Below are 102,323 nucleotides of genomic sequence, written 5' to 3'. Positions count from 1 at the left end.
TTTTGTTTCTTTTTATCTCGGGTGAAGAAGTGAAGATCGCCTTTGCACTTCAGGTCTCGTATGTTGTGGGTGTTTACAAGTGGCACTACAAGCAAGATACTACTTTATTAAATTAAAAGAAAAAAACACAGGGGTGGGGTTGGGGAATTTGATATGAGTCATATGATCAACACACAAAAATAAGGATGAGGTTATTAAAGCGTACAGTGCCTGACAAATGTATCCGACCACCACAGGCCCTAAATGTGGAACTGTCATAGGCGATGAAAACCAGTATGAAGCTCTTAAACCAAAATATTTCAATGGTAAAATGACATTATTAATGTTATTCATTAATTTTCAAATGTACTGTTTGACAAACCAACTGAAGAAAATGGTAATATGTTTACTTTGTAATGACGATTTCAAATTGTTAACAGAAAATTTCTCCTAGTTGAATTTATATTGGATTCATTTATGACTGCTCCAAAAAGTTCACACTGAGAATTGTAAAATGTGATTCAGGTCAAATTCCTCATTCCACTTTAAAGATTGAGAAATGCCATAATGACGCTGAATGGGATCTTTTTAGATGGTCAAATAAATTTGTTAAGCACTGTATATTTTTTAATTTTTTTTGTAATTCTGAAAATATGAAGGCATCAGTAAAACTGAAATGCAATGGTGTGCAGTTTAAGTGCAATACTGTAAATAGCGAAAAAATGTTAAACAGCTAGCAGTTAGTCGATAAAGAGACGCGATGATTTTACGTTGTTTTTTTTCATGCACTGTTGAGAGTTTCAACTTTGTTTGCCGTCTGTTTTGTCAAGACGGCATGTACATTTTGTCTCGCTGGAGAACGACAGGGTGCCATATTTCACGTAAACTCAAGTGTTCAGCTAAAATTTATGACGACACGCGATTTTAAAACCAAGCAGTGATATCTGAACCAAGTGGTTGTTTACGAAACGAGTAGCTTTACTTTGCATGTTGTGTGTGTGACATTCACCGTTAATTTGCCAAGATATTTTGGATTATGACTCTTGTTTTACAAACTGCTGTCAGAGCTGTGTCGGTCCCTCGAAAGGTCTCCATGCCCCGCCCACTTTGTGTTCAACCGTCATTACCAGTTGTTCACGTCGCCATCTTAAATTAAACATATGCGTCTTATTATTTATTTTTGTCCGAAAATCTATGAAAAATGAAAAGAGTTGAATGCGCATTTTTACATTGCTTTTGCATTTTGGTATATATGTTTTTTTCACTATTCAGGGGCGTGGCTGTGGTGCATTAAATTGAGGGGAAGAAAAAACAAACAAACAAAAAAACTTAATGTAGCGTGTCCAAGTTTACAAACATTTCAGGGATGGTTGAATTTTAAAAGCGGAATTTGTTGTACGTGTGACAATGCTTATTATTTCATTTGCTAGCATGCTTATACATGAATCATGTTTGTTTGTTTTGCCCCATTCCCTTTTTGAGTCACAAAATATGAATGTACATCTTGTACAAGTAAACTATCAATAAAGTTATAAATATTTGTATCCAGTGTTACAATACTTGACAAAGAAGTTGTTGTGACTACATTTCTTTGATTGATTCATTTGAAAATATTTTACTTCATTTATCTATTTGATCGTTATCCGTATATTTGTTGTATTGATTTATGTGATAATCATTGATCATATTATGGATGTAGTGCAACCTCTGTTGGTTACAGTCAATCAATTAATTGATTATCACTCCCTTCCCTACTGGTTATTATGGGAAAATATTTCTGGGATCTAATTGACACCATGAATATTTGGGGTGTTTTCCCAAGTCAAAGTAGCTTTGGCTTGTTATTGGTTCGATTTAAAAGTTTGTGTTCTTCTGATCTGGTGGAGAAAATAGAGTTGCTATGAAATCCAGATGCTGCTTGTTCCAAAACATGCCAAAATTGGTCGCCCCTCCTGTACATACTACATCGTACGCTCGCTGATTATGCAAAGTTGGGCCTCAGTGTGCTCAAATAGAACCTACGATCCGAGTAGGAGGAATTGGGTACACGACATGTAATCTTCTCTGAGACTACTAGAAATATTGAACCCGCTTGGCACCAAGGTGAAGTTTCGATTGAACGCCACCACGTACAAACAGCCACACTTTCTCTTGTTTTCCCGAAAACAGTTGGCCTCCATTTTTTCGTATTAGCTTCCTTTGGGAGCTTAATTCCAGATGTGTGTACACAAAGTAATTACACCATGTGGTATAGTGGCCTATTGTCCGAACCCTTTGCACAGGAATTAGCTCAAATGGCGTCCTGTTGAGTGCAGTAACCCCCTTTAGAAGGTCGCCGCACATTTAATTTGTACCATAGCACTCATACATCAAGATTGAGTGATATAGTCGCAGACTGATGGCCCCGCATTTAGCCGGCGGCCGGGGTCCACGTCTGGAAATACCAGCATCCTTTTATGTGTGCTAATAATTAGCACGCGGCCATCCATCACGCTGCAATGAGCCCTGGCTGCTTTGTCAACATGTTGCAGTGCATACAGCTGTTTGTGTTGGCCACAAGTGACAAACGCATGATAATGCATCAAGAGCAAACAACTGGTTGCAGTCAGTTTCGTTGGATAGTATCCCAAGGGGTGACCTCTAATCCTCTTACGATACCATATCAGTATGGAAAAAATAAATAAAATTTATTTTTAGATTTACTGCTTTATAAGGATTACATACACGTTACAGAAATAATTTGTACTGCTATTTTGTGGGGCTCAGTCGATGGGCATCTACAGTATAAATCCATAATATCCATTCCATCATTGCTGGACAGGCTAAGAGACACAGGTGGTCCTCAGGGATCTATACGAGGTTGAAAACTGTTTGATATATGTCAAAAACTTTTTTTCACAGTTTGTTATTCGCTGTGTGTTACCCGCTCAAAGCATTTAGATATTTGGTATCTAATATTTGAACAGGATTAAAATAGGTAAACCATGTTTTAGGCACAAACGAATCTTTCTGGTTGATGAATGACTATAAAGCTTTAGTATCCAACTGGTGAGATATAAAAATATGGTAACCATCAAAAGTTAAGAAAAAGATAGTTATTGGCCCCGCTGTTTCAAACAGACAGACATTTAAATTAGATGCAAAAGTATGCGACCTGTTTTTAGGTACAAAAGAAAGCTTGATTTTGGACTGACAACAATAAATCGACTGCATCCATTGTGTTTTCACTGGCATGAGACTTATATGCCCTTTTTTCATGAAAAGTAAAGAGTGATACAATGCTGGGCCTCTGAGTTGCCAAATACTGCTACAAATAGACAGAAACTTGAACAGGATTCAAATAAGTGTGACCTCTGAAATCTTGCTGTTGGACGGCCAACTATGAAACCTTGTCTAACTGTGGGCTCCAAAAATTGAAGAAATACTTTTGAGATGATTTTTGATGAAAGTTGACATCAAATTCAAATTAAATTGTAGCCTTTGTTCTTTGAATCAAAAATAATTTGAGTGACACACTACGAATCAGGGTTTCCCGTGGTTTGATGAAGATTTCTTACAACGCAATAAACCTATTTAAGCATAAAAATGAAAAACTCCCCTCAGCAATGTTCTACAAATCCACAGCATCCCACCGAGAGATACAATAATTTACCTTTGGATTTATTGTCACTGCATGTTTGTGGTTCACCCACCTCTCTCCTCCCATTGACCTGACTTATCCGTGTTTATCCCCCGTTGAATTACAACCGACCCTTTTTCCGTACGTTGACCATTTAAGGTCAACAAGGGCTAAACTCATTCCGTTCGGATTGTGCAGAATCACGGCAGTCTGAGCCTCGTTGCAACGCCTCCGAGCCTACCGAAGGAGGGTAAGTCAAGTGCTGCGAGGTCACGTGAAAATAGTTTTTAATCACATTTCATTCAGCTAATCCTCTTTGAAACGTCACACACAACTATGATCAGACGGAATGCAGCCTGGACAGAAAAGCTTTGCCAGGAAAGAAGAGGACGGTGGGGAGGATGCGTTGAAACTTTTTTATCAACCACTTTGGCGGCTATTTGACACGTCAAACGTGACCGAGTGGTTTAGTGGAAAGTTTTTCCCGCAGACTCTCCTTAAATCAGATGTAAATCCACTTCCGGCAGCTTGAAGTGAAGCCACCCAGAGAAAGCTCAGCTGAAAACAATCGAGCTCAAGTGCTGAAGTCACCCGGTTCAAAGGCCGCCTTTCATCCCCCCCACCCGCGACCCCTCTGCTCGTTTGTTTGGCTGAGCTTCGCTGGCTAATGCTCGCCAACCTATCCGCAGTCGTCAATAGTGCGGAACGATATTAAAACCAACATTTTAAGTCTGGGTCAACACCTCGTCTCTCGCGTGCAGCTGAGGTGCAAAGTGTCAAGAATTTTAACATAGAAAATTGAGTAAAGCACGTGGGGGGAGGGAAAAAAGACGGGGGAATTAAGTTCACATTCCATTCGGCCATTTATGCCACTCGCATTATAAGCACGTTGTTTTCATTTCCAGAGATCGCTTGGTGTTGCACTAATCTGGAAAGATGTGGGAAGAAAATACAACGCCGCCATCAATGTTGTTCTGAAGGGACTTACTCAGAATACAGACATGTCTTTTTCATTTCAGTTTTGGAATAGACATAGGTTAAGGTTGTCATGTGAGATATTAGGACATGTGTGTTCAAAAGTTGGCTCCTTGATCTACCTCAATGGCGCTATGAATCACATGTAGTACTTCTGTGAAATGAAATAAAACGGCTGGCAATCAGCAAGGAAAGGTATATCGATAATAATGACCAAGGTGTCATTTAAAATATTATTACGAAACACTGGTGTCAAACTCAAGGCCCGAGGCCAGCCAGATCATTATTTGAGGCACAGTAAAGCACATGAAAAGTACTTTTCTTTTCTTTTTTAACTTTTTATGACAAGCACTTTTTCACCAAATGCCCTCTTAACAAACATTTGTGTTTGTGTCACTATTTTCCATTTTTGATTTCAGTTGCAATCTAGGGCAATTGTGTATATGTAGTGATAGGTGTTTAAAAAAAAAAAAAAAAAGACTTTTTAACACCACTATCAAATGTAACACCTATTTATATTTTTAGGAAATTTTGCATTTTTTTCTATGCTTTTTTTGACAAGTAAATGATTATTGGTTGTTAGGGTCGATGGCATTTAAAAGACGTATTACTGATTGAATGACTATGTGTCATTCTATCGGACAATTAGGGTCTGATGATGTAAAGATAAGAAATGATTAAATCATAAAATATATTACTAGAGGTGTTGATTTTTTTTTTACTGTATGTGCAATGACTGCAATGTACATGCAACGTAAAGCGATCAGCAAAAAGTAGAAAAAGCACCATCGAGTGAAATAACAGCTATTGCCTACTCTTGCCTTGGATCACTTCTAATTCTCTAGACATTATTAAAACACATACAAAAATAAAGCACTGGGTAGATCTATTATTCATAATTATCAAGAGATATTCTCATCGCATATGCAAACATTTAAACGTCTGAATTTCACTGACTTTCGGAACAGTGCACTACTCAGAGAATATTAGTTATTGCAACTATCAACATACAACTAATGAAACTCGTTTATGATGGCTGGAGCTGGGTGGATTCGCAGCTTCTTACATTTTAATCATAAATGATGCATTCTATTGAATCACGACTGTTTTTTTTAATCTCAAATATCTCAATTAATTTGAAAGCTTTCAGTGGTTTTAGTCTATTTCTTATCTTTTTGTTCAGAATCATCCAACTTTAACCTGTTATCTTAAAAACAAATTCAACCAAAGAAAACAAACATGACGTATTCATGTGATCAATATTCCTAAGTGAACGGTAAATTAGATACCCCAACCGGGGTGGGTGGGCTGCGGCGAGCGTGCGGGGGGTCCTGTTTATGCATGGCCTTGCTGACTTCATGCTTCTGTCAAACACGCAAACACTTTGAGCTCGTATTTGTGCAGTATCATTTGCAAAGCGCGTGTTGTGAAATTGCAGAGGATGTCGGCATTTCCAAAGTAGCGAGGTGGGTTTGCTGTGAGGTTCGGGATTGGCGTGATGGCTCGCAGCAGCTGGAAAGTGCAGGGATGCTTTAAAAAAATGCCTTTTATCACAGTTTGTGCTGCTCCATTTGACCATTAAAAGGGAAACATGCTACACTGAGATGCTCTGCTGGGACATTTCAAGACATTGTTTTTTTCTCTTATTTATTTGTATGTTCTCATATTTTCCCCACTCGGTTTAGCCTATGAGTAAGCAACAACTGGAACTACTTTGTGGTTACCAATCATGTTAAAATGTAATAATGAAAATAAGTGGAATGAATCATTCTTTGACATTAGCAAAGGTGACCTTGACATACTGTTAAAAACTGTTCTTCATTTTTTTCTTAAGTGTTTATCACATTACAATTAACATCTAAAGTAAGCATATTATTAAGGATTTATAAAGTGTTGACATAATGCTTAATGTTCATGAATGGCTTATAAAATGATTGCTTACCTGGTTACAAAAAATAGCTGTGAACCTTTCAGATAGGTTAATTAAGTATTGTAAAGTTTAATAAAGTATTGGCATCCTTCAACCTTTATCAACAATTTATCAATCCTAAAAAGGTGCACTCATTACAGCTTTGTATATGTTTATCAATTGTTATAATAGCTTACTATCAAGCGATAGTGTTTAACATATTTGTTAAGTTAATGATTAACCGTACGCTTAAGGCTTTGTGCATTTAAAAAATGTGATTATTGTTAAATAAGGCTTTACAGCATTCATAACATTTTGAAACTTTTTATATATATTTGATACACAATTCATAGCAACTTTAACCCTGAGAAATTACTGTTAACTTATTGATGAGTAAATTTATAAAACCTTATTAATGATTACGTTTACACTTGTCTTATTCACGAGTTAACACTTTAAGACACTGTGTAACAAGTGAGTGACCTAACCAAATAGCGGGCTCCTAACTGGACTCTTTATTTCATTTCATAAAAATGACAGTGGCTTGAATTTGCGTGATTAGTGCCCATTTAATGAGCCCCTAATTAATGTAATTATATTGTTACGCGTTATGGCTAAATTCAGCTTTAAAATATGGCTGCTTTTTGAGCACGTTTGCATTGTGCGATGGACAACAAATTGTGTTTCACGATAGAGATGGTATTCTTTGCCACATTTCAAATCTATGTTAGATGATACTTTCATAACACAATTTCAGAGCGCAGAATCAGGAACCTGGTAATCGTTTTCCTTTTGTAGGTGCGCGTTTCATATTTCCAAGAGTATACAAGCCATGGCCCCCCAACCTCACCCATGGAGTTATTACCATCACTATGACAAGGACCATTTAAGTCAAATGTTGATCCTTTATTTGTGACACAATGTGTCAGAAATGAACTTCAACAAAAAGTGTGAACTCAAGGTTATAAACATCCAGTTGGAAATACTCAAAATTATAATATGCACTGCATTTGTGTCCAACTTCTTAGTCAAGTATAATAAGGCAATGTTGTGTATTATGTTATTGGCATTAAAAAGAAAAGACCTTTGAGCAACAGAAATCTCAAATCTCATTTTTCAAGCTAATTTGGGCCTTTCTTTCTGGTTTCACCATAATTGTGTTGAATGTTACTACGTAAAATGAGACAGTGGCTCTCATGCAGAGTGGCCATAAAAAAGGTCTTTGCAACATTGCATCCATTCAAAAAGCAATTCACTGGACTGTTAATGAAAAAGCAAACAAGCCACCGCTGCAATTTGCCAAAGGAAAGCTGAGCAATTGGCCTGCTTGTGTACTCCACAGAGTTCCCACCTGACACGCAAGCAACACTCGAGGAAAAAATAATTATCTGCCGTTTCCATTCCAAATGCATTTGAATGCTAATGAAATCAACTTTCCCTCTTAATAACACAGAAGTATGCAAATATGGAGCAGAAAGTTTTTGTTGTGATCTTAACTGTTAGATGGTTTGTATCTTCTGTTTAGATGACAATTCATAAGTTTATTTTAATGGGTGTATTACTTATTGTGAGTCACTCACTGAATAGCGAACAAGCATTTTCGAGTGGATGACAAAATCCGTTTCTTCTGGGTCAAGACTGATTGCAGGAAAGAAAACACAAAAATGAGGTCAGCGCTTTACAATGTGTGGTAATGACAAGAATCTGAAACTTTTTCAGTGTCAAATGGCTTGTTTGGTATTGATTACTAATATCTTTGAATATTTGTATTTCCATATATTTACCAAATTCTGCACACCATATCAGGGTCTATGTCAATATTATTTGGAGATATTTTCAAAATCGGTAAAAGCAGGCAATATGGTATTGTCGCATTTAACAAAACACCAAAGCTGTTGGAATAAAACTGAGGGCCTATCAATCATTTTTAAGAGCTCTGGTCATTTTGCATTTGTGTTAATGCAACTTAGTCCAGACTGGAACATACTTTATACAATATATATTTTATTGAGGAACTGTGACTATTTGGACAAAATATATGCTTAACAGTCCAAGATAAAAGATTTGTAGTCTTTATCCGGAAAAAATAGACTTTTGCATGAGTGTCACGTCTGAAAGCATATCAAACCACATATTTTTTTCCGAGCATGTCGGCTTAATTCTGAATTATACGACTTAAAAGCTTGCAACAATAGAGGTTCCGCTGAGTTATTATTAGTCCAGACTGTGTAATTGCAAGCGTTCTAACTTTTAACCCGCTGCTTCTGACCTACAAATATTTACAGTCTGATTACTAGACATACTGAGAATTGTTAATCATGCTGCCGTATGTCACTTCAAAACGGACATTCATCACGATCCAAAACGACAAAACAAGGGTAAAGCGTGTAAAGTGCTACAATAATCAAATAAATGAGGCTTAGCTGAGGGCACACTCCCGAGAAATGATCTCAGCAGATGACTAGACAGGTGGTGGCTTCTCTCATCACAGCACACTACAACCACCACCAACTCCCACGCCTTTAATGAGCTCATTAAGACAATAAAAAAAAAAAAAAATTGCGAAATGGAAGCGGCGGCGGCCGAATACGGAATGGAGTGAGCGACGGGGACATCTGCAGCTTCAACTCGTCTTTATTTCTCGCCGACTATGAATTATGCATGCTGCGCCTCCTAATGGAAAACAGATGGACGGCAAAATTCACTTTGACAGTTTGTGCTCGGACAAAAATTGCATGCATGGCACATGACAATTTGAGATGCGCATTTACAGAATGGTGCCAACAAAACTAAAAATACACGCGGTGTAATCTAAATAATAATAAATTGACGCTGGCTATGAGGTGACCTTTACTTGAGCATAGCTTGCAGTTAAATGTTACAATGTAATAAGCATTCAATGAATTTATCACCTTCGCAAAGGAGGTTATATTTTCTGCGTACAACTGAGCATACAGTTCTTGAGCTAGAAGATTGGAATTTTTTTGGTGCACATAATCTTCAAAGGGCATCTTGAAAAGTCACTTACTAATGACATTGTTCGAATTTGACCGAAAATGGTAATAATAGAAGTTGATTTAAAACCTATATCACTGTCAAATATCGCCAGATTTGAGTTACATGTCAGTGTCATGCAGACCTTGTCCAGATTACGCATTTGGCAACAATTTAGCATCCCTTTTAACATCTTCAGACACTTATATTTCCATCAAATGTCATTATATCCAACTGTATAGGATCTTATTACATTTACTTCCCTTAGATCCAGTCAAAAGTTTACCCAATTTTAGCTATTAACATCCTAGATTGTTCACAGGTGAAAAATGTTTAAGTAAGCCTTGATGGAGGTTTTTACTTCTTCGCCTTCATTTACACGACAGCGGTCTACCATAAATACATGGACTTGCAAAAATAAAACTGTCGAAACGTTGTACTATGCATGCCAGGCCAGTAGTTGGCGGTATGTGAGATCAAATTAGAATTTTGGCAGTAATGAATCTACTCGTTGCTGGAGAAGCAAAATCAAATGCTTTTTCACCAGTAATGCAACTAAATTTTTGCCCAGACTAAACACTTGTTGCATTTATGCCTTGTCTGCTTTTACTATTGACATCAAAATGCGACATTTGGCCTGGATATACATTGCAGGTCCAAGTGCCCAATAAATAAAAGGCAGTCTGGTGGACTCGTTCTGTTGGTACAATGACAAACCTATTCTGATTTAGATTTTAAATGTCTTTAGTTCTTCTCTTTGTAACTGCTTGTTGTTGTACTTCTAATTTTATAGAACATATTGTGTATGAGGTGCACATCATGAATAAAGTTGCTTTAACTTGCCTTAAACTGCTGCTGCTTTCTGATCGGTTGAGCAGATTCATCATTATATCAATTTTTTTTAAATTTTCCATTTCATAATGCAATGGCCGGACTGAATGTATCTGCTAAAGTAACATTTTTATATGATACAAGGCTGTGGCCAGAAATTCAAACAGCAGATAGGTGAGTTTCCCAATGGCATTATGAAGGATAGTTTCCCCAAAACAATCAGCGAATAGGCAAAGTTATGAACTGCAATTATGTACAAGTTCTACTATACACTGAAGAAAAAACTACATTTTAATTGAATGACAAAAGGCTTTTCTTATTTAAAAAAAAATCCAAAACACTTTACAGCCATCATTAAAATAAAATCCACAGCCTTTTCCCAAAGCATTGCTTTTCTTATTGGTCTTCCTTCAAGGGTGACGAGTGGGAGAATACTTGATAAGAAGGCAAACGCTTCTAAAAACAGCCTGAGGGACTGCAAGTTTGCTTGATTACTGCCTATCTTGCCGTTTCCCCAAATGTTTTGCGAGCCTCTGACCATTAATCAATAGCCAACACATGCATCGCGCAGCTAGCAGCGTTCTGTTATCACACCCGCCCGAGGAGTGCCTGCCATTGCATGGCAGCCTTGACAGAACGCATCCACATCTATGTCCACAAGCATCTATGTCAACCATGCAATGCCACAGGGGAGGAGCGGCTTCGTTTTTTGACAAGGACACACTATTACGATATTCACCAACAATCTGCATTATTATATAGTTCAAAATGGTCTTTATTTGGCATTAGTATTAGATTATGGAACTAATCCAGGAAGTTTACAGTGAAACCTACATACCTCCAAACCTATCAACTTTTGCTTTAAAAATTTAGTTACTAAACTAAATAAAATACAATTAAAGACCTCGAGCTCACCCAAGCTCCTAAAGAGTATAAGTGGTATAGAAAAAGGATGGATAGATGCCATTTTTGGCAACAGTTAAAGTATTCAGCTTATTTAAAAAAACCATCGCCCCCACACACTTTTTCTACGCCCACAATTTGGATGTTAGGCTGGGCGAAGATACACTATTTGCAAGAGACACACAACATTGTCATTTCAAAGCAGGTTTTGTTGAAAGTATAGACTAGCATCAGTAATACAATACGAATACAATGTATACTTTAAAGAAAATTATATGTGTTTATTATTTATGTTTTCTGCTTGGGTTTTTGACTTTTTTTATGTCTGCGTAGAGTGAATAAAAGCTTTTAAGTGTTTGAGCGCCGACTATTGTGAACTTCTCAAAAATGAACACTTTAATGGCGCCATTGGTTTCGTCTCCCATTTATTTCATTGCAGTTATTAAGTAGTATTTATCAAAATACCCTTTAAGTCCAAGGGCCATAAAGTAATTTATGGGACCTATACAAAAAACTCTAGAAATGTGGGGAAAAAGTTGGGCAGCATGGTGGGGGAAAAAAAAAGTGGCTTAACACTTATTAACTGTAAAAATGTTCCTTTTCAAATAAATGCGAGGTCGTTGAAAAGAATACGAGTAATCTGTTTTCAAATTCATGTTTATGGCTTGCTGTTTAAAAGTGGTTGACATAAATACCACCACAATCCCATCTTTTAAAACATACAGTACATCGTCTGGAAGTGTTCACAGTCATTTGTACGATGACGTTCCACTCGTAAAAAAACAACAGCGGCAAAAGAAGCAATGCGGCTGTTGACTTTAAAGAGAACACAGTAGCTAATTAGCCTTATTTACCAGACGCCTCACAGTGAAGCGTGCCACCATCCTTGCCATGACACATCCCAATAAGCGCCATCATTACGGCTTCCGCTTCCTCCGCCTCTCAGATGGAGAGCGCTTTGCTGGCAATCAGGTGCGCGTTAAAACACACCTTTGAAGAAAAGGCCACAGAACCCTATGGCGAAGCGTTCGAGGAACTCATTATAGACGCCGGAGAACCCGCTGGGATGACACATAATGAACAAAATGAACACGGCGTATGATCAGTGCCTTATTTTTTAAACTTTGTTAGGGTGACACATGATGAGGATGAAAAAGGAGCTGACCCAAGTTATAATTGATGTAATATGCATCCCAAAAGACAAACTTAGAATATGCTATTTATGAGCACATCGGCTTTGGCAAATGACAGGATGTCTACTTGATAGTATCTACTGGACAGTCAATTATCACGCACGTTTTTCAAGTTCAAGCCCAAAATTTGAGGACCAGGTGGCAAAAAGGCCATCTAAAATCTTTAAATTTTTCTTCTCATGAATGAATCATCCTTTTAGCGGACCCAACAACAACAACATAAATTCTACTATCACATGTATCCTGCTGGTCCTGAACAGCCTCCCAGTCCTAAAACTGTAGGCGCCTACTGAAAAGTTATTTGAAAAAAAAATTATTACACCAGTCACACAAAATCATGCACATCATATTAATCATCACAGGATGCATGAAACATTCTCGGACCATTGTTTGACAACAGAAAGTCTGTCATTCTGTTTTGATGCATCAATTTCTGCGAATTTTTAACTTCTCGGGAATTATTTATTATTACTATGGGTAGATGGACACAGAAATCATATGGAAAAGTGATTTAACTAGAGTAAGTAACAGCAGCCAAATTCAGTAGAACCAATTCATCAGTATGACCTGGCCAATTTAGGTTTGTGTGTCACTTTTATCATTAAGGCCTTCAATTTGTAAACAAAAGGCTTTAGGTTGTGAAGACACTCCGAAAAGAAGAAGCCTCTATTAGCTGCAATTGCACAAGATGAATTCACTTGTGCTTTGAGGAGCGATGCCCATTCGAGACTAGCTGTCGATGGGAAGCTGGAAATTGTCTTGGGCTAAATTGAGTTACTCTTGTTATGATGAATGTTGGCCAACAAATCACTGGACTCGCAAAGCCGCTCAATCGCACCTGCTTGTGATACTGTGTAGGTTGGCTGCAGAACCGGATGAACCCGTGCTCGTCTCTGCGGTGACTCTGATGGCCAATTAGATGCGCGCATCCAGCGCGAGGCGCATCTTTGAGGCCAGAGTGCGCTTATTTGTCCAAGGGGGAAGAAGGCGTGGGTGCAAACACAATGTGAGCTTTTTCTGCCAACATTACATATCAATAAAAGGCGGCGCGAATAATGCTGTCTTCAGGTAAGTCTTCCAACATCAGAGAGAAGAGTGCCAAAGGTTGTTTTTTATTGTGATGTCTACCACAATTGCCTCAAAGAAGAGCTAACGTGCTAATATGTGTGTAAACTCGACATATGTACGCGTTCGGGCTATTTAAGTCCATCTTTGCTTGTTTATCCCGATGGTCGGCTGTAGCGTTCCCTCCGGAGGTCAACACATACACACACATCTCCCCACCCACCACTGACATCATTCCAATCATTTGCCCGAACACAGCAGCAGCCGGCAGGGCTGGGAACGCGGCCGTAACACTGCGGATGGATGGTGTCATGAAAGAAGACAATTATGAGGCAGAGAGCGAAGTCTCCCTGGGTTATGCTTTTAGTCAGATTATTTGTTTTGTGTAATATCTGAAGTTGAACAGCCTCAAGCTTGTTCTGTTTTTTTCTCTCTCTCCTTTCGCCCTGCTTGTATGCATTCTTGTGATGGTGTTATTTTTATTTTTTTGCTGGGAATACAGTTTTTTGATGATCTAATTGGCCATTATTGGATGTTTGCAGGCGCTAACATAGGTACATCCATTACATTGAATAAACCCGATACAAAGCCCGTATGTTGCCTTCAGCTAACTGGATAAATATACTCAGCAAACAGCAATGAGATACATAACAGTGGTACTTCCTGTACACATCCTCACGTAATCCAAGTAGAATAAATACATTTAAAAGACAAACCGAAATAAAAAGTATCCATAATGGAAACTTTACTGGAGGCTATTGGAGAAAACCACCAAGTAAGAAAGCAAACTTCTATTGTTTGTTTTTTGACACTAAATCTTAAAAGTAGAAACAGGAGAACATGAAGAATCTTCAAAAGCTGAAATTGACTCGGGACTAGTTTTTCATCGCACAGGGTTTAAATTGCACTTAAAAATTAGAATTCTATTGCCAACAAATTGATTATTTGTATAGAATTTGTCAGATTACCCAGAAGCCTCAATCTCCCTGTATGACATGTCCCGTCTCCGAAGCATATTCATAATGAACAAAGCCTTTGGTAAGAAACTAAACATTGTCTCTGCAGGGTGTTTGCCTTGTGCGTTTCTCATACAAAGCGAGTGTTGAGTACGTATGTGTGTTTGTGCATATGCCTTGTGGCATGCTTGAGGCCGTGAGCTGCTTGATGCAACCAAGTGCGGGCGCGAGCTCCATTAGAGCGGGTTTGTTGTGATAAACATAATAGTGTAGCAATCACAGTTACATATGAGCAAATTAGTAAGTGTGAAATGGTGCCGTTCTTTATTTTCCTACTTGTTTTACATTGTGGAATATTACCATGTATGTTCGGTTAAAGTGTGTTAGAATAAAATAAGACTGCAGAGAAGCATCATGGGGGAAACCACAAAACAAACTAGAAAGCTCAAACTTTGTGGAGCGATCATGTCAGCGAGTTTTCAAATTGTCGTTAAAGAGATAATTGCATGCACGACAATTTAAAATCGCTGATATAGAATGCAATCATAAATTAACCATGAAAACTAAAATGGCCAGTATCAGGAGAAACGTTCCTCACCGGGGGGTTAAGGCGTGTCAGTCCGTGAATCATGTGGGGGCACGATTTTGCTGCAATGTGGTGTAGTCGAACGAAACGTGAGGTTCCTTCCTGCCTAATCAGGTCAACCCTGCAATTACACCCCACCCTCTGTAATCTGTTCTCCAGCTCATCCCAAAGTCATTTGCGTAAAGCCTTCACCAAATGAAGAAATATAACGGGTGAGCGTCCAACCTGTTTTCATGAAGATCTCCCTGGGCATCATTCTTGGCTAACTTTACAGAACAAGCAGAAATGGACGTCAGCGGTCATGGCAATCCGTAATAATACTAATCAGATTGAGTTAACGGCATCCCTGGGCTTGAGCTACCTGTGGCCATCTTTGAATGTAATTGCACTAATAGCATATTCACAATCAGGACCTCGCTACCACCTTCAACCCCCCTTGACTAATAATGGAACATCCTGTACTTCACATGAGCGCTCACGAATTTGTAAATAATTACTATCACATGGAGGAAAATAATAGGCGGACCCAATTGAAATTCAGTGGCTGGAGGCGATGTGGTAATCATGGACGGGGAGCAGGGCAGGGAGGGAGGAGTGGGGGTGTATATGGAAAGAGAAGAAGGTAATCCCATTGCAGACAAAGAGTTAGGAGTGAATAATGAGCAACTTTGCACACAGTACTTATGCGCGACACCATTTGTCAGTAACGACTGCGCCTTCTTGCTTTTTTTTTTTGTTCAAAAAGAACTCAATCATACAGCATTCTACCTACACGCTGGGCTAGGCTTCGCGTTCAAAGCGTGAAAAACGGATGGCCGGGTGATGGATTGAATGCGTTATCCGCTTATTAGCACAACAGCCCATTATCAATGTGCCCGGCGTGTAACGCAATAAAGACAGGCTAGCTTGCCGCTAAGTAGGAGTTCAGTGACTGCTACCAGGTTCCATCACTCTCAAATGAGCACCACAAATCACTTCAGCGGGATGCCGATACTGGTAACGCGACCATCAGCATATGAAAATACACAATATATGGCGGGAGGAAAAGTCCAATTTGCAGGCAGCCTCCCGAGCAGGCCGAGTGATTGTTAAGCCTTGCACACACAGGGATTTGTACCTTTAACATGATAGACGTCAAACATGACAAGGAGAAAATTCATGTGTATTCATACTGGGTGGTGTACATAAAGGTATCGCCAACAACAATCACAGTCTCCTCCCCAAGACCGGTGGTAGTACCAATACTGACCTGAGAGATGCAGGTCGTTCGGATTTCCAGACAATGCAGAAGAAAAAGAAAAGAAGAAGAAAAACTTCGGGGTAAGGACGAAATGGCACGAGTCAGCGGCCCAAAAAATTAGGCTTGTTTGAAACACTTGTTTCTCAACTGGTGTGTCAAGATCCAAAAGTGAGTCGTGTATTTAATTGGGTTGGTAGGAAAAACAATTATAAGGGAGCTTGTTTGATGTCCATCTATTTTTTCTATACAATTACTGTATTTATTGTAATTTTAACATCACTGTTATTGTGAATGCTTACAATTGTATCAATAGAATTTATATATATTCTTTATTCCTTTGAAATATATAAAAGTGGGTCATGAATGTTGGTCCCAAGGTGACAACAGTTGAGAACTACTGCTTAACTCGTTAATGACCATAATTGCGTCACCATATTACATAATCTCTGCTGTGTTTGGATAACGTTATCAAATTACTTTTGAAGAAAAGTCAATGAAAATTTGTAGCAAGATTTTCTAGGCCAGACAAAATGATGAGACTTTTTGACTTTGAAATTTTGGAATAAGGCCTGATCCTGGGTATATGTGTAACTGGCATTAGATGGCCAGCCGCTGTGTCCTCATGGCAACATTTGACATCTTGTTTCTAGCGATGTAAACATGACAGCGAGGGGAGAAAATTATTATTTTTCCAAGCCTGGAAACACGCCCGTGCACCTGTGCTTGCAAAGGATGTTTTGTTGCGCACTTTGTTCTCTGTCCCGCCAGAAAAATAATTACAGCAATGGGGGGAGGACGACATTTTTTTTTTTTTTAAAGCTTCAGAGGACGTCAGAGAGGGTAGCAGCAGCAGTAGAAAGACAGCAAGATGCTAATTACATCGCCTCATATTGGACGTTCCGTCAAAACACGTCTTATGTTAATAAATGTTGGATTTTTACATCTTGTTCGGGAATAGAGGTGGGGAAAAAAGTCTCGTTATCGCGCGACGAGCCAGTGAAGAAGCAGAATGAGTCGGGCAAAGACAACGCTGCCTCTTTTGTAAAGATTTATGACACGCATGCCCATGCAGAGACAACACCCCCTCCTTGCTTCACTCAATGCTACCATTTACATATCGTACGCTCAGACATGCATGCACACTCATTAGGAGTGGAGGTGCACGGTCTGCGTGAGATGACACCAGATGATACGCACCTCCCTGACAGCAGATCTAAAAGAGATCCCCGTGTAAGAACAGCAATGAAGGCTCCTAATATCTTTGATAGTGTCGTTATGCTAATGATAGGGCCCCGATGCAAAATTCATGAAGTATATCGAGCGTTTGAGCATTGCCGATACTTAGAGTATGGTTGTTCCAAGCAGGCATTATGCTTTTGCCATAATTGTTTTTCGACAGTTAAGTGCGGCTAAATGACTTTTATGCTTTAGCGTCTGAATGCTGCCATGGGTTACCATTGTTTTTATTTACTTTGTGGTTAGGGGAGACAGGTTTTGTTCCTCGTGCAGTAGCTGTCAGTCTGAGTACTTTAATGGGAGACTCGAATATGCCTACGGCAGCCATAATGGCAGGGTCAACCGTACCATTAAATGTAATCGGCAGCATGGACATTATCTTAGTATCTTATCTACTGACTCATATCACTGGGTGTGTACTGGAGCAAGTCCTCATCATGTATTATTGTCCATGTATCTTCTAAAATGCTATTTTTGGCACAGTATAGTCATTTTTTAAGCCGCACTCATGCATCCATTCATAATGCAGGTGATAAAAGGAAAAGCACGAACAGCGCGGCTCGAGCAACCAGCTGCGCGCCATTATTTATTTTTTTGCTATTTTCTTTCACAGTCTTTTTCTTTGGCCTTCAAATACAAACTGAGCCTCAATCATCCACTCATGACAAAAAATGCCCTCTAATTGATGCCTCCCTTTTCCCTACCAGTAAATAAATGTGTAGTGGCTCTAAGTGTCCCTCGTTCATTGTCACTATTGTTCCCAGTCAAAAAGAAAAGAGTTCATTTCTGAACCAGTTAATTGCTGAACAAAACAGCAGCACCACCCCTTTTGTGAGAAATATAGTATTTTCTTTTGGAGGTAAGCTGGCCAACACTTTTAAATATTCAACTCTTAATTTGTCACCACTTGAAGACCCTCTAAAAAAGGACAATGTTGTGATTCTCCTGCTGAACATCTAAGCAGAGGAAAATGCAAAACAAATTAGGCAGGGGGTCCTGCGGCGGAAACCTAGTCCATCCTGTCACTTCAAAAGGTTTTCATATCAAGCTGTCCATCACCGACTGTTATGAGTTTGGACTCAGTAACGCTATAGTGTGTGCATTCAGACTTGCTGTGTGTGTAAAATCTCCAAGGAGTCTCTCTCAAGCACGTTTTCATTTGTCATGAGGAGGTCCGGGTCCATTGGAGATGGCACAGCTAAGCGGGACTGTCAACCAATCAGGATTTTTTTTTTGTTTTTTCTTGAAATCGGTGCTTGGTTCAGATTAACCTGTGCTCCGACGCAGGAGTGGGAATGCAGTGTGATTAGATGGTTGGTGGATGCTCACACATCTGGGGAACAATTAGCCCAGAAGTGAACTCAAGTGACAATGTTGTCAGATTTGACGTGTTTAAATTTAGAGCCATTGATATCGCACGGGTCAAAGACGAGCATCGCAGAGGAGGGCAGCTTCTATGATTAAATCCTTGTCATTGCAAATGAGCCTTTAAATGAACTGTAACAAATGTAAATGTATAATTAGCCCAGTCGCTATGTGCGTTAAAGGAAAGACTAATGTCTGTCAAATCTGATCAGGATTTATTTGTACAACAGTACTGGTCGCGTTATTGGCTCTTACTTTTCAGTTAGAAAATGTCAGTATTTCGCAATCTCTGAGTTATGGCGAAACCTTGGTACCTCCAAAATCAATTTTCAAGAGACCCCAAGAACCGTTTGTTCAACCATTAACATTGCACCGTCTAGGAGACCAAAATTTTATGTTGGTCATTAATTTGTAAATAACAACAACAACAATAATAATAATAATAATAATAATAATAATAATAATAATAATGTGAACTGAATATTTGTGAAAAAAGTATGCAATTCGTCAAATTGTGACATAGGTCTAATAGATGGCGGCCAACTTGATTTTAAATTGAGACTCCATAGCCCGACTGAAGCCCACCCCATGACCACAGAACCTCATCCCCGCAACAGTGTCAAAGTATGCTGAGCGTACAATGGGAGTTAAAACTAGCAAGCAGGACTTAACACCTGATTTTAAAAAAATCATTACAGCAATGCACCAAATGTATTATACTGCTCTGAAAATAATAATAGATAAGTTTACGTGTTTGTGTTCCAAGTCGCAATTCAAAAGCTACTATATGAATATTGGCTTGTCTGCTATCAAAGCTGTTGTCTGAATATTTTAGCCGCTGAGAGTGGACACAGAGAATTAGCAATGATGAAGTGACAAGTATGTCTGTCAATTGGATGTTTGATGCCAGCTCACAGCGAATTAGAGGCGGCCAGCTGCGGAAAATAAACAGTCTTTGAAGCGCATTATTATGTGACATGCTGCATTCACTGGTAGAAGTGGTGAATTAATGAGACAGTAACAAAAAAAGATCCCTATTTCCCTTTAAGCAGATCCAAAACTTCGACACAAAGAATTACTATATGTGACTGAGATGCTACACATCTGGGCCAACAGTTTTTTTTTTTTGTAAGCATAACTTTCACACTTTAAAGCGAAAGCTGCTAAATAAACATTTGTATTAATGCAAATGACAACTTTGTATGAAGATGTCGCTCGCAGTGTTTAATCTGTGTGGTCCTTTTTTTTGTTGGTCTAATGATTTATATTCAAACTAAGGATGATTATAATTGTCCATTTCTGTAATAGATTTCTTGAGAATTGATTGTAATTTACTTTATTGTCATTAAAGAAGACTTCAGGCAGAGGAAGTTGAGAGTATTTCATTTTTTTGCTGTTGCCGCTATTGACCCCTTCCAGAATTGACCCCAAAGTGGACTTGCAAGGTTGGTTGCCATACGAATGGTTGGTTAGCATACGAAGCTAAAATATTAAACTGCATTTTCACTCGATTTTTTTCTTTTTTTTTTGCAAATGGCTCCCGTCTGGATTACTATGCTACAGTTTGACCTAGAGGGGATGCGGCCACACCTGTCCGCCATTTCATTCCCACGGTTCCCACTGTGGAAATCGTCTGAGTGACAGCTGCACTTCAAAGTTTCTCTTCTGTAATGTCCATCCAAAGTGGCAGTGAAGAGAAAGAGAGATAGTGTGTGAGAGAGAGAGAGAGAGAGAGAGAGAGAGAGAGAGAGAGAGAGAGAGAGAGAGAGAGAAGGGGCCAATTTGGGATGATTGGCCTTGAAACGCAAGCTTCCCTGTGTTCCTTTCAAGTGACCCATAGCCCGCCAGTGTAGTGTAAAATTATCCCGGCCATGTTTGTGTTGTGTCAGATGTGGTGACTGCCAGAAACTCCTCGTAATTGTCTAAGTGCTCCGGCGTGTCAGAGCTGTCCGTCACTCCTCCCAAACTTCAGCTTCTCAAAATATTTTCACTGAATGGCGGCGGACAAACTACTTTCACTGATGGAGTTGTCACTTTGGTGCTTTTGCTAGGAAAAATATTTTAGCTCGGTGAGAACACACACTCACACACAGACACACACGGAGACACAAAGCGACTGACATGTGTTCCCGCTTTTTGGGGAAGGGAAAATGAGAGCGGCGTGCTTGTTCGCTCTTTTTGTTCTTTGATACTTTTACAAATTCAAGACTATGAGCTTTTCTTGTCACATCTCATTGAAGTCGATGTTAACCTGAATGTGACATTGCGAAAATACATTCCTCGCTAAGTCTGCTCTTTAAGATCGGACACGCATACGCGTTTTCTCTCATGTGTGCACTTAAAATGGAAACTATTGAGTGAGGATCATGAAAAGAGCGAGTGTGAAGTTTCTTTCGATTTGGGACGACGGTTAGCATCAAGTTATCGTGCACGCACACACACGAGAGGCTCACAAACTGGTTGTACACAAGAATCACAGCTTAAAAGGACGGTAGGGAAAAATAATAAAAGTCAGGTACATTTGACAGGTCTTAAGAACAGTTTTGAAGATTCTTGAAGGTTTCACTAAATGGAATGCGGATTATTTAATGTCAGAGCTTCGTAAAGTGTTGTACTAGTCCCAGTAGTGCAAGGGCTCCCTCTAGTGCTACGCAAAAGAATCACCAAATTAATGCATTTGTAGCTTGAGCATTTTTTGAAAGGCATTACAGGAGCGAAAATGAGAAGGTCTTATAAATTCGACACAACACAAGCATGCCCCAAACCTGCCAAACTTAATTAAACTTAATTAATCTACTGTAGGGCCGTGCAAAATGGTGGGGCCGACATGGTGGGCATCCACCTTCAGGGTCCACAGACAAATTCATGCAGTTTTTGACAAAATTACCAGAGCTTCATTTACATTTTTCACTAATCCCGGTAGGTTTGCTTTGTATTCCTCTAAGACTTCTAATTCCATAAACTTCAGTCCGCAAAACCCTCTTTTCAACCTTTACTGCAAGAAACTTAACAAATTATCCAAAACTTAAGCGATTTGCTCAATTCTGAATTGTGATTGATGGACTCAATTTGCACATGGGATGTAATTTACTCAAGGGAAATGCCCATCCATAGTGTAACGTATGCCATAAAATACCTCAAAACAAGATAGGGACGATGTTTCCTATCTAAAATCGTCAACTGCCTCGTATATGACTGCTAGACTTTGACTTTCCGTTAATACCAATTTGAGTTTACATTTCAGTTGTTTTTACAAATACGTGTGTGGAAAAACAGTATCCAATATCATATTAGGATGTCATAATGACTTGCAGCGGTTTATTGGTATAAATTCAAGATCGTCAAGTGTTATTATTGCTTCCCAGTGCTGCAGGGCATTGACATGTGTGAAATGTGCGATATAGTGGACTGTTTGATCGCTATTATGAGCCCCCCCACACCTCGGTTATTACTTCATCTTGTCCAAACACACCCTTGCTGCAGTCTTCCCAGGGAGGCAGAAAAATCATTCTTTAATTGAATAGGTGTCAAATATGTTTTCCAAATGTACTAAAAGGTTATCATTGTTACACGCAGACAAGCGCTTATATCGGAATCAATGTTAACTTTGTTACCAGGGAAATTTACGGCCTCTCCGAGGTGACCGCTGTGCGTCGAGTCAATCGGTGTGTTTTTACAAAGTTCAGTTCGGGGCTGATTTATAACGCTGCGGTAGAAAAAAAATAACATATCGGAGAGGTGCGAAGAAGGCATAAATAACTCGTCTGTGTTTTTCTTTGAGGGTGTGACACGTGGAGATTATGTATTGTTAGTGTTAGAGCGGCAGGGGGCCGTCGATTTAGAGCCAACCGCAGTAATATGAATAAATGACATAAGACTCCATTGACGACCTCTGGTGGTTTCAAACTGCCGGGAGCTTGGATCGCTTGCCCTCGCTTGACACCTCGCCTCTTTTTACAGCAATCAATGCCGGTTCAAAGGGATAATTTAAGAATAAGCAGAAAGACAAATAAAGACAGCAAAGGAGTGTCGCAGTTACTCGCCTGCAAAGGCGTCACGATTTGTCTTGAGCAAGTTTGCTTTATCTAATAAAGTGTCTCCGGATGAAGATGGATACTTCAAACGCTCTGCCGTCTCTGTAATCACAGAGGAGGGAGGCTCAACTCACACACCTTGCTCAATTTATTATTAATAAGTACATCAGTGGGAGAACGATATCCTGGGGACCCCAAACACCCGCCGAGCGAAGCATTCATCAAAGCATATCACAATACTCGGGATACACAGGCTCCAATAACAGATAATTGATGGGAGCCGTCTGTGGTCGTGATGGTTATATAATGATATTAATATCATTTTACACTTCACACCAGATGAATGTTGAGGGGGGGAATTGTGTATGAGGCTTTTTACAATGCCGTTAGCAGATCGACATGACTTTTCTCAAGACAAAGCAATACAAGTATTACTTTGGCACCATCTTGTTGCATCTTGGTGCCAATGGACTATGTTGGAGTTGGTTGAGCTCGGAAAAAAGTTTGCCATCATCTCCCAGTGTGTTAAGTACTCACAGATTTTAACTTTTCACCATCCCCATAAATAGCTGATTTGATTTTGAACAGATGCATGTCAGTCATTTTCAACAAAACCCACAAACATGTGCATGAGGCAAAAGTCAAAATGCAGCTCAGTGAATTTACTTTCATTCTGTTTCTTAATTTAATTTAAAAAAATAATTTGAAATAAATGCTTCTCATTTGACAATGGTTTGTCTAAATACCAATGAAAGTGTGGCTATGTCTAAATTAGCCTGTTTTCGTTATACACAAAAAATGTTGTTTTATGGATTAAAAATGGTAAAAAAACAAACCGTAAATTAAAAACATACAAAACTAGAAGGTCACACAGAACGTTGTTGATGTTTCTCATGAAGCCATGCCAAAGTAAAGCTGCTGACCTCCAACTTGTCCCAAAATACAATAATTATGCCTTATTAAATCTGTTTATTTCTTTAGTCTGTTTTATCATATTTTCAATCTAACAGCTATATTAATCTTTCTCTTAAAATATAAAAAAAAGTTGTTGGCATTTCAGAACTGTGGTGAATATGAATTCTTCTTAATCGAGAATATGATGAAATTGCGTTCCAGGCTTGGTTGTGGAATAAATTAACCTCAACTGAACAATCAGTGAATTATCTATCAATGTAGCCATGACAATGACAAGCTAATCCTTTTTTTTTTTTAATCAAGATATGAAAAAAACATTACTTATTTTCACATAAAAGTATGCAATTTTCTTGGGAGATGCATGCTCTTCATCAGATTTAAAAAAAAAAATCTCAATAACTGAACCAAATGATAATGAGCATGATTGAGACTGCATCATGAAAGTCGCGTTTTGGTGTGCCAGATGGGCGACTATCATGCGATGCCCCTCCCGCCCTCCTGTGCCCCGTGTTGGGTTTCCAGCAGACGGGATTGTGAGTGACACATGTAGCTATCGGAGGCATGTCTGCGAGGCGTTCGATCAATACGAGTGGGCCCTGGACAAGCTACTATATACCATGTTAGAATGCACTTAGGAGAAGGGCGCCCCATCTGTTCCCTGGTCCCCTCGAGCCCTTCCCCCCCTTGTCACATGTCAATCTACAGCGCTAACGTCCCATATATTGCGTTATCATTCACACGCTTTGATGCACCTTTGCTGGTGTTATATAATGAAGCTGTAACTCAATAGCTGGCAGCTCTCCATTCGCATCGCATCTGTCCGCCTCTCCTCGGGGACGGCCATTGTGGCTCCTCAGGTGAGAGCACGCTACGATAGCACTTCATTAACCGAATACAACAGAAAATCAAGTGTGTGATTGATTTACTTGATGTTTTATCTTTTTTTTTTTTGTTTGACCTACCTTTTAATTATTCCCTAATCTACTTTTAATTTTATACAAATCCACGTGCAAATTAATGGCAGGTGGGAGAGTGATTTTCCTCTTGAAAAAGGAACGAAAAGGAAGGATAATTAACGATTTGACCTGTAGGGCCTCTAAAGAAGATTGGTGGAGGAGCTTGTGCATAATCAGCTGCGCTTTTGAGGTGAACAACTCTTGAGTGCCTCGAAGCACCCACATAATGGCTGCATCATTAGTCGCACAATTGCAGGAGACCCGCGAGGTGTACTATCGTGGATGTTGTTTTTGACTCGATCTATTACATATTTTCTTCTTTAAAGGATGCAAGCGTGTTTTTTTTTATGTGTGTAAAGTTTTGACAGTGACGAGAGAATGCACAAGATGAGTCTTGTTACACCAACTCAGACGCATATTTTTCTAATAATATGGCATTTGAGGGATGTTTTTGAAACCCAGCACTATGGTGATGTTTTTTTTTTTGGTCCAAATTAGTTCTTTTTGGGTGAGACATCTTGCTAGTTGACATTCTATTTATGTTATCTGCTGTGTATCTATCTGTCTGTGTACATACTATGTAACTGAAATTTAAATAATTGTATTGCATTTTGGTAGGAGCAGCCAGACACTTTCCTAAGTGGTACACTTCATTTCCTGCATTACCATTCAATGTTTTCGCTCATCCATTTGTTGCTTTTGTGCTCAGCCCAGCGCAATAGCACAATTGGGTGAAATCTTGCTGCCAAGAAAGTGAAGTGAGTTGAGGAGCTTCATCCAGACAAAAGTAGTCCTTTGTTAATATCTTGTGGCATTTATAGGCAATTACAAACTATGGGAGTTCAATTATGCACAGATTTTCACTATACGCAGGTCTCGGTCCCTCTTCGCTGTACTGCATATTGATATTTACCTGAGTCTATAACTACTGTTACTTTTACTATTTGGATTTTATGAAAGCCATAATTTTGACCCTTTACAAATTTCCATAATTTTCCAACCCTCCATTTTGCATACCGCTTGTCCTAGGGTTGCTGGAGCCTATTCCAGCTAAATCTGGGCAAGAAGCGGGATATAGTATGGACAAGTCGTCAACCAATCCACAGGCAGGAACCATATTGATAATCAACCATTTATATCTATGGACTTTCGAGTCTTAAATGAACCAGGTACAAATCCTGAACCCTTCAACTGTGAGTCATGTCTGCTTAGCATGGCAAAAGGGGTTTTAAAATACACAACAATCGGAGCAGCATCTCTGAAGGAAATCAAGAGAGAAGCGGAGCCAGTGTCCCAATACTTATCTCTCAAAATGACTTGTTTAATCATTTTTTTTAAAGCCTGAATAAAATGATGTGCTTACAAAAAGCCTTGCCAACAATAACATTAACGTTTGACACGCAGCATGTCAAAAAAAAACGAGAGAAGAAACTCTGTATCACAGCGAGAGGCGACCTTTGAAGAGAGCTGATGTGAATGCTTCAAACGGCGTCGCACCAAAGAATAACCTCTGACGCCCTAACAAACAAACATAAGGCACATTTAAATAGCACACGCTGGAAAAGAGAGCGGCGATGTGTCTATTACACGTGATTAAAGCGTGATGGCTGATGTCCGATCCGCTTTGCCGCCTACCTGCTCGGCATGTTAGCTGATTTATGGCCGGCCTTTTTTCATTCCCGCCCCGCTGAGCGGCGGGTTGAGAACTCCTGAAGAAATATAACGCTTTGCTGACAAAATACAGTGACAGCCGCGGCACCGTCGGGGTGTTTAGCGGGAGACAAGGCAGGGTTGAAGGCGGCGTCATTTGATCTAAAGCAGCTCGGATTGGGTGAAACGACGTTTATAGCCGACTTTCAATTAAAACTAAAATGACGCTCGGCTGTAAAATTTATTGAACAACTTTTACGGGGGTCTCGTCTGCGAAACATGTGGCGCACAAATGAAATGTTTGCTTCGACAGACGAGCAGGTAACTTGACGCCAGGGGACTTTTTCATTAACCTCGAGTTCAAACCTCCGCCTTTTTCTTTTTGTCTTTTTTATTTTCCTCTGCGTGCGCAACAATTTGATGTAAACGGATGAATATAAATAATGTTTCCGATTCTCTGCAACCTATTTTCCCTCTTTTGTGGAAGCGACGCCTTTCGAGCTGTTCCGTAGCATCCCCAGGCGTTATCATTTGCCGCATGATTATTTCAAAAGCTTCCACAACACAGCCGCTTCTGATGTAATCCTCATGCATATGGAAGGTGTTTTTTTTTTCCCGAGGAGGCGGCGACCCTTTTCGCAGAATGAAACGAGCGATCACAGGCCTAATGAGGGGCCGGGCGCCGGATGGACGACACGTCTGTAATTAGCCCCTAGCCAACAAGCTTGTTTTTATTTAGATGGGAGAACCGCCGACCAAAGACACATCCCCTCCCCGCATAGACTATAAATAAAGATTGTCACGGTAAGCTAATCAAATTACGAGACGTCGCTTGGGCGAGGCTGTCACTTTCACGACAAAGAGAATCCCCTGAGGTCCTCACGTCTCTCGACTCACTTCTCCAGGCTTAGGCGCAAACGGTTTCAAGCAAGAAGCAGCTTTTCAGCACATTGGCTTTTTACTGCAGAGGACACAAAGCAGACAACTAGTAGGTAAGTGGGGGGAGGATATAAAGAGGCCGCTCGTAATAATAATAGAGGCGTCTGGCATGTCTGGAAAGGAATTCCAGCGCTCCCAGAAATGAGTCCCGAAAGTGCAACGATGTCATCCAGTATCACCTCACGAGTCCGAGGTCATTTTCCTGTGGCTCGGAACAAAGTTAGGAAAGTACCTGCATGAAGTCAGCATTCACGGCGGACCACCCTGAAGTGTCACGATGTCATACAATGCGATAAATTACTCCTCGTGACCCTGCGACATAACTAATAAGAATTCAAAGAACATTCACTGGGTGAAAGAAATGAAATGGAATGCAAATTTGATTTGATTCTTTTTTTTCCCTCCAACCTATTTTTTTGAGTAACATTATAAATTAATTCTTGAAAAAAAATCTCCCGGCATCACCTTTTTTTCCTCACAACATTCTGAATTTTCCTTAAAAAAGACATTTGCCATAAAGTTACATTCTCCCTCTCAAAATACGTACTACATCTTTGTGATGTGAATTTTTTTTTCTCGTAGATTCGCTTTTTCTTACAATATAATGACTTTTCTGAAACTGAATGATCTCAATTTTGCCTTATGAGTTATGAGTATGAAAATATTTTTCATAATACTATTATTCTAAAACACACCACTGTTCTCTAAGAAATAAAACTTTTTCTCTAATAGTACTTTTTTCAATACAACCGTATCACGTCTCTTTTTTTCCACAGGAAATTGGGAATCGGTTCTTAACACAAGAACAAATTACATAGAGCAAATTGCATTGTGACTTCCTAAAAAAAAAATCAGGTTTACAACTTCATCATAACTTTTTTCTCACATCTTGTTTCCCCCTTCCATTATATTGACTTAGTGTTAAAAAATGTATTACTGGATAGCCATGAGAAAAAACGCAAACATGGTCATAAAACAGAAGTTTTAAGTCAAGGCATTTTGGTATGTTGATCTTCAGATGAGCGGAACACAAATGGAAAAAGTTTTTTCAGATTGTTTATGTGTTTCTGCTTCGGGGCACAATATATTTTATCCACAGTCTCGAAGACAGCACCGGCAGAGTCAAGCTTGTCAGCGTTCACTTGCTGTCTGCTGTAAATACCAAAAGTTACCATGACGTACAAAGAATTATCCACAACCGTAGCGCAAGCTTTTCAGAGTAAGCTTCAAAAGGGTTTCAAGTTTTATGTCTCATTGTACCGCTGCCATTTTGAAGGGACGTTTGCCATATTAATTGCCATCTTACTTTAATGAACTCTTGCTTTAACTATCGTTCTATCAATGGACCTTTTAAAAAATTAAATGGGGATCTATGACCGAACTGGTACTTAAAGTTCCTAAAAAGAATGTAAAAGAGTTTCCAAACAGCTGTTGATTTTTTTTAAACGTGGCCGATGAAACGCAGCATCCTTATCAGAAAGACTGCTGTCGCGCTACCAGCTATTTGCTGGAAAAGTTAGCAATCAGCGGTGGATCTGTTTTTTTTAGGAGTGACTGAGCAACTTGTACAGCAATCTCTGGTTTTCTCTTTTTCATCATCATGTTCCCCCTGCTGTAGCGTTCTCCTTGCATCTCCCCTGTGAATGTGACTAATCATCCGACTTGGCGTCGGGCCGCTTCCCTCCCTCCCGTCTTTCCCTGCGCTGCTCTCCACTCCTGCACTGTCAGTGATTTTTCATCGCCCTTGTTGGGGCCATTTTATGCATTGTTTCCCTGATGCAGTGATTGATGTCCAGGAGGGGCTGGTAATCTTGGGGAATGAGAGGCTGGATGGCAGCCCTCCTGACGCTGACACGTGTCGGTGCGTTGGCGCACCCCCCCCGCCGCCGCCTTCCTCTCCTCCTCCAGTTGGCTGCGGTCACTGCTGAGCCCGCTCACTTGGCTCACCCCTCATTTCCATTTCAATCTCAACCTCATGAATGCAAAAACTCTTGGCCGAAAATTAATAACGGGAGGAGCGTGCACGAGGGAGCCTGGGATGGCAAAAGGAGAGTGCAGGCTAAGGAGGAGAATGGCGATGCTTGGGGTCTTTTGTTCCACAAAGTGTGCCCCCTTTTTTATTTCCCTCTTTCACCAGCATCCTCCCAATGAATGGCATTACAGACAATGCCACATCCACCCTGACACAAATTTATTTCGCTCGCCGCGCCGCAGTGTATTTCCAACAGGACCAGGGGCGATTTGTCTGGGGACAATTTGGTTTCCATAAAGGATTTAAATGGTTTCTGCGGAGATAGTGGGCTGAAATTTAATTTGTTTCTCATTTACTACAGCAGGTATGAAAAGGAGAAAAATTGGATGGCTGATGGGCTAAAAATTGGTGCTGTCCCTCTGCTGTATCCCCCAGAGGACACAGGTCCTGCATCATATAGATTGAGTTCGACCCCCCCCACCGCCCCCAACCACGGCCCTCCGCATTAACCACCCACCTCCCCATCCGAGTCCTCGCGACCGCAAGCCCGGCCACACTTAGCATCGCTCCTCCAACCCGCCTCCCCGTAACCTTAAACCAACTTAAACAGTAACCTTTGGGGAGGCTGCCAATCACTCGCAAAACAACGTTTCCATCGATCGGCCTGTCTGTGTGATTTATGGCCTCATTTTACACTAATTGAGAATTAGAGGGCGGATTAGTGGGCCTCAACACTTCGGCCTGATATGCACTCTGAGCAGTGTAATCTGTCACGCCGGGATGTCCGACACTCTCTTACTCACAAAGGAGGCGAGGGAGAAAGAGGGAGGCAGTTAGGAGAAGGGGGGCTGTTTCTAATTGAATTCCCGGATAACGCGGAAATTAATTTGACACCAGCGAAATCTGACTACAGCTCCAGTGACGTACGTGCTCCCGAAATTTGCTCGTTTCCACCCCCTTCTCCGGGTTCCTGCCTCGCCTGGAAAACACTATTGATCCAAATCACATCGACTTGAGGCTCCGTGTGACGCATGGAATCCCTAAATCCTATTGTCTCATATTAGGCCAGCTATCTTTGGCCCGTGTAAAGAATATTGCCTTTCATTTTGTTTGACCGTCCGGATGATCTTCTCGAGTAGAACCTCCCTCGCGCGCCGCGCGCGGAATGCCCCGAGTCAACAGTTGCAATTGAATTAGCGTCCCGGCTCGCCAGGTCCATTGTCTGGGTAATTTGTCGTGTAAGTGGCAAAATGAAAGCACTCGCCACGCTTCTCTGAGCACCTGCTGTTGTGTCACTCATCGCCAAGGATACGGCAAGAAAGGAGGCCCGAATGTTATCAAAGATCACACGTTAACCCGCTTTGCCGTAATCGCATCAGCCACAACATTAGGATCGTACCACGGCGAACGCTGCTAACAAACATGTTGTATTGCGTGTGGGTGAGCTGGCATTAAGGGCTTCTTAGCAAGCTAAAAGACGCATTCATCTGTGTAATGAACTTTGGATGCTTGCTAACTTAATCCCACTAATGCCTGCGAGAGTCAATTAGCGCAATGAGATTCAGTGCGGTTTTTATCCGAAAGAGCGGCGGTCTATAGTTGTTGTTTTTTTTGCCCCACCAATAATTTTGAGTTTTGTTTGTATAAAATAAAGTCACATGGAGTTTTGAAGGCACCGTGGCCTCAGATTCCCAAGAGTCACATATTTGAGCAAGCATCAGAAATTTTAAATCTGACAAAAATTTCTTTTTCTTTCAGTTTTCTGACTACGACAATGTTTTGTTAAAATTGTGCAGCTAAAAAAAATACATCAGGTTTTAGCAAGAATCTGGTATGGTAAAGCTTAATAACCTCCACTTTGTTTTTGTGTTGTTAATTGATAATCACTAATTAGGCCAAACTCAACAAGTTGGATTTTACGGAAATCCCATTATGTTACAGGAAATTAATTTACAGGTCTTTTTTATTCTGGGAGGTCCACCAAATGTAAATACTCACCAAGATGAAGGCATACTAAAAAATTTGTGAGGTTTAGAACATATGAATCCCTCGAAATGGCAATTCATTAGGTTTCAGGAATAATGACAAAGAAGCAATTTCAAGAGGGCCTTTGCACCGCATGCCCGGGTCCTGAATAAATGACAGGATGTGATAAGTAAGACAAGGCTGTTAGCGGGCACGGTCATGGTCTACATTGCCCTCTGTGCATCTCCGAGGATGGGAGCACGTGTTCTGAACCCTCTTAACTTTTTCAGCATGGCCTACATTGACCGTTGCATTGTAGCAGGCAGCGCACGGTGGCGTACAAAAGGTCCCTATATAGCTGCCTGCCTGCGTGCTCATTTCTTATTCAGGCCCGCTGGGACGAGAGGGCGAGCTGGGGGGGGGAGGTGGTGGGGGATAACTGAGAGGCTGATGGAGACTAGGTGACAGCTCGGAATAGGCCATCAATAGATCCATCAGGCGGGTAATTTGGAGCGCGCTTAACATACATCAGTGGAGTCGCGGGAGCTGGTATCTGTCTTGTCGTGGAATCACAGTAAATAAGAGTTAAAGATGGTGTCAGGTCTGACCTGCCTGACCTGCCCCCCCCCCTCCCAACTCACACACACACACCTGCTTCTAGGCAGCATCAATGGAGCGTGGCACAGATGGGGCAGGGATTAACACGTAGAATAATATTATTAATGTCTGTGTTTGAGAGACATTTATAAAAATAACACAAGCTTGAGATACTATATCAAGGAAAAGCAGAGAAGTCTGAATAAGGAATAATACAAAGAAAATAAAATTAGACCATCACTGAGGGTAGAATTAGCTCTGAGTATCAAGTCTTTTGTTGTTTTAGTGTATTCAAATCAGGCACAAACCACACAAGCAAGACACATGGTAGTAGTCTAAAATAAAGAGAAATAACTGATATAGGCCTGGTGGTTAATTTTAAACTTAATAAATATCGTCTTTGTTGTTTTGGAATTTGCAATTGAAAATGAGGATATTTGAGGATTTCCATCATACTGTAAAAATAAAGTTTTCATGGAAAACATGCTGTGGGCTTGTGAGTATTGTTTAAAGATTTTTTTTTTCAAAGATGATTTTCCTTGTCTTTTTAACAACTATGAAATAATATTTATGTTCTACTTCACGATCGATTTGCAATTAAGAGTTCTGACCAAATACAAGCATTGGAGGGAATGGTCAGGTATTTTCGATTGATGAATTAATTAATTATACAATTTCAATCAAATGTTGCTAAGTAAAACCATTAAACTCCAAGGCTGTCCCACTCTGGCGCTGCTTCTCAACCACTACACATATAACAATATAGAAACTTTATTATGTGCTGTTTGGGATACCATGATCTTTCGTGTAATCATACATGAATGTACGTAGCTACATTTTAAATACAAAGCCTGCTTTGACAAATAGGATGGAGTATTTCCCAGTGACACTTTACAAACAACAACGCTGCAGGTGCTTTGAAAACACCGTACAACACCAGAGGGCAAGCAGATGAGCCTCATCCCAGTAGAAGACATGCATGTGTGTGTGTGTGTGTGTGTGTACGTACACAGTGCACAGCATGCGACTATAAACGTGAAGCACCTAAGGCTTACTGCTGTTCTTGCCACTCAGACTCCCTGCTAGCCTTTCAAACAAACGCCAACCGCCATTGAGGTGTCACCTTGCATTCATGGGTTATTTGGTAAGATGAAATTTACGACACTAATCTACACCACATGACGCTAACCTCAATCACTGTCCCTGATATTCATACTAGCATCATCATAGGACAAGAAAAAGCGCTCCTGCCGCATCTTGCTCCATACCAGCAAGAGGCAGTGCACAACATTTGTGACTGACTAAAACAAAAACAAATGAGGAAGGATTTAAAGGATATAAACCAAGTCAGTGTTTGCATAAATACATTCAAGTTAATTAAAAGATGACTCAACATTTTTGCAGTTGAAATAAATGCTAAACAGTAATTACAACAAAACAGACCATGACCTATGCTACTCACTAACAGATCTGACCCCATGACCCCTGCTGTACTATCGGACTGCTGCTGGTCCTTCGGGTCATGCTTTAATTAAACCCAGAGAGTGAGTCCACTTGCGCTAATGCTATTCTGGTACAACTTGGTTCTTGCTCTTCTTTGCTTTGAGCATGCATCACCTACCTTAATCAAAATTGTCAGTTAAAATGAATCCAGTAGCTTGAGTAATTAAATTTAATTGGATCTTGTCACTTTGCATGCTGCCAGTGGTTTGATCCTCACAGAGTGTTTGCTGCCTCGACGCCATACCGACTTTTATTGCGCCTTTATTATTAGAGCCTCCGCTAGGTACACTGAAGCCCAATCTGACAACGCTTTGAACCTCAAAAAGTTCTCCTTTGGAGTTGGATCATCTTGATGATATCACCCTCATTTGGTGAGAGGTTAAAGTCCAAGGAGACAAGTGCCCAAGACTGGGATGTGTGGTGCCAATCAAGAGTTTGTTTTACTCCAACCAAGGTCTCCTCCCCTCTGGAAGATGCTACAGGGCCCTCTATTCCTGAACAAGCAGATTCCAAAACCCAGCTCAACTCTACACGTAAAGTGAAAACAATCATGTACACAAACAATCATAAATTTCAGGTTTCTTTGCACTTTTGGACAGATACTAAACTGCATTTCACATTTCTCAGTCCATGTATTATTTGCAGTGACAATGAAGCACAATTTATTGTAATCTAATTTTGGAGCAGAGGTGTGAAATTTGACACCCATCTCTTCCTTGTTTTAGCATGCTGTGTTGAAAGCAATTTGTGCTCTCCTCAGACAAGTACAAAATATGGGATCTTGTCACTGTTTGAAAGCATTCCACTATTTTGTTAAAGAGTTTAATTTAATAAACCTATAGCGCTAACAACCTTGGATATTGAACGGGACGATTTAACATGTTCTTGATCAATAAAGGTCTAATTTCATTGAAGTGAGACTAATAAATGCATGGATGTCAAATTCAGACAATTAAATTAGCTAGCCTTTGAATAATCTAGATTCCAAAGTAAAATATCAATGAAACTGTTCACCTTTCTACCAAGCACATGTTAAGCACAATAATGAACAGATGCGCGATCTCCACTTTATAGCCCAGACACACAAACACACTCAAAATCACCAAAATGAGAAGCAGTATTTACTTTTGCCATTCATGACAAAATAATTGTCTTCCATGCATGTCCAGTCATCATCGGAAGACTATATTTACACGAATATCAACATTTGAACACAGATTTTCGTAACCCTGCTTGAATCTTTCAAAAGCCTGAAACAATAACATACAGTAGTAACTAAAATAAATCTAAATTTATGAACCCAATCAATGTAAATTGATTGTCCGTGTTGAAAAGTGAATCGACTTGAAGATAGAACAGAAAGCAAATACGTGAGCACAAGTAGCGGCAACAACACTTCCTAAGGTGAAGTTTTAGATCGTTTTCATGTTAATTTGGTTCTTGGGGATGAACTTTCTCGACTGATTATAAAGCAGCGTTTTTGAGAAATTCCACCCCAATTGACTCCAAAAGGCTCAATGAAAGAGACAGTGACTGGTGACGTCTGCAAACATTGCACCTGACGCAGTGACGCGGAAGGCCAAAAGGTGGAATAGCTTTTCCCGGGTGCGAGTATTTGTGTTGCCAGAGGAATGAAACATCTAAACGGATTGGTCGGGATAGGAGTGACCCCCACCCCACCCCCAGCTCCAGACTTGGGAAGAACATGGAGGAATTGAGCATAAAGCCGCACGAGCTATGGCGGCGGGCGAATCTTTATTCACTGGCAGCCACTTGCTGCTAAAGCACATTCCCTTTCAATCCATTAGGCCTCGCCGTCCCCTTCCCCTTCGTCGCACCGCACACCCCTTAATTTGACAATGACAAAGAGCCACTTGCAGATTTTAAATTTCATAATTTTAATCTGTCAAGTCTGACATTTAATTAGTGGCTTCCTAACCTGTGTCTGCCTCGCTCTGTGAAGGGCGACGTTTGTTCCGATGCCGCGGCGCAATCTCCGTTTACGAAAGGAGAGGAGGCGAGTGGATTAATATATATGTACATTAGCAGCTGCTGCAAAGACAATACATGGCCAGCGAGGCCATTACAGCCTAATGCAGACAGATGAGGTTAATAATATTTGGGAAGTGTTGCTCTATTAAGCGAAGCGCTGATTAAGACCTGAGTGGGCTTTGCCCCCCTCCATTCCCTCCCCTGATTGTGTGAGGGGACGCCTTTTGTTCTGACGGAAAGCAGAGCGAGGCGGACAAAACAATAGTGTCCGACTCTAGGTTCCGGCCCACAATGAGGTCGGGCTTAATGAGAATCTTTACAATCCTGGACGGGTGTTGATGGAAGTCCGACGTCCAGCCGTAACTTCATTACGCAAACAGATGGAAATGGAGGACGGTGAATCTTCCAAAAAGAAAGAGCTTGGCGATTGCTTTTGTCATGCTCTTGATCGTATTGGACCTCATTAATCAATTCCATCAGATTCCGCCACTTTGGTAAAATTTTTCACCATAAAGATAGAGTTGCAACTCTGCCCAAAAGGCAGCTATTTTAAGAATCAATATTTTAAGGCCCAGTGATGGCATGGAATTTTTATAATGTTGATATTCTGTGCATATGCTGACATACATGTTTTAAACAATATTTTTTTCTCAATTTAAAATGAGTCTTGAAGTCGTGAAAAACTTTAAAAAAAAAAAACATGCTTAACTACAATAACTACATATAGGCCAATGCCGAATATCCCTTTTGTTACCATTACAAGCTCCACACAAGACTTTAAAAGCGCTGATTGGATTTACATGATAACTAAAAATAAAATGCTTTAAAATCATACTTAAATTATTCACCTCAAATCTCACCACTGCTGCTCATGGTTTCAAACGTTTGCATCTTAACTTCCAGGAATACAGACAAACTGATTGCAGACTACGAATGGAAGCCTATAGGGACAGCAGTCTATTTAGAAATTCTAATAAGCTTCAGGGGGGGTCCTTGTGTTCCTAGCTAGGACAGGGACACACTGGGACATCTTTGCAGGGCTCACTAGAGGTGACTTGCCTCTTCAGCTTCTTCAAAGAAACTAGAAGAGCAGGAAAGTTCACTCACAATCTTCCTCCTGCTCATGAACATCTACTCACGAGCCTCCTCGGACATGGCCCCAAAAAATTCAGAGAGGGATTGGGAAATGCTCACAATGCAGGACCATAAAACTTTGTTTGATCGTTGCGTCGTATTCTTTCAGAAATTTACTATGGCCCTCCAAGGCTTTTATGAATGACCCCTGATACAAAAAGAATTCCCCACACTGAGCTAAAATAAAACACTTCATGTGTTCATTTATGCACATGGCTGTATGCACATGTGCACAGGTGGTTGTGTAAATCACGTGGAAAGGCCTAAGTGGAGCCTGATCATGCTCTCATTTCCTGTAGAGGAGAGGTCCATAAATCACTGAGAAGTGCTTTACGAAGCCGCTGTGTCCTCATCTGCCGTAAATACTGTGAAACATCTGAAAAGAAGTACCTTTCCCTTTGGACTTGAGGAAAAACGATCACAAATAAATGCTTTTACATTATTTTAAAATCGCGAGGAGGCATTGATGTCAAAAAGAAAGTGAACTGTATGGCCATGGACAACCCTCGTAAATTCAGCCCGACATCCTCTCGATTATTTATGGTGGTTGACAAGCCTGTTCAAATAATTTATTTGTTCAACAGAGCAATCTGGTTCTAATTCTATTCTTATAGAACAATATATGTTAGATTCTTAATTTTATTCTTACAGTAAGTTGCAGGTTAATGCGACGTAACGCTATAATGGTCAATCGTGTCATTTAGGCCGACAACATTCGTTTTACGTGGGTCTTATCCAAGGAGGTTGCTGCTGCTTTTCAGACTTCTGATTTAGCAAATGAATGTATTTGTGCATGCAAAAAACATGACTATATGTCCATCCGTCCATTTTCTGCCCCGCTTCCCCTCACAAGGGTGCTAACTATGCAATATTGCTAAATTGGAGCAAATTTACATCCACCCAACTTAAACCCAGCTCTTGCAAATGCAACATTAATCATCTTTGGCTGGAACAGCAGCATGTGTGCAACATTATGTGAATTTGTGCGCTTGCGTTTTGTGAGGTCCCTTGTTGACTGCTCAAGGAGAGAATTAGCGAGAGGGCGAGATGATCACATGAATAAAATACAGCCGCTAGCTCATTACTAATGCTATTATTCACTAATTAACATTATTAAAGCATCTAATAGACTCCTCCCGAGTCCCCCTGCCTCTTTTCAACCAGGTCCCCGCTCCTCGGTCCCTCCCATTCCTGCACATGAAAAGAATAGCACATCAAACGAAGCCTGCTTTCGTCGTGTTGGGGGATTCACAGGTGCACAAATGCGCTCTGCTGGGAAAGAAGAAAAAAAAATGCCTCGTCCGCCCTCGTCGTACTCTATAGGCTTCCACTCCGGCCTCGCCGTGACACGCGTCGCTCATCGGAAGCATAACAACCCCCTCATTAGTAGCTGGGTGAGAAACAGGGCCGAGCGCTGCCTAATTAGATCCCCGTCTGAAACTTTTGCCCCCACCAGCATCAGCACCATGTCCCCTTCATCACAGCGAAATGCTGACATGTATGCAGTGAGGTTTAATCAAGTGTGCATGTTAGGGAAAGTTTTGCTAACGATTTGTGTCACTGAGACATGCATCGAAAGAGACTTGCACGCTCAACGAAAATGATCCCAGCCAAGGTGTCCCCTCATATTTTTGTCTTTTTTTGCACTTTCACATTGAGTGAAAGCTCAGCTCGTGAACACTTTAAAGCTTCGAAAATTCGAAGACGGAAATTTTGGTGGACTGCCTGCTGTATGAAGATAGCTGTGGGATGTAATTTGTTTTTAAACATTGGGATACCCCTCGTAAGTGAGAAGACATTTTTTGAACCTTCCTCGCTCAATTTCAGGAGCAATTTTTAACTTTGTACCCCATTTTTCCTGGAGATTCCTCTAAATCAATGATTGTCAATCGATGGTCTGCGGCCCTCGAGTGATCCGTGGCGGTATTATAGGTGGTCCACGAAATTGGAAATGGAAAATAAGTGTAACATATTTACAAATAAAATACATTTCTTATTTAGACTTTATTTATTTTCCAGCTGGAGACGAATGGGGGTCCTTAAATAAACAAAAAAAAATTAACAAATGATATCCACTTTTGATTGGGGCTTATTTGCCCAAACTGGTGGATAAGGCAATTTTTGTCCTAAATGTCCTGGGTGTGCAACCCAGGTCAGAAAAATCTGTGACTTTAATCCATGAGCAAAATTACACAAATTTCTGCAGCATCCTAACTTAATTCTATTTTAGTTTCAAATGAGTGAATAATAATATCCATTGGTGCTTTATGCTTTGTTTTCTAGGAAGCAGATATATTAAAACTTGCATAATGCATGCAAGGAAAGAGCGGGAAATTGTACATCCTCTGAATACAATAATTATTGTTCATATTCAGAGATACCCAACATTAACATCATCATTCACAGACCATCGGCTGTCCAAGGAGAGAAAAGGCGTTATTCCTTCTTTTGGGCTCATTATTTTCAAATAAACATGATGGCAAGGCAAATGATGAATATGTAGATACTTGCAGAGATATTAGCAGCACCTTCCTTGATTGGTTTTCTAGTTTTAAATACTTGATGTTCTACTATGACCTTAAAGAAGATTTCACTGGAACACAATATAAATATTATTAAAGAAGTCTTTCATCATTGCGAGTTGAGAGTCCTCATGCTTTAAATTGCATTCATATTTTTATTTCCGCCAATACAATATAGACTGACTGCATGCATATTAATCCTAACGGACTAAAAGTTGAAAAAAAAAAAAATAATGAAAGGGAACGTCTGCAAACGAATGCAAATTGTGCATTTTTATGAACATATTAAGTATGTTCCTTTGAGTATAGATACTTCATTCATATACAAATTTGCTTAATATAGCTTTCCACTGTAAATATTATTTGAAATAACAACAAATGGTAGTTGATCCACTGTAACATTATGACAATTCTCCCTATCGCAATCTGTCTTGCTTTCTACTCCGTCATTCTCATTTCTTTTGACTGAATGATGCATTCTGACAGTTAAATTAAAAAAGAAAAGAAAAAAAAATTGCAGTTCTCATCCCTGTGCAGCTGAAAAGCAGCATCCTATATTTCCTCCTCTCTTCCGCTATCCTCCTGTCTTGATTAAATCTGCTGCTCCCTGCAGGATTATTAGGATTCTAATGCAATCTGAATTTCAGGAACTTGTTTGCTTGGTTACCTGTCACGCCACATCAGCTTGTCATATTAGTGCTGATCGTTGGGCTTCACCTAATCTGCTTTAAACAATTTCATTGGGCGCTGCTCTATAAATCATCCCACTAATGGGACTGACGCGAGGCAACCACGCTAGGTAAACAAATCAGCTTTGTTTTACGTTAGGCAGCAATGAACTTGGCTTTATCAACTTGCCATCGATTCACGCGCGCCACAAGGTCAACATCTCTGCGGCCGCTCATCAGCGGGAGTGAGGGAGTGATTGCACTCAGCAATTAGAATATGCATCGAGCAGAAAACACATCTTTGACGTACTCGTTCATTTCTCATCAAAGCCGAGGCATTTCAAAGTAATGCTTTTTTGAAAGGCCAAATAAAATCAATTTGTACGTTTATTGACAGGAAGGGGCTGCTTAAAAACTCGTTAACTTTAATGACTCGTTCAAATGTGTTAAGGCTTTCCCCATGAACTGATTCTTTTTATTAAAAGGCCTGCTGCTTGTATTATTATTATTATTATTGTTATTGTTATAATTATAATAATATTATTTTGTATATCAAACTACTACTATATCTACTTGAATGAAGTAGTGAGACCAAAACCACACTCTAATACTTTTGTACAGTGTCTTCATGCACCTTGTTAGTTTTTAAAGTTAAAACAGAGCGTTTAATTTATTGCAACCTTTCATACGGTATTAACAGTGGCCAACGTCTACACTTTTTGACAAGAGTATTCTGCCAAGACTGTATGTTTCATTGTTTTAAGTCATTTATTACACTTTTATGACAGCTAAGAATGTGAATGTTACCTAAATTGTCTTTTTATGATGATGATGGCCACAATTTGACCCTGGGACTCGTTATTTCCACCATTAAATCGTTCGATTATGTGACACAGCACAGATGAAGTCATCTTTGTACTTGAAGAATATGTCACTGGGGTCTTGTTCGCCCCAAAAACAATAACAGAGAAGTGAATGCACTGGCTGGAATCTTACAAAGACTTTCCAAAACTTTCCAAAGGTCTCAAATGAATGCAGGTGTGATTTATACCTATCGATGAATGAGGCAATCCTGCTCAAGTGTGTCAGAGAACAAGAAACAAGGAGGAACAAATAGCGCCAAGCTGGCCTGTTCAGCGACGTGTCATTGGATCTTTTCACACCAATACATCTCCCTAATGCAGGCAATTTCCTGCAGCTTTCCGCCCTGGGAGGGGATGTGACCTTTGTGGTCTACTCCTGAAGACAATTCTAATGTTTGCCAACAAGGGGCGGATTAACTCACCTATTCTCAACCTGTGCTATTGGTTGCTTTTTGGATGAAATTATTTGTACATTTAGCTTGTCGTGCACAGTTGTAAAGATGAACTTAGAATTGTTTTAATTAACTGGACTTGTAAAACGTGTTCATTAGATTTTTGTTTGTTAAAACCTAGTTAAACTCTAGTGCAGGGGTGTCAAACTATTTTTTTTCGCGGGCCGCATTATAGTCATAGCTTCTTTCAGAGGGCCATTATGACTGTCAACCCAAATAAATGTATGAGCACCTCATTATATACAGTAAAAGCTACAAATCAAACTGACAAATAACTCGTTTTCAAATCAGACGAGTAAAAACTGGTCAAATAAAAAATAAAAAAAGATATTAAAAGTGAAGACAATTTGCAATTCTAGTAATGACACGAATTTGATGCACAATTTGTCTTCACGGGCCACTTAAAATAATGTGGCGGGCAGTATTTGGCCCCTAGGCCTTGAGTTTGACACCTGTGCTCTATTTATGTACAGGCATAATTCAGATTTTGTTTGGACATAGGCAGATATGCATGCAATGTATGGGTTACCTGTTTTATGACTGTCATAGTTTGACCCTAACATGATTTTTTAAATTTCCATTATTTCCTATGGGTAAAAATGTTTTGAGATTGAAAAGATGACTATGTTCCACCTTAGAGGTTCCATAGGAGATGTTCTAAACGCACTTAAAATGACAAGAGGGTGTCACTTTGGCAGCGCCTTCACGAGGAAAGTCGAGGCGCTTGGATGTGAATCTGCCAAAGTGGTTGACAAGGCATGTGGAGTAAACACATGTCAACATCTGCGTGTCTTTTTAGGGATGGGGGTGTGAAATCCTTTTGTGTCTTGCACCCGTCACGCGACAGTCGTGAGGCAAACTTTCACCACTTGAAAAACCCTTCACATCATCAAATCCTAGCTGGCATGTCGAGCGTAATCTTCTCAATTATCCGCCTCTCTGTTTCTGAGCGCCTTTGGCTCGCACCCTTCTGATTCCTCATGTATGTTGTCGGGATGGTGACAATAAGAGGTAAACAACAGGGAGGGAGGAGAGGTGCATGGAATTGGGTGTGGAGGTTTGGGGATTGTGGCATTCACCAAATCCTCCAGAGGCCTGGTGAGGAAACCACCTCACAGCCTAAACTGCTTTTTGCTGGGGAGATATTGACAGCAATTACAGAGTGAACCACTCGATGGGAAGGAGTGAAAACTCAGCACAAGAGCCAGGCTGACGTTTTACCTTCCGCATGTTACCTTTGAGTGATGTGCTATTATGACAGTTTAAAAAAATCAATGTGTGTCACAAATGGATGACACGTGGTACTAAAATAGTGTATTTCCGCAAAATAATTGCTGGGGGCATTTATATAATCAATTGCAGATGGGAAAGGCATTTAATAGAGGGAATATTGTTTTGTATTAAAACTGTGTAACAAAAAACTGTTTTTAGGGAGGCTTGAACCGATGACAGGCATTTCAATTCATTTTAAAGTGATAAACATATTTGCTAAATGAATAAATTGAGTCATGGGGTTGGTCATGGATTGGCTTAAACTTGTAAATCAAAGTAATGTACTACTGTATTAGTTTCAGCTTAGGGAGTGTACCAAAGTGAAGAGTCATGTCAGATAACGTGCTCTGTTTTAGATTTGTTAAGTGCACATTAGAGATGAGTTGGAGCAGATCACAATGTCATCTGTAATGTTGGCCATGAAGCAGTGCAATGAAATACAAACAACATATTCTTTCATCCACTTGATATTTTGTGTGCCGCGTGCCAGGTAATTTCCTACACTGCGTTCCATCTTTACAAGGTCACAGATGAAGCCTCTTTTTTTGGCGAGAGGATGAACTGAGTCCATGAAAGGTAGAAGAAAATGGGAATGACTCTTTATGGCTCATTTCAAAACAGAACTGCGGAGGTGTTATGTTATTTAACCCAAACCTTCTCCCTCTACGATGGTCAGTGCAAGGATCACAAAACCATGGCAAACCCATATATTACTCGCTGTCATAGACCATTCTTCTCTCTTGGTGGTTGACAACACCCCTCCCATCCAACTTGGATGGATCACGACTTTAATTGTTGTCTCCATAGATTAGCTTTGGCGGCCATCCGGGAGGAATGGGAAAGGAAGCATATAGACTGAACTAGGAGCTGAACAGAGCTCAAACAGGTCAGCTACAGTGATGTTTACATTAAACCATCAATATACAAAATATCAAATATTTACAAAAATAAATAGTCACAAATCAAGTCATCCCACATTGATGAGACTAAGTAACCATACGAGGAGCCATTGAATTATATTCAAATTCAAGTTCAGGAAATGTTGAATTTATAGTCTTTGGCTGTGTATAAATGTAAGTTCCTAATTGTTTTGTTAATGTAACAAATTAATAAAACACTCCTTTAAAGTCGTAATATGAATGTCGGCGGTGTAATCAAGTTTTGTATTAAGAGTCACAAAAAAAATATAGTCACACACTTAACACGGGTAATACTGGTTGCCAACATCCTTTGTGCTAGTATAACTAATCTCACACATAGCTAACAGTCCAACAGCTAATGTTGGGGCTGGCACAAGACTACAATTTTCTCATGTATAATTCTTAGTGCTCACAGTAACTACTAACAGTACAGTGTTTGTATATTATTCAATTTCGCCAATGGCAATAGCATGTGATTTTGCTGTAATAAATCTGGCTGCTTTAGTAAGGCTATAAAAAGCTTTGTTTCAGTACCTTTATACTTCACACTGTTCTGTCTTTTGCATTACGACACATTTCATGTGCTGCTCTCTCCAAGGTGAAACGACTGTTCTTTTGTCTGAGGCCTTTGAATGCAGCCTGCCAGCGCCCGTGGGCCCTCAAATGCGCTCCGAGCAACAAGAAGAGAGAAACTTAAGCTGTCCTATTGAATTGATTGAGCATTCATGAAACCAAAGTGAGCCCCCCCCACCTACATCTTCCTCCTCTTCACGTGTGTTAATGACTTGCAGACATTTGCAAGGTCCCGTACGTAGTGCAGCCTTGAGGATCCCCACCTTACAGTCAGGTGCTGCGCTGTAGTGCCCTGCAGGCACAATTCACTTGTTCAATCCCTTATCAGGTGAACAAGAAGCTTCATTTTGCCCCCACACACAGCAGACTTTATTGAAATAAGCGTGCGTTTATTTTCAGCATTGCCAGTGTTACCTTGAAAAGGTAACTTAATTTACCGTATTTTCCGCACTATAAGGCACACCTAAAAACCTCCAATTTCCTCAAAAGCCGCAGTGCGCCTTATAATCAGGTGCGCCTTATATATGGACCAATATTGAGCCACTACAGCAGGCGTGTCCAAAGTCCGGCCCGCGGGCCAAATGTATATATCTAAGTTTTAAAATGGGCCATTCATTGAAAGTACGCCTTATAATATGATACTTTATTTCAGTTTTTGTATGAATCTCAAATAGTTCCAATTAATATTACTCATTTTGTAATCACCATCTGCTTGATTGAGTTTTTTGAAGTGGGTAAAGTGTACCAGAGGTTTTTGAAGTACTCATCACCTTGCAATTACTTTTTAGATGTTTCAGACCGCTATATTGATTTATTAGACTTTTTTTCAGGCACACTCACATATTTAATCCAAATGACTTATTACTTTTGTGTGACAATGCACATAAAAAGACTGAATTGCAATGAGCGCTCAATTATGTCTGCATCTGTAAATCCTCCGCATCCACAATTGGACAATTTGAAAGCAATTTTCGACGCAATAAATGGGCGAGTCAAACAATTTTGGGAAGGAGAGCTAATCGAAAGTCACAAAGAGCAAATCAATGAAAGTGAAAGTAGTAGCATGATTGGTCTTAAAGGAGAAATGGTAAAGTGGAACCAGTGGTACGTTCAAAAGTCAAACAAAGCTTGGTTTTCCAACTATCATCATGTGTGACATGATACTCGTTTGATAAAAAAAATGACAGAATCTTGGATTGATTTTGCATTTTTGATGGCATAAATGAAAGATAAAACATACGAAAAGCAGAAAATGACTGTGACATAGTAAAGTGTCTTGCTACACAAATTATTTTCCCCTATTTGTATGAGATAGCTACTAAGCCTTGCGATGAATAGCAAACCTCTACTGAGTGCAACGATACATTTTGTACCATTTTTGTAAAAATCAACTCTCTTCAAATTTTACTATTATTTAGTTGCAATGTAGAGGAAATATATATATATAAAAGTGACCCCCTTTTAATATATACATTATTTTGACCCACTCAGAGTGCCCACAAGCCACCAGTTGCCCATCCCTACTGTAGGTCAACTGGCGTTGGCTGTAGCAATCATTTCTGGGTCTACAAATACACATGGAATCATCATGAGCTGAAGTATATCACCCTCATGTTGGTGTTCACCTGCATCATATCGCTCCATTTAACCCCGCGACATACTCCAGCCAAGGTGACAGTTCCAATCACAACACAACAACTCCTTCGACAGGCCTGACAGCAAATCATTGTTTGGCTCGACCAGAAACGCCGCACCCCCTGAAAACCTTCAGCTTCCTCGTCACATTTTAATCATCCGCAATTAGTTTTGTTTTAATAACGCTGGCAATTAAAAGGTCCTGCCATCTGCATAATTCATGATGGAACCGCACCGATGTCAGAAATCAAATGCAACAAATTGGAAGTAACAAGTTTCAGACAGTGTGATTCAATTAAGATGCGGGGGAAACACTGGGCCATGCATAATTAAGGGGGCCGGCGAGGCAAGACTCATGTCAGGCCTGTCAGCCCCGCCGCTGCTATTGGATTTGGCCTGTCACACACACTCACATCATTCCAGTACAAATTACAGCTTGCACTCATTTCTTACTTTTATTTGAGTGCTCCTGACTCCATGCGTGTTCATGATGCAGCCATGTACAAAAGTAATTGTTTAATTGTATCACTCTCTGTTCTCATACATGATAGCCAGATGTTAATATTGTTTGTATAATATTGAAAACATTTCCTATGTGATTTTAAAACCTGAGCTTTCAGGTTTTATTTTAAATGTAGTTATTTTGATATTATGATTTTGCTGCTAGTTTTAAAAAAACTATGAATAACGACCACACCTGCTTTAAAAAATAATTACAACTAAATGATTTTAAGAAACAAAAGTGGAATAAAAACTAACGATAGTTAAAAATCCCAAATCATTAAAACCCTGAAAAATGCTGTTTAAAAATATTGACATGGTAAATTATTGTGTCACTATTTGTTGTGATGCAGTATCGGTGGAAATTCTGTTAAAAAAGGATGATCCCTCTTTTTTCATCCAGACATGATGCTTACCATAATTTTCTACAATGTCTTTGTTATTACACAATCACTGTATCATGACTGAATCTTTATCATAAATTCATGATCATTTTGCGTTGCGAGGATTCAAACTGTTGACATGGCAAAATATCCAACAACAATTTACTCAGACAAATAATTGCTAAACTAGTAACATAGATGATTTTTTTTTCTCCTAGACCTTCTCAGTGAGCTCTTTTGTTCAACGAAACTATCAATGCTCCATCGTTGCGTCATGCGTGCTACTATTTATGGCCTCCTGTCTATGTTTGGTACAAAACATCACCATGGCAAAGCGTTGCAAATGTTTCATCTGATGATACAGCCATGTTGTGTGATTTTATAATATTTTGGTCAAAGACTCTTTCTTCAGTCTCACAGAAATACCATCGTTGGTCTTGTTACAAACTATTAAGTGTGATCACTGTCATATGGGCAGTTATTCTGTCTGTGCTTCCCAGTCCGACTGTATACTGAGGTTTGCGGCACTGTAAGACCAGCATACAAATCATAGAACTATGGGCGAGAGCTCCAATTTGTGCCAATTAAATGTGGAGCAGTGGCAAATTATGGCTGAACATGACACGTAACCACATGATCAAGCCTTCATGACTGTTATTATGTTCATGTTAATACAACACTTATTATAAACTGTGACACTTAGTCCAACTCACCATTAAGTCATAGCGACACGTGTGTGACGACGGCCGCAATTACCATGAAAGGTTTGGGCCAAAGATAACTAATCATTCCCATGTCCTTGGTTTATAGAATGTTGTGGCTTTCGGTTGATATGGAAACAAATATAACACAGGGTGGAAAGTGTCTCACTGACTCGCATTTTGTCCAAAAGCGAAATGATTAGCGAGTCCACATGATCTGTGATCTCCCTTGTGGTACGGATGTTATACTGTTAACATCACTATCTTTAGTCACTCTGTATTACCATGGTTATGATCCTGATTCAGGAGTATGTGTTTTGCATTATTTTTTTAAATCTAAAACTGCTAATTTGCCTACCTAAAGGTCTTTGAGCTGCGAATGTTTGGGAACAAAAGGAATTTAGGGTTTCATCAGGTTTTGTAAAAGTTTTAGGCTACGCTCAAACACTATGATGTTCATAATAGTGTTGCAAGCAGTTTTTCTTCTTGCAAATTTTGAAATTAATTTTTAATTAATATTTTTTCAGTGCTGAGTGCTTCAATACACCCATTAAGGATTTGCAAACAGTCATTAGCTGTGTTGCCAAAATTCTTTTTCATTCGCCACTGGTCAAGACCATGTGACCATGGTTATAATATATGCCGACCAATTAGTGTCTCAGCATCTTTATCTTATTAATTTGATAATCACATCACAAAAACATTAGACAAACCAGGTGCATAGCTTTAAAGTATTTTAGCATGAGAGCTACTTCTCAACACTTGCCCATATTAAATCAAGGTAGATAGATAATCGATAATTAAAATAGCTAAAAAATGAAACACTACGAGTTCAGAACATCCAAAGCGATATGAGCTTAAAAATAAGACATACAGTCACAAATTATTAGTTGCTAATCGATTTTCCACCTAATCAATCAAGCAAATTTAGTCAAATACTTAGTCTAATTGTGATACATTACACTATAAATATAAAGCACATTATGCTGGACTGCTAATGATTAGAAACTCACATATGGAGGTCATAAGTCTATGAGAAACATGTGGTAATAAATTAAACGAGAAAACGTTGTACGGCTGCCCCTTACAGATCCCTGGTGAGAGACCGTAAGATAAAGGCAAAATGTTCAAAATGTGTGCTATTTTATGAAACACTTTTGAGACTCTTAATTATCGAACACTTTTCGGGCAATAGTTAAAAGAGGAGGAAATGAAAATAACTCTCTTTATGGGTTTGCGAACACCCCCCTAACTCTTATTTCATTAAACAATCGTAACCACATCTCATAAAAGCACTTTGCTTAATGAGATTTCCTAAGCAGGCCACATTAACGCAGCTTGCCGCCATGCGCTCGCAAGATGCTGTCGGGCCAATGATGGTGTTGTAGAAAACAGTCGGATATTTCCTTCCCAAAAAGTTAAATCACGTGGATTTGTTATATTTATTAAAGTCTAATAATGAAGGGAATAAAAAACAGACATGCACCTTTTTGCTATATTATTGATTTAGACCTAAAGTGTCAAACCAGTCCGCCATATCATTTGTGGGCCAAAAAAGCTAATAAAGCCAGTTCACGTAATGTTTCCTGATAAATATATTTGTTATTTTCATTTAGGTTTAGGGAATGCTGCCTTCCCTTTAAATTAAAACTATTTGGGTGACACAAGACTTCAGGGAAAGGGGCTTGTTTCTATATTCGTCAAAGTCTGTAACTCAACTGGGATAAAGTCTGGGCTTGCCGCAAATCTCAACAAGATGTAGTAAAATGGAAGGATGGATCAACTCTGTCCCCCCATTCTGTGTCAGTGGCATTCATGAAGAAAAGCTAAACAAGTGAGAAAAGTTGGGAAAATGTTTTTCTAAGCAGTGTGAAAGTAGCAGCTTACAGTATGACTGAGTACAAATAGTACACTGGAAGCAGACTAATTGTAGCCAGACGCACCACCTTCTCTTTGGCCTGCATCTGACCCTTCTGCTTTTTTCAAACTTGCTCGATTCGACGCTTTATCAGTCTTTTACTAAATCGGCCCTTGTTAGCAACGTTCCGCCGTAACGACACATGGGAAAATTTTTCAGCTGATTGCCTCAATCTGATTAGGGGCGAAGTTCTGTAGCTGCCATTTTGCACACCTAAGCTCGGTCCATGTTGTAAGTGCCAAGGCCCGCACGGACCATAAACCTAAACCTCAGACGGATGTACGTATCGTTCTGTAATTGCGCTGTTCAAAACAATAGCATGGCCACTTAAGAACTAAAGTTGCCTCAGTCACTCCAGAGGGACTGTGTGGGGGAAACTTTCCCGCGAGAGAGAGTTTTCGACTTTAACGCAGCTGCTTTGGGTTCAACAAAGGGGGGGACGTGGCCCGAGGAGCCGAGCGTGAGGAGAATTGGAGCGTTTAGCTGTCTCCAGACGCAGGGGTCCAAATGAGCCTTGTGGCCCTTGTGCTATCTAATCTCATTTGCATTTCCTTTCAGCAACATGAAAGAAAAACCTAATAGGGGCCCTGATTGTGTATGTTTGGTAGAAATTCTCTGCAAATAATTCCTGGCGAGTTACTTTGAGACGATGAAAGACCGGGGCCTTAAAAAAATAAGACGGGAGAGTTTGCGTGCAGGAAATGTGAAGGTGAATCTATGCGACTTGTGCGTCTGGCGGGGAGTGATTGACTAGCGGAAGGAAAATGCTGGCCCGATGACAAAAGAGACAGGAAATGGGCGGCGAGTGGATCTGACGTGATGGGTGCCAATGCCCCGATTGATCAGTGACTTCGACGCCCCCGCCGGAACCCAGGAAGACGGCGTTGGAGTTGGCAGGCAGCTGAAGGTCACAGCTCACTGTCACAGCACTGTCCGATCGCATTAGGCATCACACCGTCTGGCAAGCGGCTCGCCTTGCTCACATGATGGACAGATGACAATCATCTGCGCTCCATTGTTCCGTGCTGTCTCTGCGTCTGTCCGACGTGAGCGTTTAGGCTATTTTGTTCTCATTTCTGTCTTTGCCAAGTGCCAAACTATTTTGCTCGCAAAAGTGTTGCGTTCAACAGCTTTTATCTATTCCTGTGACGAAAGCAAAAAAGTTGTGCATGTTAAAATCTACAAACTCGACTTAATACGTTTGGTGTACCGCCTCAAAAATCAGACTTATCTTAAACATAAAGTGATTAACTAAGAGAACGGTGATTATCAATATAGCGGGACCTTGGCAACAAAACCCAAATTTGCTCATGAGTCAGAACACGCGTAGTCCTACTGTGCCATGTTTTGGCCACATGATAAAAACTGTCATGAAGGTGTCCCATTGTATATTTAATACCATGGAAATTCTTGAGTACCCTTCTCCTGTCTCGATACCTTTGAAGAATGCGATCCCTCTGATGCCTAGGAAGCTCTCTGCGGCTCGTGGCTTGCGCTCTAAGATGTGACTCCCGAAATGTCAGAAAAAGTCACGTTTATTTGTATAGTCAGCCTTTAATCACAAAAGTCTTAATGGGCTACACACAGTTCACAAAGATCAATGACTAAAAATAAATAAATAAATAAAAAGCCAACTAGAAACTTTATTTGGGGTTAATCATAAGCAAGTGTGCTAACTTCCATTTAAAATGGGAACGTGATTGGATCATTTCACAGACACACCCCAAGTTGTAGCAGGGTGTGCACACTTGTGCAACCACTTTTTTTTTTTTAACTTCATTCTTGAAAGGATTTCAATGTAACCAGTTGAGTTGTTCTCATAGGTAAAATAAAAAGTTTGGGCATTGTAATGATTTATCCTTTTTTTTCCCTCAAAACTGAGATTTCAACTGGGTGTGTTGACATTTGACCCCCGCTGTATATTTGTGATCAACCGTTGACCAGGTGATACAAAAAATGGATGTGGGGAAACTAAAAAGATAGAAGATGCTTTTGGGTCCATTGCTTGTCCCTCAGATATGACAGGTTGTCTGAACGCAGTGCCACATTTGATTTCAAGAAAACATTTTCTTTTCTCCCAAATGTTGCAAAGTTGTCATGCGTAATCCTTGTAGGTTACTTTGGTGCAACCAAACTCACTAATTTATAGTCCAGGGGTCGGTCAAGGAAGGTGTTTGTGCTGGTAGCCAATGAGCTCTTTGTGTTAATGACGAGAGGAAAGGATGGAAAGGTGATTTGGGCAGACAGCAGGTCTGCTTCTCCTCAACGCAAACCTCCACCAGGCAGGCCATTAGCGGAGGTGACGGCGAAAAAGCGCGAGGCAACCTGCTTTGATTCTGATTTACGCTCCTACGCCAACGAAGCCAAACAAATTAGGAGGAACAAAATAATGCGCAGCGAGGAATAAATCACATTAACCGTGAGGCTTTGAACGACAGTCAGACATGAAAGCGAGTGGCGACGGGGGCATCTGGAGGAGAGGGTGGCAGATTAGGAGATGATATTAGGATGCGTCTTCACACAGAAGGCTGAGAACAATCAAGCGACGAGGGTAACGAGGAAGACGAGACTTTGTTCTCTGCTGCCTTTCTGCGACGCAAGTGTTGTTATTCAAATCAACAGTCGCGAGAAGCTCGTTAGCGCGCCAGACAGTTTATGCTCATTATCTGACAAAAAGGTGAAACCCACTGACTGGAAATAAGATAAATGTAACTCTTTCAGCTTTGCTCGTCCTTCTTAAAATGTGATGACAATGCAGTGACACACCTTCATTGCAATGGAAGCTTTTGTTAATAGCCTGCAATTAAAAGATTTAATGGAAGCAAGTCCAAATCAGTAAATAATGTTGTGAGCCATTTCTAATTACGCACTAAATAATTGCAATAGGATTGGAAAATGATGATTTGAGGCATTTGACCTAATTTCCTTGACGATAATTAATTTTAATTATTCAAATAGTTATTTTTAAATGGGGTCGTGCTGAAGTCTTCATGAGACAGCAAATTGGTTGTGTGGAAACAGCGCCTCTGCTGGTGGCAAAGTTATGCAGCTTTAAAAAAAAACCTCAAAAACTTTAAAAACTCAAACTATACGTTCATGTAGACTGCAGAACACTTGCTAAAAGATTTCTCATTCAAATATGAACTTTTTTAATGCCACGAAAATAATTTTCTTTATGCACCGCACGACATTTTGCCGAGCGTTTTCTTTCAAAGTTAACAGATGAGGTGGTGGAAGCCAATTTGCTCGGCGCTCCCACGGCGGATTCCTAGCGACAGCGCTAATAGATGATCCTGTCGTGTAATCATCTCGATCCCCCAGTCCTTGCTCAACAGATGGGCTACATTTCCCATTCAGACCTCTGAGATTGAGAGCTCCTTGACACAGACATGCAAAACTCATTACGCTTCTTATGTGCATACTCCTGCAGGAGATCCCCTGTGATTCCATAATTCCATTTGATTTGAGGGGGAATCCCCCTTTAAATGCATTCCGACAATCACATCCGACAACTGTTGCCTCAGACAACGCTGGTCTCCATTTGACTTAAGTTACCTTTGCCACTGCTGCACTATAAGCTGTTGTTGCCCCTCACACAAATTTCCACCCTGCAACCCCAAAGTATCTGTAAAATGAGCCAGACCATTATTTTGAGTTTCTTGCTGCTTACTGGAGATGAAAACTGAATGGAGATTTCACGGTTCAATTAGCATGACCATATTGATCACATGTATTCGTATGATCAAGATATTATAACACAAATACATTCACAGTAAAATACTTTTTTACTACAAGGTCAGAAAATGAATGCACTTTTTTACACATTAGAAATATTCAAACAGCAGCAACCAAAATCAATTTTAATGTATGAAATATCTGTAGTATTTCATATTTTTTGTCAGGTCAAACAGTATTAACAATATCTATTTTAAACCATAACACTAAGTTTAGAAATTTATCATCTTCTAACTACATATTTTTTTGTAACAACTGCTCATAAATGTGACCACCCAAAAAAAAAAAAATTCTCTGATGGGTTAGCGGACCTAAATGGCTCCAATCGGAAAAAAAGCTTCTCCTAATCTGGATGAATTCTAACTGGGATGCTGTTGACATGATCGCCTTTTGAATTCACCCTTCACAAACAATCAGCCTCTTTGCGAGGACTAAAATATAAATCCTTCTCTCCATCAAGACCTGACAGCAGCATTTGCCTGTTTTCTTCTCCCCACCTTCAGGATACACAAATAACACAGAGGTGCATTTATAGTATTTGTATAATCCGTGAAGTGAAAATTACACACAATTGAGATGAAAGGCAATTAGATAATTACAGCTAATGAGGGCAATCCTTTTCTTTCACCCTCCCCCATAAGAGTGCACTGACTAATTGTCAAATTAAAGAATGCTTCTTTCTCTCACTGACCCCGTGTGGAGTGAAGGGGCGGGCGCTCATGGGAAAAGAAAACATTGGTCCGCCGTGTCGGGCCTGAAGGCTGCAACAGAGCAGGCAGGCAGCGTTTAGAAAGTGATGGGTGTATTAATCACCGCTCCGGTTAAGACAGCTTTACGGCCTGCCTGCCAGCGACACACGCACACAAATGCAGGACTGGAGCGGGCAAGCGGCCAAACAGGAAGCACCGTCGCATTCGCAGGAAGTGAAGCGGTGCGGTCGTCGAGCTGGTGAACTTTGTCTGATGAGGTCAACGTTTCAATTCATTGCACCTGATGCACATTTGTTCTGGGCGACATTTCTCTCCATGGCCGCTTACGAGTGCCCCGGTTGCTTACGAGCTGTTGCTGTGTTGATTTTTTTGCATTGTGTTGCGCAAGCTGCAGATTGGCCAGTCAAGTAAAAAAAAAAAAAAAAATCTAAATGTACAGGTGCCAATACGCTTTAAGTCATTTACGTAACAGGAAAACAATCAAATTGAAGACATGTGCAAGGAGCAGAAGCTAACACTGAGCTATCAGGTTAGTTAATGTCACTCATGACGCCAAATCAACACAAATTTACGGCATTGTGTGTGACTTTCCGATTATTATAAAGAAAAACAGTTTATTTCTAAACATTCTCTTAGGTTCATACAGCATTATCATATTAAAAAAATTGGCATGCTGGAATGGATTAATGCTATCAGGCCCTTTTCACACTGCACTTATGATTCCTCTTCTCCACTGTACTCCTCTTTATAAACAACCACAACGTTTCTTTCTGTTATTTTAAAAGCTTACTTGGTTCCCACTTCAACAGGTAAATAAGCAAACTCATCAGATTATGCCAACCTCTGTGTTTATTTTCCTCCAAGCCATCTCTTTTCTCTCCTGATCTCGGTACACATAGCTCGCAGTGTTGTACCGCTCCAGATATTTACAAACAGTGACGATAAACCCGTCCTCCAAATTGCTGCACGTTTTACCTGCACCTCAAATCTATAAATTGATCACATCTATCGATACGTGCATTTTGAATTTGTAATATAATAAGTCTTACACATTGATTCAATTTCATCCACTAAAAAGTTCTTTGTTACACATAAAGCCATGTCTTCCTCTTCCAGCCATTTTAGTCTTTGAAAACAACTGAGGGTTGACAGGTTAAAAGGTTAAAAAGAAGTTCTCTTCACGCTCCCACGCCTGACCTTGCTTCAGAGAGTGTCACTGCAGGTGCAGACTTAACAGCTCGCCGAAAAAAAGAAAAAAAACAACAACCTTTAATTGTTCCCTGTTCTGTGTCAGTGACCGGGCCAAAAACACTCCTTGTCTTAGCTGCTTAATATTTTTTCAGTCTGACAAGCTGCCGTGACAGTAAGTCCTCCTGTCACCAACCTGCTTCCATTTAGGATGGAAGGGGATGGCGCGAGGCAGCAGCTGACATATCAAAAACGATGCCCAACTGCAGTGCCATGAAAAAGTATTTGGCTTCTCCTCAAATTTGACCTTAATGAAATTAAACAACAAATGCAGTTTTTCATTTGATGTGGCTTGCAAAGGCAACTCGTGTGTCAACTCAATGTTTCTTGTTAAAATACCAAAATTGTCTTCCAGTGAGACATTTCAACTTATTTTTAAAATCCCACTTTGAAAACATTTTTTAAACTTTTTTATGCTGGATTCTGTCATTGATGCCCCCACGAGGGAAACCATAACTACAATGTGGCCTGCAACAAAAATGAGTTTGACAGCCCTACAGTCTAAATGCTAGCTCGAAGTGAATTGGTGATAAATACGACAAATTTTTGTCAAATTTTTACATTTTACAGATTTCACTACAGTTATCATTATTGTTAGTAATTCTAATTCAATACAACCAGTTGCAATAATACTAATAGTAACCAAAAAGTAGGTTGCTGCTACAATATTCTCCCTCTTTATACTCACAAAACCACATCAAATTCCCTCCAGGAAGTTCAACTTTGGGATATGATTTTCAAGTAGGTTGAACTAAAAGCCAAAGCTGCTTTGTGTAACCCTCTTGTGAATACAAAAAAAACAACATCCTTTTTTAAGGTAAAGAAAGCAAAATGCGTCTGTGGGACCAAAGCTGTGTGAGTCAAAATAAGATGAAAAATACGTGAAGAACCAAGAGACAAGGAAAATATAAATACATGCAAAGTAAAACGAAAATATTCTGCTCCAGCTCCATTTCATGCCACAAAAATCTGACAAAACTACAGGTTTAATAAACTTGCAAACTAAATCTGCAAGTCCATTTTCTTTAAGTCAATTACGAGCCTTGCAGAGTTATCGCGATGTTTCATGGACAGATGTTACCTTTTTAAAAAAAGCAGAGCTCTTTAGTTTCCTGGTATTCCCCTAATGCCATAATTCCTAAAAGTCACTCCATTTAAACTGGAAATGAGGGGGGCTCTGCATGTTAGCTGGCCGACGTTGTCATACATCCTTGTCTCGGCTAACATGAAGTTATTTGCTCATTTGTCTGAATTGTTGGAATCATTTGTGTGAATGCGCTTTTCAACCTCCCGAGTGGTCCATTCATCACAAGTAGTTCTTTGCAGCCAAGCGCCATCATTTGTTTCTTTTTGTTTAACGTGTTTTTTGTCAAAATCTATTCACGGAGAGACACATCTTGTCAAGTAGTCACTAAGTATATTTTGTGCAGTGAAGTTTGCTTTAAATTCTTCCCTAAATTATGGGCAAAACTATTCATTAAAATGGAAATGCATTTGGAGTAAAGCATGCCCTAGTTTTTAGGAATACATTTAATTTATTTTGGGGGTGGGGGAATAAAAGTGCTCCAAAACAAAACAATAGTGACATTGCCAATATTTTATTTGAGTGGCACAATTCAGATAAGTGTGATGGGTATGTATATATAAATAAATAAATAAATGAATGACTACATATTTAAATAAATAAATAAATAAGTTACATTAGAAGTGTATCAGTCTTTCAATAAGCAATAGTTTGGAGGTTTAGACTAAAAGTGACCATGAAAAATTCCTGCTAGCCTGTCAATGCCATTTCATTAAAATTAATCGAGTGGACTTTGGTTCTATTGAACATTTTTGGTGTTTAATGATACAATGTTTAATTATTTTTTTGTTTCACGAGCAAGCTTTACAGTACATGCGTTTTAAAAAGGAAGGAACTGGGGAATATCACGTAAAATGTTTCTAATTGTGTATGCCAAGAGACATCAACAGACTACTGTTTGAGGCATAAATTAACAAATAAAGGCTGCTTTTGTATTTGTTGTTTGTCGTCGGAGCATGAAATACACTGGCATATTTTCATTGTTCAACTTGGAGGAATTAGATTTAGCAACAGAGCAAAGCCCATTGGGTCTTCACCAAAACTGACATGCAGGAATCCATCAGCATGTGTGAGACATGGGGAGAGGAAAGTATTCCGGCAGGAGTGGGAAAACAATTGTTCCTGACTGATTTGCCTCTAACCCCGTAATGAAGCCCATGTGTACGACGGGCCTTTCAACAAGCTGCAAATCTACGTGCTGCCCTCTCGCCACTTGATTAAAGCAACCACCACCTGCTCTGCATTAGCCCAAGCAGGGAACAGACATGGACAAATAAGTTAGCACCTGTATCTTCTAATTCTGCATGCCTTTTGCATCGATGTAATTCTTATATACGTGAACCGGATAGACTTTAAGTGATGGTTTTGGTGGTGGACGGGTTGCTGGAGACGGAGAAAGAGCAGGGGCACGTTCTGCGTTTTTCGAGATCGATGAGAGACCGAGCTCGGAAAAACGCTCATTAGCTATAACTGAGGGGGTGGGGATCCCTGAAGGGCGAAGCAGCCAACAAAGAGAATTTCACGCCAAAGTGACTCAATGTTAAGAAAAATATGATTGTGTGAATATATGTGCTCAGATGCGGCAATCATTAGAGAACAACCCAAAAGGGCAATGTGTGGGAGGGGATCTTCAGACGCTGACCTCTCCCTGCGCTGAATGGAAGCATATTAACACTCCAGGCTCTCAGCAACATTTAAGCAATTTAGTAAATTACCTGTCAGGCTACTTTTATAAGATTTTCTTATTATTCAAGGAGGGGGTGCAGATAGAGAAACTTGATCAAGGGCATGAAGAGCTTGCCCCCATTTACATACATTATCAAGGCTCTGTCTTTCCCAGAGACTCACAGAGGAAGCACCTGTAGCCTCTCAGAGACCAGCCCCTCCCCTTCCCTTCCTATGGTGCCTTGTCACAGTCGTCTCTCCGGTGCAACCCTCAGGAACAGGTGTTCTCTGTCAAAAAGCCAATCCCCCCACCCAAAACAAGGAGAAGACAGGGAATAAGAGCACAAGGCCACACCCGGCTTTGGAAAAGGAGGCCTTGGGCGCTTCCACTTGGTTAATGCCGAATTGCGTTCGAGCCAGATGCTTGATGCCATCGCTTCTTATTTCCCATGTGCAGATGTACAGTTGTTCACAAAACTAATTGCAGGTGCGGGGGGGAGCGTGGGGGGGGGTACGCTTGTAAAAGAGATGTCTGTTCTGTCGGCGGAGGGGTGAAAGTTAATTTAATCGGGCATGTGCACTTTGGTCCTGGGACATCTGCATTCAGTGGCATGGCCCCATTTGTTGCAATTTCAGCTCTCATTTCCATTCGCAAGAGAGATAACTGCCTGCATATGGAAGCAATAGATAGAAGAGGTCAATGCAATTTCTTGCAGTGGCAGAGAGGAAAACCTGTGAGCGGTAATACGGGTTGGCATACGAAGAGACAAAATTCTGTGAGGTCCAGGGAGAGGAATCAATGATTCCTTGATTCCCTTACCGGACTATAACGACACTTCACGTCTTCCAGAACGACTCCCATCCCTTCTTTTATCTGGTAACGTGATGAAACAGGCCCAACCACGTCATGGTGATAGTTTTCTTGAGTGGACTATCCCGAAGGGGGTTTTTGATAAATAGGATGGAAAACACGACACATTGGTAGATCTGACTCTGAAAACAAGAGTGATCCTCTATCATCTAAGAAAGTGTGAATCAGAATCCAGGAGCCACTTTTACAAACATCAGGACAGGATTGTGAAGTTTCAAACTTGGTTCTCATTTCTCCTGTCTCCTTGCAATATACAAAAAGAAATAAATGATTTTTCTGGAAGCTACGATCAAATGAATACGACATCTTTTACAGGTCTGATCTTCTAATTTCAAGGGACGCTCTAATTTCATGACATCTCTGTGTGAGGTTTCTGAAGAATTTTTTCATGTATATTGTTTACTGTGATTTCAAAGAATTCAACGAGAGCAAGAAAAACCTATTTTTTTAGAGGGAGATATGGATCATACAGCAGTAGTCACTAATAGTGACTTAACATGCAAATTGTCGATTATATCAAACGGAGCGACATCATAAGCATTCAGAAACTTTGCCGCCTTCAAATTTGGCAAACTCTGGGCACAAACTCCAGACATCATTATTTCACAACATGTTCCCCGCTAATCAAAACACGGGCAATCTAATCTCCATATAGCGACTATGGATGATTTCAATCTTCTCTCCGAGAGTCGTCAGTCTAAATTCAATACACTCAATCAGCGCTGCTTTGAAAATCGCCTAATAAGGCCCGTTAAAACCCCAAGCTCGCAACTGATATGAAGCCACCAGAGAGCAATTACACTTTAGCTTAATAGTTAGCAATGGGCTAGAGGAATGTCTTCCCCCTTATAAAGCCCCGACTTGGGAGACTAATCTAATTGAGTGTCTTTTTTTGTGTGTGATTATTTATGATTAGAAAGTGTTAGTGGAGAATGTGGGTGGGGGTGCGGGGGTCTGGAAATCGTTTGATGGGGATCAGTATTGTGCCGCTCGGTTGGATTAATTGCGGCCCAGCTATCTAATAACCGCCTCTGCTTGGGGAGGGTTATCTCAAAGACCACTTGAAATGTCTTCCTTCAGTTCAGTCAGTTTTCCGTATGTCTGCAGGGTTAAGAAAGCCAAATTTAAGACATTTAAGGACTTTTTTTTTCCTCCAATGATCACTTCAATCAAGTTTAAGACATTAAATTATACATAGATCAGATTTAGGGATTTATTTGGGGAAATCCAATTAAAAACATAAGGGTCTGCAGACACCCAAGTTTTCTGAATCTTTTTGTGTTTGGTTCAAAGAAAATTATTTATTGCAAAAGAGAAAAAAAAGAGGTGATAGTGAGAAACACAATTCAGCTCTTGGCAAGTGCCTTGTTTTTTTGTCAGTGATCCATCGATTATTATCATTGGAGCCTTTGCGCTCACATCTGCTTTAGGTGTGCGACCCACCATGTGAACACACCGCCCGACTCCGTACTCCTAAATCTCTCATTTCCTGTTGGGAGTCAGTGGAATTGGCTCTGGGATCCAGAGCACTGAAAGCCATTCTGAACACATTTTCATCAATCAAAAGGACAACTCTTGACCCGACAACAGAAAGGGAATAATGTCGCGCCTTCTAAAATAGATCTTTTATGATTTTTTTTCTTTTCTTTTAAGTTCCAGCTTTAGGGACAACGCATTGGCTGGCCAAGACCCAAGCGTCTTGCTTTCCGAGACAGAGCTCATTAAACAGGGCCGGTGTTTGTTTAACAGATACCGAGGGCTCCCTTTCTTTCAATAACAAGTCATTAATGAGGGTTTGTGTGTGTTCGGGAATTAGAGCGGCTGTAGCCATGAATCACTAGACGCATCAGTCTTATGTTGCAGGTCGGATCCCAAACAGGAGCCGGATGAAGATAAACATGACGGCGAGGTGAGGAGTAAGAACAACAGCGTCATCATTTAGTCGCATGATTCCATGAAAGATGACTGAAGCATGTAAAAGCTTCCTCCTAAAAGCTGTCATTTTACGTGTGCTTTTGGAATAGACATTAATTTTTGTTCTTTTGCAGGGTGTATTAATGTTTATAAAAAGCAAACTATTTTGCTGCTATTTTTTATATCATATTTTCCATTGGTTTACATTTAGCATTGACAATACGAAAATAGAAAATAATATATAAAAAATATTCCAGTGTGTATCAAAGTGCTAGCCTCTTACAGTACATTAATCGATGCCCAAGAAGTAGCTCTGTGTGACCCCTTGTCTGACCCCATACACAATATCCCACTTCCCCGTGTTATGAATACACATTTATTACGACGAAATCTCTTCTGTAGGTCCGCACCGCTATACGTCTAATAATTATTAGCACCACATAAGTATAGTGGTTTATAATTGGTGCGCACGGTTACCACGTGGATACAGGCAGAGGAGTATCGGGTAATCCCAACTGTGATTTATGGCCTGTTTGCCCAATAAACACGTTGCTTGTATGACACCAGCCCAGTTTATTGCAAAGAAATGCCTGCCCCCCGAAGAAAAAAAAATAGTGTTCCATTTTCCCTGCTTCAAAGGAGGCAGTGTGCTGCAGGGGCGGAAACACAATTACAGAACAATCACAACATTGAAATGTAAAAAGGTGGAGAAATGTAGGTTGTTATGGAAGGAGTAGTGGGGGGGGGGGGTCTAGTGATTAATGAGCAATCATCTTGCTATTTTTGCTTCATGAGATGTACATTTGGTTTAAATGTATTATATTGTGTTTATATTGCTAAATCACAACATTCTGTTGCGCCCCGAACACTAGCGTTTGATTTTGTGTCGGTCTCAGATCACACTCAAGTTTTCTTTACACATGTATGTTATATACATAAGACCCGCCTGTCACTGAGCAACTTGGCCGAAACACTGTGACGCCATGTGTAATTGTCAGACACTAGTTTGCTAAATGTAAAATGTGGAATGACGGTGTACAGCGATGCAAACTTGCAAAGCAATTAGAAATTACATTCTAAAATAAGCAATACAGCAATCTTTGCCCAACCTCACTGAACATGTTATAAGTGAATAAATGTGAATTTCATAAAATCCAGTAAAGTGCCAACGGGATGGAAAAGAAGGTTCACAGACACACAAATGAGTAGATAAAAGATTTAGAGTACTTGGCTATGGAATTTTGCATATGGTGTGTGGGGAGGCACTCTAGTGTTATTATAACAACAACTGTGTGACAGCATGCACCAACATACTGACACTTTAGGGCAATGTCGTAACACCCTGTTTAATTATAATACGTTTTGGGCACCATTCTCGTCACTCTGTGACACTCTACAAATCCTAAAAGTCCAGTTTGTCCAGAGTGTTCCAGTTTGACCCAGGAAGGGATGTCATCCAGCATCCGGGAAAAGATTGTATTCAAATATAAAGTCTCAAATAGAATACTGAAGTCAAGTTATGTATATACAGGTATATATAGCAATTACGTATTCTTGTCATTTGAAGGTGACAACGTCCAGACCTCCACTTGGATTTATTTTTGAAAATCTCTAATCCTGTAATGGTGTCGCCTCGCAACTGACACCGACTTTCCTCACCTCGGCTGAGAACTACCAGGGCCACTCAGTGATCCATGACTGCTTAAAATGGTGGGAATAAGGTTTAGAGGCCTGACGCAAATGCGGGGATAGTGGAAGGAAGCACGAGTAGTGCCTTGCGATGTCACAACCCGTGGGTACAGGAGTCGGGAGAACTAAACGGACAAAGCCTTCACCCCAGAAAGCACATTGGCTGAACTAATGGGGAAATTATTTATGAACTATTTGCAGTGCACCTGAAAATACCTCTAGTGAAATTATGTTTGGCAAGCCACGTCGCTTTGAAGCCGACGGAGTGGCAATAAAAATTAGGCCTTCATTAGAGAGTCGGGTCCTTTCAAAGTGAATTGGCCCCGTCTCGGCGGGTCAGCTGCGTTTAGGCAGCGCTCGGCTTCCTTTAGCGCTGCCAGCTGCAAACACATGGAAGTAATTTTGCCTGATTCTCTGCTGTTTTTACGACTTTCCCCTTGAATGTTTTTTCTCTCTCTTACACACGCACACATACACACACTTCTTTTATGTTGCATTTAGGAAATTAACACTAACCGACAAATTACTTTGTAAATAAAATTGTACAGTGCTAAAATATTGAAATGAGGAGATGCCCAAAGGCTAGTGTTCTTTGAGAAACCTTGAGAAGGAGCTAAGCTTGTCTTTATTCGGAACATGGTACACTTATAAAAATCCTTGAGGGCATGCGGCGGTCATATGCAAACAGCAAAAAAAAAAGTGGGGGAAAATAATACAGATGACCAAAGTGTAGCAGCGTAATCTTAAAGACAATCACATGCATTGATTGTAATCGTCACAGATGTAAAAGCTAATGACTTAATCACTTACATTCCCAAATCGCATTATTGCGAAAGAAATTGCCGGCATTGATTGAATTACTGATATTTATCTTCTAATGGCGCTGATTAGTACTGGATGCTAATTTGTCATCCTGAAAGGCCGATATTAACGGCATCGATCTAACAAAAACAATAAACACATAATATGAAAGAGGCGCTGTGTGCACTCGGCAACCAGATGGCCCGCTTTAAGTCTGGAATGCGCAATATTTCGGCCTGCATGGCAACGCTGCTGATGATGAGAACCGCAAACTGTTGACTTATTTAATTGAGTTGTTTTGGCCCATTAACCTGTTTTCTGACAACTTGGCAGAATTTGTTTTTTTTAAACTAAAACACTAAGGCAAAGAAGGTAGAACCAAGACAAACACTTCAATCCTTTAATCACGAAAATTTAAATTTGGCATCAGTTATCACTTTAAGGAGAATATGTTAAATGTCATGTGATTGGCCGGACACCAGTTTGGGGTGTACCAGATCTGCTCCAACTGAACCGTAACCTTAATGATGAGCACAATATAAAATGGATGAATGGAGGAATGACAGATTTTCGTATATATCTAATTCTTATTTAAATCGCTGCCTACATTGTGAAGGAAACATCTCTGACAAATGACTACAAAAGTTAGTTTTTAAATCTGAAAACTATCACAAAATGATAAATGTTGTTTACTTTAAGTTGCATAGCATCGAGAGGTTAATACTCTCTCAAACACAGCAGACTTGTATTTTGCGATATTTTATGCACCTTTCGGAAAGCCTTTGAAAAATCCCAAACCGAACGGCTGTGTGAAGTTCTATTCTCCTGCTACAGAAGGCACCATAAATTATGCATCAGGAATATGTATGTGTATTGACTTTAATAAGAGCTATTTCCTACATTGGCGCCTTTTGTAGCCGCTGAACAACCACTTGGGTGCTTGCTAGTGCTTGCGTGTTCTGTCTTGCACACAGTTTTTGACATCCAGCTGTGTGTGTATGTGTGCGCGAAATAAACAAAAAAAAAAGAAGGCATAATTAAAATAATAGCGTCTGCTCTTGTTTTGGGGGTTTGGATGTTTTCTCACAGCTGGATTTTGGCAAGGTTGAAGGGATTTGCGGGAACTGTCGAGGAGCATACTCGCGACAAAATCAGATTTGTTTGATTGCGATAGTTAATCAATTTGTTGCTGACGGGCGTTTTCTTGCCTATATTTTTTTTCCCACTTCAAGTGACATTCAATCACGTGTTCAGAGAGCAAAAATATGAGATTTTGTAAATTTTGCGTCGATTTCTGCTTACGACTAAACAAACTCGATCGAATATACCGTTAAAATAAATCCCTGTCTTAACTTCCCATGGAAATTTACCGGACATTTTCCACCCCTTTGATACTCTTCTGACTCAAATCAGACGTCTTTTTCACTGTGCTACGCATGTTATTTAGCCAAAAACAATTTTCATCTCCACAGCCTCTGGTGCTCAGTGACTCCACATGCTTACGCTTCTTGCTTTAGCCCCCGGCAAGGAACCTATTTGGCTGTGGTAGCCTTCACCATCATTACTACACTTAAAACATACACTTTTAACTAGTCTCGCTGCACCGACTGTCAAAACGGAATAAGCCCTGTCCAGCCATCGGGCCGCTTTCTCCTGACAGAAGGAGGCAGCGAACGGATGGCGTTCACATAAAAAGTAAGAGGTCAATCGTCGGTTCGAGCGGGTAAAAAAGCGTGAAGATGTCATCGAAGAAAAATGCTTAGGAGCACATGCTGAGAGAAGGATGCTAAACGGAGGGGGCCGGGCGCTATTAAGATGACATCAGGTACAAGCGCTCAACAGCTGCACGGGAGTGCCGCCTGTTATGGAGGGCGGAAAATGGAGGGCAAAACAAGGGAACACTGATAGACTCGCAGCAACAAGGGAGCAAAGTCATCACCCGTCTAAGCATGTGCTGATTGAGCCTGGCCCTTTTTAACCGGCAGGGCCTTTAGAGACCCGCTAGTTGGCAGTCGGGTCGCTGGGGTGCCGGTGGAAGCACGGCGCTTCAAAAGGCTCACTGAGCAGGCTGCGTGTTGCGCGGAATGCGTCGCTCTGAGGACCGCTCGGACGCGCAGGCAACAGCTGGGATATGACATCAGCCTGAGCGTTGGCCATGTTTTCACTCACTGGAGCAATTCGCCTCTTTAAAAGATTCCATCGGTACCACTCGGGCGAGCTGCAGAGAGGTGCTTTTCATCTCGTTGGCCGCGCGAGTCGCCAGCTGCTGCTAAAAAGGGTGAGAGAGGCCACAGTGTTGCACTCATGAGTGGCTCATTGTCTTTGGAAGTGCAATAGAGATGTTTTTCACAATATGGCGAGTGCACCCTTTTGGGACTTTGATTTTCAACAGTGGACAGAGATCATTGATGGAAATCATTTTCATGATATCAGAATGAACAAAGACTATTTGCCTTTGCAAAAGCTGCCACCCGTGTCTCATGTGTCAGACATGTTTTGGTAACCTTTCCGTTTGACCTCTGCACAGGTACTTGAGAATGAATTTTCATGAACGGTGTAGCCATAGAGCGCTTTGAATCGCAGCTTCCTGCAGGGGCCTCTTAGAAACACTAAACTCAACCTCCTCAGAGTACATGCTGCGATTTAACACTTGAGTGCTTCAAAACGTCGAAAAAAAAATCCCTTTTTGCTTTCGTCTAGTGTCCAAGTATCCTTTCCAGCATGACACCGAGGGACCAATTGAGAAAGAACTCTATTTGCACTGCTCTGCGCTGTGTTACGTCTGAACGAAACAGAAAGCACACATTGCCTGCAGTCAGTAATCGCTAGGGTGGAAGAAAAGAATAGCTACAAAGCAGCTTAGCACATTTAGCGAGCGCTTATTAGGCCTCGTGCCTGCGCGCTGGCTGCCGAGAGGTAAAGTCGAGCTATTTGCTTCAGACGGACGACGAGTCTTGGGTATTTCTGATGAAATGCGGTGACATCGAGACAACGCGCTCACTGGATGCTCGCTTCTGCGTAAAGCGCTAAGCTACACACCTCTGAGAATTGTGCAGTTTGATACATATTTGTGTTGTCGAGCGTTTAGGCACTTAGATGCTTTCATAGCCACCGCCTGGATTTACGCTGTCGCTTTGTACAAGTTTTAATGCGACTGTTGAGGCTGCAGGGCCTGCTATGGAAAGATGACAAGGACCATTCTTTTGCAATTTTCAGGCAATGTGAAGTATCTTAGCATGTGGTTATTAATTTTAGGGGTAGGTGCCTTGCTCAAGCCCAACTAAACAAGCGGACTAAAGCTCTGGTGTGAAGAAGTTACAGAACTCAACTCATTTCAAAACGTTATGATTTCAAACATGCATCAAAAAAAAAATCAGCAACCATGTTAAGAATTATGATGTATAAAAGGGGTAGGAAAAAAACAAGCAATAGCTTCTTCCTTCTTTTTTGAACATGTTGATTTATTTGTTTTATTGGCATAAAATGAAATTATGTGGAAAAAAATGATTTTGTGTTTGGTCGACCTCATGGTCAAAAATAAACTTCAACTTCAAGCATATCCGATGCTTCTACTTAAAACTATTCTTTAAAAATTAGACACTCCTTCAAAAGAAGGGCCTCCACCAAACTAGCCTTTAAGAGCCACTTTTCTGGGCTCCCATTTTATTTTCCACAATGATGCATTCAGCTTGAGAAAAAGGAATCATCTGACGACGTACAACAACAAAAATTGTCCGCCCTAACTTTTACATTAAAGTGACGCCACTGGAATAATGAACGTGTGTTTTTGTCCTACTGTACAAAGTTGTGCAACGATTCCGTGAGGCTGTCGGTAGCCAGTTGTGCGTAATCATCCTTAAAAGGCACCGGCAGGTTCTCACAACACACCCTGTGAGGCCCGAAGGCAAGCGACAGCATTGTGACCGTCTCGGCTTACTTAAGCTTCCCTTTGTGCCGCTGCCAAATGCAAGGGGTCTCGTCGCATGCTCATTCTCACGTTATTGCCCTGTCGTGTGCAATCAAGCCACTTACTCACAGCTGACTGATTAAGCTATAAGAACGAAAGAGAGAGACAGCGTGACACGGAGCACTTTAAGTTACTTATTTCAAGTTAAAATCACGACACAATTAGCGCTTTGTGCCTGATGAAAGTCGCTCTTAACCTTTCAGTCGATCTCAGACATCAGACACCAATTGATGTTAATCAGACTAATGGCTGCTTTGACTAAATGTACAGTCTTAAATCACCTTTATTTTTTTTCAACATACAGTACCAAACTGGGATTTTAAATCGTTGATGTTCACACGCGTTCACACATGCACATACACGCAATATGAACCCTACAGATCTGCAATGTAACATTTCCTTCCAAACTTTGATCTGTATTTTTTTTAAAACTACAAATTCTACCAGTTCATTACTTGACCATTAGCAGCCACAACACAGCGAAAGCGCATCGTCGTCATGCCAGCCTGTTCGTGATCGTGTTTCGTTAACAAGGAGAGATACAGCTCGAATTGAACACTAGCTCCAATGAGCTTCAAAAATAACGGGCGAAATAGTTCATGAGTTTGATGCAATTTGTTGAATAAGTAGTCATTAAAAAAAAAAAAACAATGAGCATGTTTCCCCTGAAATTTTAATTGGCTTATAAAAACACCACAAACTGCTTGATCCTCAAAATTCTTTCTTAAGCGATTTGGAAAATAACTGACAGGTGACTCTTATCTCTTCTTAACTACTGCTTCAATGCTTGGATTGAATTGAGCAAATTTATACACCCTGGACTGGTCGCCAGTTGGCCGCGGGGCACACACAGAGATAAACAACCATTCAAACTAATCACAGGTAGGCGTCAAGATCGTCAACAAATTAATTCCTCTTCACGATCACTTTAATCAAACATTTTGCCCTTCCCCAACTATCATATTTTTTCCCTCTAATGACCCGTGCTGAGTTTGCAGAATTAATGAAAGGACACAAACTACAAACAAACACTTGGATACATTTTGTTATTTCGTTTTCAGAGCGCAGCAAATGAGTGAAAATATGTGACAAAAGTTTTTCTTTGGCCCAATTTGGGTCAGAGAAAAAGGAAAAAAGAAGGGCCATCAAAGGGGAAAAAGGGTTCAATAATCAGAACATCCAGCTTCAAATGAAAGGATCCGATGATGAATTGGAGCAAATGATGCGCTTTTCAAGAAAACAATCAAATATTAAAAGAGGGCACAGCAGCGTGCCCCTGTGACATCAAGGCGATGAATCAAATGGTCATCATTGCCTCCATTTAGTGTAAGCGCACTAAAAGAAGTGTCATGCGAGACCGACCCAGTCTCATTAGCCACGAGGGAAAACCAACTCCCACAACCACAGCAAGGACGCCATTTGGGCAAATCAGGTCGTTATGATAATGCAGCAATAAGGCACTTTTGCTCATTTGTGTTATTTTGAGGCCAACAAAGTGGAACCATAAAACTAAAACATGAAATTGGTTCTTTCCTTTGATTTGAAATCTTTGAGCTTTGGGATGAATCCAATTGGGTCTGGAATTTAATAAGGTCCCCTTTTTGTATGCATTTTTTTTAATGTGATTACTTTATGTGTCTCTGTATAGAGGGAAGTAATGTGCTCTGGAAAGCTGGTTAACCATTAACCTCTGATTTCTTCAGCATTAGAAATATTTTTTCCCCGTTTGAAGTAATGAAGGGCAGTACAGTAGTGAGTGCTTAGCACATCTGCTTCACTTTTTTGAGGTTTAAATCTTTTGTTGAGTTTGGATGTTGCTGGCTTGGATTTTTACTGTATACTCTGGCTTTCGCTGACATTCTCAAACATGCATTTAGGTTAATTAAAGACTCAAAATCATCCCTAAGTTGTGAATGAGCGGGACTTGTTGTTTGCCTATGTGCTTTGTGATTGGCTGCTACACCCAAAGTCAGCCTGCAGAGAGGGACTCACTCATTTACATTAACTGTACATATAAAAAAAAAAACGATTTAAAATTCATAACTGTGATCCAAGTGAAGATGAGATTCACAGTAGAAATTCTTTCAGATGTCCTCTAGCAACAAAACTGTCAGTAACTGTAAATTTCTGATCATTTAATCATGACTCATCAGGTGATACAATTTACCGTAATTTCTGGACTAAAAGACGCACCAGCTAAAAATCTTGTTTTGTTCATATACAAGACGCACCAGACTATAAATCACAGGTGTTTTGAATGAAATGTCCTCATTTGTATTACCTAAACAAATCTTTTTACAATATGATAATAATCATGAAAAATTCATCGATAAGTCGCAGGGTTCAAAGCTCAGGGTTTTTTAGACACTCAATGTTTGAAAAGGTTTTGAAAAGGAACACGTTTTGAAGCCAACGCTGACAAGTTGATTATTTTTTGTCTTGTTCTCAGTACGAGTACAATATAAGTTAATATACAGGGGAAACATCAAAATGGTTTTATTATTTTTGGGAGGTTGTCACCCTCTTGCACTTATAATGAATTATTCTTTTATCAGAGAAATTAAATCCAAGGCTTACCTGGAGAAGAAATGGCCTCCACATCCACAAAAATCCTTATAAATCTCGGCCTGGAAAGGGAGACATCACAGTTTTATTCTCAAAATCCAACAGGATAGGGCAATAAAAAGCACCAGACTACAGAAAAACAAAATCCACATAATAACATAGCAAAACAGGCCATATGAGAACTGGTCTAATTCTAAACCTGTCATACTGTCACAACACAAAACTTTCAAATTACAACCCAAAATGTTGCATTCATCTGGAAAACAAAACAAGTAGATTTAGACACACATTATTTTGGTATCGCCGAGCCAAAAGGAGCGAATTCAAGTGACAGCCATTCCTCACCCGCTCCATCCTCTTAATTGCATGGTGGACAATTGTCAGGCACTTTGGGGAATTTGGCCAGCGCAGATTAACAGTCCCAGCACGCTTTGTTGCTGCTGTATTTGCATGATAATTAGTCGATGGCAGCGCGTGCACGTGTGTGCGAATGTTCATTTATTTATTACTTCACTAATATAGGTAACACGGGGATCGAGAGAGCAAGCCCGTGAGCGAGAAGGGAACACACAACAATGTGCATTAATTAAAGTGATTAAAGCATCCAACTGAACTTTGCCTTGGTGTGTTTTTTCAACTAATGAGCATTGTGGTAAATGACTGTTTGACTTTTATAGCAATTAATAGCATTTCCATTCATTTATCCCCATTCGTTTTGTATTTGCTCTCTTAAGCCACCACATTACGTAATCTGGGCTCTTTTTGGATTGATAAACGAGCATCGGTAAGTACATGATTGACTTCCAAGCGGGATCGGATTAGTTTGGGATTTTTTCATTATAATTTTTATTTTGTTTTGACATTTTTTTTTATTCTGTTAGAATTAGCTTTTGGAGGTGTGTTGCTTTTTCTTAATTTATTTGTTTAAAAATACTTAGTTTTACTTTTGATGTCCATGAAATAAATAATGACCCCAAAAATATTTGGTACTTGCTGGAATCGAATATTATAATGTAAAATCAATATTTTAAATGGGGAAAATTGGTTCGACATTGAGTGAAACCTCTTTTAATGGACCCGAACCCGATGGACCTCGAATTTAACAGATAGAAAAGAGTGTCCAGTCCCAAAATGCCGATCAATTCCAGAATTAGCTGCAATTTGACAGAGTGCCAGTAAACAGCGCTGTGGCGCCATCAACAGACAGGAGGTTTTTGATGATCTCTTGTCATAGATAACGAAGTTGCATTAGACTGGAGCAGGCTAAAACACCCATCTATGTGGCAGCCATGTTGGCAGGTGCAATTTAACTATCAAGGGCAAGGGATCAGTTGCTTGGTAGGTGGGGGGAATGGAGAAATCAAAGCACCACTTCATAGTTCCATCTACCTTATTCCCTACATTGTCCCGCAAAACAAAGGGAATCCTCTCCCCCTCTCTGTGATTGTTGGCAGTAGTGGCAAAGAAGTTTTCTGTGAGGGATGGGGATTCTATTTGCCTAGAGAAAGCCCGGGGATGAGAAGCATCACAGTGCTGGCAACTGAGTCAGGCTGTCAGCTGGCATCTAGCGATAATTGCTTCCCATGGCAGGACCCTGCTGGCCCCCGTGAATGACGAGCGGCGCGGCATCAAGGCGAGAATCCATATTTCAAGCTGGTCATAAATTTGTTAGGGCCGAATTTTGACTGACACCTGCTGACCAAAGGGATGGAAAGGTGTGGAGGGGTGGGGGTTGGTCTTAATGCAGCAGTTACTCAAATGTAAAATGAAGGGGGCAAAGGCCAAGAAATTGATATAATGTATAATATCAAGACGAAAAGGGGCCACTACTCAAAAAGGCTTCTAATCCGACCTAGCTCAATGACAAGGAGCAGCATTGATGAGGCCAGATGGACAGAAATATAAAGACAAGGAACCCACAAAACTTCAGATAGCATGGAAGTAAATGAGACTAAAATAAACACAAACGGCAGAGCTTTCTCGCTGAAGCGTTTCAATGAAGACAAAGAACAGAGTTGTTTAAATGGCCAGTCATTTTGGAGGCCACATGCAGATTGACTTGATAAATTGAAAATGATTTAACTAACAATCAAAGCTAAATGGGATTAACCTGCAAAAAATGCTCCTCAAAACTGCTCTGCAAAAAAAAAAAAAAAAATGGCATCTTCATTTGGTAGGCTTACTAATAAAACCTAACTGACCATTCACTGCTGCTGCGTCCAACGATTGGCACATAGAATGAATGATGAAGCCTGACTTAAGTTACTAAAGATGAAATCAGAGCAGACGTAATTTCATCAACACTCAACTACAGAATACACGTATAATCCATTTTAAGCTTCAAGACATGTATTGATCAGTTATTGACACGATAAGCTCTTTAACAAGACACGGCTGAAGGCATTACCTTAAATGCTTCAGATGCCCCGGGCAAGTCGAGCTTTGCGTAGAAATGCATGAAAATCAAAATCAATAGTCATGAATACAGATTGCTTCAAATTTTTTAACAGTTGATGATCCAGAACTTATTCTGGGTGCCAAGTTTAAACTCTTTGGTTAAACGATCCTTAAATTCGAACAGATCAGGATCTCCCAGTGCAACTTTAACTCTGATCTGACTCGCACCCGGGGGAAGCCATCATTCACCTGTCCTAAACTAATTCCACACAGTGTCAGGCATGGAATTGGATTGTAGGATAGAGGAGTCGCCCAAGTCCTCTCTTGATGTCTGCCCGTCACGGCGCCCCTCTGGCGTGTCACTTCACTGCCGAGTGAACATGCTAAAATTCCTTGCGGGCTAAAGTTCCATTGCTGGCTATCTTGGGCACTGGGGCAAATCCCAAATGACATCCTCTTTTTTACTCCCCCCCTCTTCCTGCTGTAAAGAAAGAGATGAAGAACATTATTCAGGGAATAGAATGTCAGAGGAGATTGCACCTGTATGAGACTGGAGTCAGAATGTGTCAAGAGAAGTCGCCTCCACCCAAAAATAATAAGTGTGTTTTTGTGGTAGCATCTATGGCTGCTATTGTTTCTTTTTTGGAGGGTCAAGGATGCAAGATTAACCCCCCCATGGACATATGGACTAGAGTTGTAGTCCATAAGCCTGCTTAATGCTTAACTGTGAGGGATCGTAATTGACAGCTCTCATTATGAGTGGCCGCTCGATAGTCTGTCACTCTCCACCTGCCCGTCAAGAGTGGTCTTCCTGTAGGAAGGAGGGGTGTGCCCGGTTTATCCAGCTAGACCAGTAGGGGAGTCATTTTGTAAACAAGGCATCAATTAAACATTGGTTATTTTCTATTTATGTACTAGCCTGTCTCTTTCTTAACAATCTTGGGAGATGCAATATATGTATTTTATACATACATGGACAATATTTTGTAACCAGAGCTTGTTAGTTTTCATACTCTCGGGCAGCCCGGAACGAAAAACGTCCATTTTTTTAGGTTTCTACCAAGCGGATGATGTTTTTAAAAAATCTAGTCTTATAATTGGTGATTTGTAAAAAGGCTGACAGTAAAAACTTGTTTTGAAATGTTAGACGTACAACAATATGTGAGCTATGAGAGTCAGGGATGTCAGTAATATTTTGTTGTGCAGCAATAACAATCAAAATTCATTCATTCATTCATGATCACTGAGCAATCAGTGGTGTTGTCTGCAATTAATCACGAATCAGTGATGAGTGATGGATGTAATCAACCAATCACTGCTGCTGTATGTAATGCCGTATTTGTTGACTGACCAATAAAGTGAGAGTCCCCTTCAAGCTTGCTTACTATTTAGCCTTAAGGCATTCTAATTGATTTGATTAATTATGTGCAACTTCACAATATTGGCCTTTCGCAGGCAGGCCTGTCACTCTGCACCCGCCTCCTGAGCGCCAAGGACGGGGCGGTGTACACATTGATAGGGGGCCCAGTTTGGTGGAGACAACCTGACTGAGGGGTCCACTTGTAAACAAAACTGCAACAACTAGCGTGATGGTATAACGCTGAACTGCAAATGAGTTGAGGGAGTCGCACCTCGCATGCATATAAGCAGATTGATATAAACACGGCAGGTGCATATAAGCTGCCTCGCACGCACACACAAAGGATCTTGTGCAGAATCTTAAGTACCTTATGCAAACTGTATGTTTGGAAGGGAGGCAGAGCGTGCTCATGATGAGTGGCTCATTATGGCAACAGCAGCGGCAGTACACACTGGGTATCGCATAATCAAAGCCTGGGGGTGCGTATTAATTATCCTTTTGAATCGTGATGAAATTTTAAAAAGCTTTCTCCTTAAGGCTCACATCACAGTGAGATGAAACAAAGCGCAGCACAGCTTTCGCACCCTGGCACACACGTGTTTTTACATCTGTTCAGGATATTTCAATTTGATGCTCCACGAGCTGAGCGTGGAGATTAAAGGATAATAATGTGTCATCCAAGCGTGCCGCCATTGCTTTTCCATGGTGAGTCGAGGCGGCTTTCAGGAGGAGCCGTCACAGGCAAAGTCAACGCATGTGTCTCCTGCATGTGTGCAGTCGAGGGGGCACCCTCAAACCCGCCCACCCTTCACTCGCAGGGGGTGGTTGACATGTTGACTGATTTTCTTGGAAGAAATATTTATGTGCCGATATTTCGTCTTTTCTTCCCTCTGCTTTCCGTTGTCTTTAATGAACATGATTCCGGATTGTTTCGCTAGCTATAATTTCAAGGGGAGGGGCAGAGATGGGGAGGGGAGAGGCTCCCATTGGTGACACTCATAAGCAGCTGTATCAACAACTAATGCTATTCCAAAACATAACACACAGTTTTGATTGACAATGTCAAAGCGGGACTCATTTTATGTTTTTTTTTTTTCTCTTCACCAGGTGTCCTAACCCCATTGACACTGCACTCGGAGATGTCATAGAGTAGGCCAAAGTATGGAGAAGGAAAACTGGGACATCAGAGATTTCTGAACAGCAAACCATCAAAATAGTTTCAGGCTTTGTCCAACCAACCAGGAGGTCGCAGTCCCACTTCCAAAATGTGTTTGAGGTATAAATGAATGAAAAGGTCATTACACTAGGTCCCTGTTTCTTTTCAGCACTCTGATTCACAATTGTCACCTCCCACCTCCTTAAAGCGATGGGAGGGTGAGCAAGAGAGGAAGCGCTCACCTATTTAATTTGATTAAAGATCAGACAGAGGGAAGGAGTCACGTCTCCTCGTCTCTGCCGCTTGCTTCTCTCTGTGCGGCGCACCCTGACACCTGATGGTATAAAGAGACGTCACCGCCACGCACCGCCGTAATGCCTCTAATTACTCTGAACTCAGAGAAATAAATAAATTTGCTGTTCTCTGTATGAGCGTCTGACAGGTTTCTCAGGATCCCGCACTGGAGGAAATTGTGGCGTGCGTACATGTGGGTGTACAGGTTTTTGTTGCGGTGTGTCTTTTGTGCATGCATTTGCTGCAAGGCGCTTGTAAAAGAAACGATCAGACAAGGAAGAAATGTTGACAGCTGTATCGGAGTTTGTTTTTTCCTTCACTTCTTGACGGTGATCATGTGAAGGCAGCAGACATGAGGCTGTTTGTAAATAATGAGTTGTGAGTTTTTCAAGCAAAGTTGCTGATGCCAATGCTGATCTCAATTGGGCCAGCTATGATTGGCTGTGACTTTCTTAGGGACCTGCTGAAGAATTGGTATCTAGAGTGACCGTTAAAAAGCAAAGGCTACAATTAACGTATTTTCCGGACTATAAGGTGCATCGGACTATAAGGCGCACCTTCCATGAATGGCCCATTTTAAAACTTTGCCCTTATATAAGGCGCACCGGACTATAAGGCGCACCATTCATGCATTCATGTCAGATTTTTAATCCAAATCAAATCATTCTCCATTTTATCTTTTTTATTTCAACTTCAGATGTAACAAATGACTTTATAATCACAAAATAATGATCCATAGTCTTTTTGATTCATGATTAATAGTCTTCAGCGGGCCACTTATGATTGATTTTATGACACAATGCTTGGGACCAGTTTAAATTTAGGAATTTGGTCCATATATAAGGCACACCGGACTATAAGGCACAAAATTTGAGGTCATTAGGTGCGCCTTATAGTCCGGAAAATACGGTAATAATAAATTGGCCAGTAAATGGGTATGTAACTGACCTATTGGTGCAGTGTGTCAAGTCATGTCCATTTTATTTATAAAGCAACATTTTTCAACAGATGTGATCCCATGTCACTTAACACAGTGAGCTTATTAGGAACTCAAAAGAAAACCAACTCACATGTGAGAGCACCCCAAAAAAAAAAAATTCTCCGGTGAGTGTTAGGTATATTGTTGGTAACACTACTTGTCAATCATGACATTACCCAAAGCTCCAACTTAGTCTCTGCTATAAGCTGGCAAAGCACTCTAACCCAAAGTCAGCTGGGATAGACAAGAGCACGGGGTGTATAGAAAAATGTATGGAATTACTTTTAACCAGTCAGTTCATATGCCCGTCGTTCCATTAAGTACCACATGTTGATACATTTCATTCGTCACACCACATACTCTTATGTATGTCAGTCTACAGTCAACTATCCATTTTCTAGGAGCTGGAACCAATCACAACTGATTTTGGATGAAAAGCAGAGTACATGCTAGATTAGTCGCCTGCTATTCACGCTCGCTTTCACACCTATGGACGATTTAGTCTTAAATGAACGTTTTGGAATGCAACAGGAAGCTGGAGTAAAAGGAAGCTTTTGGATTGAGTTCTCAAAATGAGCCGTTCAGTTCAATGCAAACACGAGGGGTTTCGTTGAAGGTATTTGTTTCCAATTGGCGGCTATTTGGCAAAGATGAAGCTGGATAAATATCATTCGCTCGTGCTCGTGTCGGGGAAAACTGCCTCTCTCCTCCTCCTCATCTTCTATGAGTCTAAATAATTGAACAGAGCGAGGAAAGGCCTCTGCAGGGTTCATTTTGAGTTTTCAACCGCTCTTGAGCTCGCGACAACACAACGCCCGTTGTCGGGAACTCGCTGGCAAAGCTTTGGAGATGATGTGAGAAGCAGGTGCATTGAGCAGAGGTTCCGCCTCTTCCTCCTGCAGCACACTGGCAAAGATTTGACATATTTAAAATAAACCAAGAGCGGAGGAAGGAAAACAACTTCCATCTTACGTTTAACGCCGGTAGCTTCGGGGAAGGGTGACGCTGTGCACAGAACGCTACCTCTGTCTGGAGTGGAGGATACGCAGGATGGCGGCTTTGCACGTGTGACCGGAGGCCTTTATGATAATGAACGCAACAGCGGGTCTTCCCCATCAATAAATAAATCATAGCAACTCCGCCAACGTTGCAATTTCGCGAGTAGTCGTTCCGCTTTCGAGTTCGTAAACACTTAAGATGAACAATCCACCTGAGACCTCCACCGCAGCCTCTCCTCATGATCCATAATTAACAAGGGAAAGTGTAAAGATGTAATTGCTACGCTGTTGATTATCTTGATTACCATTATTAAAGAGTTTTTAAAGATACATGACTTGCAGCCATATTTAGATGGCCTAACTTATTCATCAGGCAGCTGTTTGCTCAGCTCACACATGCATGGTAGTGGAGTTGTGTTGTTCCGTGTGTGGGAGGGGCCAAGGATGTTATTTTACTATTAACAAAGTAAGAAAACACATGGAGTTGAAAAGTAGAGTGCAGACTGTGCCAAGACCGTGCAATCTGTACCTTCACCATATATTCATCCTCTGTGTATGTCAATTGCGTGCCTTAATGTCAGGGAAAAAATTTAAAAACAATTTTACAAATAAAAAAAAATGCAGTTTTTATAATGAGATTTGAAGAAGAAAAAAAAAACGTAACCCCACCTTTATCTGGGTATGGACAAAACTACTGATATATTAAAAAAAAACAAAAAAACAACAACATTATAATACTCACTAACAAACGAAGAAACAAAATGTGGTTGGCAGAGATAACTGTGTAAAAAGATTTGGCAAAACTATTTGGGTAAGAAAAAAAAATTAAAAGTAAAAATAGTGATTAGTAACAAATCAATGAAAATAATGTCATTTCAAACTTTGTGATCATTTTTTGTTTATTTAACATTTCTTTTAGAAAAAAAATTGTGAAGTCTGTGCTTTTCATCTGAATCGACTTTACACTGATTTTATTCTGTTTGATTATAGTTAGTTTGAAAAAGGCTACATCAAAAATGGTTATTGAAAACAAAATCACAAAATTGGAAGTTAAATAAACTTCACTTTGATGATGATGATGATATTTTAAACTGCTTCGTTTCGGAAAAATATGATTTAAAAAACGAATTTGGAGATTCATGCTTTTAAGGAGGAACATTGTTCAAAACATGAATTTGCGGTTGACTTGGATCCAAACAAATTGCACACTTTTTATCTGACACTTGCTAAAAATTATAAACATGATACAGGAGTGACTAAAAGGTACTACAAATTAAAAATAAAGCAAGAAAGCAAAAAAAGTGATTTGATTAATACTTATAATTTTTTTAATTCAAAGGGTATCATTGCAATGTTTTACATATGTGAGAAACATGGAAAACGAAACCCTCCATGTCTCCAGTAATAAAAAGGGGCTTTTTTTTTGCCAGCAGTCATACTGCCCTCCATTGGTCAAATATCACACTACAACAAATCACAAGTCAATATTTTGGATATGGTATTTGTATTGAAAATCATAAGATTGTGCAAGTGTATATTTTTGTGGCTGTGCAAAACTGTCTTGGATCAAAATTAGAGGAGGTGGGGGGGCATCAATCAGACACAATTTGTGGAGATAAATTAAAATATTCTATTATCAAAGATTGACAGATGAAGTCGTTTGATATGTTGATATGAGCAAACAACACAAACTGTAGTGGTGTTAGAATCCCTTTTTGATTATACATCAACAATTCATTTTTTGCCATGATCATGTTTTTTAACAACCAAAAACAGCACACATCTTTCCATCCGAATGAGATGTCAGTCTTTGCACATCATGCGAGTCGTGTACGTGCTAGCTGACTACATGTCAGCATCACTAACATCAGACGTTCAAAAGAGTGATGTGTTGTCACTGTCCAGCATGCATTTCAAATTTTAAGCTTGGTGATGTTAATGGCCTTGATTTCTTTAACAATAGCTTATAATGTTGTGATCTAGCACTGGACACTGCATTAGTTTGCTCCACAGTCTCCAATTTGCTGCGGTGCCCAGTATCTTTTTGCCAGGTGGTTGGGGATGCATAAAGTTCTCAATTTCAATTTTGCTGGAGCAATGAATTTTCTTGCTCCCCTTACATTTAAAAGGCCATGCCTGATGAAAAACGAATCCAGAAGATGTTCAGTGACTCAGGTTCACTTGTTGCAGTGATTTCACTCTGGATCCTGCCATATGTACTCCATAGTCTCCACTTTGCTGAAGCACTCCATTTTCATGATAACCTTACTCTCCTCTGTGATCAAATGTGTCCATAGTCCACAAAATAAAATCATACTTTTGTTTCCCTCCATTGCTTGTCCGATGCAGTGTGCTTTTTGCATGTAATAATGCAAAGACAGGTAAGTCGTGTTAAGGTTAAAAAAAAAAAAAAAGCGGCAATTACTTCTGCAGCCAACTGGTTCAGTAGGCGAGCATACACTCAGTAAAATAAGTGGCAAACAATAAAAGTCGTGGCATAGGCACTAGAACGTGGCCTGTTCTCGAATCACCAGTTTCGAAACACGTAGCCACGTCTTTAATTTTGACATTTATGAGGAAATGTGGTCTTGTTTCTGTCATGACTGACTTTAACGTTCATTTCCTGCACACTTGCTTGCCCTCAGTACCACCAGAACTACAATTTTAAACACAATACCTTGAGCTAACCCAGGCCTAAAGTTCACATGAGGTGGTTGCTCACCACATTGTGACAACATAAAAAGATTGATGTAAGGCACACGCTTGTGCACACACACACTGATCCACTGGTCAAGAAACCACAGCGCTAAAATGACAGAGCTTTACCACTCACACACCGAAGGTCTCATAACACGCTGTGTAACACTGAAAACGATAATGTAGCATTGCCTCAAATTTCGAAAGGAACACATATACCTGCCACAATAAAGTCAATATATTAGAGGCCTATGACATCACCCCTTGCATGCCTATAATAATAAAACCCCAACTTGGACATTTAGATATAACTGATGCCTGAGTCAAACTAAACCGCATGTAAACATACGAAGGGCAACAGGGATCAGGTCAGCAAGGGAAGGCGAGGCCCAGGGAGAGAGGAGAAGTCAAGAAAAGTCTTTGAATCGGGCGGAATTCCTCTCCTCCTCTGCGACTCCTCTAGGGAGGCGTCGGGAGCGAGGCGAAAGGAAAAAGACGGGGGCCTGTCACGAACAAAGCTCCAAATTCACATGATATGTTTAACTAAAAGGCTGAAAGGAGAAATGAATCAAAGCGTAGCAGGATCAAAGCCAGCCAACAATAAAGTCAAGGCGGTTGCCATGGGAGCAGCGGGAGATGCATATCATTTATATGTCAGATGCTAGCTAGCAACGCTAGTTTGATTGTTGTCATGAGCCACAGCCAGGCAGAGTCGTGAGGAAAGGTCAGCGTCGCGCTGCGAGAGGAGCGTCGCCGCCATGTTTGCAACAGCTGTCGTGTCTGATGTGACGTCTCCGAGTTGAGACGAACACACGACGAGACGCTGCAGACGTCAACCCCTTAAATATCTTCGCGACGAGGCTAAATATTTGTTTTGCATTTTGCAAAAGGTGAAAGATCATAATTACTTTTGGAGTGCGATATCAAACAGTTTATTTCCATTTCTTAAGGAGACGCCATCAACATGGAGGATGTTAGCGCACAAAAAAAAGATCACATTTAAAGATTCACATTTATAAAAACAATAAATGCCTTTTGTCAAAGTTTTACTCTTTTAACATATCTTGCAAATACTGTATGTAGAATGTTGGTTCTATATGTCCGTGCATTTTATAATTTTCTTTCTGCATTATTTCAAATGAATAGACGTTTTGCACTTGTTATTTGCCTTAGAACCCCCCCCATCATATTTGCATATTGTTGTTGTGCTAAATTAGACCATGCTCTTTTTATTGTCCTAATCCCAGACAATAAAAGGCTTTATTGAACCATAAATTCACTTGATTGACACAACAGCAAGCATGTTATTGTACATGTAAGATGTATGCGAGCATGTGCATGCCGGAATGTCTTGTCGACAGCACTTTTACGCTGCACCCAGGAGAAATCCTGAAAATAACAACAAAGAGTCGTCGGCGGGTCGGATAAAAGTCCCGTCTGCAACCACTTGACGTCACGTAAATAAATAGAGGAGCATGTCTGTACCATCCAGGTACGACCGCCGCAATCTATAACTGCAGTGCTTACTATCCAATGCATTGCTTAGCATACAGACTTGAAACAAAAGGCCAGCTAATCTCACTCGTCCTAAAACAATAGATGGAAAAAGAAAAAAAAAACTCGTTGCCATTAGAGCCATGTTCTCAAGCTGTCAAACCAAAAAAAACCAGCACAGAGCAGAGAAGGGCCGCATTGCTATTTCTAAGCGTTACATGCCTTGAGGTTATTTTCCCCCCCCTCTTTGTCTTGAAACAAATCAATATAGCACAACTCACTTTGAACAATTTACACATTTGCTGATATGAGACATGGGTCAAACACTTTGATAAACCACCATTTTGAAACAGGTGTTTGACTATATATATATTTTTTTCCAAATATTAAAAATGATATTGTACACATCGTTTTGGGAGTGTTCGGACACAGCTAAGTCACAGTGATTTAAAAACTGAAATATTTGCATAATTTATTTGTCATGACTGATATTTACTCGGCCAAAACCCCAAATCAAAGCCTGAAGGTACTATAACACTCAATCCTTAAAAACTCAGGTGGGCTGTGAAATTGTTGGCCTTCAACAGTGGACTTAATCCACCTTGAAATATCCCTACTATACAAGCGCGCCCCCTGTTGGTCACTCACGTGAAATTTCATTCGATATTGAACAGTCCCTAATGTTGTCCAATGTTGCCCCCTACACTTCACACTTGGAGTTACACTTACTAAAGCACACCAAACAATTCTCCCAAACTTTACCAACCTCAACTCTTCCAACAGCTTTTGTTAAGTATCATTTAACAACACTGTGGATGTTTTTATTGGCTATCGCACAAGCATAAACTCAAACACTAAAAAAAAAAAAAAAAAGTCAAGCCTGGGAACATCTGGGAGCATTTTTTGGTGCAATTGCAATGGACCAACAGCAAAAGGCCTCAAATGAGTGGTTGTGATATCAAAGCACCATACTGAGGAATGGCGATGACTTCCAGGTGCCAGATGTCAAAAATACACTTGGACAAAATAACTGAGGCCTTACACGACAGACCGACACGTACGTACAGTACGCCCCGCGTTTAATGTCACCAGATCGCTTTACTAAAGTTACGGTGGAAAATTTGAGGTATTTATCAAAATAACACTAGCTCTTTGATCGGTGCTAACTGTCATTGACTTGAATGGTTTTCATTAAGGAGCCTTAGATGTACATGCTCGTACACAGATATGGAGACCTTCAAGGTTGAGCTTGGGTGACGACAACCCTGTTTTCATGTCTTGGAAGCCCAACATCAGTGTTTTCATTGTATAATGGAAAACACAACTAACCTTTGTGTGGCTGGCGTGGGATCAATTTCTTCACAAGGTTTAGTGGTTGTTCGTGACTCAGCAATCCATTGAGCAGTCATCGACTGTCAAGAAAAGAGCCAAAAGTAACATGAGCATAAAATAGAAATATAAGGTCAAACTGGAGGCATCACAATGCATGGACAGTGTATTGGAAAAGTGTTAACACCCCTTGAACTTTTTCACATTTTGTGCTAATCATGTGGCAAAATCCACACATGACTTTTATACCGTTTTTTTCACCAACGGCTTTGTCTTGTTTATTCCATTTGACAATAGTATGTTTCTTTATAATACTTCTCCGTGTAGAGTAATAAGGTCAAGTTACTTTTGAGTTGCTTTTTATTCAATAAAAAAGGGGATTGTCTTAATAATGCAATAAATGCAAACCTTGCAACCATAGATGATAAAGTTAATTTGTAATCAAGACATTTAACTAAATAGTGTGGGGTAAAATGTTTTGACTACATATATAGTGGGGAAGTGCTACCTTTGATTAATTTTTGTATCAATAAGATGTATTTTTTTTAATGAAAATTGGAACTGAAATTTGGTCCAGTAAAGAAATCCCAGACCGCACACCATAAATAAAATCACCATACTTTTTTACACGTGGGAAAGATACATTTATATTGCCAACAATTGTTTTTTTATAGTGATAGATGAAGTATAATTGATAATTGGTCTAACAAGACAGACACAGAGTTGTTTTATGTTGTGAGGACAAATTTTCCCACCTTTACTGTGGACTTCTGCAGGTCCTCCATAGTGTGCATGAGTCTTTTTCTCTGACTATGCAGTAATCTCCTCGCTCCCATGGCGTTGTTGGTTAGTGGTTAGTAGTTGCGCCATACTCTTCCTGTTTTTGCACGCTCTAATAATTTTATCCCTGATTTCTTTTTTTTTTTTTTTAAATATACTGCAAATCACTAACAAATCACTGAGGTGCCACACAGAACAGGAGTTTCTATTTTTGAGAGTAAACTACACACAGTAGGATTTTAAGTAAATGATTTAGAAATTATTGTTGTACTGATGCGAATGCACGACCGTCTCTTGCACGCCGTTTTAAATGAGAATGGATTTCCGCTTCTAAAGAGCGACATTGCACAGGAACGGTACGTCAAGGAAAGAATTTGATTGGACGCCTGCCTGTCGTGTGTGTGCGCGTGCGTGTAGGATTTTAAAAGTTTGGAAAGAGGATGTCTGCAAACAGACAAGGGTGTGTCAACTCTTTCGGGACGCTGAAGGGCGTATATGGATTTTTTAAAGACTGATCTAATTGTGATTTCATCATACCATTTGAATGCATGACAAAATCCAGAAGACATCTAATGGATTACATTGATGTTGTCTGTCACAAAGTATGAAATGAAAGAACAGGTTCTGGCAAGTGAATGAAAATAGATGAGCACAAATTCTCTCGTTTTTGTCACATTTTAATGGCAAGCAAAGCATCGAGGAAGTTCCTCGTGTGAACCACACGTGTGTTTCCGAAGCCGTGTTTATTTAGCAAGGCAGCGTAGTCTCTCTGCGTCCTCTCTCGGCCCTCAGTTTGGACCAGCATGTTCAAAGATTGCAGGGTTGAGTAGGTGGACCACTCATCCAACATGGTCTCAGCAATGACAACAGCACAGCCTGCAATAAGTGTTAAATGAATTCAAGCAAACATCTATTCAGAACATTTCTCCAAAGTGGCACAATCCTGTAACAATTGTTTTAAGATGGATTTGCTCTACATGCTTCCAGATACACATATAACTTTTATTGCAGAATAACACATTTAATGTAATAATCTTCAGACCAGAATCAGGCAACTTCCAAATGTGAATTAAAAAAAATGTACAAAAGAAAAAAAATGAACATGCACATAAATTAAATGGTCTAGTTTCAGTACAATGGAAGAGCACAGAGTATTAAATATAGTCTAAAGGTGATACATATTATCATTATTAGAAATAGTGCATATCTGAGTAGCACAGACCATCACATTTGCTCTTGTGTTGAATTAGAAATGCTGGGTTCATTCAATACTGCCTGAAAGTATCTTCTACTGTAGGTGAGAAGACCATTAAATCGGAATTTGGGACATGCAATGGCGTTTGGGGTAGTTTGTGCTTGTTGTTAAGGCTGGCAGACCTTTGGAGTGTTGAAGCGGGGGTCAGACTTTGATGCAGAGCATTGCATCCAGCAGGTTTTCCGTCTGTTTGATAGCGGTGGCAACAAAGGCGTGGCCCTTCAAAAGCACAGCGTATTCGTCGGCGCTCCTCTGTCTGCCTTCGCTCATGCTGAGGGCCTGGAGCAGCCCGCGACTTGGCCCTGTTCTACCCTCGTCCAGGAAAATCTCACTCAGCAGCAGGCCACAACCTAACAGCACGAGTGCATTTTTACACAGTAGTCTTGAAGTTGATTCTTAGGCTTGAAATCTGATAACTAGGGATTCACCAAAAGGGAAAGTTAAAGAGCATCCTTGAAATTTCCACAAATTTGTCTATGAACTGATACCGACACGAGGGGCCCTTTTGCTTTCCGTAAACTCTGCACCATCTGAATTGTGTTTCCTCAATATTGTGCTTTCTGCACCCACATGACGAACGCATTCCATTTGTATTAGAAGCTGCATTTTTTTTTTTTAAGTGAGCAACAACATAAAAAGAGGGGATTTAACAGAACATCCCAACTGGCAAAAGCTTGCTGGTTTCTTCTGAGTTCCTTCTGCGTTGGTGGTCATGTTTACATTTTTACAGATAAGGAAAAGTTAATATTAAAAAAAAACAAGCTTGTCCGACTGAAGAACCTTTTTGCTAACTCTCCTTTGCATGCAGGACAACAAATGCAGTCAAGGTTTATTGTCATATTTGAGAAATAATGTTAGTTTGATCACGTGTTCTTGTACAACATTGTGAAACGTACCTGGCGTGCATGCGTCTGCAATTTTGCTGAGCAAGAGGTTCACTTTGTCATCTGACCAGTCATGAAGAATTCTCGCAAGGATGTACAAGTCCGCTTTGGGTAAGGCATCTTTGAAGAAGTCTCCTATTCGTGTCACAAGCACAGAGCCCCATTAGCGTTCACAATAGCGGTCTGTTTGATCCAAGCTATAATAACAATACCTGCAATAAATGTGACCTTTTCTTCAGTGCACGGTGGAAGGAAACGAGGACTCATCTCAACTACAGTCGGTAAGTCGAACACTGTCACGGACATCCCCGGGTGAGCTTTTGCGAATTCCAATGCCATTGCACCTGTACAGCCTTCCAAAAATAATAATAAAAAAAAGACATAATTACTTGTCGGTTGTTAGCATTCATTTCAAGACAAAGTGAAAATGATCAGAAAGTGGATTGTTGAGGGTTTTTGTCAATTAAAAAAAGTTATCGTTAATATCGTCAGCCTTGAGTCCAAGGAGTTGTACGCATTCTCACCTCCGAGGTCACAAGCACTCTTAAAGGCAGACAGGTCAAAAGCTGTTGCCACCGCTTTGCCGGTCACTTGAGCGATACTGTGCATGGCCTTCATGAACCTCAGCCTCACCTCCTGGCTCCTGTAGATTGAGTCCTTTGCGGAAAAATCTATCATTAGAATTTAAAGGATTAAAGATGATGAGTACTTCTTTGGCATATTAACCTGGAATAAGTCCTCAGACTTGCTGCAGAAGGCCCTGTGGTGCTGCTGGACGCCCTCCTTTACGGCGCTCTCCAGGTGGCTGAAGAGTGGCCACACGGTGTCGTTGCAGTGCGCCAAGTGGCCCAGCAGGGACGATGGTGCGTCGGACAGCAGGAAGCGTTTGGACAGCTCTGTGTTCTCATATGACGGTGTCTTACAGTCTAGAAGGAGAAAAAAAAAAAAAATCATAACTATTGTCTTACAGAATGCATAGTAGGAAGTCTGACATGGCATCAGCTGTCAACATTTTCACAAAACATGAGCCTCCTCAAAACCTCAAACATCTAATTGTTCTTGAAATCTCCATTACAGAGGTGATGAGAATGCAAAATGTTGACTAACTTGTGCTCTTTAAGAGTTTTAGCGAGAGGCATGCCTCAAGCAGATGCTCTGTTCCCTTGACGGATGTTTGCAGCTCCTGGGCCACCTGGACCGCATCCATTGCTGGTCTGCGCTGGAGCAAGTCAAATATGCCCAACTTGGAAGCTGTAAAGAGTGCCTGGAAGAGTTGTTTGTGGTACAGATTGTATATTGAATGCACCTCCCTAGAAATCAAGCAGCACTTCTTTGGACTAGTTCGTAGTGAATCAATAGCACCTGATACTTGCATTACAATAATTTAACTCAGTTACAACTTATTGGCAAGAGTCAACTGTGTGAAAAATACTTTAAAGTATTGATCCCCTTTCACCTTGGAGGCTTTGAATCCATCCATCAGTTGAATGATTTTCTGTAGGTCCTCTTTGGCTTCTTCACTGTCCTCACATTCATTGAATTGCCCCCTAGTGGCAGTAGCTGGTGGTATTTTCTCTGAATGTCCAGATGAGCTGCTGACCACCTTCAAGAGGACACCTCTTATAAATGATCTATAATTTTTAGAAAAAAAGTGTGTTGGTGATTTGCATTGTAAATGCTTACCTGATTTGCGACTGGTAGAACTGGAACAGTGTCGCCGTGGCAACTGCCTCTTTGGTTGTAAATGTGGTCCAGCTTTTTACAGAAGTGGTTAAGGGGGAAACCCACAACGTTGAGAAAGTCTCCATGCACATACTCCACCAGCATCCCACCCAGAGCCTGGATGCCATAGCCGCCCGCCTTGTCCCTAACACACACGCGGACACACGCACACGCATATTTTGTTGTCAGTATACTGGAAGAAACAAATCTATGATACATCAAAATGCTTTAAAAAAAAAAAAAATCACAAAAAGACAATTGGGATTGATAAACACATTTCTGACTTTTTAAAAGAATAAGATATTGTGTTCCTCACTTACTGAAAATGTAATCCAGTTCATGACCCCAAACAAACCCGGTTGGCACGATTTGTATGTAAAATACTATATCTGGCGGATGAAACTTAAAGCAGCTAACAACACTGACATCAGAGTCCAAAGTTCTTCTTACATGATCGCACTCACATGGGTTCACCGCTGTCAATGTACTCCCACAGCATGTCCTCCGAGAGGTCGGCGAACTTCACCTTGGTTTCTTCGTAAAAGTCAACTATCTGGTAATCCTCTTCATCTCAGGTGAGGAAAAGTAAAAAAAAAAGTATGTCACGAGAGAGAAAAAGAATGAGGAACAAATCATGATAAAAATTATGTAATGGAAAAAAGTCATTCTTGCATTACACATATTATACCAGCATTATAAAAAAAACTGTTAGCATTCTATCTAGTCTCATGACCCTTTTGAACTAGAATCCTACAACTAGGGATGAGAAGTGAAGTATACTGGATTATAAATCATCCTGTGATTTATACTGATGTGCAACAGTCGAAATATTCATTGAGACTCATTCTCATTATTTGAGTTTAAATAGGCTATCTGCAAATCATCTGCCTTGTTGCCTCATTAAACACATCTTACTTGATTTCTGACAACAGAGCACGATGGCGACGCCTGTGAAGACACTGTGCTCTTTACCACTCAAACTAAATCAAGAAAACAGGAGAGAATCATAATCAATATGAGAATATATCCATCTATCTATTTAAAGACTTTACCTCGAGAGCATCCTGTATGCATCTTGCTTGTCGCGTGGCTTCTCAAGAATCATGCCATCAACTGTCTGCGGAAGTATATTTGAAATTTAAAAAAAAAGATATCTTTATATACAGCGTATAAATGTGCATGAGGTAGGTGAGTGAGGATATGAATGAGCAGCGAACACCAACCTTGTTTCAGAACAAGACCACAAATGTATACAAATAATATGCAGTAAAATAATACTGACTTTGAAAGAAAATACTTACCACAATCGTGTCTGCTCCGATCACTATGTCTGGAGTTTTAAGGTGGTTCTAAAACACAAGTAGGAGAAAAATCCCATTAATGTTGCTGTCCAACAGGCTCCACAATCTTAGAAACACGGATAAATGTACATGTGTAGCATGTAGAATAAAAGAAATGCATATACAGTGAACTCACACAGGGCATCCTCCTCGCCACCTCCAGTGCCTTCTGCTTGGCCGTCTCCACAGCGTACTGCTGAGGTGCTTTGAACAGTCGCTTGTCGAGAGTTTCTTTGAACCAGGATGGGACCACCTCAAAGCGCAGGCCCTAAAGTGAGACGAGAGATGGGACATGAGAGAAGAGACAACACAAGTTGTCACAATTTCCATCCTGACTCTTACAGCATTGCGAAGGATGTCCAGTCGCCGTGGAGACGCGCTCGCCAACACAACCAGTTTACCAGCTAGTTTGGAGATGACGGGGTTCAGCACCATGGTTAGAGCTGCCTTGACAGTACAAGGAGGCAATCAACAAGACATGACAAACAGCTAGAAACCTTAACTAACAACTTCATGACAGCAAATTTTGCAGTTCACTTACCAGTTTAGAGCTTTTCACTCATTCAAATTGTCAAATATTCAAAACTTAATTTTACTGAGATTTAGGCAACTGTGAATGACGTGTACACGAAATTATTCGCCCTTTCCAGGTTTAAAAACATAGTCGTCTTATTTAAGACTCTGGTTCGCTCCGACAACGAAGACATTGTATAACATGACAGCAATTTAGAATGACATAATTTGATGTTATTGTATACAAGCTGTGTTGAATAAAAATGTCTGAATTTGCCCTGTTCATAAGTATATGCGTAAGTCCGTAAAAGCGAAAATAATGTTTTACTTCTACCGAAAACTTGGACTGTGCAGCAAACGTAGAAGTCACAATTCACTCATTTTGGTTGATATTGTTGACATTATACGGTCACTAAATTATCACACACGTAATGACAATATGTAGAAATGCATGACCAGTAGCATGGAGAAAATTAAAATGTGCTTTTTTTGCAGCTTGTGGGGAAAAGACACGAATTTCATAGTTTGTTTTCTCTCTCTTACCTTTGCGAGACCGGAACTGGACTGTGTACAACGTAGGTATACGTGATGACGTCACACGTCGAGTGGATTGGCCAATGAGATGCTTGATACGGCCCACAAAAACTCAAGTCCCAAAATAACAGGTTAATCATAAATAAAAATATCAAGTTGAATAAACACACATATATAACATATATAACTAGTTTGATAGTTCAATAGATTTAGAGAGAGAGAGAGAGAGAGAGAGAGAGAGAGAGAGAGAGAGAGAGAGAGAGAGAGAGAGAGAGAGAGAGAGAGAGAGAGAGAGAGAGAGAGAGAGAGAGAGAGAGAGAGAGAGAGAGAGGTCCTCAAATCAGACTAAAAATCAGTAAGTCTCTCTCATGACATTTATTTTCTCATGTGCAAAGTACGTGGGGGTTAAAACAAGATTGCCTAAAAGCATATTAGAGTTAAGTTTTCTGCATCAGAATAAAAAATACTTCACTTTCTCGGACGTTTCTCATAGAAATGTCCATTGAATGATAATCGTAATGCTTTGCTTTGGATGACATGGATGAAAGCTAAAACGTTCCCACAAGCACAGTAAAGATGAATACAAGCATACCCTTGCCACTAGGTAGCACACCTGTGAGGGGGTGCAGGTGTATCAACATCCACACATTTCCCACTTTTGACAATATAGTCAATACAGTTCACCATATGATTTTCATTCCACAATAAAACTCCTTGTGCCGTTCATTTATACAATTCAAACATAGTGGAATGTATCGAAAATAATTTAATGTTATGTACACTGTCAGAAGATAAATATGATGATTGGTTTGAAACCATTATTCTCTTACAATTGCCCGTGTTCATCATTGCTATTGTCATATGCTTTGTCCTGCACCGCTGCCATGGCGACCACCTCGAAGCATCCCGCCACCTCTCCTTCGGGCGAGTGGCCTACTGGCATGCAGTCATAGCCTTTGCCAGCCGAGTTGACACCCTTGCGATTTCGTGCGCCAGGCTGGTACAGTTGCATGGCCGGGCGGTCCTGCAGACAAAAGTCATGTTTCCACCAAGTGGTTTTGGTTCGATAGTTTCCTCATCCCAAAATTTCCGATACCCCATTTCCGCTAACATCAACTTAACTGCCAAAATGATCAGAGACCCATTTCGACATGAAGTTTAGATGCTAACTCTTTGAGGGCAAATCACTCACAAATTCCACTTCTAGCAAAAAAAAATGGTGCTAATTGTGTGTATTTACAGTAGCTCTGGAGGATTTGATGTTGACCGTTGATCAATCCAAATAAGTGTAGAGCAGGAAAAAAAAAATCATCCAATGAATCCCTCGCATGCTCACCTTCTCGCTCACCTTGTTTCGGAGGCGCTCCTTTCTGTTTGCCAGCTCGTCCCTGTCCTCCTTCATCTGCTGGTCGCCGCTATCAGGGCAGAAGGAGTAGGTGTGGTGATGGCCCTCCTTCTTGGTGCGGTCCTGGCAGTAACGCTTGCCCCACTTGGTCTCATCTTTGCGCCGCGTGAACTTGTCAAAGTCGTAGTGGTGCCTCTGACGCTTCCTGTCGTCATCTTTCCCGCGATGCTCCTTGTCTCGCTGCCTTCGGCACTGCTGCTGGTCCTTGTCACTTTCAGGCTGACTTCTATTGAAGAAGTTGCAAATACTGCACATACTGAACCATACATTTTATGGAACACTTTTCATCATTGAGGACTTAAGTGATCTGAAGCTTATGCCCAGATGACTTGGGGAGGGGGGGGGGGGGGAGCGCAGGTACGTCCTCGGTGTACCTGCGCTAAGACTAAATCAAGCACACTTTCAGTGTCACTTCTGTTCAATATTTTCTGTGCAATGAAATACAAAATGAAATATATGTAGTTATTTTGACTTATTTAAGATGGCGACTTTCTTAAAAAAATATATATATCTTGTCTGATTTATTTGATGTTTCTTTTTTATTACATTGTGTGGCTTTTTAATCTCTTGCACTCTTGTCTTTTGCTGCTGTAACCCCCCCCCCCCCTCCCCCCGGGGGCAATAAAGACCGAATTATTTCCTTTTCTATAGCTCATATACGCTTGCGTTTCTCCTCCCTATCACTCAGCTATCAGCAAGGAAGAGAAGAGGTACAAAAAAATGGATGGATGACATTTCTTACTTTTCCTTGGAATCCTTTGACTTCATCTGTCCAGCCGTCTTTTCCCATTTCTCCCTTTCCATTTCCCCAACTTCACTTTTGTCTTTTACGTGGTCTGAGTCCATGTCATCGTCCCTGTCGCTTTTCTTCAGCAGCTGGTGAATGAACACAAAGTATCGTTTCAGGTCAGGAGATACACGTGCAATAAAGGCGCATTGTTACCTTAATTTTGATGTCTTTGTCTGTGAGTTTCTTCTGCTTCTCAGCTTCTTTCCGTTTACGCCGCTCCTCTTCACGTCGCTTTCGCTTCTCCTCCTCTCGTTGTCGCTTCTTCTCAAACTCTCGCCGCCGTCGCTCCTCACGCTTTTCCTCTCGTATTCGCTGTAAGGACGCGAGTGATTTGTTTTTCTCTTTTTGGTAAAATTATTTATTTTTGTTGCCATACCTGTTTTTCCATTTTCTTGTTTCTGATGTACTCCAACAGGGGTGTTGTCCTTTTGGCTAAAAATAAACACCAGACAATAGATTGAAAATAAAACATTATTTCACGTATATAGAAGTTATTTTTTCTTTTTACTCTTCATAGGCAGGGGAAGGGACAGTCTCACTTGCCTACCTTGACCTTACTTGTGGTGGTGTTTTTTGAAAAAAATCTCACTCGCATGAGCCCACTTGTGACACTAAATGGTGAAAGTAAGTCCAAAACTTACCTATAAGCTCTTTGGTTTTAGCCTCAATTTCCCCCAGAAGGGTCTCAGGGTTGGCCATCGACTTCTCCTCATCGCATGAGTAGTTCTCCAAGAAGCGTTTGTATTCCGGATCTAAGGGGGAATGTGACAATAAAGTAACGACACAGTGTGGTGTTGAATCAAGCAATCTTGTTTGCTTTTTGAAATAGAACCATAACAGAGGCAGAGTTTTAACATCTGATTGTGGGATTGCTTGCATTACCTTCCTCGATACTTCCAGATTTAGCATCTTTCTTTTTTAGCTTCTTTTTGGAGACTTTCTGGAAGGGGGCAAACTCTACCACAGCAGGGAACTCCTGACCTGTTTGAATATCAAAGATTCTGTCAAAACTATCATCAGTGTATTGAAAATCATATTTTCACAAACTATGGCTAGCCTGCAGTCTTTTACGGATGCCCAACTACTTGAATAAATAATTGTCGTAAGTTCATTTTCACATTCCCATTATATCTGACATACTAGCTCACTCTTTCAAAATACCTGATAGAAAATTAACAGAGAGGGTGCAGGGAGGCTTCTGTTGGCCATTAGCAATGTTTGTAAGCATCAAGCAGTGAAATACTTTGATCCTCTCCACCATTTTGCCCAGTGCTTCAATAAGAAAACACAGAGCGGTATTGAAGAAAGAAAATAACACCAGCGTCACCTTTGTTGTCAATGAAGACGTAGCCATCGAATCTATCTCTGAACAAAAGGATATCATCCTGGTTTTTGAAGTTGATGTAGGCTCTGGAGAACAAATGTGGGTACAGACTATGGACAGAAAGGAGGTCATGAATGTAATGATATACTGTATTTACTGTATATGTAAGCGTTATGTATTGATACCTTTGATCAGCAGGGAAGAACTCAAAGTAATCAAACGAAGGAAGCGGGCTGAGTTGTTCTTCCAACTGCTCCTTGGTCAGGTGAGGTGGGAGCCTTCGAATGACCACCTGTCCATCAGTGAAACACATAACAGCTACTTATTTTAAGAAAATTAATGAATTTATATATTTTTATTAAAATATATACATTCGGATGTCATAACGTCCCTATTTCTTAATATATTGGCAATATTGAAACACTGTTTTGTTTCATCTCTTTCTAGTGGCATTGGTCTTTCAGGGGGGAATAAAAGGATTTAAATTTTGTTGTCACGCCCCTACTATTCCTCATATTGAAGAAGTTTTTATTTTTTTGCTGCTGTAGTGTGCAATCCATAACGTATTGCCATTGTAGCACAGTATTTGGACCTCTGACCACATGTACATGTTATATAGTGCTATAATAAGGTAAACAGTGTCTTAAAAGGGTAAAGAGGCGAGTAACTATGAATTTTATAATGGAGATGAGCCCATTAATTCAAAATATCAAACAATAAGTTACATGGAATTACGTTATTTGGAGGAAACAAACGTTTTGGTGTGTCTCTGTCCATGGTGCTGAAACGCCGTCCGCCATGTTGCCCTATATCGTAAATAATATCACAGAAGGCTGCTCGCCAGACCTCATCGTACCTTCGTAAAAACCTCCTTTTTCTCTTCTTTCTGCTTGGGAATGTTGTCCTGGTCTCCCGAGTTGTCCCTCAACTTTATTTCCACGACGCCCTTGTCCTTAGTCTCCGTCATTTGCTCCTTTTCAGACCTCATCTCGCTCCATCTCCGTGCACGGACAGGACTCTGCGTGAGCTGGCAGGGCGCTCGCGAGAGGACATGCACATATCGCGAGAGGATGGGACACGAGCAACAGGGCCGTTTTAATTCGTATTAAGCAAGTCGTCATGAAGGAAAAATGTATTTATTTTGTCTTTGTTAAGCATCTTAAAGGCTCTTGTACAGAAACACATGTAAAAAGAATCAAAATAACAATTTCAATAATATAATACGCCCTATATCATGGATGGGACAAACACTTGATCAATATTAATGAAACAAAAGGACATATTACAGATCAAAATGAAATGTAATGCAAATGACATGACTGTAAGAAAGAACAGTGGTCTGATTTCCCACTGAACCTTTATACACTATCAGCCAAATATGTCTTCTCTCACACACATGCTTATGTACTAAAATCTTCACACTTATGTGCTAAAATTCATGATTTATTGAATAGACTTTTTGCACCTTTGTCTACGTTTATTTTCGTCTTAAGTTTTACATCATGGTGAAAAATCGACAGAAGAGAAGCATTAAAAAAGTCTTAAGTTCTGAGGTTAAGTCTGTTGGCTCCAAACAACTAGGCTTCTTCCCAGAGACTAGTCGTCAAAGTCCAGGTGTCTTGTGATAGATCCTCAAAGGCACATGCCTCTGGATTGCCTTCCAGAACCTTCCACTCTGGGTTGTGTCTCCATGACAACCCATTAAATCAAAATCACGTGCTGGTGTCCGACAGGGTATCCAACATGACGTCGCTTTCGTACATGTCGCACTCCAGCGTCAGGGACAGACGTAGAGGCACGTCAAGCACCATCTTGTCCTGGTGAGACAACGGCGTCTCCACCGTCATAGCGTTGGCGTCCTCCAGCCGCGGGGAGGCCAGCGGTTCGTTGAGCTCTGTCGCGTTGATTGCCTTCATCAGCGTTTGCGTATTGGCGCTTTCTTTGACCTTGTCGCCGATGTCGGTAACTTCACGGGCACAAATTTGGAAAAGGATGTCAATGATAGAAAAAGAACACTTTAAACAATACCGTATTTAAATTTATTATAATATATTACTTTTTATTTTTAAACAAGCAAGATAAAAACAAGTGCAATATACCTTCGTAGGCATCCGTTTCACCAATGTACATGTCAATGCAGTGGCCAAGCATTGTCACGGAAAAAGTGTCATCTCGTTTGAGTCCAAGTGCCTAGAAGGGGAAAAAATAAATAAACCTTCGATGATTTAAAGCCCAATCCATCCAAGACAAACTATAAGAGCGAAAGAGAGAGCGAGAGAGAATGTTTTATCTATTTCAAAACTCTGACTAATAAATTGTACCGAATGTAGTGGCCGCTGATCTTATTAGATTTGAAAAAGTATTACTGTATGGAAGTAGTCGATAGCACTCTCAAAGTCGCCCATGAGGCTGTGCACGTATCCTATGGCGGCGTATGTGGAGGCATGCTGAGGGATCAGCACCAGCGCCTGACGGTGGTACTCCAGAGCCTGGTCGTACTTCCTGCAAATGCATACCCAAAGTTTATTATATCGATTATCAAGTGCAAATTTACCATGAATAATATCATGTTACCTACTTGAGTTTGCGACACACGTGACCCAGGTTGTTTAGTAAAGGCTCCCACTTGTCTACAGTCACCTTGAGTCAAATCGTGTGAAACATTAGAACATAAATAAATATAATATTTATTCTAAATTGTTACGAGAGATGGCTACCTCGTTCCCAATGGCTTTGATCTTCTCCATGGCATCCAGAAAATACTTCTCAGCCATCTTCCATCTGAAAAAAAGACGTGGAAAAGGTTTTACACAATTTGTCCCCAAGACTTAACCCTGTGTCTGTGTGTGTGTGAGACTCACTCTCCATTCTGAAAAGCAACCACGGCCACCTCGTGAATGACAAAGGGGTCCTCTGGAGCAATGCTCAACGCTTGGCTGAAGAAGCGCTCGGCCAGCTTTGAGTTGTTCGTCAGGCCGTACTCCAGACCGATGTACAGCATTGGCAAATGACACCTGGACCGGAACGAAAGATGTGGTCAGAAAATCTTATTTAGATCTTATGAAGATAGGATTTTCTCTGCTTTTCCTAAACCAGAGAAAATCCTATCTTCATAAATTATGGGGCATACCCTTTCATCAGCTGTGCGGCTGTAAAGTAGGCAGCCATGGCCTGGTCGTGCTCACTCTCCATGGCAAAGGAATGACCATAGGCGATCCACGCCGGACCATACGTCCTCTCCAGAGTGGTGGCTTTGCTAAGGCAAAAGTCAAATATTAGCTTGGGCTAACACCTTTGACCTTCCCCTAAACATCCACACTGGCAAGTACCTGAGGTAGCGACGGGCATTTTCATTTTTATGGCCCACCATGAGATAGTAGCAGCCGACGGCAAACCAGGATACCTGGAAATGTGTTTTTATTAGCTCAATATTGAAAATCAAAATGGGATGAGAGAAGTGACACTTACTGGATTGTTGGGATACAAGTCGACAAGTTTGTGCGATAGATAAAATAACTCTGTGGGGAAAAATACACACAGAGACACAAACATGAAAACACAAGAGATGTATGACTTCATTGCTGGAATGACTAATATTACACAATGAGTGTATTTATGTTTGTATATGCTTGGTCAAATTAATTTAGGGTTAGCACTTAGCTGGTGACCAGTCCAGGGTGTCCCCCAGCCTCTCACCCAAAGTGAGTGACCGATTGGGCGTTTTAATTTGTAAGTTATGTTGCAGATGTAAAAAACAGTTTACCATTTGCTTTTCCCAGCTCTACTAGTGTCCCTATGTGCACAGGTAAGCAGTTAGCATGGAAGGGGTCTTTGACCATCACCCTAAAAGACACAAAAGCAAAAGACAGTGAGCTAAGGGCACTTTAACCACCGTGAACAATCTGAGCGCAGGTCGACTAACGTGGAGGTGAGCTTGTAGCACATCTTGAAGTCACAGTTGTAATAATGTCTCTCGGCCAGGGACACCACCACATCCAAGTTGTCCTGCAGATTGTTGACCATGGCAGGCACCACCAGGTCACTGGGTTTGTTGTACTGTCAAGTTGAGACACAGACTTCTTTAAGAACATAAAAAAAGTTATTTAGCCCAAGTTCTGGACATAAGTACATGTTCTGCGATAATGCCGTCAACAACATACATGCATTTCAATGAGCATCAATTAAACGTGCATTTTTGCGAATCACGGCCCGGTCCAGTCTATCCCGCACGCATAATGGAGTCCAATCTAAGTACCTTCTTTAACTTATTCTCAAATAGGAAATGAAGCAGCTCCTCCTCCTCCTCTGTGCACTGCTGACTCAGCGGGAGTGAGTGTAAGAAGTCTTTCTCTGTGGAACAAGGAACAGGAGACAGGATTACAACCATTTCCAACTGCATTTCCATGCCTCTCTTACCTTCCTGAGCTGTCAGCATGTGGTGCGATGTGAGAAGCTCAAAGGCTTCGAAGCAGTACACGTCCAGTTTCAAGGCCTCTTTGTAGCTGGAGGTGGCCAATGGCCGGTTGTCCATGGCATCGTAGATCTTGCCGCGCAGGAGGCAGATGGAGCTGCTGATCTGAAATATGAACACTAATCCCAATCCACTGTGGAATGTGCACAAATGGGTGTTCGACATCACAATTTCTATTTAGCAATGGACACACAATGGAGACATATTGAATTTGACTATTTGGGAGGACCGGGGGAAGGGGGCAAGAATGAAGCAAGGCATTGAATGTTGAGTATGTGGTGCATCTTACGACTTACGGAGGCAGGCGACATGTCCCAATTGTTTGCCTCTGGTGTCCCGACCTCCTCCTTCACACTCCTGTCCAGCAGCTTCTTAAAGCCTACCTCCTCTGATAAAATATCTAAAGCCTGCTCGAACTCCTTGGCGGCATACTAGAAGACAGTCACCCATTCATCACTTCATTAAAACTTTTGATCAGTATCACTTTAACACATTCAATTCAGCACAATTGTACGTATTGTGGTCGGCTCTAGAAATTCCACCATATATCAAAGTTACTCACATGGCATCGTGCAGCAAGATACTGACAAGCTCCATACATCTGTGTAAGGATGGGAAAATGTCACAATACAAGTGAATAGTGGTGTACCTCATTTGAAAAATAACATGTTTAGCAATGCATTCATCACAGACTTCATTCTATGGCATAAACTTGCCAGGCCAAACATTCTGTACAATGAGGCTGGACGTACCTTGTCAAGTTTTCTCGAGCGGAGTGCATGCGAGGCTCTGTGATATTGTGATGTCAAGAAAAGGCACTGAGCAAGCCAGTAGATATCCTGGGGATCTTCTATAGCGCGCAAAACGAGAAAGAGAGTAAAGTGGGTCAGTCATTGTTTAGATTAAATTATGTCACAGGATAAACAAACATTTAAGCCGATTCAATAATTAATAAATGATTAATCGCGGTGAAATAGCCAATTCGCTGCAGGCCCAGAATTCTTCGCTCCAGCGATTGACCAATCAGAACCATTCACGGCAAAATCGCCAATGCCAAAATGTTATGCGTCGCTACAATATTTAGCTCTTACTACGTAATATGACGTGCACGGGTTTTCAAAAATGACATCTTGATACTTGACACCGGCTAGTAAAGACGACAACTTACCATGAGAAAGAGTTGCTATCTTGTCTGCCCAAAACAGCGCGCTTTGGTACTGTTGCTGAAATTACACACATCCCAGGAATTACTCACAATGCACAATGTTATGTTGCAAGAATAAGCACCATATCTACAGTTTCTTTGTCGTGATTAGTAGTTTGAATGCAGGATAACACTAGCTAGGCTGGATACACTCCACATAGCATTCACATTACCTGGTCGATGTACTGCCGCACTCGCTTTCGAAGTCTGTCAAGATTCATTTTATTTATTTACTGATTTATTTTACGTAGGTTCCCTAAATATCAAACAGATGTCATCGCTAAGTTGGAAACTAGAACAGTAGGACATGCAGCTGAGTTGTGACAGACGTGCAAGCCTCTCTTTGCAGTAAAATCAAACCCGCGGCTTCCCTTCGACTTCCGGTACCTCGTTAAACTCCGCCGAAAAGAAACAAATAGATACGCGCAAAGGTTCCTCTTGAAATTCTCAAGTTTTACCGTTTTTCATTTAAAAATGTGGTGTCACTAGTGTCTGTTATTCATTCATTCATGCATTCATGCATTCATCCATGCATGCATTCATTCATGCATGCATTCATTCATTCATTCATTCATTCATTCATTCATTCATTCATTCATTCATTCATTTAGAGTGTTGATCTTTTATTTTCATTTTATTGTTCCATTCTAATTTTCTTTTCAATTCTATTTATTACATTACATTACGGTGGCTCGGTGGGGCACCGGTTAGCACGTCCGCCTCACAGCTAGGAGGGTGCAGGTTCGATTCCTCCCTGTGGGGAGTTTGCATGTTCTCCCTGTGCCTGTGTGGCTTTTCTAAGAGAACTCTGGTTTCCTCCCACATCCCAAAAACATGCTTGGTAGGCCGATTGAACACTCCAAATTGTCCCTAGGTGTGAGTGCAAATGTTCGTCTCTGTGTGCCCTGCGATTGGCTGGCAACCAGTTCAGGGTGTCCCCCGCCTCCTGCCCGATGACTGCTGGGATAGGCTCCAGCACGCCTGCAACCCCCGTGGGGACAAGCGGTATAGAAAATGGATGGATGGATGGATGGATGGATATTACATTATATTGTACCGCTTGTCCCCACGGACCAATACAATATTATATTTACATTTATATTATATTATATTATATTATTCTTAACCCTTTAAAAAGTCAAGAGCCCATTCAGTAGATTTCCACTGTGTTATTGTGTGCTCCTTAAGTATGTTCATTAAGAAAGTCAGAAGCCAATACTATTCTAATAGGGTTAAAGTTAATGAAGCCTATTTGGTGTTCTATTCACAAAGGATAGAGGATGTAACTTGTCTCTAAGGTGGAGCTGTATATTTCTTTCTCCTGGGACTAAGCTCTTCCATGAAACCCTCCCGATTCACTCTAATACAATAAAGACTGTACATTTATAACCTGACCTTATTTTTTTATTCTGGTTGTTAACTCATCGCCATTCATGTTTTTACTGTTTGTACAGCTTTCAGTGGTGTGCTCCGATTGAGACAAATGGCAGTGTTAGTGGTCTTATTTTCCTCAATGGTCCCTTGGGGGCAAAATGCAAGCGAGATCAGCAAGTAGCAGGAGGAGTCAGTGCATTTCCCCAAGGTCACCACCATAAAGGAGTTTTTTTTTGTGTGCGTGTGATGGAAAGTGACTAAGGTAACAAATCCCATGAGGGCATCCTGTTTAGAGGAAGCTGCATCACACTGCTTAGCAGGCTGCTTGGTGAAATCCACACGTTCTATTTTTCACGTGTTGTTTTTACATTGATTGCCACATTCTTTATCTTTCTATCAAAATAAGCAGTATTTGAGCAAGGACCTTTTTGAAGCGCAATAAAAAGTAGATCAGTGACATCCAACCACTCTGCTTTAAGGGCTCTCGACTTGTTGACGTTCTCACTACACAATGACATTAAAAGCACGATGTCAGCTTTTGTCATCGGCAAATCATCTGTAATCCCACCATTTTAAGGTTAACTATTTTTGTCAGAAACTATACTTGTACCCAAAGAAACACATCTCTCTTTGAGTAACAGCAAATGGCAAGACTGACTCTAACCCAATCTGAAAAGCCTTCCTACCTGATTCATCAAAAGCAGTTTTTAAAACCAACTAATGGATGGCAGAATAGAAAACGACTCTGAGGCACTCTCCATTAATACCGTCGAGCTCCACCGGGATGGATTCTTTGACTCGGAAGCAGGCTTTGTGTGCCCACCCCCGCCACCCCCAAAAGTGGCTGTTTTGATGACAGTTTGGCACATACACGATGCACTTCCTCCTGAATGCAGGAAGTTTGGCCTATTTTTTTCTTAATACTCAGATAGGTTGCAGCTATAAAAGCCTATAAATAATGAAACAAAACAGACCAAAGCGGCAGTTATGTAACAGCGGAATGACTTATGAGGATAACAAATTAGCAGAGTACCAAGCGACAGCGTTGCCTTAAAGTTCCAATTTTGGGTTATTTGTTTATATTTGCCCTTTGAGTTGTTGTTGAACAGTCAAGTTGTGTACCTTACCTCTCACAAAAAGTCGCTATATAAAATGGATGAGTTGATGGATACATTTTAGCCTTGTTCCATTCTAATTTAAGACCATCTGTCCCAAGCTTAGGATAAAAGCACAACATGGATGTTAGCTACTCTGCTGGATCATGGGTGGAAGAAAGAATAGGAAATTGCTTCCCTATTGATTATTATGTTGATTCTACAGGAACCAATCAATCGGATGGCTGCCCATGGCTGCACATGCGGGTTGCAAATCTTGTGAACATGACCAAGAAACCAAACGGTTACTAGAGGTAAAGAGCAGAAAGCATGTCACCATCAAAATAAGGAGGAAGAAACTAATGAAGGATAAAAGCAAGCTGTGAAGACAAGGTCTTGTTAACATTATTGATCGGATTGTTTCATGGTACAAATGTATTTCTTTTTTTACATCTAGTTGTTAAATGATGTTACATGATGTCAAATGCCTTTCCTCTAGGATTCGATCTGAAAGAGTCTTTTAAGTAACATCGGCCCGTCTTTGGTCTTGCATAGAGTAAATGTAAGTATGCAACCCTGCTAGACATCACTGGTGTTATCACATATTACAAAAATATAAATAATCTTAATGTTTGACTTTAGTTCAGGTTTTTGTGTCTTGATCAACAATTGGATCTTAGTTGCCACTATTGAGCCATGCTTTTTTTGGTGTGCATGGTAAAAAAAATGGTAAATTAATAGCAACACAATGCTCAATTAACTATTCTTCTCTAAGTTGCTGCTATCCAGGATGGCTGGGATTGGATAGTTTCAATTTAGAATGCAGAGCTGCCAGCTTGACAGCATGTGACTAATAAGTAAGCAATGCTTCAATTAAAAAAAAAAAAGCAGAGAGTAAAGACACAGTAAAAACTTAAACTCGTCCATTTATCTCTGGTTTTCCTGTTTGAAGCAAAGAGGCTGTTACAGCACACAAGGGGGCACTTCCTGTCGGCTGCGGCCTGGGGCAATCAAAAGCAAGTATTGTAATGATACCTGACAAGATCGTCAGACAATATCCTCCAGGGTGCAATGATACTTTGCATTGCCGTGGACGGATCGATGCGAAGGATGCATAGAGGCCGAGGTCGAAAGATTGTCCGCTTGTGCTGATTCCACAGACTCTACTTGACCTCGTGAGAATAATATACCTGCAAGAAAAACAGGCTGTTGTTTAAGAATTTATAGCAGAGGTGTGTTTTCATCACGCATTAAAATAGATGCAGCTTCATTTTCGTGCTGGGACAAATCTAGATGGGAACTCATATAAAAAAACTTTCAGGGATCTAACCCAAAACATGTCCCTGAGGTCTCAATGCTAGTCAACTGCATGTCTTTCACTGGTACCCTAATGAGAATGACATATTGGCAAGTCGTAACCAACTGAGCTTTGCCCTGAATGATCAATGGGTCCTCTTTTAGTCCTTGGCAGTCAAACTGTCTCTTGCCATTCATGAAGCCGGAGAGCCTCACTGACATATCGGATGGTTCTACCTGGTGGAAAGCGTGGAATGCCAGATGAATAAAAAAACAACACTAATTGTATTGCAAGATTTGCTACCAATTGACAGCACTTACCACAATCTTCAGCCGAGTGCCTTTACAAATTAATGATCCGGCACAAGTTAACACAATGCACCTTTCTTTTCGGCTGGGATGGAAAACCTTGAGATCCTTTGAGGAATGTTGTTATGCAGTGCAAACAACAGCTACGGGCGACACAAA

General features: G+C 40.5%; 4 protein-coding genes across 9 annotated transcripts; all 4 read right to left on the bottom strand.

Annotated features, from left to right (window-relative positions):
* Positions 1-41,716: 41,716 nt before the first annotated feature.
* Positions 41,717-82,972, bottom strand: LOC148394061 (uncharacterized). The gene is made up of 5 exons (XM_088383491.1): positions 82,625-82,972; positions 81,870-81,952; positions 69,178-69,227; positions 43,961-44,070; positions 41,717-41,749 (listed from the first exon to the last, which is right to left on the bottom strand). The coding sequence occupies exons 1-5, from the start codon at positions 82,703-82,705 to the stop codon at positions 41,717-41,719; spliced, it is 357 nt and encodes a 118-aa protein (XP_088239617.1). The 5' UTR covers positions 82,706-82,972.
* Positions 82,973-83,305: 333 nt separating this feature from the next.
* asmtl (acetylserotonin O-methyltransferase like) lies at positions 83,306-88,952 on the bottom strand. Of its 4 annotated transcripts, none has more exons than XM_088383747.1 (16): positions 88,907-88,952; positions 88,193-88,293; positions 87,987-88,118; positions 87,812-87,859; positions 87,563-87,627; positions 87,426-87,490; positions 86,975-87,080; positions 86,472-86,655; positions 86,245-86,391; positions 85,896-86,052; positions 85,515-85,714; positions 85,313-85,445; positions 85,001-85,141; positions 84,801-84,923; positions 84,027-84,254; positions 83,306-83,525 (listed from the first exon to the last, which is right to left on the bottom strand). In XM_088383747.1, the coding sequence occupies exons 2-15, from the start codon at positions 88,283-88,285 to the stop codon at positions 84,049-84,051; spliced, it is 1,800 nt and encodes a 599-aa protein (XP_088239873.1). In that variant the 5' UTR covers positions 88,286-88,293; positions 88,907-88,952; the 3' UTR covers positions 83,306-83,525; positions 84,027-84,048. The 4 variants fall into 4 exon arrangements, with proteins under 4 accessions (XP_088239873.1, XP_088239872.1, XP_088239875.1 ...); XM_088383746.1 differs by having other exon boundaries at positions 88,193-88,297; positions 88,907-88,931; XM_088383749.1 differs by having other exon boundaries at positions 86,975-87,074; positions 88,193-88,297; positions 88,907-88,931.
* Positions 88,953-89,257: 305 nt separating this feature from the next.
* upf3a (UPF3A regulator of nonsense mediated mRNA decay) lies at positions 89,258-93,479 on the bottom strand. 3 transcript variants are annotated; one of them, XM_088383861.1, is made up of 10 exons: positions 93,273-93,479; positions 92,602-92,708; positions 92,420-92,526; positions 91,975-92,073; positions 91,734-91,844; positions 91,469-91,524; positions 91,246-91,404; positions 91,045-91,178; positions 90,234-90,528; positions 89,258-89,921 (listed from the first exon to the last, which is right to left on the bottom strand). In XM_088383861.1, the coding sequence occupies exons 1-10, from the start codon at positions 93,402-93,404 to the stop codon at positions 89,724-89,726; spliced, it is 1,398 nt and encodes a 465-aa protein (XP_088239987.1). In that variant the 5' UTR covers positions 93,405-93,479; the 3' UTR covers positions 89,258-89,723. The 3 variants fall into 3 exon arrangements, with proteins under 3 accessions (XP_088239987.1, XP_088239988.1, XP_088239989.1); XM_088383862.1 differs by having other exon boundaries at positions 90,246-90,528; positions 93,273-93,478; XM_088383863.1 differs by lacking the exons at positions 92,420-92,526; positions 92,602-92,708; positions 93,273-93,479 and adding an exon at positions 92,254-92,398.
* Positions 93,480-93,536: 57 nt separating this feature from the next.
* Positions 93,537-98,500, bottom strand: cdc16 (cell division cycle 16 homolog (S. cerevisiae)). The gene is made up of 18 exons (XM_088382587.1): positions 98,265-98,500; positions 98,056-98,110; positions 97,640-97,737; positions 97,450-97,488; positions 97,184-97,318; positions 96,833-96,992; positions 96,672-96,766; positions 96,339-96,472; positions 96,180-96,259; positions 95,885-95,934; positions 95,746-95,819; positions 95,547-95,672; positions 95,278-95,430; positions 95,134-95,197; positions 94,995-95,056; positions 94,783-94,918; positions 94,516-94,606; positions 93,537-94,382 (listed from the first exon to the last, which is right to left on the bottom strand). The coding sequence occupies exons 1-18, from the start codon at positions 98,310-98,312 to the stop codon at positions 94,129-94,131; spliced, it is 1,854 nt and encodes a 617-aa protein (XP_088238713.1). The 5' UTR covers positions 98,313-98,500; the 3' UTR covers positions 93,537-94,128.
* Between the last annotated feature and the right edge of the window lie 3,823 nt (positions 98,501-102,323).

Source organism: Syngnathus floridae, chromosome 8, assembly GCF_059516105.1.
Source record: "Syngnathus floridae isolate MCC-2025c chromosome 8, RoL_Sflo_1.0, whole genome shotgun sequence".
NCBI classification, from domain to species: domain Eukaryota; kingdom Metazoa; phylum Chordata; class Actinopteri; order Syngnathiformes; family Syngnathidae; genus Syngnathus; species Syngnathus floridae.
Note: the sequence above shows the minus strand (reverse complement) of the source record. Positions and strands in the feature narration are given on the sequence as shown.

Coding starts and splice junctions, on each gene's coding strand:
- upf3a (XM_088383861.1), bottom strand. CDS start 93,404: ATGAGGTCTGAAAAGGAGCAAATGACGGAGACTAAGGACAAGGGCGTC. Junction 92,527..92,601: donor TTCTTCCCTGCTGATCAAAG/GTATCAATACAT, acceptor TTCTGTCCATAG/TCTGTACCCACATTTGTTCT. Junction 91,179..91,245: donor ACAAAGACATCAAAATTAAG/GTAACAATGCGC, acceptor TTCATTCACCAG/CTGCTGAAGAAAAGCGACAG.
- cdc16 (XM_088382587.1), bottom strand. CDS start 98,312: ATGAATCTTGACAGACTTCGAAAGCGAGTGCGGCAGTACATCGACCAG. Junction 96,993..97,183: donor GGGACATGTCGCCTGCCTCC/GTAAGTCGTAAG, acceptor TTCATATTTCAG/ATCAGCAGCTCCATCTGCCT. Junction 94,607..94,782: donor CTATCGACTACTTCCATACA/GTAATACTTTTT, acceptor TTCCCCTTCTAG/GCACTTGGACTCAAACGAGA.
- asmtl (XM_088383747.1), bottom strand. CDS start 88,285: ATGGTGCTGAACCCCGTCATCTCCAAACTAGCTGGTAAACTGGTTGTG. Junction 87,491..87,562: donor GCATACAGGATGCTCTCGAG/GTAAAGTCTTTA, acceptor TTCTTGATTTAG/TTTGAGTGGTAAAGAGCACA. Junction 86,053..86,244: donor ATGGATTCAAAGCCTCCAAG/GTGAAAGGGGAT, acceptor CAACTCTTCCAG/GCACTCTTTACAGCTTCCAA.
- LOC148394061 (XM_088383491.1), bottom strand. CDS start 82,705: ATGGGAGCGAGGAGATTACTGCATAGTCAGAGAAAAAGACTCATGCAC. Junction 81,953..82,624: donor TGCAGAAGTCCACAGTAAAG/GTGGGAAAATTT, acceptor TTTTCTTGACAG/TCGATGACTGCTCAATGGAT. Junction 69,228..81,869: donor CCCACGCCAGCCACACAAAG/GTTAGTTGTGTT, acceptor CTCCCTTTCCAG/GCCGAGATTTATAAGGATTT.